This window comes from Epargyreus clarus, unplaced genomic scaffold (assembly GCF_041222505.1).
Source record: "Epargyreus clarus isolate Ecla_fem2 unplaced genomic scaffold, WU_Ecla_fem_2.2 ptg000007l, whole genome shotgun sequence".
Lineage (NCBI taxonomy): Eukaryota > Metazoa > Arthropoda > Insecta > Lepidoptera > Hesperiidae > Epargyreus > Epargyreus clarus.
The window spans coordinates 3,558,894-3,703,072 of NW_027332215.1; the positions used below are offsets into that span (position 1 = coordinate 3,558,894).

At 36.5% G+C, this 144,179-nt stretch overlaps 2 protein-coding genes across 8 annotated transcripts; one reads left to right on the top strand and one right to left on the bottom strand.

Annotated features, from left to right (window-relative positions):
• Positions 1–6,259: 6,259 nt before the first annotated feature.
• On the top strand, positions 6,260–71,482 carry Edem2 (ER degradation enhancer, mannosidase alpha-like 2). 7 transcript variants are annotated; one of them, XM_073074390.1, is made up of 10 exons: positions 6,261–6,604; positions 12,494–12,640; positions 63,324–63,476; positions 64,217–64,370; positions 64,950–65,119; positions 65,852–66,073; positions 66,336–66,501; positions 67,250–67,638; positions 68,556–68,760; positions 69,157–71,482. In XM_073074390.1, exons 1-10 carry the CDS (start codon positions 6,498–6,500, stop codon positions 70,690–70,692), a joined length of 3,249 nt encoding a protein of 1,082 aa, XP_072930491.1. In that variant the 5' UTR covers positions 6,261–6,497; the 3' UTR covers positions 70,693–71,482. The 7 variants fall into 7 exon arrangements, with proteins under 7 accessions (XP_072930495.1, XP_072930491.1, XP_072930493.1 ...); XM_073074392.1 differs by having other exon boundaries at positions 68,559–68,760; XM_073074396.1 differs by having other exon boundaries at positions 6,262–6,604; positions 67,250–67,347.
• A 16,648-nt stretch (positions 71,483–88,130) lies between these two features.
• LOC140743254 (secernin-3) lies at positions 88,131–108,971 on the bottom strand. The gene is made up of 6 exons (XM_073074386.1): positions 108,762–108,971; positions 105,518–105,714; positions 104,767–105,073; positions 103,723–103,914; positions 95,628–95,762; positions 88,131–89,659 (listed from the first exon to the last, which is right to left on the bottom strand). The coding sequence occupies exons 1-6, from the start codon at positions 108,912–108,914 to the stop codon at positions 89,444–89,446; spliced, it is 1,200 nt and encodes a 399-aa protein (XP_072930487.1). The 5' UTR covers positions 108,915–108,971; the 3' UTR covers positions 88,131–89,443.
• Between the last annotated feature and the right edge of the window lie 35,208 nt (positions 108,972–144,179).

Here is a 144,179-nt window from a genome sequence, read left to right on the forward strand (position 1 = left end):
CAAAACTTAAAATTTGTTCAGGATAGTGGGATTCGCGTGGGCGAAGACCGGGGGAGGCGTAGGTTAACGAGATTAATGCCGAAAACGTGTCGAAAAATCTCAATAGCGTGATTCAGTGAAAAATTGTTTTGTGCATTTAGTATTCGCACTTATAATACGCACGACCCAAATACGATTAGAGAGTGCTTTACGAAAAATTTTTTTTTTGCCTCATTTCAGCAAATATTTTGCTTACCTACTGTTAATATATTAGCGTCCGGAACCTAGATCTAATATTTAATGCAAATTAACTAATTGCATGATGATGGCAAGCGGTCAGATGGTTTGACACTCGTTCCCTGGAAACAGGGGAGGTCCTTGGTATGGGATGGTACATGTGTTGATATACCATGGCACCGTCTCATATTCGGGCGACCTCGATGCATGCTAGTACGGCGGCCGACCGGACCGGAAGCAAAGGAATTTTATCAAGAATTGTCTTCGCGTTTGATCGAGACCTCTGACCTGGAGCTTACCTCGGTTAACAAAAAAGTTTGGCAATACAACGAAGTAATGCTGCTAGTGTCTTGGGTACATTACCGCGGGGCAGCAATGTGAATCATTTATATTATTTATGTATAATTTTATTTACTTTATTAATTTAGTTTAAGTTCTTATAATGTTAAATTACTTTTTTGTTTTTATAAGCAATAAATACATTTAGAAAAAATAGGAGTTGTATTGATTAAACATATTAAAGATACTAATAGTTAACTATGATTAATATAAAAAAAATTACATTTAAAAAGATGTTGTTGTTCATTTAAGCAATAAATTTGAAATCTATCCAGAATATAAATGTTAGTAAAATCTCTGTTTAAACATGTTTCAGTATATGTAGGTCATATACCATACGTACATTACGTAGGATTCAATAATGAAATATAAAAATAAAAGCTTGTAATTACGTATGTATTTCGATAGATAACGCCATCTAGCAACTCGATGGTGAACTTTGTGGATCGATAACATCATCACTTGACTAAATATTTATGATTTATTCCGCACCACATAACCGCGGCGCCACCTACCTCAAATATCGCCGCGGAAATCGTCAATCCTGATGATCGTGATAAGGACAATGGGATCAAATTATTTAAATCGTGTATTAATAATAATAATTATGATAATTGTTTAAAGTTTTGAATGAAACTGACCGGTCAAAGTTGGTAAAAATCGAGCTCAAAGATTCCGTTACATACATACGAGTACATACCTAGGTACATATGGGTCAAGCTAATAAAAGCGTAGTAAAAAGATCGAAAAGCATGCAGGAAATTCGCGATGGCGATCCGAAATCGATTAATCAAAGAGTCGATGTTTTTGGACCAAAAAATTTATACTTTTAAGTGATATCTAGTACTATATCGATTCAGTGAATATCATGATATTTCATCTTAGAAAATAGAAATTCGATTTTTTTCTGTTTCGATAACAACCATTTACTTATTATATAATTTACTACTACCCAACTTCATTTAAAGAAACGAACGTCTTTCACTTCGCTTAAAATTTTGCTGCCTAAATTTCTACTCAATTTCTCATACTAGTATGGAGGTACTTGTTGTTGTGTGAATATACCTACTTCCTACGTGCATAACAAAATTTCTTTGATCGCTATTTAAAATTATTAGTAATGCAAGCACGTTAACTTCGCTCAGTAACGATGGTTGAGCAATCACTCTACATCTTAAGTCACTGACTTGTTCCCCTTGCAATTGTAAACAATCATCAACCCATTATTGTCCCGTTGCTATGCACGGGTCTCCGCTCAGAATGAGAAGGATTAGGCCATAGTCCACCGCGCTGGCTAAGTGCGTATTGATACACTTCACATACCATTGAGATTGTTTTTATAAATTTCTCAGGTATGCAGGTTTCCTCACGATGGTTTCCGTTATGGATGAAGCAAGTGATAATTAATTTCTAACACGCACATAACTTTGAAAAATCAGAGGTGCGTGCCTGGGATTTGAACCATGGACCCCTCTATCGAGTGGACGAGGTTCTTAACCACTAGGCTATCACTAGTCTTATTAATGTAGTTTACAATATAAACTGAGCCTGCAAAAAGGTCAAGAATGAATTGACAATATTAGCTTCCTGCAATTAATTTTTTTTAAATGGATTCAATAAGATATCCTTTGGTTTCCCTTTCAAAAATATCATTGGTCGTTTAAGTGTAGCTCTTTCAACTAAAATATACTCAGACATAGTTAATCCAGTGGATTGTAATTAATCGTCATTGTAATTAAATATGATTAGAAATATTACATAGGGTCTTCCTTTGACTTTTTAAAAATACTTTTTCATTTTGCTGAAGAAGGATCGTCTTCATACAATTCAGTAAATAGTCTAGTTTTGTCCATAGGAAAGAAAGGTATTCCGAATCTGCATGGCCGGTTTGGTTTTGGATGGCACGTGTAATTTGTGTTTGTGTGTTTGTAGTGCTGCAAGGTCGTCACTTATTTCATCACTGTCACAAGATACTATGTCGTCAACAAATTGTACGATATTTTTATTAGATGTTTCATTTTCAGGAATATAAATTGGCGCACCTTCTATCCAAAGCATAATGTATGCATGAGGCGATCCACGATGTTGAAATTCTATCCTGAGGTAGGTACTTACTGACGATTAATTTTTAATTTTATTATTTCCGAATGGTCGTGCTGAAACTAACCACGTCCTTTTTAATTGTTTAAGCCAAGGTTTGTATCAAGATACAAGAAATATAACACAAATAAACGGATCAAACTGAATAAGATGAGTGTTTTCGTCGTAAAAAAAAGACCTTGCCTCTTCTGGAGTCACTTCTTCATTATCGACATTTTTTATTATTTCATAAGTTCTGGCCATTTAACTTCTGTTGCTGACAAAGTTATAATAAAGGTTGGTACTCCAAATTGTCGGACTACACCAGTCCCTTTTTTCGTCCTAGTGAGATGATGAATTTCTTACACAGAACTCTGTAACCGTCGTCATGCTCTATAAGTTTGTTTAAGAATTCATCATTCAGCAAATTGGATACTGTAACAGGTGCACCATTACACCATACAATCAAATAAATATAAACATAATTAAAAAAATATGATTTTACGTTCTAGAAAAACGTGTTGTTTACACATTATTAAAGTGTGTACATGTGGCACTAAAATTGAACAATATGCACATTGTACATACATAATATCATCAGAGATCCAGCCAATCATAGCTAAGATGTTTAAAAACTGTTTGTTTGGCTGGTGTTCGCTGTTTGAAATCAGCTTAGCTGTGGTTGATACTCGTAGCAGGACATATTTTAATTTTATAGTTATTTTAATTTTATTGCGTTTACGTATCATTCATCGTCACCCCAACGCCATTTACTACTACAATTTGTATTTGGTGGTGTATTTTGCATTCTTATGTCATTAATGTTTTGAACATAGATAAGTATATATAGTCATCACAATAGGGAATATGCACATTTTTATTTTATTATTTTAAATCATTTATCACAACGTTATAACATAGTAAAGAAATAAACAATTTTATTAGTGTTTGAAATATTTTTTTAAAAAATATTTTAAGTATCAATAAAATTTGACACATTTGAACGCCGCCATTTTACGCGCTCTTTGATAGACGTCACGTAGCGTGATTTGTATTGATATTGATGATAACTGTATGCACATAAAGGTATTATTAAACGTTTTCAGGTTTCATCGCTATTTACATCATGGGAAAGGCTAAATAACCACTTTATAAATATTTCCTAGAGTTATTGTGCAAAACCACTACTATAAATACATTAAGTATATAGTGTTTTTTCTTTTGCAAAAGATGCGAAAATACGAAAAATGTGGTGCAAGATTATAGGATACAAATAAAGTATCTCCAATATCGCATTAACATTTGCATTTATTGTAACAAACGATAATTTTAGGTAAATAATTTTAAAATATTGCATCGATCATCTACTTCGTTAGGTACTTATCGACTTCTAGATCAAACACAATCATTTGAAGCACACAAAATGCATTATAATCTACTATAATATTATAAAGATAGGTGATAGGTTGAAGGTGGCAGAATCCTTTGTGGTTCGACTCCGGCGGCACCACCGCCACACCTATTTCTACCTAATAACAGCAGTGTTAGGCGCTGCTGTGTTCCGGTTTGAAGGGTGTGGTAAGGGAGACAGACTTTTCCGAGGCGTTCCAGCTTAGTCCTCAAGGTTAGCGGCGCATCTGTGGCCGACCTTAGGTGGGAATATCTAATCTTATCTGAGGTTGATTACAGATGTCCATGGGCGGCAGTAGCCACTTACCATCAGATGGACTGTATGCTCCTCTGCTATTCCTATATTTTAAAAAAAAGAATATTAACAAAATAAGTTATCATCAGTTAAATATTTCTAAATTGACATATGCATAAAAACCAGTTTATTCATTTTGCATATTTTAGGTAAATAGTCTGATTGTGCTTTGACAAAACTACTTTAAATCATTGTTCTTGATTATTTCTAATAATACTATGTAGAAAAATCGCACTAGGTAATAACACTATAGGAATATAGACAAAAACAATTTTTCTCTCAAACCGTCTGAATATCGCCGATAAACATCGATTCGACCAATGGGAATGCGTTTTGCAAATTTGAATTTCGCTCGCATAATTTATGATTTTCGATTAAAGTTTTAAACAAGAAATACGAAATAAAGAAAAAATAATGGTTTATATGTAATTTCAGGACCGTAATGTACCGAGGAAAAAAATAACAAGCAAATCTAAATCACATGCATATTCCCTATTTAATAGGCCCATTTTAACAATGCCACCGCTACGGCACTAAGCATGTGCCACACAAATCGATAACCAAAGAAACCGATTTTTACTACAAATCAATTACAACTCCATATCTTTCTGTGTATATTACTTAATATTTTGTAAACAGAATATTTGTTTAGTATTTTCTAAATCATCTTAAGGTTGAATAAAAAAAAGAAAAGAAAATAAATTATTTCGTAATTTTAAAAAATAAACATTTTCAGAAGATTAAATAAAGCATGTCCGTGCTGTCGTAACCTGTATTTATTTTTTTCATTTTAACAATCACTAAGGAACAAAGTCTCGATTATTTTATTGTTGTTATGATGAAAAAGCGATAAAAATTATTGGTAATTCTAAGGTTCGATTATTTGAGAGTTAATCGATTATGATTTCTTCCGAATGCTTTTAAGCCGCAAGCTCTAGCTGTCATATGGTCGAAAACTCCCTACTAAAAAGTTAGTTTAAAAGATTAATGACATTAGGATGGCATGTGACAAAATGGGTCTATTACATTGTGACGACTATAAGGTACTAATTACTATTGACAGCAGAACTATCAACTGTCATTCGCACCATGCTACAGCGGAGCCATAGTAGATCCTTATACTGTGCTACAGCGCACGCTCTATATAAAAATTGTTGGAATATAGCAAAAACTCAAGCCTCTTATAATGTATAATATTCAAGTAGGTTATATATGATAAAGCTGGCAGCTGAAAAACATATATTTTACTTCTTCTGATTTGTCATCCTGTCAATGATTCGATATAATAAAAAGTATCTTTTTGGAGTGAATTTTATTTTATTATATTTCATAGTTTATTTTCTCGTTCTCCTGTGGCCATATCCCAACAAAAATTGATACAATATGCCCTATCATAATCTGATTTATTATCATGCAATTAAAACAATAAGTCAGATTTTTTTATGTTTAATCTGTTAAACATGCTATAAAACCACAATGGAAAAATGAATTTTTCCATTCCTAAAGAATAAATGGATCAAATTCAAACTCAATTCAAAATTAATTGTGTTCATTAAATAAAATATAATTTCAGTACATAAAAAGGAATCCGATTTTCAGTAACGGTAAGTGTTTTCTACTCTATCTGTGACGTGACAGTGACGTGCTCATTAGGGAGTGGACAACAACCAGTATTGCTATTTTAAAACACTTTCTAAAAATTGAGGAGTTAAATTATATTTCGAGCGACTTGATAGGGAATCATAAACAAAATGATCTGGGTCTTGTATATATACCCCAAAAATAAAACTTGTTTAATGAAAAATGTCTCCCAAGTGCTTATTCGTAGTGATAATAAGTAATCAACACTGTGTTTCATTATGGTTAGTTCAGTTGCAAATGGGGAAAAACAGTCGGTAAAGTCGGCAACACTCACGAAAAGTAGCACATAGAGATAAATAAACCTAAATTTAGGGCGATAGTTGTACATGTAGCAGAAACAAACAGTTTTGTTTAACCCTACCTTATTTTTTTTATTTTGCAATGTAAAACATCACTTGAATTAAGTTCATAATTTTCTAATCATTTATATACTTAATTTTATATTCTAGCTGAAATGTTTTTATGTTGCGATAATTTAAGTAAGACTTGCTAGTCAATTGAAAATATTGTGATAATTATGTACAGTTATCGTGTTCTATTCGTTTATTTTTTAACTATAATATGTGTAAGTACGGAGGAAGAAGATTCCTCACCGATGTCCAAGGAGGAGAGAATAAGTTTGAGGTGAGTCCTATATTCCATTCGTTTATACACACACAATTAGTCTAACAATGTAAAACTTTGACTGTAGAAATATTTGTACCTTGATATTAATTATAGCTGTTATTATCCTTAAAATTATCTTATTTAACAGAATATATAATAACAATAAGTCAGCTGGTCTTCTCCAATTAGAATTGGTTAGGAATGACAAATGATAGATTCAATTAATGTCATTAATTCTTAAGTTCAGTAATACCTGTTGTATGGCACGCCTATACAGCATTAGTGGTAATAGCAGGTTAAAATTAACTTATTGTATACAAACAAGCAAAATGATTTGGGCTAATTATCATCACATTACTGTTCCACTTTGGGCGAGGGTTTCCTCTCAGTGTTAGTGCTGTTTAGGACATAGTTATATTTGCTGGCTAAGTTCATATTGGTACACTTCACAGACCATTACAAACTTTTGTTTTTACAAAACTCTGATGTGTAGCTTACCTTACTATGTTTTCATTCACTGTTAAAGCATCAATAATCTGTTATTAGATACTGGTTAGTACCTTAATCTCCCATATTATAATATTGAAGTACCAAATGAGTTTGCAGTTCACCTGAAGTTAAATGGCAACTGCTGCCTATGGACATCTGTAATCAATCCTGGATAAGATAAGGCTTAAGACAACTATTGATGCATTGGTACCCCTGAGAACTAAGTTGAAATGACTTACCACACTGTTCGTACTGGAATATAGCAGTCCTTAACTGAATCATAGCAGGAATAAAATGGTGTGCGGTGGTGGTGGAGTCAATTGAAAAAATAGTAATTATGAAGGTTTAGTATTACATTTTCACATTGTATTCTTTATCCCTAATCAAACATTTTTGGAAATGGTTGAACACACCGGTTTTAATAGCCACACTCATTTTGTCTTATAATAGAAATGTTAAGCACCATGCCTTAAAGTGTGTGGCAAGGCAGGCTCACTTATACAACCCTACAAATTTTTCAGAGCTATATTTGCATCTGTCCCTAATTCCAATTTTTATGACTGCGTCCATGTGTAATGTCCATAGCTCACAATTCTAACTTACATGATATCTGATATACTTTTACACACACTTATTTTATATATCACCTGCTATTATTCATTAATCTATCTAATGTTTTTCTGACTAAAATTTTACTACTAGAATCTACTACTAGAGCTACTAGAATTTGTGAAAATTTGATATTTGGTAGGCAATAATTGGCTACATTGATTATTTTATTTAACAGATGTAAATTAACTGCATGTTTATTTGCTACCTTATTATACTAAATCACTGTTTTAATTCTTATAGAAAACAAAACATAACATATAGGCAAGATTATTAATCTATTTGTGTCTATGTAGAATAATATCTAATTTAGCCCTAAGGGGTGTTACCCTCTTGAACCTTTCAATGTCAGTCAGTTACACAATGAGTGTCAAATTACTTTTTGTTCATTTGTTTAAACTAGTTTTGATCGGGTAGCTAATATATGTTTTTGTAGAGAAGTACGCACTGGATGCATGCTAAGGATTGCAACGATGAGTTACTTTTCACGTCTCTGGTAGAGAGTTGTTATGCTCTAGGAGTATTTTGTTTAATGTTTATTTTCTTTTTGTAAATCTCCAAGTTTCTCTTCGTGCTATAGAGGGCTATTTCCCTATGAAGTTATTTGAATAATAAAATCACATAGCTGTCAAAATTAGCAAGATCATGTAGCAATGGGCCAGCCACAACGCTTGAAGAATTGATGTGTGACCTCGAGTGATGACCACATTTAGGCAAAAGAAGCACTGGTCTGCCTCCAACCAGGTGCACCAACGATCTAATGAAGATTGTGGGAAACGGGTGGATACAAAAGCACGGGGCCAGTTGGAGTGGCACCAAGTAGGGGGAGGCATGGATGGGTGAATTGATCACTATTGGTGTTATGGTACATTCTATGTACAAAATGCTCCAGCATAGAGCTAGATTAACTTTGATAAATCTGAGGTTATACCTTCTTAATCTGAGGTGACCTTTACCAATAAAAAAGAATTGACACATTTAATGGTTTCATTAACTACGGATAGGGTGAATGCCACCGGGGTATTTCACACTGCAAACTTTTCTGATTTTGCTTTTCTTTTATTTTAAAGATTCTTTTATTTATCAGGGTTTCGCGGTTAAGGAATTCTAAAACCTTATGGTGTATATCTTTTTGTGTTTTTGTTTGTTCTTGTGTAAAGGTTATACAATGTACATTTAGAGCCAACGATTTGATGAAGGAAGCTTTTTTGTAGCATTAACTGCATTTACCTCTCGGCGGGGTCTTTCACATGTCATTCGGTTCGACTGTGGGACAAATTATGTAGATGCAAGAAGGCATTTAGATTAAAAACAAGATGTAAAGTCAGTAATAATTTTGTTGAAACGAACAATAGGGGAACTTGTTTTAATTTATGAAGAGCTGGAAACTGTATTTACCAGGATGGAAGCAGTTCTCAACTCTAGACTATTGCGTGTGGTTACGGAAGATCCTCATGGTTTTATAGCCAAGTCATTTTGTGGGAGGTAAGTCCTTATTATTGGAACTGAAATATAACATGGCGGATTTACCAAATAATAGATGAAGGGATAATTGGCGCAAGCTCATTATCAAAAGATTTTAGAGAAGACGGAGAAGTCAATATCTTCACTCACTTCAAACTAGAAGTAAATGGATAAAACCTGGAGGATTACCTAACATTGGAGATTTAGTTTTTCAAAAGAAGAAAGCTTGCTTTCTTTAAAACGGAAATTAGGACGGTGTTTGGATTTACTGCCTGAGAAAGATTGTATTATGCGGATAGTTAAACTGAAAACATCGGTTATATTTATTTGGCCTATGGTTAAGTTTTGTAGGCTGCCTTCGGAATAGGGTTGTCACAAACTTATTTCAGTCATTTCATGTTTATTATATGTTCGGTGTAAGCTTTTATTGTTCGGATTTATTCAGTATGTTAGTTCAGTTCGGTATGTTCAGTATTTAGAACTGGTCGAAATAATTATAAATAAAATGAGTAAAATCAAAATTTAAAAGGTTGACGTTTCTGTCATAACACACATTGTACGGACAGTCGGTATTCGGATTTCGTCACGGGACGTATATAATTATATATAGTATATTACGGGGTCCTGGGGACCTATTTGGTAGTCGCGTGTGTGTGTGCATCACGGACGACCGGTCGCCGAAGGGAGCACCGCACTACTCTACGGTATTTATACATTTATTTACCTACACTATCGTCACTAGCGCACAAGGATTCCAAATTATATTTCGGATCAACCAGCGACCTAAAACTCTACATTACGAGTCTTGGACCGCTCAATTGAGAGGTTGACTTTCAACCATCAAGCCATCAAGCCTTCTTTTTGAACTTACTGGCGTAGGGGATACCATGATCAGTCTCTCAGTCTACCTTCAGTTAACATGTTCACAATGCACGTACTTCCATGGCTGCTATGATAACACTTACAAAAAAAAAAGAAATTTTGCTGCTACTGAACCCTTAGTTCGACTCACACTTGGACAATTATTTAAATTTGTTATAGAATATGTAAACGTATTTTTTATTTTTTTTATGAACATTTAAGTTGCAAGAAATTTAGGGTCTTTTTTAATAAAATATACCTACATACATATATATAGAGGGTGAATTTTACAAATGGGCTTTTAGTACCAAATGAAAAATGATGAAACGAATTACGGGGCCGATTATTTCCAGTCGGGTTCATTTTGGTTCAAGTTATTATAAAGAAAAACAAAAGGAAAAGGGTAATTTTTAACCGACTTCAAAAAGGAGGTGGTTATAAATTCGGCCGGTATCTTTTTTTTTATGTATGTACACGAATTACTCCGCCGTTAGTGGACCGATTTTAATAATTCTTTTTTTATTGTATAGAGACGAGCTGGAAGTTGGTCCCATTTAAATATGGTTGGGATCCATCGACGGGTTTTGGAGAAAATGAGAGGAACTCCTCCACCCATGTAAATATAACAGCCATAACTTCGCCGTTTATGAACCTATTTTAATGCCTTTAATTTCGTGTGTGTACAATTGCTACAAGTTGGTCCCATTTAAATATTATGAGGATCAGAGCGGGTTCTGGAGACAAAATATGTAACTCAACCGATGGGTATAATTGAGTTTTGTTTGAAGACATTTGGTGTAGGTTCTAATGAAATTACAAAACCAGTTTATCATTGACTATTTAAGGGTCTGATAATGTGGCTCGGAGACAAAATATGTAACTCCTCAACCGATGGGAATAATTGAGTTGTGTTTGAAGATATTTGGTGTAGGTTCTAATGAAATCACAAAGCCAGTTCATCATTGACTATTTAAAGGTCTGATAATGTGGCTCGGAGACAAAATATGTAACTCCTCAACCGATGGGAATAATTGAGTTGTGTTTGAAGATATTTGGCGTAGGTTCTAATGAAATTGAAAAGCCAGTTCATCATTGACTATTTAAGGGTCTGATAATGTCGCTCGGAGACAAATTATGTAACTCCTCAACTGATGGGAATAATTGAGTTGTGTTTGAAGACGACTTCAGAAATATGTACTAAACCAACATTTATTTCAATTATTTTTTACTTTGTAGTGATATAGAAGTCGGTTGTATTTTTTTGTAAAATTTTTTTTTAATGAAAATATATTTTTTCATCACCTTGTATATGACATTATATTTATAAAATTCTACTTTCATATTATATTTTGTATATTTGTATGTATTACATATTATATTTTGTATGTATTATATGTTACATACATATAGTATGTAACTTTCGGCCGCCATAACCAATCCCTTCATATTTGATCGCCGGTCCGCCACCCATTGCAATGATTGTACTATGCAATATACGTTGTTTCCAGAGGTTTTCAAACTTTTGATCTTATTTATATTGACATCGATATTTCCACTAGCTTTGTAAACTATAAACTTTACTTTAATTAAACCATCTTCAATTTGAGATTAAGTGTCAACTGCCGCCCATGGGCTTCTGAAATTAACCCCTGACGAGATTAGATTCGACATTGCAATAAGAACATTAACACTGCCATAAAGAGTACCACCACCTTCCTAAGTCATTCTTCCTAATTAATATCAAATCACCTAATTTATCTTTATGTAGGGGATCTTAATTTCAATGTCATATATTATACAGCATAGGTTGATAGTATTGACATTGCTTCGTCCTTTTCCATTAATATTGGATTATTTATTTACTGCATTCACCGGCACGGATAGACACGCGCGGCAGATATTTCTTAAATAATTTGTTATAGGAAAATAATTGGTCAAAAGCAAATGTCCAGCGTGGGGAACGGAAATTATACATACTCGGCTATTACTTCTCTACAATATTTCACTTTAAAATTGTTATAAAAGTATAATGTACAGAATCTTATTATTTAAATTGCTTTAAAAAATAATTATATATATTTTTTATTTATTTGTTCACCTTAGTTTACGTTCGAATTCGGTGTTGCAGTTTGGGAACCTTACGCATTCTTCTGAACTCCCGAACGCACTCAAAGCGCATGTCCTTAAATTGCGATCGATGCAGCCTCTCCCTAGGTTACCTAGACCATCCAACATCATTAACCACCTCGTTTCTCCCGTCAACAGACATATTTCATTTTAAGAGACATCATAAACAACATGCAATGGATTCACTTAACCAAACATTGAATAATTTTCGTGCCCAAGTCATTCTGAATCGATTTAGACAAATATGGTGCGTTAGATAAAACTAGTCTGTTTATAATTCGGTAGTGAAGTGAAAAGGATTTTAACTTTATCGGACTATGAAGCTGTGAGTATAAGTAGAATGTCGGTTTTTTCCAGGGAGGAGGCTCGGAAGATGTTCTATCACGCTTACGATGCCTATATGGACAACGCGTTCCCAGCCGACGAGCTGATGCCTCTTAGCTGCAAGGGCCGGTGGCGGGGGGTCACGCCAAGCAGAGGAGACTTGGATGACGTCCTGGGCAAGTAAGTATGAATTTTCAGGTGTTTCTTTACGTCTCATCTCTACGTGTTGAACCAGTTGCCTGTACAAGTGGGTGGGAGGGTACATTACTCAGGTGGATACTTTAGTCGTTAGTAATAGAAAAATAGGATTAGTACCAGCTGTAATTTTAACTCCGCTATTAATACTGCACATCGGAAATCTGACGATCACATCTTACAGCATTTGCATTTGAATTGTGGGCTTAGTAGAGAGTCCCTTATTTGCGCAAGTTCTGAGAAAAGTCTTATACTCTGGAGTAGGTAGTACGAGGTGCTTCAACGGGGATCGGTGGAGAGAAGTACAGGCTAGTAATCAACCAGTGGCAGTGTTTCCAAATCGCCCATAAGGTCGCTGAACAGGTCTCCCAGAGCATGGAAGTGCGTATGAATTTCATCTTCTAACCGTCATCCAATTGCCTACCGAGCCCTATGTTGGTTAATATAGTTATATTGTTGTTTTGTTAATACCGGTTGATCATTTACGCAGCTTACTACGCAGTTATAATATTGAACAGTTAACTTAAGGAAAATTACTTCCACACTTTTGTGCACTGCTACTTCTTGTGTTACTAGTTCTTATTTTCGACTAGAAGAAAAGTCTAGTCTAGTCAACAAGTTGAAAAACGTGAGAAATAGAGATAAAGCTCCTAAATACATGAGAGATAGCTCTTTCGGGTAGAAAAATATATTTCAAGGATTTTTCAGCACATAAAAAATGCATTTATTGAAACAAGATAACTTGTAATAAAATGTCTTTAGTTTTTCCTTAATAAATCAGAAACTTTTACGACTTAAGTAATTTAAAAAGGAGAACCGGAAATAAGTAGTTTTCTACAATAAAACTTCCAGGACTCTGTCACTATTATTTATTACTTAAATTTAACGCTGAAGATAGATCTCTGCGCGAAATTCAGACATGACGCTTTACTGGCAAAAACAGTACCGCATGAAATAGTTTGTTTTTACTGTTAAATATAAATATAAAATTTGAAAATATTATCCTGTGATCCAAACATTTGAAGGAATAAAATCTCATTAGATCTTTTTAAAATATTTTTAGGAGCTTCTTTTCTTTCTCGATGAACTTGTTGACTAGACTACTAAAGAAATATTACAAAAAGCCGATAGGTTCCAAATTACAAAATGCCTCTAATTGTGCAGTTACAATTTCGGGCAGGTTTTTCAACGCCTACGATTACGTTACCTTCAGACTTTTCTATGACTAAAGAACTAATTTTGTCCGTGTTAAAAATACATATTAAAGAGTGATAACAACTTAAAATATAAATTGCAATAAAAAGTTGGGGCGCCTGCATTCCTATTTTGATTTACCATTCAGAATGGTTACTTGATTTTACAACTTCTCTGCAACAAAATAATATGCAATGTTTTTCGCAAACGTCTTATGTCATATCCGAATAAAGAGTTCACCAGTATACATGTCGACAATCGTGATCGTTGTTCTAACTGCACTTACTCATTGGTGTCCCAGGTAGTTGTAAAGCATATCAATTGAAAAGTAGTGTCAAAAACCATCTTGATAATCAAGAGTCATAATCATCACCGTACGTATTTTATGATTACGCTATAAGCAAAAATATTAGTTAGACAAAACCTACCTTCCAACTAAACCCAAACCTACCAAACAAATTACCTTCTTGAGATAAATCTCTAATCGTTTGATCTGAGATACGGTTTTACCATCAACTATTAACGCCTTAAATACTTAGTTATGTTAAAACCTGAGGCACTTTAATTTATCTATACACATATTTTCCCATTCCAGATTTTGAGAAATATTTTTAACAAGACATTTTTTTGGGAGGACGAGAACCTTTCGTCAGTACCCTTCCATTAATAAAAAATAGTTACGTAGTTATTTCAACGGTATTCTAGTTCTTGTTTGAATTTTGAAGTAGATTTATGGTGATAATATACCTTATTGCTGCAGTGTCCCAAATTGTTATATGTATTTCACAACTTGCTATTTGTATCAGTATGATAGTGCAGTACGAATGTTTAAATAATAATAATATACTTTATTGCCTCAAACATACAAATTATAATTACGCGTATATTTAAAAAAAAGGAAAATATTACAAAATAAACAAACATATACAATTGTAGAGGTGGCTCAGCATTTGCTGACGCTGTTTTTCAGCCATATCCTTGTCCCTCAGTTGTTATGCGGAAATACAAGTCCGTCGCCTTTTACAATACAGTTTCCACACAATTTGCCATACAATTTCTGTTTATTTTCAATTTAATGTCGACTTAATAAATATAATAATTTCGGTTTAATTCAATCCATTCACAATTCAAGTTCAATTAAACGTCAAATTAATTATAAATAGTTTTAATTCAATTCAATAATAAAAGTTAAAATCACAAAATTATAATTTATATAAACAATAATAAATGAAAGGGAATGAATCAAGAAAGAATAATTTAAAACTATGTTATTGCGCTATTTGGTGAGACTAATGTCATAAATGTGTGTGTGTGTGTGTCTCTCTCTCTCTCTCTCTCTCTCTCTGTGCGTGTGTGTGTGTGTGTGTGTGTGTAGGCGTGGGTGTGTGGTATATGTAGCGTGTTTATCAGAAAAAGTTTTTGATTGAGAGGTACTTATAGTATGCGTGCTTCAAGTTTTCTGCAACTAGTTGTCTTTTAAATAGTGCTGACCTATATTTTGATTTAAAGCAGCAAACTTAAAGCAACCCTGTTTAAAACTGTATCGAAAGTGTAGTCTGTGTGTAGGTATATCTAATAGATTTTGTGTGTTGGAGCGTAGATTTCGACTGGATATCTCTTTCATCCAGTGAAGCTTCTCAAAAAGATATTCTGAATTATTCATTAAATCAGTTTAACTGAAACTCAAAACTTACTTTGGAATATTAAGTCTTTGAGAGACGTTTTTGCCAAAATAAATAATTACTTTAGTTTCATATCCGATGATGTATTTATCATCATCATCATCAACGACCCAATACTGTCCCACTGCTGGGCACGGGTCTCCTCTCATAATGAGAAGGATTAGGCCATAGTCCTCCGCGCTGGCCAAGTGCGTATTGGTAAACTTCACATACCTTTGAGATATATTTTTTTTTATAAATCTCTCTGGTATGCAGGTTTCCTCACGATGTTTTCCTTCACCGTTTAGCAAGTGATAATTAATTTCTAATACGCACATAACTTTGAAAAATCAGAGGTGCGTGCCTGGGATTTGAACCTCGGACCTCTCGATCGAGAGGCCGAGTTTCTTAACCACTCGGCTATCACTGCCGATGTATTTATACTTACTCGTATTATTACTAGAGCAAACTTTAATATATTAGTTTATGCTAAAATGTAACTGAAAAATTGACTAATCTTTTAGGCTAATAAAATAAAAAAATAACAGTCATCTTAGGCTTAATGTTTTTATTCGTAATAAAAACGAGCTTGGATATTAATTTAAAATTACATAATTAAAATGTTTTATTGATTGAATGAGGCAGCGCCTGTAGCGGGGTACGGTAGAATACCCCATTCGCTAAAATTACGATTAAACTGTAATATAATAATGACGTAGTAAAACTATACTTAAATTTAGAATTACTCCATTTGTACAGGCAGCTGGTTAGAAAAACCGAAGGTAAGTGCAATTTGTTTATTTCGCGCTAGTGTCGCGACGTTTTCTCTATAGTTCGACAGGGGCGCTGTTGATGTGGATTATTAACATCCATATTATGCATACATCATAATATCATTTTCGTCTTTATTATGTTGACATTTTTGTTGATTTGTTGACAAATACGTTCATGGAACGCCTTGTCGGACTAGAGAAAACGTCAAAATTTAAATTTACTTGAAAAAATCACACCTTTCTTCCATGAAGAGTTATAAAAAATAATCATAATGACGTAGTTCCTATACAATCACTTACTGTACTTACAGTTATGTCTTATATATGATATGATAAAATAACGTTCTTTATCCTTTTATAAATGCGTTATAATTTGTGTCTGAAAGGACGCATCGGTTATTTGGTTAATTTAATGATCGTAGCAGTTGTTCATTTGTAGGAGTGAGTGTAATTAACCCCATATTTTTAACTTTTGACAAAAATTAAACCAATTAAAAAGTATATATCCCATTTAATCAGCGCAAATCGAGCTTAAGATATAAATATGTAGGTGCGTGGGTAGGTATCCTTTCAGTTGAATTAAGAAAATATATTTATATAGTAAAAGTACAATGTTACCGTGGGAAGACCAAGTATTTTCGGGAAAATATATCGGTACAATGAGCTAGGTGGATGACTGATTGTCAGGCGGTGGTAGGTGGTTGTCATGCGACAGCACTAGATGGCGCTACTGGAAAGTATCACTGTAATACTATTCATGGTTTCAAGGGAACATTTTGGCAAAGGTATATCGTAATTTAGATTAGGACAAAATAGCTGGAATCGAATCTTATCTGAAGGGATTTTGCATCTTGTTTCTATGTATTTGCGAGATATTTGGATATTTTCGATTGCTTAATTAAACCCACGTATGGAGCCATCTTTTGTCGAGTAGGCAGAACTGAATTCAAAACAAAATTTTCGCAATTTTCATTTGAATTTTTACAATTGAACATTTTTCGATTTTCGAACAATTTTAAATGTATTTAAATATTAAATTACAAAATAGTAGGTATAGTTTACTTCCAATAGTAGAACTAGGTATTGCACGACTCATGATGCGAAGCATCAGGGAGTGCTTTACGATCGAAAAATTTTTTTCGCTTCATTTTGGCGGCTATTTTTATTATTATAGCGTTGATAGTTCACGGAATCAAGATATTTTGCATACTATTGTCGAGATAATTTAATGGAGATTAATTCCATACTTTTTAAAAATTGATTTACTGCAATAGAATTGGAAAAAAACACCAAAATAGGTCAAAAAATTTTCCTGTCCGTCATGTGTGAAACCTGAAACTTGTGAAAATCCATCATTTGAGTTAATTTTTTTTTTTTTAAATTCTAATCGACGATTGTAGGTCACTGAATGCGAATGATTAATTAATTCAGTGTCGTTTAATTGCAATTAATAAAAAACAAAAACTACAAGACTGTATATCTATATATATTATGTACATTTATTCCACCAGGGGCGCTTGTGCAGTACCTTCTTCCTACTACAGCTGTTTTTTCGGCAATTAATTTTGAACGACTTAAGTTTTTTTTTTTTTTTTATATTTCATAATTAAATGAGCATTATGAGTCGTGCACTTTTGGATTTTCCAAACTTTTCCTTTATTATTTAAAAAAAAATACCATTAAATTTACTTTAATATTTATGTTTAGTATGAAACTATTGCATTACTTATGTCACTGATTGGGCATGCGAAAACTAAGGTTGCGCCAAAAAGCAGCGTGACGTTGCACTAATTCTAGAAATGTTCTAGAAGCTTTTGATTAAAAATGGAAAACGTGCCGAAAGAAGCTCTTTTAAAAACCTTAGTTTCCTTAATATTGTAATATGATATTTTACGCTTATCTTCCTCACATTTTCAGATCAGCAAATAGTTTGCGTACCTCTACAAGTACCTCAGTTTAATTTCTTGTTCGTACGCTATGGCGCCAGTATCGCTGCGTTCAGAGCTGACTCAGCGATACTTGTATAAAACTATGTAAGTTATTCCACGGCATGTAATAAATTATTGTACCTTATGTATGTAATTACAGAAATTTGAAATGAAAAAATTGTTAGTACACAATGTTCAAATTATTTGATACCGATGACGTACCAGGCTCGAGAGAATATTGATCGACTGCTTCATACATGTAATATCTTGTGTCGTATCGTAGCGCATGGCATGGCGCTTAATACCACTTCAGATAGTTTGTGAATGATTATCTTGGTGGACTATGAACATTTCATTAGAATTAAATTAAAAAAACATAGATTCCTAATAAATCCGGCATAATATCCTACGTTTTTGTTAAAATAATGAAGGAACTAAGATAAAAAAGTTCTAACGTTTTAAGTGATGAAATTCTCGTTGGAGTATAAGGGTCGGACGTGTGACGGCGGTTGCGCGGGGGTCAAGTAGGGGGAGGAGAAAATCAATACAGCCTGCTTTTTACGACCGCATCGTCTCGTGCTTTAAGTAGGGGTCGATAAGAGGGGCAGACAGCGAAATGATGGAATTGGAACTATAGTTTTTAATGGAATTAGACTAGAACGGTCGTCATCTTTAGATTTGTTATTTTCTTTTATACCATTTTTATAGAAAATATATCGTTGGAGGTATAGCTATTCAGCGATATCTGAATAGCTATAAAATATAATTAAATATAAAATGAACTTCTAAAAATGCGGTTTACCCATTTTATTAAGGCAAGTGCGCACGCGCATGTCATATAATTTTTCGCATAAAGTGTTAGGGGGAGATTCATTAACTCGTTAACGATTTAAAACACATCTGATGTAGCGTTTTATGCTGCATGTATTGTATTAACAGATTTTTGTTGTTGAGATAGAGATATCATGCAAAGAGGCATCGATCGTGCGGCTGGGTTGCGGCGCTGGTGCGCAGGCGCGGCCGGACTTCATAATCATAGGGGCGCGCGCAGTGCACCCTGCGCAGATCCCTGTACGTATTATGCCGATTTCATTGTTCTATGGCACATCGCCAAGCTGGAGCGTTTGACCCCTCCCCGTGCTAGTCTCCGGGGTACCTCCTACTGACTGTAATTATTCATGTCAACCACCCCCTATTTGGATGGCCCCGGTGCAGATACGGTTCTGCGGCAGTTATAGTCAAACGTCACCGCACATGCGCTCTAAAACATACTTCAACGGTACCACTCCCCTGGTGAATTGAAACCAGTACTATATTCGAAGGGTAACTTGCGAGTCGCGTAAAAAGTTAATATTGTATAGTGAAGCCGTATTGGTAATACAGTAGGAAGCGGTCATGGGACCTGTCAGTGATATAGAGCACAGGATACCCTGTCCCAAAGTGATTCTGATGGTCAGCGGTGTGCTCGCCACCTAGAGGAGATGCAGTGATGTGATAGTGAAGTTTTTGTGTGCTATGTGGATCACGGGAGTCATAATCGATCGGCCTCACGAATGACGCCAATGCGCTTCGTTTTAGGTACGTGAGTCATATAAGTACGTTGATTTTTTTCATTCTCTAGGTATAACTACATTGTTGAATATTAACTTATTGATATTTTACAATATCTACAATTTTATTAATGTAACTTTGGAAGACATGGTGTGATTTTATACATGTATGTTAATGAATTTATTGTAATATATTAATTATTATTATACAAATATATATATTATTTATAATATAATATTATTCTACGTGCAGTCTAAGGTTTTTTTATCAAGAATGACGCAATGGCTGACGTAACCTTGTTACCTGCAGTCTATTATATTTTATCGTCGTCAACTTCATGGCAAGTTTGTAACGGGTTAATTGAGAGATTAAGCGTTATGTAACAGTAAAATAACGCGTGCATAAAACCGCGTAATTACTTGAGTAGGAAAACATGAAACGAATAAGTAAACTACGATAATTTAATAATGATTATTGGTTCTTCTGAAGCCATAGTACTTCGTTTGGAGTGCAGCTAGCTACCCTTGCCTGGCAGTCTGATATAATGAAAACGTATCCATTATAATTTGACCTCCCCTGGTGTAAATTGCGAATTATTCGTTGATTTTTTTGTCTCACTGCATATATCGATCCGCTTTTGCTGGTTTTTAGCGCGTCTGCCATAAATGCGCATGCGCTCTGCGAGTCTACCCGCCATTTTGGTTTTTAGATTAGGTAACGTTTGAATAAAACGTTAATTTTATGTGTAATAGTTTGCAAAATGGGCATTAAGAATAAAAAATAAAGTTGGCCCAATTTATAAATACCTTAGAATGACTTTCGTCTGGTATTACATATTCAAATAGCATTAATAAGCGAAAACGGCTTTTATGGCTGACGGGTGCCACGCCCTTATACAGTTAGGATGGTGTGAAAGCGTCTACATTTTAGGATCAATACGATACAGATATTCCTATATTAAATATTTTGAGAAGGACCAACATCCAGTTTAATACTTATTGCAATCGACAAATATGTACACTAAAATATTAATATAAATACCAAAATTGTTTCAAGACATTCAGAATGATTTCTTGACTCTTCGGAAAAGTATAAATTAGGATACCTCAATACAGTACAGTATTTGTTTAAATGTAGGAACTGAAAAAATCCGAGCGTCCGACGAGTACTATGTTAAATCCGATTTTATAATATGTATCGATGGATCATACTTATTGCACTGCTGCGAGTTCTATTACTATGTTCTTAGAATAAAGCACATGCGATTTGCTTCTAAGTTTTTTTCATATCACGCGGGTGTGCATACGGGCGCATGCGCGCAATGCGCAGCCTAGCGTTTCATAAATCATTTTTTGTGTCATGGATGCGTTACATAAAGACATGTCAGGAGGGTTAGCGTGTGAGATACGCACGTGGCCGTGAATCCGCGTGATATGAAAACATCGTTAATACAATATATTGTGAACATACCATTTAAAACTGTAATAATATTCATAAATAAGGAAAATGAAAGTGGCTTCCTAAGTTCTATCCTCCTATATATATTTCGTAGATTAGCTCAATGACCTAGCTCTTTTACAAAATAGCGCAGTGTAATTCAATCACACGGCTAGGCTACTGACTTGGGTCGATAACACTTAACTACTTGCCTAGCCTAGTTCAATTGTATCAACAACGACTTGCTTGTCGTATTAAGGCGATGTTAAAGTCTAAACATGCAGTTTTAGTTTTTATCAAACTCGGGCTCGTAATTTTTTTTGAACTGTTTTTCACTATTCCTTATAGTTTCAGATTTGACCATCCGCGTACTAACAAAAAGTCCAATGGTGTTATTGTTATTAAAAGTTAATTGTTATTAAAAGTTATTAAATTTAATAAAAATGATTATTATTTTCTTGAAATTGTGTTTAAATTAGTCAGCCCAGTGTGTGTGTGTGTGTGTGTTCAAACCGTGCTGCTTAGATTTTTTTGATGTGTGAATTCATTTATCATCGAAAGAGGATAATGTTCAACAAGCGATTGTTTGTTTATCGAAACAGAATAGTCGGCACACAACTATATGGCAGTTCGTATACGGCACAATCGGTGAAGCATATTCGAATACTCCACTAGTTGTAATATTCGTAATCTCCAATCTATAGATTTCAATGTCTACTCGTACTTTACCACGCAATGCAAAAGCTAATGGACGTACTTTAAAACGGTATCGCATTATCTTTTAACCTTAATTTAATTTTGTACTTTTTAAATGCACCTAATCCATCTGAAAACAAGCAAGGGTAACGTTTATGAAAAGGAGATGTTTCAAAATGTATGGGCTCCCGGCCACCTTTTGTACACTATACTAACAACTAAGAAAACATGCAAAGAACAATTCATAGGGGTTTATTTTCTTCAAATCATGTTCGTTTAACTGTTTAAAAACAATAATTTATACTTAAACTTGCAACACAACAGTGGAAAAACATCATGGCGGTAGTGATTACCGTAATAATGTCATCTGTCATTCTATTTTAACTTACTATATACATTATATACTTTTTAATATATTTTTTACGCGAATGGGCGTAGATATATAAATATTGTATGTATTGAGAAACAATACCTATATTTGATAAACATTAATTATATTTACTTTCATAAATCTTGACTTAAAACAAACATATAAAAATATGTACTTCTATACCAATTTATTTTAGTTAAAACATTTAAGTGTATAAATAAAACAACTTTAAGTACACATTTAGATAATATTTTATTTATTCTTCACTTAGATACATTATTTATTCATTTTCAATATCTTCTCTTATCAATATTTTCATCCAATCATGTAGCAGGTTCTGTAATATCCTGTGACGAGCTCAGCCCAAACATCAAACAATGGTCATAATGTGACCGTAGCTACCTACGAGTACGGTTCGTTGCCCAGCGATGCAGTTGCAATAATAACTGATTATTTTGTCATCCCAACAATGTCCTTGTCTTTCTATTGTAATTATCTAAAAAAAGATACATGTAAAAAGATTAGCTTCTTTAGTTTAAAATAATTATTAACGATTATTTCACGATAAATACAACTAACTGATGTATATTTTACCTGATGATATTGAATCCTTGGCAACACAATCCACAGCGATCGCACGAAAATCACAAGAGTCCATAAAACATAAGCTGGGTAAACAAGTAAGATAGAATCAGTCCAAAATCGTAAGCAGCACAGAGCAGAAACATATTCTGATTGAAATGGAATCTTCTCATCAGTACATATTCATTTAACGATATCAACTTTTACACATATTAAATTGACAACTTCTTCTTTTTTAATTTGACATTTCACTTACATCTATAAAACCAGATACTATTTAAAAGGTGGTTTTGTTATAATTATTATAAATAATTAATTAAATTCAGAAATAATGACGGGATACGCAAAACAAAAGCCAGGTTGTAAAGTACTAAGGTAACAATAACTTTACGACAAAAACAGCGAAATACAGAATTACCGACATCCAAAGAGTATAGTAACCTATGTGTGGGGTACACATGGGTTCCCTGACCGTCATCGACAGTTTTAAAAAATTGACATTAACAGTATTCCGCCATATTTAATATTTCAGTGAGGAATGCTTATTTTAAATATTTTTAAACAGGAATACTTTAGGTAATTAGGTTATCAAAATATATGTATATTTTTCTTCAATTACACAAATTATTCGTGTTTTTTAGATATAGTGTACATGAGATGGCGGAAAAAAAAACATCTCCTTTTAAACATGAAAAATAGATTGATTTCAAAAATAAATTGGAAGCAGTTGCAAGTTAAACAAAGGAATAAAATCTCTACGAACGTCGAGCGGCCGCTTAGAACCAGCGTAGGAAACTGTGTCACCAGCCTAAACAAAATATTTTACTGCCGGTATAGGTAATTAGTTTTTTCTGTTTTTGACAAAGGCGTATCCTTTAAGTACATATTGTAGTTACATACTTTTGGGAATAACAGTGACAACTGATCCGCTGTCTAACTCATAATTAAAACTTAGACCGTCAATTTTCACCCCTTAATGAACGAATATGAAAAAGCTCACTCTCATCATAATCGCTCTCGTTACTAACTAATGTGTTCATGCATTTCTTTTTTCATTACACTTTTAACGTAAATGTCCTTACTTGTTGTATCGTTTGCATGTGTAATGGGAAAAACGCCAATTAGTCGCTACATGATTCGTATATCCGTACACCGTGCACTTAGTTTTTCAGTGCTACGTTATTGTAACTTACAATCTTAAATAGCTCTTTTGGTTCGATGAAGGCGGTAGTAGCATACTTTCAGTTAACTCCATGGCCTTAGGCAGCGTAAAATTAGACAAATCTTGTGCGTATTATTTTTACATTTCAACTTTTCACCATGCCCATTATAAAACGATCCCCTAAAGCTTACTCCAAATTAAGGACACCGCAATGTGAATACGTGATGCAAATAATAGAGAGGGATATTATTAGGGTTTCTGGTCGGGATTTCCCGGGAAAAACACGATGAGTCGGGACGGGAAAAATGGGCCGGGATCCCGGGAACACGGGAAATTTCAAAGGTCCAAAAAAATCTTAAAAAAGTCGTAAATTACTCATAAATTTTAACTCTTATGATGATTTTAACATGCAATACTCAATCATAACATATTTAAAATGTCAAATAGACCCTATCGCGTAAGAATATGTCATTTAAGCACGAATTAATACCGACAATTCAACCATTTTGTAATAGTAAAACAAGCTGACGGAAATAAAATATGTTTAAGAAATTAAGAATCATGTCAATATAAGAAATACATTTACAAATGAGTCAGTAAATGCTCTCTTATTCAATTCATCCTTTTGAGGACCACTGCTGCACGTAGGCCTCTTAGTATATAAATAAAATTGGCCAAGTGAAAGTAGAACTCACCCCAGTTTCGTACCACCAAAGTTTTCATTTTTTGTATTAGTTGTTATTGCAGCCATTGATGTACATGTACATATACAGGACAATGCCAATGATAGTATGGACCGCCGTCCAGAGTTGCATCAAATTGAAACTTGTTGTGGACGATGTATAATTAACCAAATACGAAACCAAATACCAATAATTATTTTTTAGATCAGCACCCGGGTTCTGAAGTTATTTACCGAAATGTTATATAACCTCAAAATCGAAAATATCCGACGATAGATTGATGGTCGGTTTTAACTGATAGTAGGTACCTATAATGTAGTTCGATTAACATATTCCATTTACTTTTAAAGGTAGTAGGTAAAAAAACCTAAAATAATCCTAAAAACCTAAAATAATGAATTCTGAGTATAAAATACCGCCATTTTAATTTTTAAGAACAACAATCAGCATTTCGTCTTATTTTATCTTAAATGGAATCCCCTGTTCAAAGAAACTATTCTGATCGACAAATTATGTAAAAAAATCAAAAAATAATTTTAATATTACTTTCATTTTCACGCATGTGAAAAATCATCAGTCAAAACACTAATAGATCTCATGGAATTCCGAGTATAAAATACCGCCATTTTAATTTTTAAGAACAACAATCAACATTTCGTCTTATTTTATCTTAAATGGAATCCCCTGTTCAAAGAAACTATTCCGATCGCCAAATTATGTAAAAAATTCAAAAAATAATTTTAATATTACTTTCATTATGACGCATGAGAAAAATCAGTACCAAGAATGGGCATTCTCCTTTACAATTATTGGTTTTGTTCCTGGTAATATTTAAAAAAAAAAGATAAATGTAAGTTATGTATTTTTATGTACTCGTATATTAAAGTATATCCGAGTGTAATCCAAGTTATGGATTAACATAGAGATCGCGGTTCTAAAATACGACACATACTCAGATTTTTTAAATTATATTAATTAAAAAAAGTGATTTTTTTATGCAACGATGGCTGTATGATAAGTACCAATTATAGTCAATATATTTTTTCAATCTTGCATATCTGTATATGCAGTCTAACGTTTTTCTATATTTTACACCGCCTATACAAAAAAGGATTGCCCCAGCCGTTCACAACAAGTGTTCCTTTCAGCAATAAGTTCATCGTTTTAGTATTTTTTTTTACTAAATTTTTTTAGGGTTCCGTACTCAAAGGGTAGAAACGGAACCCCATCATTACTAAGACTTCGCTGTTTGTCCGTCTGTCGCAGGGCTGTATCTCCGGAACCGTAATAGATAGACACATGCAATTTTTACAGGGAATGCATAACGGTGGCCTCTTATAACAACAAATACTATAAATGAAATAAAGTTGACTATTAAAGGGGGTCTCCATGCAACAAACCGGATTTTTTCGGCATTTTTCGATCTACACTCGGCTGCAAGCGAATCGACTCACTCTCCAAGCACGCATTCAGAGCCGCTGCATTTGAAAACACCAGATGTAATTTGTTACAAAATTATTTTTTCTTAAAGCTTAAAAACCTAGCTTTCCAATGACATATTTTTCATCGAATTCTGTACGGTAGTTATTTTTTTAAAAACAATCTTAGCCAAAGTGCAGGATAAAAGGAAATTTTACCAAAGGGATTGATGTGATTGAAGTGAAATAAAGGACATTACGAACATTTTAAAATTGTTGAGTTTGTGTAATTAATATCGGGTGTTACCTCCCCTTGCCCTAATAACTAATCACATTTGATTTCCCATCGAACAGAACATTTTTTTTTAGTGGCTTGGGCATAGCCTCCCACTCCTCTAATAATGCGCTTTGGAGCTCCCGAACGTTTGAAGGAGCCGGATTTCTGGTCCGAACGTTTCGTTACAATACATTCCACAAATGCTCAATCGGATACATGTCTGGGCTGAGCGCAGGCCAGTCCACCGTCGGTATACTGACTTTATTGAGGAATTCCCTAGTGACACGTACAGTGTGACACCGGGCATTATAATGCATTAACATAAATTTATCCCCAATTAACATGGCATACGGAACGACATGATCCGAGAGAACATCTATGATGTATATATAGATCAGCAGTCAGTCCTCCTTCTCGGTCTCCTGCAGGCACGAAAACGAGCTACGTTTTTTCGTCAAAACAAATCCCGGACCACAACATACAAGAACCGCCCCCGTAGGTAACTGTTTCATTGAAACAGCACTGCGCAAACCATTTTCGTAGACGCCTGTAGACCTGATCTTTCCTGTCATTGTCATGCAAACACATTATGCATTCGTCAGTGGACAGGACAGAGCGCCATTGGTCGATGCTCCAATCGGGACGCTACCGAGCAAATTAAAGTCGAGCTTGCTGGTGTCTTGTGGCCAATTTGGGGTCTTTGGCAGCCCATTTTGGAGTGAGGTTGGCTGCTCTCAGGTGTCTTCTTACTGTTCACTCACTGACAGCTACTCCGCGTACTTGTCAGAGCTCTTGTTCCACATCAACGTCGTTCAAATGGCGATTTCAAAGTGACGCCGATACAATGAATCCATCGTAAACGGCAGAAATGCAAGGGTTATTGCTGGTTCTTGGTCTCTGAAAAAAGCCGCCAGTCGCTTGAAAGCGTCTGTAAACTATTGAAACAGCAGATTGCGACAAACGAAACTGTCAGGCTACTGCACGCTGGCTAAGGCCCTGTTGCAACAACGCAACAACTTGAGCGCTCTATTCCGGTGTTGTATCCATGATGTCGTCGAAATAATGAGCGCAGGTAGTGGAGATGTTTACAGGTCATCTGATAAGCGACTGATAACTTTATGACAACACAATGGCCTTTTATACGGAATTACAGTCCGCAAATAGTGGGTATCACAACGAGCACAACTCCCGCTACTTCAATTCGGCACCAATTTAAGTTTTATGATAATGATATCATTCGAAAGCTAGGTTTTTAAGCTTTAAGAAAAAGTAATTTTGTAAAAAATACATCTGCGTTTTCAAATGCAGCGGCTTTGAGTGCACGCTTGGAGTGTGAGTCGATTCGTTTGCCCGCGAGTGAATCTGTTAAACCGTACTAGGAAGACGGTTGAAATTTTTACAATCCGTTTACTACTATAACTAGTAATATAATAAATACAAATAAGAACCATAAAACATATTTTAATATACTTATTTTAATTTTATTATACGTTGTTCACTTATCATTCATCACTCCATCGCACAATCACCCGAACGCCATCTGCTTTTGTGTGTCATTATTAGTTATGTCACACGATGGCGTTGGGGCAAATAATACTTAGGTATTATGGAAAATTTACGTATCATTCATCATCACTCCAACGCCATCTATTGTTGTGTCATATAACTAAGTATTGTTCATCATTAACCCTTTACTGTTCCACTGCTGGGCACGGGTCTCAGAATGAGAAGGGATTCCAAGAATACAATATATTATTCCACAATCATCAACATTTACTATAATAAATCATTATCCATGAATTTATCACACTTCCTTTACAAAAGACAATGTAAAAATCGGATGAAATTTTATACACATACAAACAATGACTGCATAGGTACTTATTTTACAGCCCTTATCTTATCAATATAAATATTTTTGATTTTTATTACAAACATACTTTTAATGAAGACGTTATAAAAAACATATCTTGACTACTGTCCTGCCCTTATTTACTTCCCCTTCCCTCATACAATTAATGTTCTTGCAATTTTTCTAACATATTGAGATCGAGTGAGCTCGTTTTATGTAGCGTGTATTGAGATTATTACCTTGTGCGAAAGTTAGAAAAAATAAAAATGTCGTCTTCTTCTGTACAATGTAATATACTTACGCCTAATGAATCGTGCCGAATTATTCTAATAGTAGAAGATCCGAAGCTAAGTCGAACTGGACCGAGCTGATAATAGAATGAAACTCATTTTATAACGAAATTAGTACATTGGGTAATACATTAAAAATGGGTTTGCTAAAAAAATCCTGGACAGGATAATTTTAATTATTTTTTGAAAAATTAATTTTCATTTTGCAGACAACCCTATATCAACGTGTTCACAATAAAACAGCGCTTCTACTGATATAAAATATTATCTATTATCATCATGAGTGAAAGTAGTTGCCAGCGAAATACCTGTTTATACCTGACAACCCAGTAGTTCGTCCACGTAAATAATAGGCAACCCAAAGCCTGCACATTCTGTATGTTTTTAACATTCACTCAGAATAGAATTTTCTTATTATCTTGATGTTGCAAAATTTAATTTTCAATTAAATTTTAATTTTTCAAAAAATAATTAAAATTATCCTGTCCAGGATTTTTTTAGCAAACCCATTTTTAATGTATTACCCAATGTACTAATTTCATTATAAAATGAGTTTCATTCTATTATCAGCTCGGTCCAGTTCGATTTAGCTTCGGATCTTAGACCATAAGGCACATTACGTCACTGCACCGACTTGCGGTTCGAGTACGTAAAGGATATGCATCAAAGGAGCAGCTCCTGAGAAATTTGACTAAATTAGAAGATATGCGAAATGATTTTATTAAGTATTATTTCAATTCTTCTATGATTTATAATAGTTCGCAATTCGTACAAGCGCTTTTTCGCTATATATTCGTCCGTACAAAAATTCATGTCACTGATACAAATGAAACAAAAACGATTGTATCGATTGCGCCAAGAGGCGCGCTTAAGTGAGCGCGTGCAGGGAAATAATGTTGGACGACAATCCATGGTGTCTAAATGTCTGTGTGTACAGCGACACCAGCAATTGAGCGATTGCCATTACTTTTCATATATGTGTTCAACACTGCGGTTTCTGTATGCTAAGAGGTACTCTTGCTGCACGGTGTGCTTGAATGTTCTTCACAAACCCAAGGATTGCACGTCCCGAATCAGGTGCACTTATTGTAACCACCGACATCACTCTATGCTGCATTTCAAAATGGGATTTCTTTATTACAGATTTCATTACTATAACAATATTTCAAATTATATTCGTCGTTAAGACATCTACATTTAATTATGTCATTAAATGTTTTTTGGTTTATTTTTGATATCTTAATTGGTTTCGCTCATGCAGTTAGATGGAATCGTACTCGCAATACTTACTAACAGGACATAAGCCTTCTTTTAGTATAATTTCATGTTCGATGTTTGTGAAACCTGAGCGACAATTTTACGCTCCGCGCGCTACATATTATACGTAAGTAAGATATTTAGCTGTTAGTGGTATTTATAAGTAAGGATTACGAAAGTTCATGAAGTACTGTAAAGTCAGTAGGACGAAGTAATACCTTCGTGAGTATTTACAATCTTATTTCACAATTCTTAACGACTGTTGTATGTGATCGACGTATGATATTAGTAACTTTTTATGAATATTTCATGAAGAATTTTCTTACTAAACGACTATACAAAATATACATATAGACGTATGATATTAGTAACTTTTTATGAATATTTCATGAAGAATTTTCTTACTAAACGACTATACAAAATATAACATATATTACTAGCAATTTCTTATCAACGAAAGACATGTTAAGAAAATAATTCGTAAGCTAAGGTCATGAGCTTATAATAAGTGCGATGATGTTGCTTAATAACTTAGTGATTTTTTTAATATAATTTAAAATAAAAACTATTAACTAAATAAATAATAACGTATGAATATTTAGTAGAATTACATAAACTTTGTATCTGTTGTTCTCTTAACATACAAGGTTCGGGAGACATTAATAAAGAACAAATTTCATGACTACACGAAGAATATTTTCTATTCACAAATAAACTTCATGGGGCCACAATTAATGTCAATCGTGAAGATAACATTTAATGTTGATCATCGGAATTTTCTATAAATTTGGTGTTTGTCGCTACTATCATTAGTAAGTTGGTATTAATGACATGGTTGTAATTTAATTTATTAATGAAATTAACACATTATTATTTGTATTAGCGCTTACATAGTCCGCCTTTTTACAAATATTCTAAAAGGTATAACTAATTTCTAACCGCATTATGTTATCTTTTGTTTTGTACAAATCACGGTCGTCTTATGATATTTACGATTAGAGACATTGTCCAAAAGCTATTGTCTGTTACAAAATGTTAGATAAACAAATATAGTGGTGTAGTATGGACTCCTGATCCTATAAATGAGCTTAAAAACTATTTATGAGTCAAAGACTTAAAAATGTTGGCTACGCTTTTAGTCTGTGAAATATTGTTTGGGACCAAACGGTGCAGCGCTATTTCTGGCGGTCAACGACGAAATGCGTTTTTCATAGTGTAATGAGTCCGATTAAACAGTCGTATTAAAACGTTACTCACTAATGATTTTATGTTTTCGTCCGGACAACAGTTATATAAACATACTAATATCTACTACTAGTAGTACGAAACATGTAGGTGGTAGAACCCGTTGTGGTTCGACTCCGGCGGCACCACCGCTACACCTACTTCTGCCTAACCACAGCGGTGTTTAGCACTGCTGTGTTCTGGTTTGAAGGGTGTGGTGTGAAGGGAGACATACTTTTCAGAGGCGTTCCAGCTTAGTCCTCAGGGGTAGCAGCACATCGGTGGGGTGTCTATGGGTGGCATGTAGCCATTTACCATCAGATGGACTGCATGCTCGTCCGCTAATTCTATATTATAAAAAAATACCAAGATATAACTATTCTCTATGATTGATGACTGATAACATATGTATTTATACGATTTTCCAGTCCATATCATATACTTATTTAACGACAAGCTAACATATCCTAGACAATTTTGGAGTATTATAAACTACAGATGTAATTATACAAGATTGTTTACACAATAATTGCAATCAAATTATTAATACTAATAATATAAATCTATCCATTCCCTACCTCACGGCGATTCGCCTTCGTGGATTCTTTGGATCCATACGTAGCTCAGCACTACGATCTGCTTTAAACCGACAGTTTATACGATTCTCTGGGTTTTCTTTGTGTCTACATACATAACCACTCATCAGATGACCCATTAACCTCATTGCTAAGATAAAGGTTAACATTTAAATTATTTTATATGAAACAAGTCCCAGTTACTGCTATGGCTAAGGATAATACTATCAACTGAAAAACATGTGGTGATATTGTTACGTGATGTGATGGGTATTAGTTCCATATAGGAAGGAAGAGGAAGGTATAAGAAGTTGTAAGGTATTGTTAGCAAGGTGCTTTGGGAAATAGGGGACTGGAAGGTTTTAACTTGAGCCCATAATTAATCAATATTACTACTAAAGGACAATGCCCATGAAAGTATGGACCGCCGTCCAGAGTTGCATCAAATTGAAACTTGTTGTGGACGATGTATAATTAACCAAATACTACCACCAATAATTATTTTTTAGATCAGCACCCGGGTTCTGAAGTTATTTACCGAAATGTTACATAACCTCAAAATCGAAATTATCCGACGATAGATTGATGGTCAGTTTTAACTGATAGTAGGTATCTATAATGTAGTTCGACTAACATATTCCATGTACTTTTAAAGGTAGTAGGTAAAAAAACCTAAAATAATCCTAAAAACCTAAAATAAAGAATTCCGAGTATAAAATACCGCCATTTTAATTTTTAAGAACAACAATCAACATTAAGTCTTATTTTTTCTTAAATGGAATCCCCTTGTTCAAAGAAACTATTCTGATCGACAAACTATGTAAAAAAATCAAAAAAATATTTTAATATTACTTTCATTTTGATGCATGAGAAAAATCATTAATAAAAACACTAAAAGATCTTATTGAATTCCGAGTATAAAATTCCGCCATTTTAATTTTTAAGAACAACAATCAACATTTCGTCTTATCTTAAATGGAATCCCCTGTTCAAAGAAACTATTCTGATCGACAAATTATGTAAAAAAATAAAAAAAATATATTTATATTACTTTCATTTTGACGCATGAGAAAAATCAGTACCAAGAATGGGCATTCTCCTTTAAATTATTGATATTTTCTCTGCTATAATTGACAAAGGAGAATGCCCATTCTTGGTACTGATTTTTCTCATGCGTCAAAATGAAAGTAATATTAAAATTATTTTTTGATTTTTTAACATAATTTGTCGATCAGAATAGTTTCTTTGAACAGGGGATTCCATTTAAGATAAAATAAGACGAAATGTTGATTGTTGTTCTTAAAAATTAAAATGGCGGCATTTTATACTCGGAATTCAATAAGATCTATTAGTGTTTTGACTAATGATTTTTCTCATGCGTCAAAATGAAAGTAATATTAAAATATTTTTTTGTTTTTTTTATATAGTTTGTCGATCAGAATAGTTTCTTTGAAGAGGGGATTCCATTTAGGATAAAATAAGACGAAATGTTGATTGTTGTTCTTAAAAATTAAAATGGCGGTATTTTATACTCGGAATTCATTATTTTAGGTTTTTAGGATTATTTTAGGTTTTTTTACCTACTACCTTTAAAAGAAAATGGAATATGTTAATCGAACTACATTATAGGTACCTACTATCAGTTAAAACCGACCTTCAATCTATCGTCGGATATTTTCGATTTTGAAGTTATGTAACATTTCGGTAAATAACTTCAGAACCCGGGTGCTGATCTAAAAAATAATCAATGGTGGTAGTATTTGGTTAATTATACATCGTCCACAACAAGTTTCAATTTGATGCAACTCTGGACGGCGGTCCATACTTTCATGGGCATTGTCCTTTGAACATTGATAGGCAATTGGTTAATTTTAATTATTAACAACGGGCGTTACGTTAGTAAGAAATAATTTTTGATTGTAGTATAACTTCGCGAAAAATATGCCTGAAGATATATGATACTAGTGGTGCCCGCGGCTTCGCCCGCATTTTAAAGAAATAATATGACATACATAAAACGGAAAATTTGTACCTGCATTGGAATGACAGAGGTGCCATCTGTCGAAAATTGGTCTTACCAACTCCCAAACCCTCGTGGGCTCTTGGACAACAACTTTGCTAAAGATCATCACTTGATCAAATGCATAGTTTCCGATTTTAAAAAACCTTTTAAAAATTAACCGAAATTAAACCGAGACAAAAATTAAACCGAATTAAAAAAACCTTTTCCCACGGACTAAACTGAGAATCTAAACCATTCTCAAGTCCCCTTGAACACACACAACGCACTGATATATGTGACCAGTAAAATATTTGTAGAAATTAGATTTCAGAACAATTAAATATGCTGAACATTATTTTTTTTCTTTTTGCATAAATTCACCACACGAGTTTTTACATTTAGGCAGTTCTAGGGCAAAAATTTGTCTTGGAATGTAGCATTTCTTTTGTTTTATAGCAGTTCTTCGTACGGTTTTGGATAAAAATCTAAATAAATTATTTTGTAGGATTACTGTAAAGGGGTATTTGACGTAGAGCGTGAAGAGTATAAGGTGTTTTCCACTTGAAATTTTTTGATGTGTCAGCGTATAAGTATATTTAATACGATAAAGATAATGAACTCTGATTTTTTTAAATCCCCTTCTTAAATGAATCCAATGAAGTAGAATGTAATTTGTATGGACGTTGGCGAAAATTAAAAGTATCCTCAGTATTATTTATGCAATTAAAAAATATGTTTTATATGTTTTACTTATTTGGGTAATTTTTAGATTGCATTATTTTATACTCTTTTACAACCAACACAAACTTGATTTGATCGCGATCTCATCATAGAATTGCAAGGGCATCAAACTTGTCCTTTTTACTTTCCTTATTCCATTCAACCGTTCTCCTGCACCTCAATCAATCAATCCTACCCATCACCCCAAAAATCTCGGCATCTTGAACAACGCGTCGGGATACTTCTAATTCATGCTGGAACGACGAGCACGTAAGTAACATAGTATACTCTTAGTTACCTTATTTTTATTTCAGGTTATTCAACTACGGCAACTACTAGCGACCTTTCGTCCTTGCACATACTTGCTTCACAGTGTTTGTTAATTCGATAATTACAGACACTTAAATTTAACAAAATTGTAATTTTACTTGGAGTTGATCATAGACATCACGGCACTTGCACGGCATTGTATGTTGCGCGTATTTAACTATCACGAATCTACATGTTTATTCACACACGACAATAAAGTTGATAAAAGCTTAGTTTGTTATCGTCGAATTATAAGCCGATAAATTAATTTAAAACATTATTACTATGGTATAAGTGACAGTTATGTAAACTGAAAAACTAATGATATATGTAAGTACGTAATAATTTTTTGTAAGTAAGAAAGTAACAAGTTTTTGTTAGGAGCTTGCAATGGGATTGTCTCGATTAATATGGGACGTTTTGTCAATCTACTTGGCGTACTTAGTTCTAGCGCGAGACTTATAGCTAGTATATAAATGTAGATATCACAGGAATCGATTCAAGCTTATTCAAAGCGCGGTGATAGGGACACACTATCGAAAGTATCGATACTCTACTCATGAGTAGTGTCGAAAAAAAGTATCGTCCTGTTTGACGACCTTTTTTCTGTCAAATTACGACCGATGTTTTAGAAGGTTTGAAATTATTGAGCTACATGGCGTTGCTATAAATACCCGGATTTTAAGTATGTCATTTTTATTATTATAGGTTTATTAGACATGATATCTGTCAAAAATTACCTTGAAGTACTTTTGAAGGTGGTACAACCCGTGGTTCGACTCCGGCGGCATCACCACCACACCTATTTCTGCCTATTAACAGTATTATTAAGTGCTGTTGTGTTCTGGTTTAAAGGCTGTGTTAAGGGAGACATACTTTTCCGTGGTTTCCCAGCTTGGTCTTCAGGGGTAGCGGCGCGTCTATGGCCGTCCTCAGGTAGGAATATCTAATCCTATCTTGCGTTGAATACAGATGTCCATGGGCGGCAGTAGCTACTTACCATCAGTTGGACTGCATTCCCGCCTGCTAGTCCTATATTATAAAAAATCGTATTAAGTAAAAGTATCGAAATCAAAGTATCTATACTTTTTCCGTATCCCTAGTTGGCGTGGGTAGTAGGGTTCACTGCAGAGAGTAGGGCGTAGCTCTGCCCGGGTTCCAATGCACTGCGCATGCGACAAGCAGAAAAATAGAGGTTCTCAAATAGACGAATGATTTTCAATAATATGTAAATGATGTTCATCATCTTGTATGACATAGCTTATTACCTCTACAGATTTCATACCCTGATTACCCAGATTACGGGACTCAATCATAGGTAATCGCAATAATCGCAAAAGGTTATGTATTTTCTTATGGGTGTGCTTAGGCCTTAAAAGTGACACCGTGCCTCGAGCATTTACAACTTTCTTACAGTATATCTACTTCAACTCTCCGCATTCTTTTCAGTTAAATACCTCACAAATAATTTTAAATTACTTCTTGTGTATATTTGTCATATACTAAAAAGAGGTGAGCTGGATTTCGGATGTATCATTACTGACTTTACAATATTTTACAACCTTTCTCTATAACTAAAGAAGTATTTTTCAAATTGAACAAGTGTTCCTAAATATGAGTAATTTTAGACAAAAAATAATCCTTTCCCTTCCCTTCAAATTTATAACAGTTTTGAATTGAATTGAATTGAAGGAGTTTGTATCTATCCTTGCTGTAAAGTCCTCGCTAAAAAAGTCTCAAGGATATTATTTCAGTTATTTCTAAGATTTACATAGACAAACGCACCAGACAACAAAATCAAAACAAAACAAAAATATTTCAAGTTGTAAATAAAAAAAATATTATCAGTCTATCCATTCAAGTTGAAGGTGATAGAACTCTCTGTGATTTGTCGCCGGCTTAAGCAACCTTTGTTTAAATCGCAATTTATTAAATCAAATCGTAGTATCAAATGATATTTTGTGGCGAGTAGTATGTAGACCCAATATATGGTACAGTACTGCCATATTTTAAAAATGAACCTTGCATATAATTGTTTCAAAACACATAATTTACTTCCAATCTAGACTGTACAAAATATTATTAAATTTATCTGCTATCAATATGTCCTTTAAAACAGGTTCTGCTGGCTAATGTTAAAAAATATATTATTTGGTTAATAAATAATCAAGTTTCAAACTTTCTTAATTTGTATGATAAGGAATTATAGTTGTGAAATTTACCAGAAGACTTTTCTGGCAAATTTTTAAAGATTTCCAAAATAATGAAAGTAATATAAGGATTATTTATTTATTTTATCCAATAAGTCAGATAAGTTCGTGAAGCAAGGTTAAAAAGTTTTTACAGTAAATTTCTAGACATAAATTTTTATTCCATCCATCCATCAGCTTTTTGAGGTCTACTGCTGGACATAGGCCACCCCTAATTGGCGCCACTCCAACCGGTCCCGTGCCCTTTGAATCCAGCGGTTTCCCGCCGTCTTCTTCAGGTCGTCGGTCTACCTGGTCGGGGGGCGGCCTGAACTCCTTTTGCCTACGCGTGGTCGTCACTCGAGGACCTTCCTTCCCCATCGATTAGCGGTCCTCTGAGCGATGTGGTCGGCCCATTGCCACTTCAGCCTGCTAATTTTGAGAGCTATGTCGGTAAGCTTAGTTCGTCTACGGATTTCATCATTGCGAATCATGTCTCGTAGCGAAATAGCTCTCTCCATAGCACGCTGAGCGACTCTGAGCTTTCGAACGAGGCCTACAGTAAAGGACCACGTTTCGGCGCGATAGGTCATCACTGACAACACACATTGCTCGAATAGTTTCGACTTCAGGCACTGAGGAATTTTGGACGAGAAGATACTCCGTAATTTCCCAAACGCTGCCCAGCCAAGTTGGATTCTTCGAATGAGGAGCTCTCAAAGTTACTTACCCAGGTAATTGTACTCGTCAACTACTTCGAGAGAAGTGCCATCAACAACTACCAGCACGGGTGCGCCATGGACATTGGATATGACTTTCGTCTTGTCTCTGTTAATCTTAAGACCCACCCGTTGTGAGGCTGTTGAGGTCTCCTAGTATTTTGCTGAGGTCCATCAGCGGATCTGCCAAGATGACTATATCATCGGCAAATCGAAGGTGTGTGATGTGATCACCATTGATGTTAACACCAGGAGCTTTTGCTTCATCACCTTGAACAGATCTTCCAACGTAGCGGTGAACAGCTTCGGCGATACGACATCGCCCTGTCTGACTCCCAGCTGCAAAAAATAGGTCTTCATTTCTTGGCAGTTTTAAATATTTGGTCACTAAGTGCTGGAATAATCTACCACCACCAATAAGAAACTTGAAAACAGTTAATTCCTTTAAACGTAAACTTTATGAATATTTAATTCTCGAACAAAAACGACCTATTTGACTATAAGAATATATAATAAACTGAGAGAAATACATACATATAAATAAATTTAGTTATAAATGTCAACATTTTACATTAGCTTACCTACTATAACTTAAATTCTATTCAATAATACACTTGCCTTGCCTTCGACTGTCTCATTCATATTCACACGTATCACTCGCGCGCACACAGTGTTTTACAGGCTCCACAGAATACCAGAGTTTCAGGTGACTAAGCTTACCTGAAACATTAAAGCTGAGTGGACCTTTTCGGTCAGAAAAAAATAATAATATTTTTTGTATGCAATTTTCTATTTGTGTTTATTGTATATTTTTCGCCGAACAAATTATTTTCTTTCTTCTTTTTTAATCGTATATAATTAAAAGTATATAATAATGTTTATTTTAACAATAAATAAATCTCTCTAATTACTACGCCTCATTTTTAAATAAATGTCGTAACCCAGGAGAGGGAATGCGGATAGCTACACTGCGCATGTCTTGTATCGATTAACTCGTGCCTAGACATCCCTGGAAATTTTAAAAGTAGTATTGGCGTGGGCGGATTTGACTAAGACGCGTAGCAACATCCCTCGTGTACATGTACTTGTACTGAGTACCTGTTGACGCGAACCGTGTACCTTCCTCTGTATACGCACTACCGCCTATTTGAACTCTTACGTTAAATTTAATGTTATAATCAATTTCAAAATGTGGACCCCGTGCGTGGTCAATTTGTATTGTCAAGTAGTGTTGCTTGTGGTGTCGGTCTTCATGCTTGTGACTCTTTACCGTGCTTTAGAGCGCCTTTCCCACCGTCGTCGTTAATTTCAATGGTAAGTTACTTTCGGCTAACATCATGATATAATATTATGTATAATAACTTGGTGTTGATATTTTGCATTTTTTTATTTGCATTAACTTAGTTATATTACTGAAAAAGTGATAGGAAGTGAACGGCGATGGAACTAGTTCTGTCAGACTCGGACGGTACCACCTTCGTAAGAACCGTTTTACGTTAGAAATATAGTATGAAGCAGTTAATACGTTGCGGTAGAAGAGCGTGGATACTGGCTAACTTAAGTATGAGTTGAACATTTTAGTCCTCAGAGGTGGCTAAGCATCTTTGTTCGGTTTCGGCTAAAACCTTTCGTATGTATGGAGTTGGGTATTCTAGATGTCTATGGTCGGTAGTAACCACTCACCATTTAAAGGCTCTTTATTTGAAGTAAAGCGTATAAAATAAAGATAACTTTAAGGCCACTTTATTAGTGTTGTATGACAATTGTGCTACGAATTTTTATTTTCATTGGTCGATTGGAAAATTATGGATGTCGGCATCCGAAACTTTATTTATTCACAAACAAGTATTTTTCGTTGGATTTCCTTAACATGTCGATTTTATATAAGCACCTACATGGAGGTATAAAGAAAATGTAACAAATGCAATTATTGTGTCGTGTGTAATTATTCCATTTAAATCATTATTATACATGAATATGATTACGAAAATCAATTGCGATTTTGTATTGATTAATTTGCGATCTGCTGTTTTATATCTTATTAATGTTTTAGCAAGATTATATTTCATCGCCCCGATGGTCATTTTAACTACTTAAAATATTTTTAGTGCCATTTGTGTGCCTTATGTCAATCTTGTATATTATAAAGAACGCGATTCAAATATACTGACAAAATGGCCGCTCCGCTTCATAGTGTCTAGTCTGTCCGATCAACTGCGCATGTCCGTGTATAACCATAACTCTCGACTTGGAGGGGGGCACTACTGTCCCGAAAGATTTTTTGTAGCCATTATCCATGAAATCTTAAGTTATAAGGCAATTGGAATCCCCTAAATGATAATACAATAAAATAAGGTAACCTATAAAAGTATCGCACACCACCAATTCTATATTCAAACATAAAGAAGTCTAAATATAATATTTTAAGGGTTCCGTATCCCAAGAAGCGAAACGTTTTAAGCATCAGTTGCCTGTCCGTCTGGCACAGGGCTTTATTTCTTGAATCCTAATAGATAAACATTTGAAATTCTTACATAGTATGTAAGTATGTATAACGGGCCATCCTTATAATACTAAACTAAAATACAAATAAAAACATTTGAAAACAAATAGGGTTCGTTTTAAAATAAACAGCTATTTTTCGGCGTTTCATCGTTTTATCTATTGAATATCATAGATAGACATTTAACATTTTCATAGCGCAATTACATATATGGCTGCTATGATAACAAATACGAAAAAGTAAAAAAATGAGAATTTGATGGTACGGAACCGTCGGATGCGAGTACAGTTCGCACTTCGCTAATTATTTATAAAACTGGAACTGAATATTCAAATGGAAAGATCTCATGAATAAAATATTGATGTGTGTAAAATTGTGTGGATCTAGATGTTTGCAATCCTTTTATTGCTATTGTATAATAAAATAATATAAATATAATACGTTTAAAAAACTCTCACATCTCTTTCACACTCTCACATCACGTTGTAAGTTACACGTATAGAAGTGCCGCGAGATTTTCTATAAAATAGAACCCTGTTACTAAGCCTCCGCCGTCTGTCCGCCTGTTAAGGTGCCCCATCTCTTGACGCCCTATGTCTGTAAAAGACACTTGAAATTTTACAGAGTATGTATAACGGTGGCCGATATGCAAATACTAAAAATAAAAAAAAAAAATGTAAATAATATGGAGGTCGCCGTCAAAGAAATCGCAAATTTTTCGTCGCTTTTCGCTCGTATCTATTGAATCGTAATAGGTAAATAGTTAAAATTTTCACAATGCATTTACCTCTATGGCTGCCATGAGAACTAATAGTAAAAATAACGAATAAATAAAAATTTGGAGATACGAAACCCTCCGTGTCCGATTTCGACTCGCTTCGAATTTTTATTACAACAAAATCTTATGGAAGCGGTCAATCTTTACATACTACGAATAAATAATTCGTAATATACACTTTTGTATTTAACAGCGTTATGGATATTGTGATGTACTCGTATAAAGCATTTACTTTTAATTGCATCTCCGTCTGGGTTAAATAATTGATAGCTGCAATGCGCATGCCCAGTATTGTCCATCGATTAGTACTTCTGGTTAGGGCCCTGGGATTTTTAAATGTAGTTTTGGTGTGAACTGACTGCGCTGAAGACGTGTCTCGCCTTTTGGTGTATTGATACAGTTCTGTTATTCTACTGTAATTCTACCGCCGCGTGTGTCTTTTTACGTAGTTTTCCAATTCTCGTTTCATAATGTTATTATTTTTGTTCATAGTTTATGTTTATTGCAATATTTGTACCATTTCATTTATGATGATTTTTTTTATTAATTTATTCTTCTTTATTCGACGCTACTATCGTGGTTATTAATTTGAACAAAGGTTAGTACGTTTCAAGTTATATTTATGCGCACGATTATCATTGTTGTTATCCAAATTTTTTAACGAAAATATATGATATTTACACGAATAATTCGAAAAACTCGCCGGTTTTGTTTGAATTTTAGTACTATCGAAACTTGACTACGCTTCGCTGTATTTCAATATTTATCTTAAGAATTTCAGAGTTGAAGACATGTTAAAAAAATAGTAAACAAAAATACGTAATAATAAGGTACAAAAAAAAAAAAAACAATTGCTTTTTGAGGTTTGCGAGAACAATAGAGATATTTTTTATACATTATATCTACCTTTTGCTCACTTACGTTTTTGATAATCAATCTACTCAAGCATTTGCCTACTAAAGATCTGATTTAACAATTTCTAGTAGGCAGTAATGTCAACTTGATAATACTTTGTAGTGATTGATTATCAATAACTAGTGTAAGTCCTAATATTTTACGGTCACTGTTTTCTATAAAACCTCTTTTATAAGGTGTGATTAAAACAGCACTCATGGAAAGTTCATACTATAAGTAATTGGTCTTTGCACGTTTTACTAAATGTCACATATAACCTGCTAATGGAAGTAAGTAGGTAATCAATCGATGTTACTAAATTATCGATTAATGTGTCATCAATAGATGCTCTAATCTTTTTATTTTCGTATGACATGTTTTATACGAATTATAAATTAATGTCACGCGAAGTTTGTTTTTCTTAACATTTTTACAATTTTGCAGTTTCTGCTGTTTCCCTCAAGTTTTTAAGGATATGTTCCTACTTCATAAACAATGGACGATATAAATTTTTTACGTCCATGGTTGCCTCATAGCAATTTATTGATGATAAAAAAATGAAAAATTCTAAAATATGGGCATTCCTATTAATATTTCTTTCCATTTGTAAGGTTGTGTAATCCTGGAAAATTCCTATACTTAGGGACTATGAGTTTCTTTCAAATTACTGAGTCATTTTTTTATTTCTATTTATAAATAAATTTAAAGTAATTACTCTGTACTGGCATCGCGCATGTCTTAAAACAGACATCGATTTTGTCTATATTTGATACTAACCCCTCGCGGTTCCCCCCGCGCGCCTACGTGCTATTGGTGCTGTTCACCTGGGAACTCTTACGCCCCTTATTACTTACCCAATCTATCCAAATTTTTTGGTATTAATAACGTGCTTCTATAGTATTCGAATTATAATAATCGTATTATAATAAAATATTATTAAAACCCTTCTGAATACATACATATACTCGATTCGTCATTATTTGCAACAAAATTTTAAATTCGATTAACAACCGTATCTAATTATACTGCTCTTTACGATATATATATTTTTTTTATTATTATCCTCGAGTGTGATAATTTTTTTCACAATTTTCATAAATTTGCTCTTAAAAGTTTTAATGGCTGCCTTCATCTCTTTGTCGGCGGAATAATCCTAGGCCATGTAACTACTTGTCGAATACACAAAAAAATAAATACACTCTTGAAGCCAGGTCTGGAGTTTAGGGTAGGTTGAAGATTTCTGCGAATCCAGTTTCTTTTAAGGACTCTCTTGTAATCGTTTTTAATACGCGTCTTTTTTTAACACGCTTTTATTAGCTTGGGTTGTATGTATGTATATAACTACGTAACGGAATCTTTGAACCTGATTTTTACTCTTTGAACGTTCATTTTATTTCAAAATTTTGAATAATTATCCAAAACCGATGAATATACACGATTTTAATAATTTTGTACCATTGTCTTTATCAACATCCGCAGGATTAACGATTTTCGATGCTAGTTTGTCGAGCGCTAGATACTAGATAGCAAACAATTATTGCTTTTTAGTTTCAATATCTGTTATAGCGTGATTTTTAGTTTTGAAAATATTAATGATATTTCCCTATAAAATCAAATGTTCTGATACATATCTATAAGGCCCTCTTGTAGAATGATTTTTAGGATTCCTTACTCAAAGGGCAAAACGAAACCCTCCGCTGTCTGTTCGTGTGTATCTGTGTGTTCTGTTCGGCCTTATCTCTTAAACCGTAATAGATGGTTGTCGCTATAACAACAAATACTAAAAATGAATAAAACAAATATAGTTTAAAAAACTAAAAAACACGCTTCTATGATAATATCAACTAAAAAGTATAAAATAATTTTCAATCTGGGAATCAATTAAGGAACTGTAAATAATGTAATTGTGAAAAAAGCGTGGGTGCTCCATTTATCAGTTTTCGAAAAGCGCCTTTTCCTTTTTATTCATTACATGGACTCTGGTTTTGATTTCGGATACTGATGAATCCGTGTTTCATCTGCGTTTACTATCCGATTAAAAATTTCATATAAATAGTCTTCTGACAATGTCAAATACCTTTATACATGTTGCGAGTGGTTGCTCCTTGTTAAGCGGTGTCAGCACTCGCGGCAACAAACTTGCACTTTTTTATTCATGTGTATGAAAAAAAATTGTAAATCTTCTTTGTGACCCTTTGTACTTATGCTGTACTGGCATGGGGCATGTCTCTAAATTCATATTGATTTCGTCTGGGTTTGATTCGAGCCTCGCGAACCCTCTGCGCCCATGCGTACTGGTGTCGATATAGGTACCTAGGAACTCTAAATGTTTTCCGGTTCACGAGGACCTACTTGTAGTGACTTAAGCAATTTCTCGTGAACCTTTTTTATCTAGGAGCATTTTGCTCGCAGCGTTTACTGTATTTGATGTAATTAATGACAATCCATTTCTTTTCAGAATAAACGTACACGTAGAAAAATTTTATATGTATACTATTTACTATTTTTCTATGACATCTGTCATAAATTGTCATTATATTTTTTGGCCAAAGATTATGATAATATTAATTTTAATAGTCAAACTAATTCCTTATGACGTTTTGTACTTAAGCTGTTCTGGTGTCGCGCATGTTTCATATCAGATATTGATTGCGTCTATGTTTGTTACCAGCACCCCCTCTCGGCTCCGCCCCGCACCCCCTCGCGCTCTGTTGCTGATGTACCTAGGAACTCTAGATGTTTCTATCTCAAAAGTATCTTTATTTTTCGAGAACCTTCTCCGTTTGGTATATTTGGTTTTTCGAATTGGTTGAATGTTTTTCTCGATTACTCTGTATAGAGTATTTGTATAGATAGACGGGTTAATGCTTTGGGAAAATTCTATGAGTACACCAATTGGAGTGCTTTTTAATTTCGTCATGTAGGTATGTATTCAGTAATAGTCCTATCTATGAAAATGCACGAATGGATTTTAGTTGTAAATCATTTTCCATAATTTGAATAAATTCAGAGTATTTTTACATGCAGACTTTTCTGGTGTACAGAATGTAAGGAAGAGTTCGTGACTCTCTCTTTATATTAATGTGGTCAACATGTGGACTTGTTTATTTCCTAGTCTTTATACTAAAATATTATTCGAATCTTTTTGGATACTCTTGACCCAATTGTCATTACTTACGACGTTTTTTCCTTTATGATAGTGAAAATATTCTCATAAATTGATAAATATACAGTCTATATTGTATATCAATAATTTGTAATATATCTAGAAATTATTTGCATTGGATTACAATAATGATAGTCGATTTCTTCTAAAAATAGTCATTAGACATACATAACACTGTTTTGCCACATCTTTCTTAAACTGGCATTTTATATGACGCATGCAATTATATGGCTTTTATGTACGGCATTAATATGGATTAAAGTATTATTATTTTCTGTCGTAATTAGTACTACTGCAGTTGAATTATTCTGGTATCGCACCAGTCTCAGATAGATATTGATTGAGTCTATATTTGATACAGCATCCATCCCCTCGCGGCCCCGCCCCGCGAACCCTCGCACCCTGGTACTGATTCACGTACCTAGGAACTTTAGATGTTCAAAAATATTTCAAATAATCCTAATTTGTCGTGAGCCTTCTTTATCTTGGAGTAAAATTTCAAATGGTTTAGAGCTACTTTTCTCGACTAATCTGTACCGGTAGATGAATTAATGATTTGAAAAAATCCTCACAATACATCGTTACAAACGTTGTCAGCAATGGTTCCACAGGCAGCTTCCGATTACAAAACGAACGAAAGGGAATTTTGATTGTGTTTATTTTTGAAATTATTGGAATCAATTCAGAGTATTTTGCAATCGCAGACGTTTTATTGGGTATATAGAGTTATTAGCACTTAGCATTCGTTACTCTAGTTTTCCTTTTTGTTGTTTTCAAAATTTTCTTTTTGCTTTTAAATAACACTATTAAATATTTGTAAGACTTCTAGTTTGCTAAATATTACTAAATTAAAACATATGCCCCCACATCGGCAACACTAATAAACTGGCTTCCATATCATAATGGCTGGAGAACAATAAAAAAAATACCATTATGAAATAATCTACATAACAAACCGCATTCGATGACAATAATGGTAATTAATTTGTTGAAATGAAATGAAATGAAATTTACTTATTGCAAGAATGTAGTACACAAAGATAGTTACAGCAATAGAAGTTCGTACATTCTACCATTACAATGGTGTGCAATCATGTCAAATTGAAAAAAAAATAGGAAAACATAAAAAATAAAATTAAAAAAGTTAAGTCGTATTAAATTATTACATGTCATTTTTATTCTGTACATTGAAAATATTCATTTATGTCATAAAAACAGTGTTGCATAAGCCATTCGGTAATTTTCCTCTTAAAAATGTTTAAGGTCAGATCTTTGTATTTGTCTGGTAATTTGTTATATATTTTTATAGCCATAAGGTAAGCATTTTTTCTATATATTTCTAGTCGTGATTTTGGCATGAATAATCTAAATTTATTTTTGTCAGCATTCCTTCTTACATATTGAGATTGGATTTCAAAATAATGTGGGTGCTGCCTCACAAACAGACAGACCTCCCTAATGTACATGCATGCTAGGGGCAGTATTCGATACTTTTTAAATAAAGGTCTACAAGAATCCATATGCCAAGCACCACAAATGGCTCTTACGCATTTTTTCTGAATGCGAAATGCTTTAATTATGTCTACCGAGTTCCCCCACAATAACAGGCCGTATAATAAAACTGAAGACACATATCCATGGTATGCACTGAGTGCTGCTTCCGTCGATACCATAAGCCGTATTCTTTTTATTGCAAACACAAACCTATTTAATTTATCACAGACATATTCAATGTGCCCTCTCCAGTTACAATTTTTGTCGAGTATTATTCCTAGAAATTAGATTTCCTCTACTTCTACTGTTATATATAGAAATATAACACTTTTGTCACATTTGTCATAAACTATTATTTTTGGCCATAGTTAACGGGTTTTAATGTAACGCATTATGATTTAGGATTCATAATACCTAAATAAAATTTGCAAATCTTGCTTCGTATTTGTTGTGTACTAGTATCACCTCGTACCGCGTGCCTCAATATTGATTTTGTCTGTATTTGATACGAGCATAACCTCGCAGATCCGCCCCATGCTCCCTCGAGCTGTTACTGATGTATACGTCACCTTTATATGTTGATGTGGGAGAACCTTTAAAATCGGATTGTGTAGGATTTTCACCCACTAAAAACCCCCCCCCCGGTAGCCGTCCTCCGCGCAACGGGGACTCAGCAGTCTCCAAAAAACACACAGCGCGCGGTTACGACCCACCACCACCACCCCGGTCGGACTCACCACCTTCAGGTGTTTTTGACATATGGTCGCCCTTCCCCGGGGGCTGACCGGGCGGTTCGCGCTCCCACTTTTGCCGCCCGCAACCCCATAAACCCCCTTTTAGCCGTGTCCTATGACAGGCAGGGGATACTGTAGGTGTCTCTAGATAGCGTAGATCAAAAGGGTTTTGGATGTGAATAATTTTGCATTATTTGAATTATGACCGTAAATATAAATTTACGGTAATAAAATAGAATATCTAAAATTATGCATACATACAAACTGTTATTAAACTTTTTGGTCATCTATAGACAACTACAACTACGTGCATGTGTTCCTTACACACTTACTTAATATTATATCAATCAAACGGAATTTTCGTGAATTGCATATGCACCGTACGACGTTATATTCATAAATAGTTTTTTTTGCTATTTTTACCTATATATGTATATAAAAAGAAAAAAAGGCATACTGATTACTGATGTTCCAGTATTCTGTGTCTGTATACGGTCCTCATCTGTTGTCTTATGTTTAACAATAATTTCTGTAGCTTTTAGAAATATATCCAAGCGTGATAATTTGTATGACGTCAAGAATGTGTAAAACTTAGATAAATACTAAAAAAAAATCAGTAATAATTAATTACGTATATAGTACAATTTATTGAACATGTGAGAAACAGCAGCAACTTCGAGCTCACGGGCGTGGTCTTACAGCCTTTTTTCGCCGTTTGCCCGGGAGACCTGCAGTGCGCAAGTTCCAGGTATCCCCAGATATATTGATCCTTGCATCTGCAGTAACTACATGAGTTTATAGCGCTCCAGTCGCGTATACTACACGTAACATCCTAATTAAATTTAACTTTAAAATGTTGACCTTTATAATTCCAATTTTGTGCAAAATACTTCTCGTGGTGTCTATTGCTGCATTTGTTGTAAGAGTAATTGAAAGATATATGTTTTACCGTCGCGGTGGTTAACTTTAGTGATATATTGACACTTCTTCTAACTGAACTGGTATTATGGGTACAAATATTAATTTTTTTTTGTTATTGTGAAAAATGATATCTTCGGCTGATGCTGAGGAACTGATCAACAGGTAACACCTACATTTATACTTGAATTGTTGATTATTTTTAATACGGATAAAAACTTATTGACTTTGCGATGACTGCGTATGACATTTTACAATATGGGCTTATTACACAAACAATCCATCTGGCGGTCACTGCCACCCATTTGTAATTAATCCCAGATAAGATTAAAATCTTACTTCAGATGGTCCAGAAATGCCTTGCCGTCGCCTGAGAACTAATTTGCAATTTGTTCTCTAAGTGTTTCACCTTATCACACCATAATGAAGCAGTCTGAAGAGAACAATCAAATCAGTACACAGTAACGCTTAACGCTTGTGGTGTTTCTGAAAAAACAAAAAATACCAATATACCTCTCAAATTTAAATCAATGTATGGGTCGCAAATGCGTGAAAGGTATATACATAGCTGTTTTGAATTATATACCGCTCTCTAAAGATGAATCGTCATTTAAAATATGTATCGCATGTATAACAAAATGGCCGCTACGCTTGCTCGCTCCCGAATAGACGAATACCTACACCTTTTAAGGTTGTTCAAACTTACAGCGAGCCGAACGTGACGATATATTTCGTCATATTAAAACGACATGGCTTACATTATTGCTACAATATGAAATTATAGCAACATATGATTTTCAATATTATAATATCGAAATGAAAATTAGAAACTTTTCTGTAAGTCCTTGTCCACAAACGCCTAAGTTGACGTAACCGCCTCGGTTCGTTTTTACGGCGCGTCGCTGTTTGTTTGACAGACAACCTTTAACCGAATGAGATAACATCTGAGTTATTAGATTTTTTTTACTTTTTCTACAGTCTAAGTACTATTTCTGCAACTATTAGTAAAATAACCATTATCTAGAAAGAGAACAAACAAATAGTAATTTTTACAAAATCCCAGTCTCTAATTATATTATATTCGGTTTTTCAATTGGCCACTTTTTGGACGGTGAATCATGTATATTATTAAAAATATATTCTAAGTCATAACGCTCAATCATATCAGTTTTATTAGAGTTTTCCGCCCCTTCCGTTACCGCTTCGGGGTGGGTGGCGGGTGGCTGTGTTGCGCATGTCTTTATTGTTTATTGATTAGTACTCTTTGTCAGTTCCCTAGGTGTTTCTCCGGCGGCTATCTTCTTCATTGTACTATACATGTTTTATCATCGCTATTCCCGTTGTCCATAACTTCCTACAGATAATTGCGTGATTGTTTTTCTCCTATTACGTGATATTTTATATAGGGTTATATTTGATTTCTTAAAAAAAAATAACATATTATATAACACATTTCAAATGTTATATTGTCATTCGAACCGACAAACAAATTATTTTAAACACAACTTTTTTCTTTTGTATATGTAGGAAGAGGTATAATCTCATTTGGTTCGTATTAAATAGCATTTAGTATAATATAACTGCCAATCCTTTTTTATTGTTTGTGTAAAATGATTTTGAGCCAATTGTTCGTGACGCATTGGGCTTGAAACCTCCTCCTCCTCTTGTACATCCTCCCCCGTGCATCCCCGCAAATGCGAAAATGTTAACTGCAAATGTAAAACATACTTGTGCCTTGCGATATCATGCGCAAAATATTACTCTATACGAACATACGAATAGGTAGCATTTTTAACGCACCAAAGAAAACTATAATTATTTCAAAGTATGAGGTGTCACAGTTGTAACAAAAAATATTTTTTTAAGCATATTTAACAAAATATATTGGAATTGCTGAAACCAATAATATAATTATTTATGTAATGTGAATTTAGTGTTTTGTAGAAAATGCGAAATATATAGCTAATTGAAAGCTTTTGCGATGGTTTATGCATGGTATGGTTTATGTGCGCATTTCGCTGATCTGATGCTTGAGGTGCGGGGCGGGGGAGGCGACTCGCGTCACGATCCGTGGGTGGCCATTTTGTGTGAAATTTACCTATCAATAGTTGCATTTATTAGTGGTCCAGGTGCTTTGCGCTTGCTCTAGATTGACAGCGTGGGAAATATTTCATAAATTCATACTACTATCAATATTTGTAACAAAATCGAAGACAGATTTAACAAAAACCAATGGGTAATTCGAAGAACATTAAAAAAAATATTAGGATCATATTTATTAAATTTTTATAACTCTTAGGCCATTTTTCCACCGCCGCCGTCATCGAGCCGTCACCGAGAACGCGATGACGGCGCCGAAGTAGCGGTACATACATTTACTATAGCCGCGTGTCCATCGCACGCCCACCTTACGCCGCCGATATTTCGATTAAATCGAAGTGATCGCTAGATCGGCGCCCGGGCCTTAACGGGCTGATGTGCCGGCAATGTAAAACACATTTGTACTTGTCCACACTGCCGTCGCACGCGTGACAGCTGGAACAAACTAAACCGGCGATATCGATCGCGGTGGACAAACTATCGCCGTCACGTCATATTAAAATCAGCCCGAAATAATCTCGTTCTCGGTGACGGTGGCGGTGGACAAACGACCTTGCTTACATATATGACAGAAATATATTTTATACATTTATTTATAATATAGAAGTAGCAAATGCACATGCATCCACCTAATGGTAAATGGCTACTGCCGTCCGTGACCGTCTATATTATCAACCAAATTATATTATAAAGGATTTTGAATCGGTCACTTTTTTCCGTATGAAACATAATCCTAATTGATTTACCAATTAGATGGCTTATCAATAATCTTATTTCCATCATCTTTTTATATGCGGGTAAAAATTAACTCAAATGAAAATGAATTTTCCTGTATAATTCCCATTCAACACCTGAAATTGTCGACATGGAATTTAATTGGAAGAAGTAGTGTTAAGCGCTCTTGTGTTCTGGTTTGAAGGGTTTGGTAAGGGAGACATACTTTTCCGAGGCGTTCCAGTTTAGTCCTCAGGTCTACCGGCGAATCAGGTAGGCGGCCTCGGGTAGGAATATCCAATCCTATCTGAGGTTGATTATAGATGTCCATGGGCGGCAGTAGCCACTTACTACCAGATGGACTGCATGCCCGCCTGCTACTCCTATATCATAAAAAAGAATACTGATAACATGTTTGTTTCTTTAAATATTTTTTTGTTTTAGTTCTTGATTTTTACTTAATCCCTTTTTCTGATTGCATTTTGAACGATTTTGTTATCGATCGCCAAATATTAAAAAAAAATGTTATAACGCACATTCATATCAGGTTAAAGAGCGCCCCTCGCGTTGCACCCCCGGAGTGGGTGGCGGGTGGCATTGCGCATGTCCTTTATTGTTTATTGATTAGTGCTTCTGGGTAGGTGCCTGGGAATTTCAACATTAGTTTCGTTGTTGTATGAGTGCGTCTGAGTTGTGTCTCAGCTTTGTTGCCTAAAGGAACGTTTTTCTTGTAACCGGACTCTAGTAATACGTGTTTGATTGTGTTCATTTGGTAGCAAGTTAAAACTGATTTTAAAATGATTAATCTTTTTAATATCCTTCGCTTTTATTTCAAAATGTATGGCGTTTTTTTTCTGGCCGTCCTCTTCATTGCACTATACAAGTTCTTACGTCGTCATTAACTTCAGAAAGGTAGGTAAGTTGCGCAATTGTTGTTATTCTCGTTTATATTTTGTGTGGTGTTTTCTTCGATCAACAATACCAACGTTGTTTTATTTCTTTTTATAATATTATTTATTGATTGATTGATTTTATGGCCTAATAATATTTATGTCAAGTTATTTTTATTTATTGGTGTAAATATGATTTCTGAACGAATTCTTTGTGACGCATTGTACTTAGAATACAGGCATCGCGCATGTCTCAGAACAGATCGAGCGTATCTAATTTTATTACGCCACCCCCTCGTGCATCCACCCCCGTGCACCCCCCGCACTGTTTTGACGAATCTTCTGAAACTATTTCTATATTCTATTCTATATTTCTACATTCTTGTAAATGTAAAGAATTCGCCGTGCATATTGATGTGTACTAATAATTGTAAGAGTCAAAGAGAGTGTAAACTCCAAACAGACATACGAATAGTTAAACAGAATTTATTACTCCTATCTCCTAATTGGGAGATAAAGAGAAAAATCGTGAAAATTTGGTAATTACGGGCCCGAGAGCGATTTGGCAGTTGCACACTTCGGAGACCCGGACGAGCTCCAGCGAGCATCTGTAGTAAAATACCTGTAATTTTTTTTACATTTTTTTGCTAGTACTATTATTATTATTGTATTATTAATTAGTAGGTACTACTTATTGATAAGGATAACAATTACCAACAAATATCTGGTCTTGTTTTTTACTTTAACCATGTTTCCAATTCCACTATGATCGATTTTTTTTATTGTCAATAACACGTAAAAAAATAAAAAAATGATATATCTAACGTTCAATCATATCAGTTTTATTAGAGCGCCCGGCGTCCCTCCCGTTGCACCCCCAGGGTGGGTGGTGGGTGGCTGCATTACGCATGTCCTTTATTGTTTATTGATTAGTACTTCTGGTTAGGTCCCTGGGAATTTCTAGGGTACCTATTTTCAGTGCTAACTGAGCATGCCTAAGTCGTGTCGCAGCTCTGTCGCGTAACGAAACCGTTTGTTTGTACTTGGTATTTCGTGATTCTTTGTTTTCATTTTGTAGCTGAAAGTTAAAACTTTTTCAAAATGATTAATCTGCTATACATCCTTTATTTTTATTTCAAACTGTTTGGTGTTTATTCGATGGTCATCTGCTTCATTGTAGTATACATGCTCTTACGTCGCTATTTCCGTCGCCAGTAACTTCATAAAGGCAATTGCATTATTGTTTCTTTGCTATTACGTGATATTTTTATATGGATTTATTTAATTTTTATAAAAAAATATATATATTTTATAATGTTCTACTTTCGTTCTAACCGACTTTATTGTTTCGTTTTTGTAAAAAGAGTTATAATTTCATGTTCGTATGAAATTGCATTCAGTGTTATATAACTGCCAATCCTTATTATTGTGTAAATATGATTTGTGAGCAATTGTTCGTAATACATTTGTACTTGCAATATACGAGCAACGCGCATGTCTCAAACAGACCGATTGGGTCCATTTATGATACGCACCCCCTTGCGCATCCTCCCCCCTGCATGCCCGCGAATTGTCTTAAGCATATAATACAGAAGTACCCTTTAGGATTAGGAACCATGCGATAACTTTGACTGCAAATGTAAAACATAAAAATAGTACATACGAATAGTTAGAAATTTTTTTTATGCAGCTAAGAAAAATATGAAGTGCCACAGTTGTAGTTTTTTTTAATATATTGGAATTGCTAAAATAAATAATATAATTATTGATGTAATGTGAATTAAGTGTTTTGTAGAAAATGCGAATTACTTAATTATTGAAAGCTCGCGAATTATTGAAAGATCCTTGAGGTGCGGGGCGGGGGAGGCGTCTCGCGTCACGATCCATGTGCGACCATTATTTTGTCCATCGCTTCCGGAAATGTACCTATCAATAGTTGCATTTACTGGGCGTGGTCCAGGTGCCGTGCGCTTGCTCTAGATTAACAGCGTGGGAGATATTTCATAAATTCATACTACTATTAATATTTGTAATAAAACTGAAGGCAGATTTAACAAAAACCAATGGATAATTCGAAGAACCTTAAAATATTTAATATGATTTTATTTATATATATTTTATACAAATATTTATAATATAGAAGTAGCAAATGAACACGTATTCACCTCATGGTAAATGGGTACTGCCGCCCATGACATTTACCATCAACCCGAGTTAAGTAATTCTTATTTTTTACATAATTCCAGTCTCTAACTATATTGTGAAGGCATTTTAATTCGTCGCTTTTTTTCTTATGAAACATGTACATTATAAAAATAATATATTGAAAGTTATAACACTCAATAATATCGGTTTTATTAGAGGGCCCGGCGTCCCTTCCGTTGCCTATTCGGGGTGGCTGTGTTGCATATTTTTATGTATTTAAAATAAGTATAAAATAATAACATGCGAATTATGCAACTAATTCAAATACTCGCGCTCGTTTGCGAGTACCTTTATTTCGCTGACCTGGTTTCCGAGGTGTGGGGTGGGGTGGCACCTCGCGTCATGGTCCACGGGTGGCCATTTTGTACATCACTTCAAATAATGTATGATGATTTAAATAATTGAATTTGTTAGACGTGGTCCAGGACAAATATTAAATATAAATAAATACAACTTTTTGTGTTGAATGTATAGAAATAATTACATTCTTACCTATATTGTCACCAAATTGCATTTATAAAGAAATAATTGCCAACCATTTTTAATTATTTGTGTACATAGTAGAATTTTTGAGCTTATTGTTTCTGACGGTCATGACGCATGCCTCAAAAAAGATCGATTGTGTCCTCGCGCATCCTCAAGGGTCCCCCCCGCGCATCCCCAACAGTACGCCCCACGCATCCTCACCTGTGCGCTCCCCGGCATTTTCACCCGTGCGCCCCCGCGCATCCCCACCCGTGCGCCCCCGCGCATCCTCACCCGTACGCCCCACGCATCCTCACGCGTACGCCCCCGGAATCGGAAAATGTAGACTGTAAATGAATACGCCTTGCCTATTGATGCGTACAATTATAATCTATACATACTTAGGTACAAATAGTCAGAGTAGTACCTACTTTACGCTTACAAGTACAAAGCATGTTCCGTTGTGGAGGTCGAAAAATTATATATATATATATATATATATATATATATATATATATATATATATATATATATATAAGCCTAGTCGATTTCAAACAGAATTTATTACTCTTATCTCGTAATTGGTGACAGAGTTAAAGAGCCACCAATCATCTTATCCCATAATTCGCTCGAGTGGCGTATACACTAATTTACACCTACGGCAAAAAATAAATTCGTGAAAATATGTAATGTGTAATAAAAATATATTATAATCAAGAATTTCACAAAGTTCAGCCATTTGACAATCAATGGCGCCAGGGCGATGTGGCAGTTGCACAGTACACACTTCGTAAGCCCGGGAGAGCTCCTGTGAACATTTGTAGTAAAATTATTATAGTATGAATGTTTTTTTTTATTTAGTAGCTTTTTACTTTCGTAAACAGATCGTATAGAGTAAAAAAATGTTATAATGCACAATCTCAGCTCTATCAATTTTAGTAGAACGCCTGGCGTGAGGGCCCGTTGCACCCCCAGAGTGGGTGGCGGGGGGTGGCTGCATTGCGCATGTCCTTTATTGTTTATTGATTAGTACTTCTGGTTAGGTCCCTGGGAATTTTCAGGGTAGTTTCGGTGCTAACTGAGCAAGCCTAAGTCGTGTCGCAGCTCTGTCCCGTAACGAACCCGTTTGCTTGTACTTGGCCTCTAGTATTTCGTGTTTCTTTGTTTTCATTTTGTAGCCGAAAGTTAAAACTTTTTCAAAATGATTTATCTGCTATATATCCTTTATTTTTATTTCAAACTGTTTGTTTATTCGGTGGCCGTCTACTTCATTTTTTTCTACACTACATTCTTTTCGTCGCTGCCATCGTCGTCGTTAACTCCATTAAGGTAATTCGTACTTCTTATTTTTCTTGTATAACATGAAATTTTATATGTGGTTATTTTTATTTATATTATATATTTACCTTAGAAAAATCTATTGTTGATATGCCCCCGTTGCGAATCCGTCCCCGCGCATCATGCATTCTCTTACATAATTCACCTTAAGTACGTGAAAGTTTCCACAAAATCAGTTTGTGACGAAAAAAATGTGTAAAAGAATGTGAGAAAGAATGGCCAATTTATAATCACGGGTTAGCGGGGCGGTGTGGCAGTTACACAGTTCGTAGGCCCGGGCGAGCTCCCGTGCGCATACCCCAGGCCCCAGGTATCCCATCGATCATTGCATCTGTCTAGAACTCAATCATATAATACCTAACATTCATACGCTCAAAGCGTATCGCGTTACGCCGGATCTCCTTGTTATAACGCGCGAATGTTAATTAGGTTTACAGTGTCTATTCGTCAATGAATTTTGGCTCAAAATGCTCTCACTCATTATTATAATTCTTTGCAAGATGATAGTCCTGATATTTTTTCTTGTATTTGTTGTGAATTTATTAAGGCTTACATTTTATCGGCGGGGTGGTTAATTACGTATTAAAGAACTCCCTTCACTCATGAGCGTTGGAAGGCGACAGAGGTGCGTATACTCGTATAGATACGGTAATAACAGATGATTGTTGACACAATCCCCATTAAGAAGTAAAACATTATGTACTATCCCAATCAATCAAAATCATAAATATGAATAATTAATTACAATGTAAGGTTTTGTTGCTATTTAACATCCATGCTGTAACACAATTAAATTTTTATTAGATGGTTCAAGAATGTAAAAAATATTTTTGAAATGTTATTCACACTATATATTACCTATTTATGGTTATATTCAAATAATAATAAATAAACGAGAATGCAGTGTTTTATAGAAAATGCTAAATATACAACTAATCGAAGGCTCGCGGTCGTTTTGCGCCGCTTTGTTTCGCTGACCTCCTCCTCGGGTGCGAGGCGGGGGAGGTGTCTCGTGTCACGGTCCACGGGCGGCCATTTTGAAATGCCGGAAAGGCCATTTTGTAAGGCCGGAAATGTATGACGATTATAATAGTTATATTTGCTGGGCGTGGTCCAGGTGTCTTCCAGGTCCACGTGGTTGCCCTTGTTTTGCATAGAGAGCCTTGTAGATTTTTTATGAATAAGTATACAGCAATGCATTTAGTCTATGAATTAACTAACAATATTTTTAACAAAACCGAAAATAGTTTAATAAAATGAATGGGTCTTTTAAAAGAAATTGAAATGTACTATTGATTTATATTAAAATACTTTATTTTTTAATATATTAATCACTCTTACCTTCAGCGCGACGGTCATGCATAAAATTATGGAATATTTTTAACTTCTATTCAAGGAACATGAAATATTGACAATAATAGAAAAATACAATTAATTGAATTCTCGCGCTCGTTTGCGAACCTCTTTATTGCGCAGACCTGCTCCCTGAGCTGTGGGGTGAGGGAGGTGTCTCGCTCGAGACCACGGGCGGCGATTTTGTACATAGCTACTGAAAATAGACGTAACATAGATGTCGTTATTATTAATAGGTGTATCTACGACGAGAGTAATCCGAGACACATTACACGACCTTATAACTAATTGAGTATTATTTTCAAATTTAAAAAGCTTTAACAAAGCGATATTTAGTTCACAAATGCATAGGCGTCGCTGCGAAACAGGTGTTGTATCGTTGTCCGGGTGAGCTGCACTGCGCATGTCCTAGGTCTCAAATCGATCAGTGCATTTATGTACTTTGCTTCGGAAGACCTAGCGTTTTCAGTCAGTTTCTATATCCAATGCGTCGCGGTCTAGTCTTTACACAACGCTTTAGGAATTTAATAAGTAATTAAGAACTGCATTCGTGTAAAGAAATAGTGTTACAGTCGCCGCTAAAATGATTACGCTGCTTATTCCTATTTTAGGAAAATTGTTCGTCCTGATTAGTGTCTTATTTTTCTTTATGAAGCTATTAGAATGGTGTCTATTTGACAATCGTGCTCTTTGAGTCATACTTAACATTACACATATTTATTATTGCACCTAAAAGTTTTTGTGAATCAAGACATCTACTTCTATGGTCTGCTTCCTATGGGTACGTATACACGAGTATCAAAATAAACCAGTTACTAATTAAAATAGATCTACGAGTAAGTCAGTTGGCATGAAAACTAAAAATTCTAATCTAAATTGCTAAATCTTAATATATATGAGCTGTTTATTGGATATTTTTTTAACTATTTTATAAAAAAGTCCATTCTGCTAAACCATTGTATTCGTAGTAAAAAATTAAATCTGTTGAACGGATGACTGTGTCTTGTTTTCTATTGCATGAGTTCAAACTCAAATAATCAATTATTTCTTTAACATTTAAAAAATCATATTGAGTCAAGACTTGAAATTATTAGTATCAATAATTATTGAAACGCCTTTCCAAGTCCCCCTCTCCTTCCCTAGTAAATTTCTCCCAACCTCCCTGTCTCCCTGCCTCCCTAGCTCCTCCTATGTCTGCATCCGGCCGGGTCGCGCTGCGCTGCGCATGTCCTAGGTCTCCAATCAATCAATGCACTATTATACAAAGGCTATGATTTCAGAATGTTTTCAGAATATTTACATTTGTATGTTCATCTGTTTTGTTCCAAGTTTTATTTGTCAACTACCTATCTTTTGACAAATGCTAGAAGCATGTTAGTTATCTGTTGCTTATGAGCTGTTTGACGTCTGAGTTCAATATGGGTTACCTTGAAACATAAACTACTGTATTAAAAATTTGATGGGTTTTCAGATGAAAACAAAAGTAACTTTATAGTCATATGGTCCATACAACTCAAACATGTCACATGCAATCTTATTGTTTTCTCGTCGTACACTTATCATAAACTTACATGTTTATGGTTATCTTCTTCGCTATGCTAGGGCACTCATATTTATTAATAATTAATATATATCAAAAGTCAATTTGTCAAAGTAGTTGACAGCACTTACAAATTAAAAACATTAGGAGACAAGAAAAAACGTCGGATAGATTGAGTATTAATAATGAACATTAGTCCATTATGGAAGCTAGTTGCAGCGATCGAATGCTAAATAATCATGATTCAATAAGAGACCCTAGGTCCAAAAGTTGAAAGTCAATTGAAAACGTGAATAGTAATAATAAGAATATATGCTTATATCGGCAGTACATCAGTGTAGGACATAAATCTGGGAGTCGGGAGGGGTACGGTTGCATTGCGCATGTCGTAACCCGCATTGCGTCGATTGATTTCGTAAATTAATATCATATAATAAGAGCTTAAGGCATGGACACCCTAACGGACTAAGAGGGAGGGAGGGTGTAAAGTTCGCCCCGGTCCACCGGTCCTGGGGGGTCGGCAAATAGGTGCATGAGACATTTGTAATTTTGTAAAATCATGTCAACTTTTCACACTAGGGTCTTCCATAACTTTAAATCCTTATTGAAAATTTCTGCCTCGGGCCTCCGATGACCTTAGTCCGCCAGTGCCTGGACAGAATTTGTCCTGCCACAAAAATAAAAGACATCAACAGCAGTGCCATCTAACGGGGTTAAGACGAAGCGAAAATAATTATTAAGTGTTTATAACTGCCTGTTGTATAACCACATGCATATAACTACATGCTATAGGAATCTTATGAAAAGGCGAGATAATGAAGAGTAAATTAAATACAAAAATATTATTATAATACTTAAAATGGATATTGTTATATGTATCAGATGCGAGTAACTGGAAATCATTTTCTGCTTTCATTTGCAGCTTGTATTTGTTCCAGTTACATGACGATAACCTTCGATCACTAATAAGAACTAGATACACAATCAGCGACAAAAAAATGCCGCGACGAAAAGAGCACCCAAATAGACATTTGGGTGCGCTTTTAGGTTAGGTCAGAATGTATAAACCATTTAAATTGTAAAGTCTGTTACTAAACGTACAATTCTTACTATTGCATGCCCACTTGATTTGTTTGGGTAACATGGTGACTCTGTTCTAACTTGAATGGAGACGCTATTGTTTTATATTTTTTTTATTTAATTTAGTTTTTTTTTTCTTTTTTTTGTTATATAAAAAAAATAGTTTTGTATAATAATTAAACATATGCCCGTATTACCTAAAAGGTTAGGCAATGAGTAAATAGTAAATGAGTGAAATTAAATTATTAAGTAAATTATTATTTAATATATTTTATGATGTCTTTTCATCCAACTGCCGCGGCAATAATCATAGAATTATTATAATAAAGTCTATAGACGAACGATACACTAAAATAAGATTGCTTAACATAGCCAAAAAGATACGGGAAAAAAATAAAAGTCCATCGAAAATACTGTTTTCCAATAAACTCACTTTATTCAAGGGAATTAATGGCACCCTGTTGATTCCGTATTTTTATTTTTACTCGACTGCCTAGGAAGGGTTATGTTTTTTGCACGTATCTTGTATGTATCTTTATAAGAAGGCTTTAGCTGCACTGCATTTTATTCCCTCGGATCTAACATACGGCTGGGTGAATTTCGACAGTTAAGGTGTCATTATATTCGTCTCAAATATCCAAATGTCCTTAGATAGGTGTTGGAAAAAAATCTAAATTTAAGAAAAAATATACAACGGATTTCTGTCACTACAAAGTAAGCAAGTAATTTAATTAAAAACTCAAAAACCCGACTGGCTAAAACTACTACTACTACTACTACTATAAAGGCTGAAGTAGAATTTTCAAAACAGTGAAATAGGCGTTTCATTATTTTTATCGAGAAAGCCAAATAAAAGTTTCATAATAGGTATCTGCTTCAAAAACAAATGTTCAAACAATATTATCCTATTTTATCCTCGTAGTGCTCATTCACGCTATATAAAGAACCTATGTTTCAAATTCCAGCACGCTAAAGTTCAGCGGTTTCCCTTTACGTTGGTGTCTGGCGCAGCAACTTACGCATTTAGTCAGACAGTAACCTCAATGTGTTATATATATATATATGTATACATCATTAATATGTGTGTAATCTCCTTTTAATTTCCTTTATTTTGATACCCCACTCCATAGGTTTGGTTAACTTTTTTTGAAATATTACTATTTCGCGCCAATAATCCGCCATTTTGATTTTTTTTCTAACACCTATCTAAGGACACTCGGGTCATTGAGACGAATATAATGACACCTTACTTGTCGACATTCATCCAGCCGTTTGTTAGATCCGATCAAATAAATAAAGACAAACATACAATATACGCCCGAAAAACATAACCCTTCCTTGGCATTCGGGTAAAAATAATTGAAATAAATGTTGGTTTACTACATATTTCTTTAGTCGGCGGCAATATATTTCGTTGGATAACGGCGTAAACAGCTTGTTGATTTTTTAATTAAATTACTTGTATTTGGTTATATTTTAATTTTAAACTTATATTTGCATTATAATAAACTGTGTCTTCACATTACTTTCATTGATAAATTATTATTATGTTAATTAAAATTAATTACTTCGACCTAATAAAAATATTAAGTTATAATTTATAATAACCGTATAAAAAATGACAGTTCGTCTCCACTAATTCCTTGTCCAAGTGACAAACCTGTAAAAGTGGCTGTTGAGATAGTTAGGTAAGTAGTCCTTACATACAAAATATTTAATGATACAAGATCGTCTCGTCTGTTGCTGGTAAATATTTATACGATTGTATTATGTATTAAATATATTTTGCATTCACTTATGTGATTTTAGAAAGTTTAAAAATAGTTTATTTATACCTGGTAAAATGACGGTGCTGTTCGCAAAAAATCTTTTATATCCCATTATTCAGCCGGTTTTTCGCCACAAGCAGACCTTAGCAGAATCGATTATGTACATTGAATGTTATTTGTTTTGAAACTTATAATAACGTGCTTTACAATGAGGTAAAGACGTTGTCTTTGACGTATAATTCTACGAGAAGGAATATGGCTTTTTCTAGTTTCGCCGGCCCTAGATTTGCAAATGGCGTGTCTGATCTATCTCATTCCGCAATTCATTTAAATGGCCGCTACCGCGATCTTGCTTTATCTCGTAACTTTTTTGCAACTTTTCTCATTTTAAGAAAAGTATGAAACGGCTTATCTACATCTTCCTTAAGGCTATATCGCTTATCAGTTCGTGAAGTGCGCGTAAACGGAGTTTTGATTGGATAGTTGCATCTCTAGTGTGCCGGTCTGCACTGCGCATGTCCTATTGATTGGTGTACATGATAGCCGTGGAATATTCCTAGTTCTTGTGTCAGCCGTCGTCTAGACTAGGCGCGTCGCGTTATCTCAGGCCTTAGTGCCTTTGTCTTTGCTGACAGTGATATTAAGTGTAATCTTATTTTTTTAATTGAACATAGCCTAACCTAGTTTCCTGGTTATCGAATTGAGAAGAGATTTGAAAGACTTTGATAGTTAGTGTCTTCGTTGTATCACCTGTGGATATTATATCTAGGTATGTTTTATTTCAAAATTATAGTATTGATTGCAATCAATTTGAATATTTTTTATAATACTCCTATTACAATTGAAGGGATCCTGCTGCTATCTGATTTTTTTCTTAAAATGCAAAGTAATATTGATTTTTTAATGATATTGAAGAAGCAAACATGAACACAGTTGCCTTGATGACAAGTGGTCACAGTTGTCCGTGGACATTTCGTATTCAACCCCAAATAGGATTGGAATCCCACTTTTGGTTGGCCATAGAGATTGATGGTTACCACTGACGATTATTATCAAAAAAAAAATCGCAGTACCAATATTGATTTTTTTACTCGCCACCTGAATTATTAATAAACCAGTTAGTATTTTTCGCTGTCATCTGGGGGCGCTTTTTAGCGAGGCGCGCGGGTGGTGCGCCGCGCACATGCGGCATGCCCTAGTTTATCGATTCAGTGCACCTATCTAGGGTCCTTGGACTTAAATAACCAGTTCCTGAACAATACTTTCAGAGCGCCTGCGGAAGGGTACTAATACTTAAACATATCACGTGAGATTTTATGCGCTGTTTCTTAATAATGTTATAACTACTTTATACTTATTTATTTTGTAGACTATAAATCATTTGAGTATTATTAATAAAAACTAGCATTCGGTAGTTTTCTTTGATATCTGGGGGCGCTTTTTAGCGAGGAGCCCGGGCGGAACGTCAAGGCGCATGCGGCATGCCCTAGTTTATCAATTCAATGCACCTATCTAGGGTACCTGGCTATAAATAAACAGTTTCCAATATCTATTGAACAAGACTCGCAGCGCCTGCGCTAGTGTACTAATACTTAACATGTTAACGCTGTTTCTAAATAATGTACTACTACTTGTACTGACATGCAGTTTAAACGATAAAAATGAGATTTGTAAAAAAATTACGCCGATCTTCTTTATTCATACGTGATAGAAGATAGTCATCCTTATACTAAGAGTGTACTTACAAAATACAACTGTCTATCAAACTATATCTACCTAATTGTATTTAATTGTACAATATGACGACCCCGTTTATAACTCTTCGGGCGACTTTCATTCAAATGAGTTATTGTTGCAGCTACTCCCTCACGCTCGTGGACAGCCTCGACACGCTTGTGTTGCTTGGCGACTTCCACGAGTTCAACCGGGCGATCCGTTATGTCATAAACCACGTGCGCTTCGACACCGATGTGGTCGTTTCGGTCTTCGAGACGAATATTCGCATGCTTGGGTGAGTTGCAACTTGAATAGTTTTTACTGCTGTAATAAACGAACACGCACGCAAAGTGTATCCCTGAGGACTAAGAAGAAACACATGATATAAGAGTCTCTCCTTTATGACACTTTGTATATCAGGATGTAGCAGCGACAGATTCTGCTGTTATTAGGCAGAAAGGGATGGGACAAGTGCGGATTGGTAGACTTCATATAACCTTGAGATTTTGTTTAAGAATTTTTTTTTTTAATATAGAAGTAGCAGACGAGCATGCAGTCCACCTGATGGTAAGTGGCTACTGCCGCCCATGGACATCTGTAATCAACCCCAGATAGGATTAGATATACCTGAGGTCGGCCACAGATGCGCTGCTACCCCTGAGGACTAAGCTGGAATGCCTCGGAAAAGTATGTCTCCCTTACCACACCCTTCAAAACGGAACACAGCAGCGCTTAACACTGATGTTAGTAGGCAGAAATAGGTGTGGCGGTGGTGCCGCCGGAGTCGAACCACAAAGGGTTCTACCACCTTTAAAATTATTTTATAGTTAAGGAAACCCACACGGTTTCTTTCAAGATTTCCTTCACCATTTAAGCAAGTGATAATTAATTTCTAATATGCCCATTAAAAGGGAAGCAGAGTTATTAACAAATAAGCTACTGCTTTAAAAAACTTCTTGGATTTCAACTATTCCCATAAAATTTAGTAGTTTGTTCAAAATGAAAATTTAACTAAACCAACTTTATTGGCAATAGCGGGCTTCTATCAGCCCATGTTCTTACAACCGAGTTGCGCGATTCCGTGCCGGCTCTCAGCTGGTACGACAACGAGCTCCTCGCAATGGCAGAAGACCTCGGCAGGAGGCTGCTACCAGCCTTTAACACCACCACCGGCATTCCACATGGACGCGTAAGTTGGAAGCCTTCTTTACCAATTTTAGTACACAACCCATACCTATCAGAGCTGACCCAGAATCGAGATTGGTAGGCGAAACAATACTTAGGTTTCATATAGGAAACTTTAGATCGATTTTGATAGAACGCTTCGCATGAGTTAACGAGTGCAGGTGAAATTTAGGCACTCGCAGCGTAACTTTGTATACAGACATAGGTACATACTAAAGTACATTTAGAATTCGTCAAGAGTCCATATATTTACTATCGCCATTAGTTACATTTTTAGATAGATTTTTTAGAAGTCTTGTCTGATATTTTTACAATAGATATTTTTACATACATAGGTAATAACGCTAAGTATTTAGAATTCGTCAAGGATCACGCCGAGGCCAACTTGAGTTGCAAGCAAGCTTGAAAAGCTTTTTGCAATTTGATTCATAACATCGACAAGATTACAAACAAAGTTAAACATTACAGAACTGGTTCGCATATACGATTGTAACCATGCTGGTATCGAAATAGCAACCACACACCTCATGCAAATGTAGCAGCGATAATTTGAACATTTCGTTACCACGATGCCGCTTTGCAGATTAACCTCCACCACGGAATGCATGGGCTGTCTCACAATCGTGAGACATGTACCGCCTGTGCAGGGACAATAATATTAGAGTTCGCGGCTCTGTCTCGCTTGACCGGAAACCCGATCTACGAGCTGAAGGCAGCCAGAGCAATGGATAGGCTTTGGAATACCCGCCATAGGTACGCTTAGCCTTCATTATACCCCCATAGTCATTGTTAGCTAAACCCCACATTAACCATTGTGTAGTCTCTGTGGATACCCAATACCACTATCACTTCATCTCTTACCCTTTAGAATCATCGCATGTATTGACGCTGAATTGAATTGACGTACTTGAAGCTTTTATACTATGAATAATGATAACTTTTCAATGTCCAATCGATTCGGCGTCAATAACTTTTGAAAATATTGATGTTGTGATAGATATACTTAGTTGTGTTAGATATGTTTAGTTTTGCTGTTGTTATTTTGCTTAAAGCTTTGATATATTAGAAACGTATAATTGTTTCACACTTTCTTTTCTTTGCAGTTAAAGCTTAAACAATATATGTTGGTGGATTTCGAAAATTATTTGATTATAACACTAAATAAAAATTATAATCATAATAAAGAAAAGTGAACACAAAAACTTATGTTTTAATATTGTTTCGAAATCTTCCCTTACATCCGCGCTGCCTGTGTGGCGTTGTTAGATATTTAAAAAAAATAAGGACAAGGTGAAATTACATTACGAAACAAAATAAAAAATACTAAGATCTAAACTAAGTTCAGGATTAAACAATATCTACTCGCTTAAACTAAAATAACTTGTAGATATTAAAGTCAAAAAGTCGCTAGCTTCAGAACCATTTCATTCACGTAGGTCGAGTAAGGGATACGCAGTCGGTTTGACCATTGTCCTTTTCATCCAGAACTACGGAGCTGATGGGAACCACAATCGACGTGCATTCTGGAGACTGGGTTCGCAAGGATTCTGGTGTGGGCGCTGGAATAGACTCCTACTACGAGTACTGTTTAAAAGCGTATATTTTACTCGGCGATGCCAAGTACTTGAGGCGGTTTAATCGTCATTACAATGCGATTAAGAAGTATATCAGCCGAGGGCCACTCATGTTAGCCGTATATATGCATCGGTGAGGAATCTTTCACTTATTGGCGACCCCGGGACAAGGGGAAGCCGTTAAAACCCGATTTTCCCATTCGCGTTATGTAACAGTCCGTCGCGCTAGTTCAATATTTGTGTTACTTTAAATAGATGTAGGTATTCCTCCTCATCGACAATCGCTCTTGCATATGTTGACATTTTATTTGGTCACCTGCTGTGCGTCAACGCGATTGTATGTTTCCGACGTGTCAGTTTAGGGATAGTCCTAATGCTTTTAAAATTGTCAACAGCCCTCACTTGCAGTCCCGAAATTTCATGGACGCGCTGTTGGCCTTCTGGCCGGGAGTCCAAGTGATGATGGGTGACCTGCGTCCGGCGGTCGAGATTCACGAGATGCTGTACCAGGTGATGCAGCGCCACACCTTCATCCCGGAAGCGTTCACATCGGACTTCCAGGTTCGTCGCTCTCATTTATTCTAAGGGTATTATAGCGTTTAGAAGATCACACAAATACTGCATATCTATTACACATACATAGATACATACTGTATACAAAAAACATAACACTCTCATAGAGAAGTCGAAGAAAGAGGAGAGGCACATAAATCGACAAACATACACATGCTCACTCCCCCAAATATACGTAAGTGCACGTAACACTCACACGTTTTATAACATACTAGTGGTGCCCGCGGCTTCGCCCGCATTTTAAAGAAATAATATGACATACATAAAACGGAAAATTCTTACCTGCATTGGAATGACAGTGGTGCCATCGAAAATTGGTCTTACCAACTCCCAAACCCTCATGGGCTCTTGGACAACAACTTTGCTAAAGATCATCACTTGATCAAATGCATAGTTTCCGATTCTATAACGAATTAAAAATTAATCAAAAATAACCTTTTCCCACGAACTAAATTGTGAATCTAAACCATTCTCAAGTCCCCTTGAACACACACAACAAATTTCATCAAAATCGACTGATTAACTACTGTACTAATGTATGTCACTGAACTCCTCCTAAACTACTGGACTCAGTAGTTTAGGAGGAGTTCAGTGGCATACACACGCACATAAGAAATATACATATAACATATGAGCTTTTAGTTGAAGTACATAACATAAATAGTGAAAAATATTGATTTGCATTTGGTATTCTCATATAAAACTTTATTGTGAGTGAAATAATAACTGTCAATAGGTCCATTGGGGCCAACACCCGCTGCGTCCGGAGTTCTTGGAGTCGACATACTTTTTGCATCGCGCGACCGGCGACCCCTACTACCTGCGCGTCGGCAGGTACATCTTGAGGGCATTGCAACAGTACGCCCGCGTGTCGTGCGGCTACGCTGCGGTCAACGACGTCAGGACAAGGGCCCACGAGGACCGCATGGATTCCTTCGTGCTTGCTGAGACTTTCAAATATCTCTTCATGCTGTTCAGCAAGGATGAGGACCTGCCGGTCAATTTACAAAGATACATAATGACCACCGAGGCGCACTTCTTGCCGCTCTCGCTCGGCCACGGCAGCCGCAACTCATCTGCACGCATTGTCGTGCTCGATGACGATGATGAAGACAAAACTAAGAAGTTAGTGCTTGTTCTTTCAAATTATTCAGCATAAAGTTACATTTGAGTAGGGTTACCAGTTGAATGCTCAATACAGTTGGATGCTCGGTTCAACAGCTACAAATGCATTGAATATATTGGGGAATCAAAGATTCTTAACAGAACTTATTCTAAAGTTGATTTTGAGGAATTTATTCTGAGTAATTATAAGTATACTAATACTCATGCTACTGTTTATTTTTTAAAGATGAAAGTAGCAAGCGAGCATGCAGTGCACTTGATGGCCACTGCCACTCATGGACATTTATAACCAACTTTAACAGAACTTGTTCCAGTGATGCCTGTTTTGCAATAATCAATTTTGACCAGTTTTTGTCCACTTTTCAAAATTAGACAATTAAGATAGACAAAGAGTTGTTCAAATTCGAATTTGGTTAAACACATCATAAATAGTTAAAAATTTGACAAACTAGATTGGTAAAAATTGATCATTACTATTTCGGACAAAATTTCTTGAAGGTTAATCATCAGCAACGGGCGTCAGTCGATAACCAATTGAAATGAAATGAATATATTTTTTGTAACATAAGAGTAGCAGACGAGCATGCAGTCCACCTGATGGTAAGTGGCTACTGTCGCCCATGGACATCTGTAATCAACCCCAGATAGGATTAGATATTCCTACCTGAGGTCGGCCACAGATGCGCCGCTACCCCTGAGGACTAAGCTGGAACGCCTCGAAAAGTCTGTCTTCCTTACCACACCCTTCAAATAGGAAAACAGCAGCGCCTAACACTGCTGTTATTAGGTAGAAATAGGAAAGGTTGTGGTGCCGCCGGAGTCTAACCGCAAAGGGTTCTAGCACCTTCAGATTTATTTTGTATAGGCCAACGGCGGCACTTACAAATTGTCAGTTACAATAACTGTGCGTTATCCAGCAGGACGTGTCCGTCGTCGTCGTCGGCGGAGCTGAGCAAGTACCGCGCGCCGATGCGGCAGCTGGTGGGCGCGAGTGCGGCGCGGCCGGCCGCGCGCCTGCGCCCGCTCGGCGACCCGCGCCAGCTGCACGCGCTCGCCGACATGGGCATCTCCGTGCTCACGCTCGCCGACGGACGCGTACAACTACTCTACACTACGTCCACGGTGAGGGATTTTTTTTCATGCTGTAGCTGACAGACGAGCGCGCCATCCGATGGTAAGCGGCCCCTGCTACTGGTGCAATCCACCTCAGATAGGATTAGGTTCCTACCTGAGGTCGGCACAGATGCGGCGCTACCCCCTTGGACTTAACTGCAATTTCTGTTCTCGGAATTTTGGGAATAATCTACAGTTAATGCCTGGATCGAATCCTCTTAGTAGTATACTCATTGTCCAATACTTTTCACTTGCTAAAAGTTTATTTTTACCAAATGGCAAAATAAAGAATAGTTCAAAAGTATCATCTAGGAAACAATTTACTTTTAAACTAATCGATTCAAAATGATTTACGTTATTTATGAGATAATATATTTATTTTACTAAAATCTGTTGCGATTCTAGGCCCGGTCCCCCAACGATGCTGCCGAGGGACTCACGTTCATGAGGGAGATGTCCCGATGGAACAGTCTCAGCGACGCCGACAACGGAGTTCAACTGATTGGCATCAAGTTCAATGATGTCGTATACACTGCTGGACCCGCACACTTCGGAAAAGAAATTACAGGGGAAACCAGCTACGAAGGTACCGTTGCCCTCGTCCAACCACAGGACGCGTGCTCTGAAATCACTAATAAGGAAGAGGTTGCGGGTAAAATGGGTATTGCCTATAGGGGCAAGTGCACTTTTACGCAAAAGGTCCGCTACATGCAACTGGCTAACATTCGCCTTGCTATCATAATAGACAATACACCCCACACTAGCGCTGATACCTCAGCGGTGTTCGCGATGTCCAACGACGGCAAAGATACTGTTGATGTTGTGATTCCGTCAGCTTTCCTCTACACAGTGGAGGGCCGGGCTCTTACGGATGCCCTGCAGAACGACCCGGAATTAACGATTTTGATAGCCGAGAAGGGGCGGTTCCAAAACATGCAAAACTGCCCGGAGGGTAAATGCCTAGAAGGCAATATAGATATTGCCGCCGAACGGGAAAGTTTTGATCGTCTTAAAGCTGTGCTCACACAGCTGGTTGCTCAGTTTGAAAGATCTTTGAACGCTGAAGACATTCCAAAAAAGAACAATGCAAAACATTCATATCCAGAGATGGTCTACTCAAAAGAGCGCTTCGTATGCGATAAAAATCGTAATGAAAACCCAGGAGAAGAAGACGATGAGGAAAGTAGCAGCGACACAGAGACACACAAAACAGAAAAATCTAATTTCTCATCGTTTTCTAATGATGAGAGTTCGGATAAAGAAAACGATATTGATGAAAAGGATGTGGATGAAACAAAAACAGCATGTAAAGGAGAAAATACTGGCAATTTTCCAACAGAAACGACTCCAATGGCAAGTGCCGACGGGAGTTCTATGGATACAAAGAACAACAAATATGTAGCACCCGCCGCCGACACTACCGAAACAGATAGCGATAGCGATACAGACAGCGATGACCATACAGATGACAAGGACCTCTTCCGAGGGGTCGTCGAATATACTATTGAGCCCGAAGTGGACATCGAGGTATATATTGAAAAATCTATTCACATCCGTCGCAATATGGGGACCGATACGTCCGGCAGAATGATAATTTCCCGATCCGAAAGAGCCGTGAATTATTACCCAATAATCCGGGACCGCCAGTTAGCTCCGGGCCGCACTCGCGCTGAAGCCCGCGCAGTCATCGAGGGAGCGGTGAGAGATATACGGTCTGGATATGCCGTGCTGAGGTTGATCGGATCCACTATAACACTGGTACCAGTGGACAGAGACGCGATGAGGTTAACTCGACCGGCACCCTTGATTGCCGATGTAAAAAATGAATTAGATAGAGAAGAACACCCACATTTCAGCGGAGAGTTTAGTGGCAGTCACTATAATGAGGGCGAGGACTACATCCGCTATGGCCTCTCTGATGATTCCTCGGACGACGACTAAATTGGAAGGCGCGAAAAATATTTGTAGGTTTAAAAATGTAAATATACGTATATTAAGAATAAAAAATAATGGGACTAGTGTTTCCTAATTAAAACGATTTCAGTGTCTATAAAATATCGAAGTGGTACGGTCGTTGAAAGAATACGCCTCTGGTACTTAAATCGTTCTTGTATTACACTTTGTTTATATCGTCTGGTTCACTGTTTTCCGGCCTATTATAAAACATTCTCATATTGCCTCTGCTATGTGAGATACTGTTTCTGGCCTAATTTCGAGAAAAATATTTTACTCATTACTTAATTAATTCCATTATTATAAATATTCATTTTATAAACTTTATAAGCTTGTGAGCATCCTAAAAACGTAATAGAAGGCTTCAACGTTTCTTTATACGATTGTGCTAAGTTTATTAACTGTTTTTAAATTAATTTGCAATTCGATAGACTTAAAATATCGATAAATATATGAGCATACTATTGTAGTCGACGTATAAAATGACCGTTAAGATTTAACTCAAGTATTTTTAAAGTAAGTATTTTAAATGTCTCCTATTATTAATGCAGGAGCAAATTGATTTGAACGAAACAGTTTTCAATTTATTGGTGTTAGTATTAGGTGTTATTGTAACGTTCCAGAATTTTTTGTCTTTACAAGTGTGATTTATGTATCGGATTTCCATAAGATTAAGTGTCTACTTTATGTGTAAGAAATTCAATTTTGAAAGTTTGAAAAAACTGCTTCGTAATTGTAACAATAATGTACCACATTAGAAATAAAAAATGTCCCGGAATTAGACTTTTATTTAATCTCCTACGCATTTTCCAATCCCTACACAGTCAGTAATAATAGTATCAGTAATAATAGGTAAATGTGACGCTTACATTAATAAATAGGTGAAGTAATAGAATAATAAGAAAACAGGCATGATCCCAATTCACATGGTCTTTTGGTTATCGCTTTTATCTCTTACACAACTCATATTAGTGATGAGACATTTTTGGAGAGCCGCCAATTTTTGAAATGTAATTGATACAATGTTTTGTATACATATATATAGTTGGATGAATGTATAAACTAATACAGAAAATAAAAACTTTAGTAAGTTGTAAGTAGAAAAATCTGCATATAAAGGTAGAATTATGTAACTTTGTAGTGGCTAGAATATATTTAAAATAAATATAGTTCAAAAAACTAAAAAACACGCTTTTATGATAAAATTAACTAAAAAGTAGAAAATCTAAATGAATCTAGGAATCAATTAAGGAACAGTAAATAGTATAATTGTGAAATAAATCTACAAAGTTTGAACGAAATCTGGCCGTTTAAAGTGGGTCTAAATCGCGCCCAAAGAAGTCGGTTACAAACATACAAACAAACATACAAACAAACATACAAACATACAGGTGAAGCTAATAAAAAGCGTGTAAAAATGCGTATATTTATTTGCCGTACAAACAAAAAATATCATCATATACATTAATATTTTCACAAATAATAAAAAATAATATATTTTGAGTCTAAATTTAATGATGATACAGATTTAATGAAATAATAATAAATAAGTACTGAAACGACTTACTTCCGAAATACCTATCGCTGTTATTGGTCTAAGATCCGAAGCTAAATCGAACTGGACCGAGCTGATAATAGAATGAAACTCATTTTATAATGAAATTAGTACATTGGGTAATAAATTAAAAATGGGTTTGCTAAAAAAATCCTGGACAGGATAATTTTAATTATTTTTTGAAAAATTAAAATTTAATTGAAAATTAAATTTTGCAACATCAAGATAATAAGAAAATTCTATTCTGAGTGAATTTTAAAAACATACAGAATGTGCAGGCTTTGGGTTGCCTATTATTTACGTGGACGAACTACTGGGTTGTCAGGTATAAACAGGTATTTCGCTGGCAACTACTTTCACTCATGATGATAATAGATAAAATTTTATATCAGTAGAAGCGCTGTTTTATTGTGAACACGTTGATATAGGGTTGTCTGCAAAATGAAAATTAATTTTTCAAAAAATAATTAAAATTATCCTGTCCAGGATTCTTTTAGCAAACCCATTTTTAATGTATTACCCAATGTACTAATTTCGTTATAAAATGAGTTTCATTCTATTATCAGCTCGGTCCAGTTCGATTTAGCTTCGGATCTTCTACTATATAGTTCGCATAAAACCGCTCTGAGTAAGTGTGAATATAGAAATGAATTGCGTCGCCATAGCAAATTGTATGACTACACCTGCTTGCAACAACTTGATAGCGGACTAGCAGTTTGGTGCGAATAGATTCGATGCTAATTATCGACATGAACAATATCTGTCATTATACCATAATAATGAGTATGTCTTTATTGTAATATTCTAAAGATAAAAGAAATAAATAATAATAAATCATAAATTATGTTTTTATGAGTAATAAATGTGACTTTAGAAAAAAATAATGATAGATTAGAATAGGGGCGTAAACACTGATTAATAATCAATACAAATTACATGTTTTCTTATCATTCTGTAGATAAAAACCTCATAAAATCATACTTTTAAGTCATGTACACTTAAGTTGTATTTAAAATAATGAAATAAAAAAACTAAGTTTTTCGCTCGTTGTCATGTGATCCCAAACATGTGATGACGCCAGTATCCATTAAGTATTAGAGATGTTAAAAAATAATCGATTGTTGTTTTATTCGATTATTATATTCTTATAATCGATTTTTACAGTAATATTAATAGATTTTTTATTAATCTATTCTATAAATTACACCGTTTTTGTTTGATCAACTTATACGTATGAAGTTAATTCGACCATTCATCCGTTGCATAGATACAAATTGTTTCTAAAAATAGAATTAAACACGTAATTTATATAATCGATTTATAAAAAATCGTTTAATATTACTGTAAAAATCGATTATAACAATAATAATGGATTGAAATGAAAATAGATTACTTTTTAACATCTCTACTAAGCATACTGACGTTTCGTTGTCAATAGTGTTCTAGTTGTAGGTAACTGTCGAACAGATGCGCTACGATCTGTCGGGTTGTCTGACGTCATCCGCACGCCATGACAGCTTATACGAGTTTCAGCGGTAAAATTCAAAATTAAAATAAATAGTGTAATTACGATTATATCAAAAATAAGGTTTTAAATGTATTCAATTTTTTATACGTTTCTGCAGATGAATTACTATCAATTAAAGTAGGTTTCTAAAAAATGTCTACACCCGTATTGATATAATCCATAGTATTTTGACATGTGTTTATATGTAGGTGAAGATGGTTAATAATAGGGGAGGCTGGGGACACTTGATCCTTACGGGAGACTAGATACACTGGGTTTACAGAGCTTCTGTGAACACTATATGGTTTTAGTGTGGCAACATTGGTTGTCTATGATACGTTATAACCATGTTATACTTTCTAAAGTGGCTCCTCTTGTCCAATTTGATATTTAAGCAGATGGCGGATGATTAAGTGTTTCGTGTCGCAGGAAAATATTTTTCGTAGGTTTTCATTTTGATTAAATAATTGGTTAGTAAAATTATTTTGGGTAAGTATCACTTTTAAACTATTCATTATCTATGTTTTTAAACGTCTGTTTCATAGAATAGGGTTAATAGTAGTAGATTTTTTCACAATATCTTTTTATAACCACAGTATAGCTAGGGTACACATGGTACATGAAATGATAAAACCTTTACAATTTATATATATAGGTTTTAATTAGCAAAATTTAAACTACTATTATATACTTGACAAATGACATTAATGTTTTCTTTTACTTGTCTATACTGTCTATGTATAATAAAGAAGGTCTATAACATTCTCCCTCACTAAAAAATGTAATCATCTAAAAATTTTGGCGTTTTATGTTCTCCGCTAGACCTTCGCAGAACCGGTGATTCCGTCACTGTGGTACTAGCTTCTACGCTAGGAGAAGATACTGTTTCCGATCGGAGTTCGTCTGTTTCTGACCGGGTGTTAGATGACGGTCCGAGAGCTCTGATATACTTGTGCCTTCACTAGGATAAGAAAGTGTTGCTAATCGGAGTTCTCCTCTTCCGTCGCCTAAAGGAGCTAAGTGACGATTTGAAACAGTAGTTTCTCGCCCGTCAGGAAGTCTTACATATGAAAAATCTGGATTAGAGTAAAGTAATTCTGCTTCTTCTACGATAGGCTGATATTTGCTTGAGCGATTGAATTTTTTTATTAAAACTTGTCCAGAATTAGTAAGCCATGTTGGCATAGAGGAACCATTCGAAGATCTTCGTGGATGAAGGAACATTCTTTCATGTGGCGTGCAATTAGTGGCTGTGCATAACAAAAAGCGAATTGAATGCAGCGCTTGGGGTAAAACCTGTTCCCAATTTTCTATAGGAAGATTTTTAGTTTTCAGTGCCAAAAGTATTGTCCTCCAAAGTGTAGAATTCAATTTTTCTACTTGTCCGTTACCTTGAGGGTTATAGGCAGTAGTCCGACTAGTAGCTATTCCTCTAGAATGTACGAAAATGAACGCTGTGCCACGATCCGAATGCACATATGAAGGCATACCAAAAATCATAAATAAATTGTTCAGATGTTTAATAACAGTTTTTGAGCTTACATCTGAGCAAGGAAATGAGAATGGGAAGCGTGAAAACTCGTCTATGACAGTAAATCTATTATGATTATTTGTCGGAACTGGTCCTTTGAAATCTACACTCAGTCGTTCAAAGGGTATAGTCGCTTTGATAATAAGATTTTTCTGATCATGATCATTTCTGTGAAAAAATCTAGGCTTTACTTCCGAGCAACACCTACAAGAGCTTGTCATATTTCTAACTTCTTGAATAGAATAAGGTAGATTTTTAGAACGAACCCAATGGTACATTCTAGTCACTCCTGGGTGACATAAAGCTTCATGAAGCGAAAAAAGTTTAGTTTCACGCGACTCCATCGTAGCGCAAATACGTGACAGTGCATCAGCCGCATGGTTTTCTTATCCAGGTCTATATATGATGTCATATGTATAAGAAGAAAGTTCTAAACGCCACCGCTGAATCTTTTCATTTTTGATTTTGCTGGAATGTTTATTATCGAACATAAAAGATACAGATCGTTGATCTGTCACCAAATAAAATGGTTTACCAATCAAAAATTGTCGCCATTTCCTTACAGGTTCGACTATTGCATATGCTTCTTTCTCGATTGCGGAATGATTTTGTTCGCTAGGGTTTAATGTTCTTGAAAAAAATGCTACAGGTCTGGAGTCCTGTGTCAATACAGCTGCAATAGAGTGATCTGATGCATCGGTTTCGACAATAAATGGAATTTTGTCATTGATAGCATGAATTGAGGATTTTGCAATGTCATTTTTCAGTCCCTCAAAACAAGTTATTTGCTCGTCAGACAATGGAAAAATTGTCGTTTTGGCGAGTAAATGAACACGATCAGAAAAATTAGGTATCCATTTGGAATAATGAGCGAACATGCCCAGTGTTCTCCTAAGCGACGGCAAGTCGCGTGGTGGAGGCAAATTGATAAGTGATGATTTGTAATGGTATAGCCAAGAATATTAATGGACTCCTGAGCGAATTTACATTTTTGAAGGCTTAGTGTGAGACCATACTTTTTAACTGTGGACATGAAGTGTTCTAAATTTTTATCATGCTCTTCATGAGTACGACCACAGACAGTTATGTCGTCAAGGTAAGCATAAGTATTTTGGAGTTTTTCTTTTCTAATAATCCAATCAATTGTTCGTTGAAAACTTGACACGCCATTAGTAACCCCAAAAGGAATACGTCGAAATTGATACAAATTTCCCAGTGCTTCAAAAGCAGTATATCTCTTTTCTTCTGGTAGTATAGGCACCTGATGATAGGCGCTCTAGAGATCAATAATACTAAAAATGTTATTCTTTGCTACTTTAGATACTAAGTCTTCGATATTCGGAAGCGGATATGCATCTAGCTGGGTGTACCGATTTATTGTTTGTGAATAATCGCTAACTAATCTTTTCCTGTGAGTCTCATTTCTTGTTATGAGAACCTGAGCTCTCCACGGTGATTTACTTTCCTCTATTACACCTTCAGACAAAAGACGTTAAATTTCCTCTTTGATGAATATTTTATCCTCGTCACTGTATCTACGCGATTTTATAGCGACGGGCTTACTACATTCTGGAGAAACATTCGCAAAAAGAGGTACAGCGGGTACGGGCGCCTCAGCTACGTTACATACATGCAGTGGATTCTTAGGACCACCGAATGAAAAATGTAATGAAGAATGTTCTTCAAGAATATCATGACCAATAATCATATCAGCACATAGATTTTTGACAATGAGAAGTTTTGCTTTTTCATAGATATGTTTTCCGATAGTAATGGTTTGGACTGTCTGACCTTCCACTAGAGTAGTGTGTGTAAGTTAGGCCATAGATATCATTTGGTTGCACGGATTTTTTTTTAATTTGCAAAGATTGAAGAAAGAGTGATTTATAAAGCTTACTGAACTACCAGTATCTAAAAGCGCTTCTGCCCTTATTCCGCGGATATATACAGGTACTGTTGCTTTGCGTAAAGACAATGGTGATTGTAATGTTTGTAAGAACCTCAAGGGCTATTTAACATGCACTGGTTCACCACTACACCAGCTCCGAGCAGGGCTGCACGTCCGATCCGTATCTCGTACGTCACCAGACTGACTTTGACAGCTACCCTCTCTACTGGCATACGTGAGACAATGTTCATATATATCTATTTAATAGATACATACACTACAGTGATGCTGCTATGATACATGCTGTAGAGTCTTGATTATTATCAGTAATAGCGGAAGTTACTTTTCTTGTAATAGATGGCTTAGAACTTCTACATACGGGTGCAATATGCCCTTTATTATTACATAACTGACAGACCTCTTCTGCTGCTGGACAATTTTTGCGCGAATGTACCCGTCCTCCGCAAAAGAAGCATTTTCGTCTTTGAGAATAAATAACAGCAACATTATTTTCAGGTTGTGAAGCTTCTTGTTTTGTTTCGAACAAGTTCGTTTCATTTTGTACAGCGTTCACAGATATACCATTGTTAAAGCTTTGCGAGTTAATTTCGGCTGTTTCTAAAGATAACGCTAGATTATAAGCTTGGTCAAGCGTTAGAGTCAAATTTTCAAGGAGTCTCTGCCTTATTCTATTCGAAGATATTCCAGATATGAATGCATCTCGTATATATTCTCTTTTATAAGATTCCGCGTCGACAGAAATAAATTCGCAGTCTTAGAGAGTTGTTTCAATGCTTGCAAATAAGTATCCATGTTTTCGTCACAGCGTTGTTTTCTAGTAGCAAGCGCATGTCTGGCAAAAATTACGTTTTTCGGTTTCACGTAAAGTTTTTCTAGTACGTAGTAAGCGATCGCTTCATCGTAACTTTCGACTAGGGTTGTTGCGAATATCAGTATCAGCATCAGCATCCGCTGATTATCAGCTTTCTTTTAAATATCAGCATCAGCATCCGCATCCGCAACAAAAGATGCTGATATTTAATGCTGATATTGAAATTGTAACCGGTTCGTTGAAGGCGGGACCGAGCTTAAATCACGTGGAGTTTTAGCCAATCCCAGAAGTTTATAAACACAAGTTGTCATCAAACAATCATTCGATTGTATTGACAACGTAATTTGGTCAGACATCAATAACTTTCGATCTGTAAACAGCGTGTTCAATATGAGCGCCGGCTTCGGAGATATGTGCTGAGCCAAAATTTCTTTCAGTTGATTTCTGCTTTGTAGTGACATGGAAGTCGATTGTATTTTTTAATTAATTTTTTTTCACCTTTTTTAGTGATGACATACTAAAAATCTTACAAATGCACTAGTCGCCCTTACTATTTTTTAAAGTTCCCCTCGATATCTCTGGTCTGCCATCATTAGACCCTTATTTTCTTAAAATGGAACTACTTTGGAAATATCTTTTTTTCCAACAAAATAAAAATCATCCAGTTTGGTTCATAAACGACGAAGTTATCCGCGAACAAATATAAAAAAGACATATATACGGTAGAATTGAGAAACCGCCTCATTTTGGGAAGTTGGTAAAAAAAGACTATTCTCGTAAGGGACGTACAAATACCTCAGTATAAAGTATATTTATATTTAGTATTTTTAAATATCAGCATCAGCTGATATTAATCTGAAAAAATCAGCATCAGCATCAGCATCCGCTGATCTAGTGAAAACCTGCATCAGCAACAACCCTGCATTCGACATCACTTATGTAAGTATATATGTTGGGAGATATATGATTAATCAAGAGTTGATGCTTAATTTTCTTCAAATCTAATTTCGCAGAAGTCTGGGGTTTTTCTGTTACTTCGATAACGACAAAGCTTTCAAATGTTTTTCGCCAATGTTCCCAAGCTTTATTTGCTGAACTACTACTTGGATCGACGTCGAACCTTTCAGGTCTCAGAAAATTATTCATGAAATGATAAAACCTTTACAATTAATATATAGGTTTTAATTAGCAAAATTTTAACTACTATTATATACTTGACAAATGACATTAATGTTTTCTTTTACTTGTCTATACTGTCTATGTATAATAAAGAAGGTCTATAACAGTAACTTTCTTATGGGAGATATAATCCACTAATGTTTATTTTTTAATAATTTCAGGATTCAATATGCCTAGAGTATATAAAACAATAAAAGGTGCCAGAAAAAAATATCAACCATAAGATTCTGTGATAATAGGAACATTAAGTAATGTTAGCTGAAAACATAGGTACTCGTATATGTGATTTATCAAAACAGTGGATATGTTGTTGTTGTTTCTACTTTACCTTCTAAGCAAATAAATTAATGATAAATTCATTTTTACATATTTATTTCTTTCATTTTGGTATCATGAAAATATAGGAGACTTATTTCCCTCAGAATCAAGTGTTCCAGAAGGAGGGATCAAGTCAGACATATATATGGGACACATGATATCATTCCCTATACGAAGTTTTCGTGGGCTGGTTACAAAATTTATATAGGTACAGATATCATTAGCTTTTATACTTAGTATAGTCAATGAAATTTCACGTATTTCAGTACCCATATATCTAAAATCGGATCAATATTTACCAAATAGTGGTCAAAAAACAAAAGGGGGGATGAAGTGTCCCCAGTCTTCCATGTAAATCAATTTCTTTATTTTATTATTTATTTTTTCATTTAATATTTCTGAATTATGTATTTTATGATTATATGTCACATTTCACAGACTCATTAGTACTAAAAATATTGCTTTGGTATGCACGAGGCGTTCAAGTTCTTTGGTATATTAGGTGTTTAATAAAACATCCATAGTTACTAACTAAATATTTATTTAGCATTTAAAATATACTTTGATAGCGTAGCACCTAATTTGAAAAGTATAAAATATGTTATTACTACGTAAACTGTAATTATATATTGAAAAGGTTCTTGGTTTCCACTATTTTATACGGCAATGCAATATACCTTTGTACTATCTCTCTATTGGGCAACAGTTCTGCCCAAAATTATTGATCATTGGTATCATTCTAAGCTCTAAGGGAGAAGTATTTGAATAAAATTGCATAATCATATTAAAGTTAAATGAAAACCTCAGTACCCGGGTCAAGACATTTTTATACACATAACTTGGCTAATTCAGGCCTTTTACAAGAAAAGATAAAAAATTATCATAAAATAATTATAATTTAGGCCTTATTTTGTCCATCACTGATTTAATTCTTCGCAAAGTATAAGATATATTTTTGTATACAAATAACAAGTCATCGAAATAATTAAGTACACTAACTATTTTGATATGTGCTGTTACGATTTATATAACAATAATATACTTTTCTTATGAACGAATACATCGAAATTAGCACTAGAATTATTGCGATCGACACCTTAACTTTAATTAATATTTATGAAGCCGTAACATTATACTATATTTTATTTAATTAAGGCTCTTTTCAGCACGCTCCAATGTTGGAGATATACCCAGAGAGTCGCGATAATATGCCATAAGCCCGCAGAACCAAACAAACTTATTGCTAACATTTTAATAAGATAGAATTAACTAAATAAGTATGAAGTTTAATTTATGGTTAGTGGCCTCTGCGGTTCGTGGACATATGTAATTAATCCCAGATAAGATTTAAGTCTTACCCAAGCTCAGTCATAGCTTGGCGTTGCTATCTCTTAGGACTAAGTTACAATGACTCGTAAAATTGTCTGTAATTAATTACATTAATCATTATATTTCAAATTAGAACAAAGCTGCTCAAAGTTAAGTACAAATAAATATTGAGAACTTGCAATGTGAGTCAAATTACCGCGACCCTACTTTAAAATTGTGTTAATCGGTACATCTTAGGTTTAAAATAAAAGAAAATATGCTTTAAAATAGAATTAAGAAGTGATATTTTTGTGATAGTTTTGTAAATTGTGGAAAAAAAGCAAATTTGCTCATTGTTATTACGTGTGTATAGAACAATTTAAGCTAATTTTATTGTTTTTAAATGTTTACATAGAAAAGCATCAACACCATTTAAGATAAACACAAATTCATATATCTAGGTAACACATGAATGAATAAACGAATAAAATTTCTTCAGTTTATCAAAATGCGTTTTTACACAATAATTAATAATGAAGGCAAAAAAAGCCATGACGACAAATTTTTGTCTGTATTTTTAATGCTTCCATCATTCTTGACATATATTAAAAGTATACAATCTTGGAATAAATATGTCAATCACAGAAGCAACTTTCACTTATTAACAATGCATACCTATATATATCCTTTACCGACAACATTGACAAAACGGCCAATCTGACAATAAAATAACACGCACTTGATAAATATATCATAAAAAAAATTCACCTCACACTTTATTGTTTGCTCGATATTAAATAGATCTTTATAATTTGTGTATCTATGTTTCGCGTTCTATTTACGTAATCAGAGGTAAGGAGAATAATCTCTTATGGGGGATCTGTTGAAAGAATTTGTAGCTGTAAGCAAAGTAAATAACTGTTCTAAACTCTCCAAAATAGCACTATTGTAGCAAAAAGGCACGAACAGAACTTAGCAATAGTAGGCAGCAGTATACAGATTCTCAACTATCTATGAAGCTCATATAAATTTCGTAAATATATTTTTCTTTTTTTTAATTTAACGACTTTCGACAGAATTTTTTGGATATATAGAACGTTTCTCCTTACCTCTCTATACTACATAGTTCTATTTCTAGCTAATATTTTGTCATTTTTTTTGTTTATGAGATATTTATCTTTATGGTGCTACCATCTATACTTTGGATGATTCTTTGGTTGTATTATTAATGACTATTTTATGTATATATATATATAGCACCTCTACAGCATTCAAGTACATACAATATATTCGCCTAATCAGATCGTTATAATTATTGTTAGTTTACTTAACACACACATTTTATTTGTTTCTTTCAAAGATTCATATGAAGTTTGTTAAATATTCAAAGATGAGATTACTTAATCTAGGGGGACACAATATATGTATATATTTTAAATTATTACCTTTGAATACAATATATACCAATACAACAACACAATATATACAATAATTATATTTAAATTACTAAAGAAAATACATTCATAATATTTTGGAATTATATACATAAATATAATACATTTTATTACTAGCCAATGAAATATTACTTAAATAAATATTATATATTTATAACAATAAAATTATGTGAAATTAATACCACATCATTATAAATCAGTCTCCAAATTAAGAATTTTGAACAAGTTCCGAGATCACTCAATGTTTTAAAATTTTAAGCATAAAACCCGTATAAACATTTATAATTATATTATATGGACATAATAAATAAGTCCTTTGTAAATTGGACGGTACTCGGTGAATTCTGTTTTTATTTTATGAAATAACTAATCTTAGGTATGACCGACCGAAAAATGCCTCGACTAGGTCTAACACAAGGGCAATTAATTTATGTGTGTTCAAAAGGACACATTAGTTGATAAAGGAGAATGCCCATTCTTGGTACTGATTTTTCTCATGCGTCAAAATGAAAGTAATATTAAAATTATTTTTTGATTTTTTTACATAATTTGTCGATCAGAATAGTTTCTTTGAACAGGGGATTCCATGTAAGATAAAATAAGACGAAATATTGATTGTTGTTCTTAAAAATTAAAATGGCGGAATTGTTTACTCGGAATTCAATAAGATCTATTAGTGTTTTGACTAATGATTTTTCTCATGCATCAAAATGAAAGTAATATTAAAATTATTTTTTGATTTTCTTACATAGTTTGTCGATCAGAATAGTTTCTTTGAACAACCCCCTTGTTCAAAGAAATAAGACGTTCCATTTAGGATAAAATAAGACGAAATGTTGATTGTTGTTCTTAAAAATTAAAATGGCGGTATTTTATACTCGGAATTCATTATTTTAGGTTTTTAGGATTATTTTAGGATTTTTTACCTACTACCTTTAAAAGTAAATGGAATATGTTAATCGAACTACATTATAGGTACCTACTATAAGTTAAAACCGACCATCAATCTGTCGTCGGATATTTTCGATTTTGAAGTTATGAAACATTTCGGTAAATAACTTCAGAACCCGGGTGCTGATTTAAAAATAATTATTGGTGGTAGTATCTGGTTAATTATACATCGTCCACAACAAGTTTCAATTTGATGCAACTCTGGACGGCGGTCCATACTTTCATGGGCATTGTCCTTTTTCATTATTGCCTGGGTCTTGCTAACTTCATCGTTTTTAATCATTCAAGATTAATATTTAATAGAAAATAAAATTTAAATCTATCGAGTTGAACATTTCAAATAATCAGTAGCAATAAATATAAAGGCCCAATTTTGGGAATAGCCGAACTTATACTACCAGATTATTTTATTTTATAATTTTTAAGTATTGTGTAAAGCAGGCATAAATACTGCTTTCTAGTTATATAATTATTTTTATTTGTTAGTAGTCCCCCATTCATACCGACCTACACAAATATATCTGGAAAAGCTCCACGTCTAATTCAATTTATATTCGCGCCATCTACTTAACTATTGGTTTCCATAATTATTCGTTGCTGTTAAAGTATACTTTTATTTATGATTCCGCAAGAGGTCACAAATTATTGCCATAGTGTCCATCACCTCGCGTTACTGTAACCTATTTGTTTGTATTTATTTCTATGATCAATATATATACCAAGGGTGGCTAAATGTAATTAGAAATTAGATGTCCCTTTACTAATCAGACCCTGCGCGATCTGTTAGTTGCAAATTTATGTTGATCTGTTATCCAGTCGAATTTTTCTTTTCCTTACCGAGATCGACAGATTGGCCACCCCCGGTCTACACATTCCTGCCAATAATGTCAATAACATCATTAGATTAGTAAATTTCACTATTTTTAGTGGTTCATTCCGGAAATCCCCACCGACAAATCCCTACCAGTGGGGATTGTTATTTTTTTTTGCCAAAAATCCCCACTAATAAAACTAACTCAGCTTAGTGGGGATTTCTGGAAAAAGAACTAACAATCCCCACCAGATTTTATAGTTTCAAAATTAATAAAAAAAACGTTAATCGTTTAATTAGATTTTTAAGTAATCAAGTCAATATTATAATCAACTTTTATTATAAATTGTTTACATTAAAACGAAATTTTTTGACCTATTTTGGTGTTTTTTTCCAATTCTATTGCAGTAAATCAATTTTTAAAAAGTATGGAATTAATCTCTATTAAATTATCTCGACAATAGTATGCAAAATATCTTGATTCCGTGAACTATCAAGGCTATAATAACAAAAATAGCCGCCAAAATGAAGCGAAAAAAATTTTTCGATCGTAAAGCACTCTCTGATGCTTCGCATCATGAGTCGTGCAATAAACAAAAATATTTACAACAATTAACTGGATAAAAAATATTTCAACATTTAACATCGTCGTCAGCCAACCTTCTAAAATGTTTGTGGTTCTATGCCTCTCTCCGTAAACACATACTACTTTAATGAAATCGTCTTTTATTAACAGACTTCCAAAAAGGAGGAGGTTACTCAATTCGACAGTATATATTTTTTATTTTTTTTATGTTTGTTCGGCGACTCTTTCACGATGCCGCGACCGATCGACATGATTCATACACCATTGTATGCGGCCAGTTTCACAGGGGGTCCCATTTTGCCGTTTTCCCGGAAAATTGAAAAAAAAACCAGATTTCATATAAACTTCAATAAGTCGAGTATTTCTTAACCAATTTCAATTTTCTTTTTTTTCATATGAAAGGGTGTTTCGTTGCCGTACTTTCCTACCTTAACATTAGTATGCTCTGATGATTAGAACTTAAGTTATGGGATGGAAATCATCATCACTACCCCTGCTTTACATGCATACGGATTGGACCCACCCGTTCGCAGGACGCTACCGCGCCCTTCTCGCTTAGTTTTACATTGTCTTATATGTTCCAACCTAACCTAACCAATTCAATACGAAACACTATAGGCGAGGCTATATCAGATACTATATCATTGGCTAGGTTAAGTAGGAACAGAAAAGTAAATAAATCAAACTAGGTGGTAAATCTCTGCGAGTAGGTCGGTCCAATTTACCTTTATTCGATAGTTAAGAAAAACTACAAACTATTCATTAATCATATTTTATATTTGTAAGAAGTAATTGTCAAGTTACTGTGGTTTAGGCCAGCAGTGTCCCTGAGTCAGTAGAATTGAAGACTTGAAGGTCAAAGTTATCGGGGTTAAGACCTTGAAGGTCAAAATTTTCATCCTATGTGTCTGCTTAGTGACGTTAATACATATATGAAAGCACAAAATGGCTAACTCCTATGGTTTAGCTTGGAAGCACACCAGCATTATCAGTGAAAGAGTTGAAGGTCATTTTTTTCATTACATGTACCTGCTTAGGACCTGTAAAATATGTGTGAGAGCACTAAATGGCTTATTCATGTGGTTTAGGCTGGAGGTACCTCTGCATCATCAGATCTAAGGCGTTGAAGGTTAAATTTTTCATCATATATCTCTGTCTAGCAACTTCATTACAACAAATGTCTAATCTATATACTTTACATGGGAGGCACCTCTGCATCATCAGAATTGAAGAATTAAAGGTCATATCTTCCATCATATGTCTCTACTCAAAGGCCTTATCATATATTCGTAAGCTCCAAATGCCTAAATTGTATGCTTGAGGCAGGAGGCACTTCTGCATTAACAGGGTTGAAGAGTTGAAGGTCGAATTTTCCATCATATCATGTTAATCTAGATACTCAATGTTCATTTTAAGTTTCATGAGAATTGAGTGGGCAGAAGGTAAGTTGTCATAAAATATGTAAAAAGCAGGGGTAGTGATGATGATTTCCACTCCATAATTTAAGTTCTAATCACCAGAGCATACTAATGTTAAGGTAGGAAAGTACGGCAACGAAACACCCTTTCATATGAAAAAAAAGAAAATTGAAATTGGTTAAGAAATACTCGACTTATTGAAGTTTATATGAAATCTGGTTTTTTTTTCAATTTTCCGGGATAACCGGCAAAATGGGACCCCCTGTGAAACTGGCCGCATACAATGGTGTATGAATCATGTCGATCGGTCGCGGCATCGTGAAAGAGTCGCCGAACAAACATAAAAAAAATAAAAAATATATACTGTCGAATTGAGTAACCTCCTCCTTTTTGGAAGTCTGTTAATAAAAGACGATTTCATTAAAGTAGTATGTGTTTACGGAGAGAGGCATAGAACCACAAACATTTTAGAAGGTTGGCTGACGACGATGTTAAATGTTGAAATATTTTTTATCCAGTTAATCGTTGTAAATATTTTTGGTTATCGTTTCAATGTAAACAATTTTATAATAAAAGTTGATTATAATATTGACATGATTACTTAAACATCTAATTAAACGATTAACGATTTTTTTTTAAATTTTGATGCTATAAAACCTGGTGGGGATTGTTAGTTATTTTTCCAGAAATCCCCACTAAGCTGAGTTAGTTTTATTAGTGGGGATTTTTGGCAAAAAAAATAACAATCCCCTCTGGTAGGGATTTGTCGGTGGGGATTTCCGGAATAAACCTTTTTAGTATCGATATTTAAAAAAATATAAAGTATATAGGGTAGAATAAAAATTATATATTGATACCCTCAAATCTTTATACTTTTTTCAAAAAAGATAGCTGTCATCGTTAGGTATACTTATATCTATTTATTTCTGTGCAACACTGCCTACATCTCAAAATGGCACAGCCGTCTTTTTCATTTTATATATCAGATATCATATCTTTATAATGCAATATGTTAAAAAAATACATATATGAATGATAATAATTACATAACTATAGTAATGATAATAACAAGCTTCTGTGCGGTACATTCTAAAGTCAACTATTATTTTGTTTATGTATTTTTGTGTTCGAACAACCTTACTTAATACATGTATAACAAATGAAACGTTTAAAGGTAAACACAATTATAAAGTTGCTATTCCACGCATCAAAACTAATACGAGCGACAGTCCGCGGCTGCGACCATCCGGTGGCGATCTCTGGCGATGGCATGATGACAATTGTTTCTATAACGTAGGTACATGTCTACTGATTACAAAAATCGTATTATTTTGGCAATACATTTAATATTAACGAAAATAAAAGCATTTTGATTTTGATGCCAATTTTAAATTAATGGCGGTGTCATGGCGTCCACTACGACATCCCATAGCGTTTCAAGCAAAAAGTTCAAGCAATACCGTGACACCACAGAAAAATAACGTTAGTTTTCCCGAATAGCGTTTCAGGTAACTGCATTATTTTATACTTTTATCGAAAATATGATAAATCTTAAAGTTTATATTAAAACTGGGTATTTTTTGAGAATGCATTTTTTTTATTTAAATAATTTATTATTTGATTTTTTAATACTGTCATTGTGTCCTTTAGCAGCCGTCAGCGTGGGCTATCGCTCGTGAATTAGCACCCTAAGGCGTCCCTTTAACTAACATTTTCTTCTTTTTATTTATGAATTCAGTAAGGCAGACCTTGCTGACTTACGTAATAAATAAGTACCGTCAATATTACAGCTATAAAACAGAACTGGAACCACTGAGTTGTAAGTATCATCTTAAATGTATGAAGTAACAAATAATAAACAAATAAACAAAAACTAACGATCATCCATGTAGTCAAATGCTAATACATAAAAACATTGGCCGTAATGTAACATAAACAAAACTTTTCCTAAGTTATATTTTAAGTACGTCCCTATTATAATAATATCTGATATACAAAATTTACCCAGATATTGTAAAACTGATCTTAAGCTATAAGGCAATCACAAATGGCACTTTGATAAAGCGAATGTACATATAAAACAACACATCTTATATGTAGTATATTTCGTATACTAACTACATAATATTCTAAAAATGATAACGCATGACACGTTTGAAATTTAAAGGATGCACAAAATGATGACGTCATAAAGTTGTGATGTCAACATGTAAACAATTTTATCGTACTGATCATTAACGTCATTCGCTGACATTTTAATAATAAACTATCAAATTATAGCCAATTCAAAGGTAGAAATTTGACATTTTTAGTAGAAATACATTTTCGAATGCGCATCTTTGGTTGGCAAAACATTGGATAGATTGATTTTATTATTAAGGAGCGTATATGTTTAACTCAGTGGAGATTATGACAAATCTTTAATTCTAAACAGAATTGAAATTTTCAAATCAAATACTGCTCCAATACATTAACCATATAAATAAAATCCTGTAAAATAAATACTGTAAATGAAATAGTAGTGCAATTGACCGTTACAAACGAGATAATACAAGTGAAATTGGAAAAAAAAACTCTTAAGCTTACTTTGTTGCTGTGACTATAATGTGTAAATTGTTTAAGATCGTCTGGCTTTAATTTGTCACGCATTTGTCAGGTTCGTCACAACGCAAGTTCGTCACGGTGGTGTCATATCAACAATTGAAACAAAAATTCAAAGGGTAAACCAACGTATCACATGCAAATAAAAACACAAATGCGTACAAAATGTATTTACATTTTACAATCTCAACAAGATGTATTTACATTTTGTGGGCATAAATATAATATTAGATATTAAAGATACAATTTCCAGATAGAATATAATTATGTTTCGTGAGAACGTATTACTTAACACGGCAGCCTATTAATTTGATGTATTTAAAATAACCGTAATCATTGGTGAAATTTATTGTTATATTTAATTTACATAGTATATAAAGTTAAGTTCGTCACCACCGTGACGAAATCATCTTATACGTGAACATCCGTCATCATGACAATAAAATTAATATTAATTTAAGCTCGTTGAACCATTTAATGTAACAATATAAAAATTACATATAATACTAAAGTGTCTGTCTGTAAGTATTTTTAATCCTATTTTACAATTTTTAATTAAATGGTTTGAAAATAATAATTTATTGTGAAGTCAAATAACAATTGAAGTCAGTCACTTGATACATTGACGAATGGAGGTACTTTCAGCACTTTTCAACATTTCTCAAAAATTTCGGTTTTGGTCATCCATGTACATTTTAAAGATTCGCCGTGTATGTAGTAATTTAAACCAATCAACAAGTCACGATGACAAATAATACGTACAAGTTGACTAAGATTACATTGTGACAAATTGTGACAAATTATCCGTACAGTTTTACCTCGGTCTCCACGCATTTTTTCATCAGGTCGTCCAATTCTGTTAGGTTCAACTTCTTGGCATCATACTTCCTGATGACCTCGGATATTTCATTGAGACACCCCTCCTCTATTTCGCGCAGAACCTTCGATATCTTCTCGTTGTTGGAGTTTAGGACATGTTGAGCGTGAAGCGTGTACAGATGGTGCTCGCGTTTGGGCTGGAAGTAAATATAAAAAAACTTAAAATTTGTCGACGCAGAGGTCAGTCAAAGAGGTCAAGTCAAAGTTGAGTCATGAGCAACTTATACTGTTTACACTCCGACCAGTTAGTAGTAAGATAAGAAGAAGAAAAAGATAGTTAGTATAAGAAAAAATATTGTATCTGACAATAAGTGGCTCCGCATGCAATAATAAAATAAAAATGTTACTTCATATCATACCATCGACACATGCGTATTTCAGGGATGGTGATGAGCCCAGTCACCTATTTTTTTTTAGCAAATACTTACCATGTTTGCCTCCCCACTATGTTTCCGCCTCCCTCTTAATCCGCTAAAGCCCACCCCATCCTATTTTTCGTTTATCCGCAGGGGCGACTATTGAAAATCTCCAGGAATTCTTTTAGAGGAACACTTTTTCTTTTTCAGGGTTCTTTCTTCTTTTTCTTCTTGTCTTGTACCTGCTGAGACCATGCTACGAACGAAAGTGGGTGTCCTACTCTTTGGCCTCTTGGGCCTCCAGAAGTGGGGTATACGGGCTTCGACGTATCCCTTTTTACCTGGGGAATTCTCAACGGGTCATCTGTCCTCGGTGCAATGTTCCGTGGTTCGGCAGAGGGTCGGAGGTAATGTGGGTCTTCGCACTACCCCGAGTGAGTTTGCGGGCTCCCCTTGAAGGTCACGGAATCCTATCCCAGAAGCGGGCGCCCGTCAGGACGAGCGCGAAAAGGCGCAATGCCCTTCAGTGGGCTCTCGTCAGCTTTAGCGAACATTCGCACCGACAACGTCCTCACAACCTCCTAACGGTCGGAACCTTGAGTCCGCGCGTCTCCACATCGTTCGTTACGTAGCAACCGGCTCCTACGATGTTACGCAGGGCCTAGTTTTGCTGCGTTTGGATGCGCTTGCGGTGTGACTTGGCTACCAACGCGTACCAAAACATAAAAATTCTTGACCAAAATACAATACTCATAAAACTCCCTTATAAATCTAATAAATTAATAAAAACGTGACTGGTAGCACCATCTACCGTCAGTCTTTTGTAAAGTATCCTTTGAAATCCTTTCAAATTATACATAACTTCCTAAAACAAATTTATATAAAACAAACTTATAAAAAACTCAAATGGGAACTACAAGAAAGTACATGAGTTATATTTAATTAGTTTCATAATATACGTTAGTCGCCGACATCCAACTCCTCGTGCCTCACACCAACTCCTGCTCCAGCACGGCGACTTCATCATGCTCGTGATTCGACGTGATGACCGCCTGCCCGCGGTCTGGCTTGCTGGTCGCTGCTTCACCGCCAGTCTCGACGACCGCTAGCTCTCCATCGCTAGCTTGGATCTGGGAAGTTTCAACACGCCCAGTATCCTGGAGCGTTCATCGGGTCCCGGATAGGTTCGGACCACCTTACAGTGTGCTTCACACAGTACTGTTGGAGACAGGACTTCTTCTTTGGGATACCTTTCCTTGAGGGTTACCGCCAAAGCCGTTTTTATGGAACGGACCAGGCGTTCCCAAGCCCCGCCCATGTTCGGAGCCCCAGATGGTATGAATATATTCATATGTTCTGCTGTGGTGATCAGGTCTTCTTTGTTGAGGCTGGCGAGAGCTTCTTCAATTCCCTTGTTGGCCTCCACGAAGTTTGTGCCGATGTCGTTGAAGATCGTCGTCGGCATCTCTTTTCTTGCTTCTTTCTTCGTTCTTGGTGTCTAACACCACAGGTTTCTTATCTTGCGGAGTGTGTCTCGCTGCGTCGATTTTTCCTCGAAGCCGTAGTAGTCGATCGTCCATGTCAACCTCCCATTTCTTAAGCCTGCTTTTCTTCTCAAATGGCTTCATTTTCTTGGCGCAGCGTATTTCATCTTAGAAGCTCTCTTCTTGGCTTCTTTGTAACAGGATTTTTTCTCTTGAATTAATAAATCTTCTATTTTTCTCACGCTTATTACTACCTTGGTCTTCTACTTGTTCATTTTCCAGGTAGGATATTGACGCTTGGGACTCGATTTCGGAACGGGACACTTTCACTGCGAGGTTCTTGAATTGCAGCCTTGCGGCTTACTAGTCCAGTCCTACTTGAGAACTTGACTGGGTTTGGAGTCGGATGCCGATCAACGACCTTTGTAGCCCCCACAGTTAACCTCTTCTTTTCCACTCCCGTCGACTCTGCCTTGAAAGTGTGCGGTTTCGGTTAATCTTCCTTCTCTTGTGCCAGGAAACCAGCTCCATTCCTGAGGTTTTTTTGTGTCTTCGATCTCTGCCAATCGGTGTGCTACAAATGGCTTGAAGGTCCTTGGGTCTGACTTAATTCAGGATAGTACCGTACTGGACTCGCTCCACTACGAGTTCTTCGCGATCTTGATATCCAGCTCCTCTTCCATTGGATCTGGATCTCGACAGCGCAGCTTGCAGCTTCAACCTAGGGATGGACACCGGTTTCAATGGGGTGACCCTTGCCTTACCCGTAAAGAGAGTCTCTCGATGGCCACCCTCTTCGTCGCGTTGCCTCAAGTAGATCGCGTAAGCGTAAGGTTTTTTACTCGCATCGACGAATATATGAAGCTCTCCCTCGGCGTTGGACTGCGTGTCACAGCACCTGAAGATTTTTAAGCATCTGCAGGCTGTTCAAGCGGTCCCTCCATATCTTGTCTTCCTCCATGATATGGTTGCCCCATCCGACTGCGCTCCTCCAAATGTTTTGGATAAGCTTGGGCTAGCACCAGCGACTGATTATGTTCAATCACCATTGCTGCCTCGGGATACTCGTCATGGTGGTCAGTCGCGTTCTTGTTCTTCACAAAGATAACAGCTCTCGGAGAGCAGGCGGCGCCGAAGAAAAACCATGTCATCCTATACTCCTTCGGCGTTCCGCTCCGTTGGCTGCCCCTCCATGATAACCGAATGACTGTTCTGATCATATTTTCTTATCTTCTTTTAACCTGTAAAAACATTTCTTTGATGACTGCTACCACGGCAATTGGCTTCTGACGGAATCGCATTAATACTCCGAATAGTGACTGCAACAGATCTGGTCCCGACAGCAGCTCATCGTTGAGACTCTTCCTTTGGTACTTCGCAGCAGCATCAAACGCCGAACTTATTTTCTTCTTATTGGGCTGCGTAACGGCAAAATGAGATAGATACCATTTCTTCTCAAACGTGGATTCATGTCGAACTTGATCTTCATGGACTCCCCTTTGGTGATGGTTTTCCCTGTCACGTATAACTCAAATGCAAATTGTCTTAGCTGTCCTTGCCGTATTAACCGGGAGCATGACATTGTTCGCAATTTATTTCTTCTCTTCGGGCTTCGGGCATCGCGACTTTGTAGGGGTGCGAGCGTAAATATATACGGACGGCGGGTACAACATAAGTATATTATATCATCATCATCATCATCATAAACCCATTATTGTCCCACTGCTGGGCACGGGTCTCCTCTCAGAATGAGAAGGATAGTATATAATATACATATTCTTATCTTGTACCCGCTGAGATCATGCTACGCCAAAAAAACCGAGTCGCTAAGCTTCCTCAGAGCAATACCGAAAGAGAGCAGTGTCATTTTATTCACCAATTATGTCGAGTTTTTACTTTGGTTATCCTAGTTTTCGCTTAATCTTTAATCATTCAAGGTTTCATATACATGTGTCATACATCATTATAATCATCGTAATTAGCTCTATCTGGCTATATAAGTAAAATGTTTACAGGGTGAATTTTTCAAACGGGCCTTCAGTACCAAAACCGAAATTATAAGGATTAGCGAAAAATACTGTAAGGAGTTACGAGGCCGATAAAAACTAAAACTGCATCATTATTTTTTAAAAATAGCTTTTTCCCTAGCCGGGAATCGAACGAGTTCATTTTGAAAAAAAAATACATCCTCTATATTATTCCACTACCTAATAGTGTTGCTTATAAGGATCAATTTCTGGAAAGTAACGATAAATGACAAACTAAAGGAAAAGCCTCAATTTTAAGAAACTACATATTTTTTTATATTAAGTGGGCAGTTAAGTTCTCGCCGGTCATTAATTTAAACATTTCGCGTATAAAAAATTTTTTTGGCCTAATGTTTCAAGTAATTCGAAAGCGGACGTTTTGTTCTCCACGAATTTATATTTTTATGCACGACATAGTTAAGGTTATTTTTAGAACCATTAAAATGGATTTTCAACATACTATGCGCGGAGTTTCGTTTAATATAGATGTAAAGTGGACTATTTGCGAGAATAACTTTTTCGAGTAAAATCCGAGTGATTACTAAACAAAAAGATATAAAAAATCATATTTAACGTTGAAACGAAGTTGTAAACAACAAACAATATGAATTTATTAATTAATCAGTTACCCATTTTTATTAAAAAATAAATCTTAAAAACAGCGGTAACTTAATTGCCACCATTACTTTCTCATACTAGGCGTATGTCATGGTCATGACATCGAAAAATTAGTTGATTAGCCAACAAATTCTTCAATGTTATGACTTATGTATAGTTTTAAATAATTATACATAAGTCATATGTTATGTATAATCCTTAAGGATTAGTATGCCAATGTATGAAAAAATATGTATTTTCTTCAAAATTTCCGTTTTCCTATAATATCTATATTGACGTTTAGTCGTGGACGAAACCCAATTGTCTATCAATACAAAATAGGTAACGAGGTAATAGCACGGCACTCTTCGGTTAAAGATCTTGGCGTCTCTTTGAGAGGAGATCTTACCTTTCGCGAGCATATTACAGCCATATGCGCAAAGGCTTACAGATTGTTGAGTTTCGTGCTGCGACAGACTCAACAGATTAATAGTATTGCTGCTATGAAGATGTTATATAACAGCTTTGTTAGGAGCATACTAGAAAGTAACGCAGTTATCTGGAGCCCACATGAATCTAAGTATAAAAGCAAATGTTGGAAAAGCTTCAAAAGAAATTTTTGAGACAGTTGTACTTCCGGCAGTACGGCTTCTTTGTAGGTTTTCCTAATATATACCCGAGTAATTTTTATTGGGAATGTTAGGGTATAGTACACTAGAGTTGCGTCGTAACATCACCTTGCTGGAGTATTTTGTGCAACTGCTCAGGGGCGAGATTAATAATCCATCAGTACTGGAACTGATCTCATTCAATGTCCCGAATAATTATATTTGGGCCCGACGATATAAACTATTTGCAATACCAGAGTGTAGGCTTATACGCGTAAAGGAGTCTCTTTTAGTCAGAGCACTGACCTTGCTCAACGGTTTGGTGGCCTGGGACCGTCAAATAGACGTATTTTACACCAGTACTTCCGTATTCCGTAGGACAGCAGGAGAATATTTGTCAACGCTTGACAGATGAATTTGATTAAATCTGTAATATCTGTTAAGCTTATTGTAAAATAAATAAATATTAAAAAAAAACTAATGATGCAGTTTTAGTTTTTATCAAAATTAGCCTCGTAACTCCTTTCAGCATTTTTCGCTAATCCTTATAGTTTCGGATTTGGCCCTGAAGGCCTATTTTAAATATTCACCCTGTATACCTAAAATCGTTAAAAAGTAATCCTTGGAAATATGTTACAAACATACCATTTTTGACACTTTATATATAAACATTCTCAAACCTTAAACTTCATTCTTAATAATCTTAGATTAAAATAAAGCTAAAAAATATACTATAATACATAATGACACAAGTTCCAAAAACAAAAAATCTTTACCAAAAATCTTTACATTTACCAAAAAATACAATACTTATTAAAGCCCCTTATAAAAAACCTAATAAATTGTTAAAAACGTGACTGGTAGCGCCATCTACCCCCAGTTTCATAATATACGTTAGTCGCCGATATTTGTAGACGTGTAAAGTTATATCAACCATACTTATTCAAAATGGTTAACTATAACCAAGCCTCCCCATTAAGATCTATGAAGCAGTGTCCCAACAGTTGGACTTACTGGTGATGATCCTACTAACCTCATTAGAACTCTCCGTGTACGGAGATATTTGCGCGTTGGGCGTGAACACGAACGGCTTAAAGTAAGACACGCTCGGGTCCGGCGTGGCTGTGAACCAGTGGACACTAAGCCCCTCCGCGGAAAGGGAGGACACCTGAAAATTGATCAAGTTCGTGTTTAATATAAAAGTAGCAAACGATCAAGCATTTCAACCAATGTTATAATCCAGGTCAAAGTTCAATACCGCTCTGAAATTAATGCGCGCAGGTGTCAGTCACAGAGCCAATTCGGTCGAACACAACTACAAGCGTATACACCATAGCAACGTCTGTGTGTCTTTACACACTAACGCAGCTATGTAGCCGCGGGCGAGAGCTAATATCTACAATTTGCTATTGCGACGCGACTTGTTTCTTGTTCGAAACTTGTTCGAAGCGGACTAGCAGTTTGGCGCGGACTCTAGGTGACTACTGTCTTCCATGGATGTCTGTAATCAATCCCAGATACGATTAGAGCTCTACGTGAGCTTGACGCTGTCTTTCTTTAAAAACTGTTACCGACATTCGGTAAGGCAAGGCTGCACCAGACAGGCACCAAGACAAGCTATGCGGGTACTTTAGGACGTAAACCAAAAACCATAAACGTGGATCAACCTACACCAAATAAAAAAGAAGAGGTTGTTAAACGAGCTGAGAAGTTTGACCTTATACTACAATAGCTGTTGACATGATGCGCGATGAACACGATTGACAGCTGAATTGATGCTGAGATGCTGCAGTCCATCCAAGGAGTGAGGTTGCCACCATCGAGAAGGGTGGTGTTCTTGTTAGGGGTCACTACTTTGGCAAAGGGTATCTCCCGCCGGGCTAGGTGGTCATGCCGTGAGCGGCCGTGCTCCGTCAGTCACAATTCGTAACTTGTATATGTACAAGATGTTTAGGAAACTTCGATAGCGTGATTCAGAATACCCGTGGCGCCATCTCTTGATGAGTAGCGGGAGGTGGTCACAATACAATCGAATAGCTTGCCGATGACACCTTTGGTCTCACTGAGGATGTCATTTTCGAGAATGGCTAGCAGAGCTCGAGGTGACACGCGTCATAGCGAAGTTTCGCGGGTTGGGTCAACAGGTAACGCCCCAGAAAACCGGGGCGATATGTTTCCACGGCCGCAGGCCGAGAATCGAGCCAGCTGGGACGTCAGTGCCCGTCGGTGAAACGGAAGTCCGGATAGGCAGGTACATGAAGTACCTTGGCCTAGCACTGGACAGCCGCTTGTGCTTCCACGAGCACTTTGACCGTCTCGTCCCCCGAATACATAAGGTAGCGGGTATAATATGTTCGATTGCGCTCTCCGGTACGCCGGTATGGTCGGACACATCTACTGCCAGCTGGCGCCGTGTTTGGAAACTGAATTCCACGCAACGTAAAAACCGCAATATGCACGCGGATATGCACGCACGGGTCTTCCCTGAGGTCCGCGTCCTCCGTCAGAGGAATGTAACTTTCGTCGGATCGTGATTGCAGTGCTTCGGAGGAGAGGCAGAGTGATATTTTTTCTTTTTTTTTTATTGACGAGGGGGAAACCTTCAAAGGTACCCGACGCCATGGGAATGACGCCGGGTTATGTGGGATTTTTGTCGCACTAAAACCCCCTCGGTAGCCGACCTCAGCGTTTGGTGGAGAACTCCGGGATCTCCAGCGGAACACAACCGGAGTCCTCCTAACGCGATGCCCTTCTATCGGGCTCTGCCCTGGGGGAGCAATTTTCGCTCCTGTCACATCCCCTGGTGATTACAGCGATATGCGACCACACAAACCGCTGTCCTTCCCGGGGTCGCTGGACGGACCGCTCGCAACCCCGGAAGCCCCTTTTAGTCAGAGTCAGTATCTGAACAGGATACAAAGAGAGGAGATGGCCCAGTGTCATGATTGTGGGCACGACGAGGACTCCGCATAGCACACGCTGCAGAGTACTGGGCAATAGCCTAGCGTGAGAGTCGGATCCTCGTCAAAAAAGTGGGACCGGATCTCTATTTGTCGTCTATCGTTCGGGCGATGATTCAGCGCAGCGAAGCCTGGGATGACAAAATCACCTTCTGCGACATGGTCATGTCTGCGAAGAAAGACGCCGAAGAAGCAAGAGTGCAGAACCCATTTGGAGGAGGGGGCGTACATAACGACCCCCGGCGCTGTGCCCTGCCTGTTATAAGAGGCGACTAAAAGGGGACTTCTGGGGTCGCGGGTGGTAAGAGGAACGATTGATCCCATCGAACGTCCCTTCTCGATGGTGGCAACCTCACGACCTGGATGGACTGCAGCATCACAGCATCAGTTCAGCTGTCCATCAGGTTCATCGCAGCGCATGAAGTCTACGTTTCCTGATGCTGATGCAGCTACTCTCTGGTACTTCAGGGACGGCCCGAGTAGTCATTACTTGCCTTCCTCACTTCGCTCCAATCTCAAGGCCTTGGTTCTCAATCACATCTTGACTCACCGCAGACAGAGGGCGTTCCGAAGATTTCTGAAGTATTGTTCACTGAAGATATCGACCTTTGGTCTGAGCAGAGGGTGAATTGGCAATTCCCGCTACTCGTCAAGAGATGGCGCCACGGATATTCTGAATCACTCTATCGAAGTTTTTTAAACATCGCGTATATATACAAATTTTTAACTGAGACAGTCGGAGCCCGACGGGAGATCTCCTTGTGCCAACGTATAATTTCCTCTGGAATTAGTCAGCACTTATCGTGCGACGGCCCGGACCTCTCCGAAAACCAGTTTGGCTTCCGGCAGCAACTTTCGACGGCGGACGCCATCCTCCGAGTCCGAATACTCTCAGAGCAGACCATATCCCAGGGTAGAGTTGTCTTGACGGTAAGTCTAGACATTGTTAATGCTTTCAACTCTGATTATGGAGGACCTGTCCTCCCATCAACTGCCTTTATATTTACAGGAGGTTATATAAGGCCTACTTATCAGACAGGCGTATCTGCTTCCCTGGTCGCTATGGAAGCGTTCACGGGGGTCACGTCATACGGCCGCAAGATTCGGTACTGGGTCCACTACTTTGGAAATTCGCATATGACGGGGTGACGAGAACGGTGCTCCCTCTAGGAGTGAGCATCGTCTCCTACCCACCGCGGATGCTCCGGAACTTCAAAGCACTCCGCCACCACTGCCAAAGAAACAAAACAGTCCACGAGGCATTGCTGGAGCAAGTCCCGCGTCCCGTGGCAGTGTTTAGGTTCCCATGGAGTATTTTAAGTGACGGAAAGCTATCCATTAGGAGGCCATCGCTTCCGCTGCTGGACAATCGGATGAAGCGCGACCCATCTGTCCGTGCCGAGCTAGCAGCTTGGGCCACTGTCTCGTCTCCTCCGTTTCCTATTTTCCTCTTTTTCGGCGGCCCTTGCTACCCAAGCGGGGGTCAGTTAGGCGACCAAGGTCCGCGCATGGGGCGCATTTCATTGACTGAATGATGATGTAAATTGATGGAATGTATCGGAAACTTCATTGGAGGCAAGCTGGCTTGCAGGTTGCAGAACCATATCGGGTCTCGAACCATCCGCGCAGGATCGGCGATGATACACAATCGGCCGTCATATATTGGGCTGGCGGCGAAACCGAGCCTCTGTGCTCGAGACGGCATACAGGGCAGGGCACATTTTCTGTGGACTGTGGTTCCCTGGCGGTGTTGGGGTGCTACACCTCCTTCAACTGTAGTCTGGCTGCGTTCCTGGGTCAGATGAGAGACTGCATACGCAGCTGTCTGCTTCGCCCAGTGTTCGTCCTCGGTGACTTTAACGCCCATTTCAGGTCCTGGGGCAGCAAAAAGGAAACGAGTATCTCTTTACCTTTGGCATTGTCGCCAGGGGTAACGCGATACTCGAGTGGGCGGCAGAACTGGATCTGCGCCGATCGGTCTTGGGGCCACTTCTGTGGAATCTCGCATACGATGTCATACCGCGGACCGAGCTCCCTCCTGGTGTGAGCGTTGTTTGCTACGCCAACGACGCTCTTGTACTGGCCCAGGTTGATTCTTTTGAGAGGACGGCGAGGATGGCCGAATTAGGGGTAGTGAGATTTAACATTAGAATAGCGCCGAATAAGACTGAAGTCTTATGGTTCCACCGTCGCAGGCGGAACGCGGAACCACCCTGCATGTCAATCCGGATGGGTGACATGGTTACCTTGGGCTGGTGTTGGATTGCTGCTGTTGCTTCGATTTACACATCGACCATCTGGTCCCCCGAATTCACAGGGTAGCGGGTGATTTGCACAAACTGCTACCAAATCTTGGGGGACCGAGGGAGGAAGTCCGCCGTCGTCGCGATCTACAGTGCGCCCGTATGGACAGATAAGACTGTCGGGCTATCGGCGCGTCACTCACCGGCTGACACAGATACCAGACATGCTTCGGTGAGCACTTGCACAGAATAGGTATAGAGGCCGCAGCACAATGCCACCATTGTGGACCTGATCAGGATTCAGCGCAGCACATGTTCGAGGAGTGCGCAGCGTGGCATCGAAAGGCAGACCCTGGTGTAGCTCATAGGGCCGAACCTCTTCCCGGAGACAGTTCTTGCGGCGTTCTTGGTTCGTTCAGGCGAAGTGTGGAATAGCGTGTCTCGTTCTGCGTTGCGCCGATACCGCAAGGAAAAAAAGGCGCCGAAGCCGTAGGTAGCGCCCCTCGGCGCCGATATCCTGTAGTCCCGGGACTAGAATAGGGCTACCTTATACCTTGCTTGTCGTAAGATGCGACTAAAAGGAGACTTCCGGGGTTGCAGGCGGTAAAAGTGGGAGCTCAAACTGTATCGGGACAACTGGGCCTTAGGAAGGATGACGGTATATGTTGTCGCAATGCCGTTATAAACAGCAGATGTACGGAAGGAGCGTAAATAACTCCTCCCAGAGAAAACCCGATAGGGGCTTCACGTTTGGAGGACTCCGATTGTGTTCCGTTGGAGATTCCTGAGTTCTCCACTAAATGCCAAGGACGGCCATCAGGAGGGGGTTTTAGTGCGGTAAAAATTAAACAACAACAGGCGAAATCAATTTGAAATACAAAGACAACATATAAAAATCGATTCTCAAACCTATTTGGGCTTATGGTTTTGGCAGACACCTCTAAGGTTATAATCATCCCACGACAACAAAAATACATTTGAAAAAAAAATCTAAATCATTCTGATTTATCATAACAGTAAAGGTCAATGAAATCTTGAACATGCCCATGAGAAAGAATAAAATAAAAAATCATTGCGCAAATTATAAAAGCTATTAACGCACCCCAACCAGCACCTACTATTCCAGCAGCTTCCTGCACGTCGCACGACACACAATGTTTATAGTCAACATATTGATCGCGAATTACACACCAAAAAACTACAAACACTTAATATATTTGTCAAAGGCAGTTGAGAATATAATTCGATATTAAGTGGGTTTCTGTTCAAAACATTGTAATTAGATTATAGTTTTAAAAAAAAAGAACACTGTATTAACTTTACGATAATTTCTGAACGAATATTTGATTTAATTTTGATAATTCAAAAATGGAACTGTTGGCTAGAAACATTAATATTTTTTGATGTAATTGGGTAAGGTGGCAACACTCGCCCCTTCCGCCTACGACACGCAAGCGAAATACACGTCTTTTTGTTACTCTCGAAGTTTTATTAATTGGCCGCAAGAAAAACCCCAAAAAAAGAGAAATACAGTCCACAATCTAACATGGTCCATCGATCCTGAAGTGGTCCGTGCGCCGTTCCCCGATTAATCAAGAGACTTTAAGAAGAAGCCAGAAGTTGGTGCGACAGTTTTTCGCCATCTTCGGCCGGCTGTAATTAAAGGCGTCGTGTCTGGTTGGGCGCAAGATTTGCGTCGTCTTCGGGTGGTTGGTTCCCTTTACAAGAGGGAAGAAGCTGTACCAGCCCCCGCAACACATTCTACGCGTTATTACGCCGTGGCAGAAGACAGAACGCATTTGACAGAACATCCGGTTCCGGTATCAACGCGTCGCAATAGCATCGACGCGTGAGTGTCGCCTGCCGCCATTTTGTACTTGTCAAGTTGTAAACGTCCCGCGCGTGGCTGCCGCGTGCAGAAAAAGTATAATTTTAACTAGTTTAAGCACTAAAATTAGTATAACAGTTATAATAAGTTGTATTAAAAACTGTGCTGCATTAGGATTAACCCTACTAGCTTACTGGTAAGTGTCGTTTATTGTATTGTAATATAATATTGCTCGTACACAAAAATGGAGGATAAGGAATTAAAAAGATTGCGTATAGAGCGCGCTTATGTTAAAGCGACAATTTCGCGTATGCTTACATTTGTTGAACAATTAGAAAATATCTCCACGGAGACCCTATTAGCTAAACGTGATAGACTAAAAGCAACGTTTGTTGAGTACGAACAATATTGTAAACAGATTGTATGTATGGACGCCAAAGACAAAGAGGTAGAGGAGGTTGAGCAGGATTACTTCGCCGTATTAGAAGCACTTGCGAAGGAAATTAACAGTAGGAGCACAAGTGACACTGTCAGATCTGCAAAGATTAATTTACCTGCCATAAACATTCAGCCATTTACGGGTGAGACTACAGATTATGTGCCATTTATTAACCTCTTTAGATCTATGATACATAATGATAAGAATTTAGACTTGGTACAAAAGTTATATTACCTAAAATCTTTTTTAAGAAACGGACCTTTAAATGTAATTAAAAACTTACCTCTAACGTCAGAAAGTTATACTACTGCCTTAAAACTCCTTGATGATAGGTACAATAATAAGTATATAATAGTAAATAGGCACATTAATGCATTACTAGATCTTAAAGCTTTAGGGAAATTCACAGCCTCAAACTTGAGAGATTTCATTGCCATCATTAAGCAGGAAATCTCAGCAATTTTTAATCATGAGCCTAATGTAAAATACTGGGACACAATTCTTATGTGTATATTGTCTCGCAAATTAGACATGCATACAGCAAGAGCATACCAGCTTGAGCGCAACCCTGCGGTAGAGCCCAGCCTCAATGACTTTCTCAAGTATTTGGAGCGAAGAGCGCTGGCAATGGAGAATGCTGACCAGGGCCATCAAACGAGTCATCAGGTGAAGGAGCTGGGTCATCGGGTTGTAGCACACGCAGCTGCAACACAATGCTTATACTGTAAGTTACATGATCATAAAATTTATAATTGCAAAAAATTCCAATTGCTTCCCGCAGTTAGTAGGGTTGAATTCTCCAGAGAACATAAACTCTGCAATATATGTTTGAGGGGGGAACAGGGGAAGTGCCGATATCACTTCCGCTTCAAACAATGCAAAAAGCCTTCACACAATACCCTTCTGCATTGCGATACAATTGAAGCAACTCCTCCTGTCACATTGGCAGGCAATGTCAATAATAATAATAATGTTCTTCTCCCTACAGCGCGCATAAAGCTAATCGCACGAGATGGAACGGAATACAGCATCAAAGCACTGGTGGACACTGGCTCACAGCTATCATTTGTGACCAGCAAACTCGTCCAACTCTTAGGATACTCACCGACACTTAGTGAGACTAGTGTGATAGGTATCTCCAATGCAAAGAGTCAAATAAAATATACAATCCCATTGGAAATACACTCATTGAAATCTCAGTTTAACATGATTGTAAACTGTAATATTATTGATCAAATTACTTGCTAAGAGCTAAGGCTCTGTTCGTCACTATTCGGGTGGCTGTGTGGCCACTATACGAACATAGAGCTAAGACTCTGTTCGTCACTATTCGGGTGGCTGTGTGGCCACTATACGAACATAGAGCTAAGACTCTATTCGTCACTATTCGGGTGGCTGTGTTGCCACTATACGAACGTAGAACTAAGGTTCTGTTCGTCATTATTCGAGTGGTAGTGTTGCCATTATATGAATGTAGAATTAAGATTCTGTTCGTAACTATTTTAACTTTGTTTTACTATTTGTACACCTGTTAATATATTGAGTGTTGTCCTATCCTGTAAGATTAGTGTGTAAATAAACCTTTTGATTATTATTTATGGTAATTTTACCTTCCTTGGCTCCAGATCCTACATATTATTTAAATAAACAGTACCAACCTGACTCCCGAGCGTGGGGAAAGTGTCGTCACAGCTACGACAGATGGAGCTGGCTTTGTGTCGGAGCACGTTGAACATGTCCCTCGCGTCGAAAGCCGCCGAAGCCGAGCCCTCCCTAAGCAACCGCTCCCCCGCCCGCTGGCGATCCTCGTCACCACCAGAGGAGAAGGCTTCCGTGAAGTCAAACTCGCCCTGGAATAGTTTCAAATCAAATCAAATCAATTTTTTTATTCAAAATAGGTTCTTTACAGAGCACATTTTTAATGTCAATACAACTACCGCCACTTCACAAGGTGTTTCGTTATGGAGAAGAAGCGGCGAAAGAAAATAGGTAGGAATAGTTTAAGAACTTATTTAAGTATGTTTGACAAGGTGTGTGTGAGCATGACGTAATGTACATAACCGTATCAACCGTGGTCATAGAAATCGTGTGCATGGTACCTAAGGTCGTTCTTGACTTTTATGAATAGGTTAACGAAAAAGCAAGGTCTGTAAATATAGATTAAATAATTTTAAAATAATGGGCCAAGTGCGAATCAAACTCACACAAAAAGGGTTCTGTGCTACCAAATGTTAATTAATTATTGATTTATACTATTTGTTATTGTTACAGCCATAGAAGTTAATATAGGTATAGTGAAAATTTGAACTGTCTACCTGTTGCGGTTTCAACAGCTGTTATAATTACAAATACTAAATTAAAAAATAAAAGAGGATTTGATGGTATGAAACCCTCCTTATGAATTTAAAAGTAGGCCTTATTATTTAATAATAAATAAATTGAATAATTATTATTGTTTTATGTATGCCTGTACAGTACAAGTTTTTTTTTTAACAACTCTTAACAAAAATCTAAATCGATATAAAGGTACAATCAATTTAACCAATCATAACTGCCTTATTTTAAGTCATTTGACCGGCGTAGCATTCCGGAATCGATCGTCAGGAAGCCAGACACCTGCAGCAGTGTTTGTGCATTCGCCATTGTGTGTATCCATGGCATCCAGAAAGAATCCTTTATCAATAATTATAAAACCCACTTACTTTCCCGTCCCACAAGCCCATCACCTCAGCTTTCTCTTTCAACCCTTCAGAATGCTTGTCAATCTTCGTCCTTATGGTGAGACCGTTCGATATGTTCCTGTACCCAGCTGGGATCTTCTCTGCAGCCCACAGCTTGCCACTGGTCTCCAGTATCCAGGCCTCCTTGGGGTCGGCGATGAGGAACGAGTTGTGGTAGAAGTGGCTGTCGTCGAACTCCGAGCATGGGCCACCTTGGCCGTACTTTTCTAAGAGTGAGGTGATGACGTCAAGAGCATCCTCAGCGGAGTTGCCACGTTCAAGTCCAAGCCTGTAATTGGCAGATATGAGCATTTAAATATTTATAAAGCAAATATTTACCGTATCTGTTAGTTCGAGTGCTTATATGCTGGCAGGTCTAGCTTTCAGTGGTCACAATGACAAAAAATTACCAGAGAATACAATGGAGGTGCAAGCCAATACAAGTATTTCTATTATGTTTAGGAATTTCTTAATATTAGACTATATGATCATTAAAATTTGCTGTTTCATGGTACAACATTTCGTGGTTGGACTGCAGTGATACTGCATCTTCGGCTTCTGTCTTATTATAGCAGTGACAAACATTGCTATTATTAAACAGAAATTGTAAAAGAAAGCCAGAACAATACTGCCTGAAGTTAACAAATAATTCGTACACATAAGAGCTAACTTACTCACTATGCCACTAACTTAAGCTGTTGTTAGCCGTATTACACACTTATATACCACTGACCTCACATAATCCATTCCTAAGAGCCTCTTCGCCCTCGCATCGCCGTCACCTTCGTTGTGGTTGGTCCACACCGCCTCGTTGCCGATGACCACGCCTTTGTCGTTGGCACCCATCTCCGCACCCCACATCCACGCCGGCTTGCTCAGTATTACGTGGTTGATGGGGTTCGGGCTCTCGTCAATGGCGATGTAAGTGCACTGGAAAAATATTAAAACAAATCCATATATAAAAGCAGTGATAGCCTGATGGTTAAGAGAAACTTGGTCTCTCGAACAAGGGCTCCGAGGTTCAATTCCCAGGCCTTTTTCAAACTTATGTGTGTATTAGAAATTAATTATTACTTACTTAAAACGGTAAAGAAAAATATCGTGAGGAAACCTGCATACCTGAGAGATTTATATAAAAAAAAATCTCGCAGGTATGTGAAGTCTACCCACCCGTGCCCACCAGTGGGATAATAATGGGTTGATGACGATAATACGACTTCGACGACGATATATAACGATATATGTATGAATATATTCACATAAATTATTGAACAAGGTGTAATGACATTCCACTACTACTAAAGGCTTTATAACAGCAGTGTTAAGCGTTTTTGGTATGCATACTGCATAGTGTGATTGAGAGAGACATAGGACGTGTGCCTACTTTGTCTTCAGGAGTAGCATTGCTTCTGTGGCCGACCTGAAGTAGATATGATTATAATAATGACATATCCATATATAATAGGAGAGCAGTCATCACTGAAAGTCAGATTGCATGCTCAATCTCTATTTCTATGTTACTTTTTTTTCAAACAGATATGACGTTAGCTAATCCATTTGTAGCTATTATTTGTAGTCCTACATTCTAAAAAGTATAAGTTGAAAAAAGTATACTGTAATGTTGCTTACTATGAATTTCGGAAATCAGTTGAAATAGTTTCTAGACAAATAGGGATAAGATTGCTGTAACTGTTTTTATTGTATAACTTAGAATAATTAAGAATAATATATGTGTTAATGACATTATAATGTACATATTTCAATTTCTGTTCGTATATTTTAACCTTGCATGTCAATAACAGTCAACAGCTAAAATATTTTTTACATTTCATTTAGTAGCTTTATGTACTAATTTTCATGAACTAAACTTTAAAACTACTTCATTTGTGTAAAAGTATAAAAAACTTATAGATACTCCCTTTTGGGATTATTTAGAGATAATCTAATATATAAAATTTTTGTGTCACAATATTAGTTACCGAATTCCTCCGAAACGTCTTTACCGATTTTCACCAAATTTTATATGCATATTCATCTGCACATGCAATCGGCTACTATCTATTTTTCATACCCCGAAGTGGTTGATCACCCTTAACATTTATTTATTATAGTCTCCTATACTCCATAGATTTTATTCACTTACTCTATATATGAATAAGATAGTATGTTATCTATTTAAAATTGCCTAGCATGCTCCTAAACCAAAACATGTGACTGGTTCTCAAAATAAACCAAATGTTAATCTGTATGTAGGTATTGAAATTCATGAATTGTATCCACATCACTTTAAACAAGTCACATTGATTCATATACCAAGTGTGAATGAATAGTTGTTGAATGTGCTAAATATATTTATCAATTGAGATATTTAGAGAATCATTTCATACTATGTTGCAAAGAATGGTTTGAGATTTTGCAAAGATTATAGATGTTGAATATCAAAAGGAAAACGGGTAATATCTATTGTACCTATCAGACTATTGTGATATTTTACATCATCTCATTCTTAACATAGTTGCAAAGAATAGGTTTCAGATTTTGCGATGATCTAGAAGTTAAAGGTCAAATGGAAATATTGGCAATGATCATAATCAGTTTCTACAGTATCTAATAACAATAATAGATTTAAAAACATCTGACATTTATAAAAAATATTTTGAATATTATGGTAAGTAAAAGCATGTAGTAGATTTATAAGGAGACTATGATATCTAAAGTTTTGGGGATACAAAAGGAATGTTTTATTATAATATTTATAGAGAACTATGATCTATTAAATGTTTAATAAACCTAAGGATCTGTCTTAAATGCTAGAGAAGCATTCATGGCTGTTCATGGTGTTTAAAATGCCCACCAATAGTGATAACTTTTTAGAAATGATAATGTCTATGTTCATCAGGCCCATTTATCTTACCAATTAGATGTTACATATCAATACCTTAATTCGCAAATCAGCCAACTCCACTTTTTGTCAAAATGTTTTTAACAAACTTTTATTAGCTTGGGCTGTATGTATGTATCTACGTATGTATGTATATATGTATGTAACTATGTAACAGAATCTTTGAACCCGATTTCTATTCACTTTGAATGTACAGTTTAATTCAAAATTTTGAAAAATTATCAAAAAACGGATGACAATACACGATTTTAATAATTTTGTACCATTATCCTTATCAACATCCTCAGGATTAACGATTATCGAAGCGAGATTGTTCGAGCGCCTTAGAGAAAGTTCATCGCAAGTTACTAGAATGATTTTTAGGATTCCGTACTCACAGGGTAAAACGAAACCCTCCGCTGTCTGTTCATGTGTCACAGGGCTTTGCAATTGCAATTGCAATAATAATATTCTTTATTGTACCCAAAAGAAGAATACGATACAAAAGGCGGTCTTATCGCTAAAACAGTAGTTAAAGAAGGGATGACTTAAAAATATTAGGGAGGGTGCAAATAAGTGATAGTTGTAGGACTAATATATAAAATTAAGTGTAGATTTAGAGATAGCATACTATAGAACAAATAATAAATAAAGGGGAAAGAAGCTGAAAATTATAATTACAAAAACAAAGTTAACACAGTTTTATAAGTGAATAGCAAGAGCACAAATTTTGGAAGAAATTACCTATGTGTAAGTAAGAAAGTGTGTAATTACCTATGTGTAATTAGTGTGTCTCCTATTCTGGGCTATAAATAGTTTTAATCAATAGTAAATGTTTCTTACTTAAACTTATTTTGTTAAAGAAATATAACTAAATGAAAACAAATTACAAAAGTCGCACTTACCTGGGGACAACGAATCGATTAAATATTTTAAACTAAATAAAGGCAGGTGAAAAATCGTAATAGGAATTGGCTAATTAAAAATTCCCACTAATTATAAACAATCTCAAAAATTATGAAATATTTAAATTTGAATATTTGGAATCTTTGAAAATTTGTGTATTTACACCAATTGGTGCAAAAAAGCTTTTTACCTTTAATTTGCCTTCTTTTGCGCGGTCCTTGATCAACACAACCTCTTGCACTTCATTTTGGGGGCGATCAGAATTTTTCCCAAATATCACAACATTTTTTTTAGTTAAGGGTGGCAATACGACGAACGTATCACAAGACCTAGGAAAAGGCATTTTTGTTTTTTTTTTTGTTTATTTATTTCCTACGCGTCAGTTACCGACGGCGACGAATTTGACACACAGATAAACTGAAAACTGGAAGGCCGAAAGACCGAATGCAGAGAGCCAGACTATCGATTTCTTTTGTCACAGTTTGACGTTTGACGCGGAAGATAGTTTATTGGCAACTTTATTTTATATTGTGTATCAATAAATTGTATTAAAACTACTACTGATTTAAAAAAATGTTTTTATTGAAAATAAAGAAACAACAAAATACAAATAGTCTCAAATATTTAAGAATTTCGATAAATATTATTCATGGGGTCCAATAGTCATATCATAGTGACAGCTGTTAATGTCAAATAAGACACTATTGGAAACAATGAATAGACGCCCGTGCACCCACGCTATGGCCTATGTTACAGCACACGTGAATTAAATATTCTTTAATAGTCTAGGCAACAAGTTGAAAAACGTGAAAAATTGAGATAAAGCTCCTAAAATATGAGAGACAGCTCCAAAGAGTATGGTAACCATAGGTCCAAAGAGTATAGTAACCTATATAGCATAGGTCATTCGATTCAGAATGACATGAATAGAAAATATGTTTTTCTATATACGGACCAAAGAGAATATAATCACTACGTTTTAATACGGACCATGGATATACTACTAATAAAGATGTATAGTAGTATATCTATGATACGGACGAATTGAGAAACCTCCTTTTTTGAAGTCTGTTAAAGATGCTTCCCAAGTATTTTTCACCACATATAGAAATGCATTTCATTTTTAAACGAAATAACATGTAATAAAATGACTTTCCTTTTTTGTAAATAAATCCAAAACAATTATGAGTTAACTAATTTAAAAAGGAGATCCAGAAAGACGAAGAAATCTACGATAAATCTTCCCAATAACTCTACCACTATTATTTATAACTTTAATTTAATGCCGAACTTTCTTCGCGCATGGACGCTTTACTGGCGAAAACAGTATACCGCACGAAATAATAATATTGTAAGCGTCATAATATAAGTTGTATTTTATAGGGCTAGCTATTCTATGGATTTGTACTATAAAATAACAATTGATAAATAAATATACTAATTTAGGGCATAGGATATAGAAGTAATTTATTATAATAAAATTAAATGGTCGTTTTATGACAATGTTATAAAATGGATCCATATCTATTGTATCTTCGTTAGTTTAACTTATTCAAAAACTTTAATCTAAGTACTTTGAATGGCGCGACATTCAAATTTGGAACAGGCTGTGAATACTACGCAATTACGCATGATAGAAAAATAATAGTTGATAAATTAATATTGTGGAAAATAGACAAATAAACAGAGAAAATATTATTGATACATGTGACAATTATGATAAATAAATGATTTATTAATGTATTTTGTTTGAACTTTTGTCCGTCGATAAAAATATATAGTTTGTTTATACTATTAAATATATTTTTTAAAATTAGAAAAAATATCCTGTATTGTGTATTTGTATTTGAGGGAATAAAGTTCCATTAGGTATTTTTCAAATTGATTTTTTAAAATGTTCTGTGAATGTTAACTAACATGTTTTTTTTTTCAAATCTCCGTTAGCATAAATAGCGACATATTTTTTTATTAATTGGTCTATTGGTATATTTTTTCCTTTCCTGTATCATTTTTTATACTAACATGTATTTAAGAAGATCACGTAATAAAGATTTCTAAAAATTTGCAATAATACTTCAACAATATGAAAATGACATTACCTGATTTTTCTCAAGAAAATAATAATATTGCCGTTTTTGCTCATAACAAAGTAAACAACGCTAAGTAATATTTGCAATTTGCAAAAACGGTATATCTCTGTATTTGTAGTATTCTGTAGTATATCTCTTTTTATACGATGGAGGGGAAATAAGCCCGGTTGTTATCATTACGTAGCAGTGCATATACAAAGTCTGAGGCCCTATGGAGCCTAAAGCTTGTTATCCATGTTGGCCAATGAAGTGACACTCCACAATTGGATACTTGACAGTTATAACAATAAAATATGAAATATGTTGGATATGATAGCTTATTAGTAAACATAAATTATGCAGTATTTCGTTTATTTTTTAATACGTTCTAAGTATTTTAATTTTTAAAAAGAAAATTTCGTTTTTTTATCTGTGGATTTTAAATCCCAAAACGGCGACAGTGCTGCCTCAAATGTCATGTGACGTCACTACATCGAAACCAAACAAGACAAATAATAATTAAATCGCTTGCTGTTAGAGTTGGTTGAATTTATGTTGTGAAACAAAATGAAGCCATACTATATTAAAGCTGATAGCGTGAACCTGCTTAAAGAAGATCCATATATGCAGTGCAATAAATCAAAATGGATACATAAACTTCCGTGAGATAACCTATGGAAATATCAAATAAACAACGTAAGTAAAACATTCTTTATATTTACATTTAATCATATCGGACAATTAAAACATTTCTTAACTGACTTCAGACAGAAGAAAGGTTGTCTTCAAGTGATTATTAAGATTTTTTTAAATATACTTATATTCTTATGTGAACTGTTTTAAGGTTATTAATTGGTTATATTTATATTTACAGATCTTCCCGACAATCGTATAGTGACGACGTTATAGAGTATGTGCAGTTTAAGAGGAAGGCAAGTTTGTGTTTCATGAAAAGTAAAAGTTGTCCAGAACACAAGGTACATCAATGAAAATGAAAATGTGATGACTGTCCTGCCTAGAAGAAGTGAGGAGCCGAAGTTTCGAAAGTGGGCACCAGTCTGAAATACATAAAGTAAAGTACACGGGAAATAGTAATTCTTTACTTGCGTAACCTACCCAACAAGATGAAGGAAGAAAAGTGACCATACAGTTCCTATTATTGCATTGCAATTTAATTCTGAAAATGACAGTGATAAAAATATATATCCATTTGTTACGGAAAATAATTTTAGTACCTAATGAAGAAAAGCAGACACGCAAGCAGCACAAAAATTAAGCTTAGGTAATCTGTAGTAATTATTGTAACTGTAACATATGATAAATATATTCAAAAGTTCTACTGTGTGTACTCACTGATAGAACCATATAAACCAAATAAACAAAGAAATCGGTTAATAAAATACTAATATTAGCAAATCATGTATTTTTAATTATACAGTCCTGTAACTTAATCAGTGCACATGCACCATCAATAATAACACAGTCATGAAATATTTTAATTGTGTCCTATTAATTACAGAATGGGCCCTTAAAATAGAATTCTCATAGACGTCTTATAATTCTATTCCTATCATAGACATCTATATAATATATTAAATATATGAATACTTCCACTTGCTGTTTTGTTTTGATTACGTCCCGTTCCAATGATTTGGAATTGACGAATCACTCGAGAGTTACTAAATTTATTCCTTTTTTTAATAATACTTCTCTTACATAGATAGTATAAAATGTCATTGCTTGCAAACAGAGGATTTAAACATATAAGAATCTGCAAGTTCTTTAACGTTTATGAGATTTGGGTTTAGGAACTTGTATAAGCAAATTTGTTAGGATATTTAGCGATCGTACTTGTACACATCGTCACTGCACACGTCTTATAACTTGTCATTTATTTAAATTTTAGTTATAATAGCTAAATAACTCTCAATTTTCTTATAAGCTTTCTTATAAGCTTGTTTGTTTACAGTAGAATTGTGTAGCTCGCGAGTGAGTGATATAAAAGATATATATCTTCACCAAAGAGCTAATCACTCATCAACTCCGACGGATTTGAATTATATCTTTATATCCGCATCACATGGTTTAGTTCATAGATTCAAACGATTCCGGATATAAGATCTTCTTCAACTCAACAGTGTTATACTAGCTCGCGAGTGAGCGATGAGTCAAATGAGCGACTGACTGAGAGTGAGTAGTGAGCCTGATTCGAGTCAAATGCGTTGATTGAGATATATAACAGTTACGGTTACGTATTAAACACTAAATTAAAATATTTTATTACTAAGAACATGGAAACCGGGATATACAAATAGCGTTGGCTGTGATAATTCATATATAATTTCTTGCCAGTTTTGTATTAATTATAGGAATCAAAAATGTTGTCAAAACATTTTGATCTGATTCTCTGATATACTGATATAAAATGTCGCGTATCTTTACAGAGCTACTGAGCTAAAGTGAGCTATTGAGCTAAAAGAGTGATATATATCACTGAGTTCAAAAGATATATATCACTCTTTTCACTTTAGTGATACATTTTGCGCAACTCTAGTTTACAGTGTAATGACGTTCCGCCACAAAATGACACTTGACCGCCTGATTTAACGCGACGTTCCGTTCACCGTAAAGAAAGTTCGATTTTTATTAATGAATAGCCCTTTTTTCGAAAAAGCGATCACTGAAACCCATATATAATACGTATACTAATTCATTAAAACACTATCCCAAAAAGTGTCAAGTAGCCAATTATTGTGCGTTGGAGCAGCGGGGTGAATATCTTTTCGGCAGGACTTTTTTTAATAAAATAGTTTTGTTTTTAAAACATCTGTATTACCGTTACCGAGTGCCGTTATTTTTGACTGGGCGACATTAGTTAGCGGTATTCTGTTTAGTAGTCTTGAAAATAAATGCATATTGCTAAAACCAAATGTTGCCCTAGATAAAATATTTCGCTCGCGCTATGGTGTTAATACGTTGGAGAATTACGATTTTCAGTGCGTTTTCCCTATAATTCACATAAATATTTTTCAATTCGTGTTCATTTGTTTAACCTGCTGTATATTGTACAAAAGGTCGAACGTAACATACGCCAAGTAAAGCACTATCTTTAGGCAGAATTTATTCAAGGCCGCATGCGCGAATCTAGCGTTGTAAGGGAGAGGGTTGGCTTGCTCACGGACTCCCTTTCCGGTAGCGGATCTTGCCATGGGCGGTCAACAATACCATTATATTTAAAATAATTTCAATAATGATTCTGAGGATTGTGACAGTGATTACTGAGTATGTATGGACACATTATGAGAATTTTGAACTATTTGTACTAAAATATGTGGACATGATACATTACATTTTACATAAATTAAGTGAAATCTGTGACCTGGGTCCAGGGATTTTGAAGGTAAGTAGATATTATTTAATTATGTTTCTGTAGGTATTTCTATTTAGTATTCATATATTTGTGAAGTCCATCGATTTAAATAACCTATTTTATTAATTTCTATTTGGAGTATGCCCCCGATGCGCATTTGAAATTGTGAAAACAAAATGGCCGCTCTTGTATCATGAGAGCGATGAGGGGAGGGGAAATAAGTGATTGTTACGTTGGGTGCCGTTTTATCAAAACAACGCAGCAGTGTTAATAATTGGATGAATGTGTATTCTGACTGGGGTTTTTATTTCAGTGATGTATGTAAATAATACTGTTTTTAAATTGATGGGGGTGCAGAACTCCGAGCAAGTCATGAACAATTTTTAATAAAGATAGATTCTATGGAATCGAAAGTTACCAAATTCATAATTGTTTAATAAATAACTAGGAATGAAAGTTAAACTTAACTTTTCTTGGTAAGCAATATAACGTTTCTATTGCTAACTGACTAAGGTACAAATAAATACCAGTAGCCTTTTCAATGTGCATTCCATAACCTCATATTAATAAATAAAATTTAATATACTAATATTCCGATATATTTGGGCAATAAAGTTGTCTTTACGGCGATTTGTTCTTAATTGCCGATTATTTCATATTTCTTCATTATTTAATTAATTTTAATAAATTATAATTCTATGATTTGATGACAACACCACTATTTATACTACCCACAACATGGCCGTCAAAAGTAGTCAAATGAAGTACTTTTAACATGATTATAATAATCACTTTTAACATTTTAAGCTTTATTATTATTTTAATAGTAAATAATACACTTCAGTAATACATAATATCTTAATATTTAATAACCATCACAATAATCATAAGTCTACAGCAATCTATTACGCTCCAGCATGAGTGTATATTTATCTTCATTAGGAACCCACACAAACGCATTAAACTCTAACTGACTCCTAACAAGGGAATTGTACAATACTGTTACAGCTGTTATGTTTGTGAAGCCATTCACCGTAATGTGAAATAATTACGGTGTAATAGTATAAAACCTAGGCTTCTGTAAGCGTTTTTCCAAACTTTTACGATATGATCACGAAATGTCCACTCAGTGTGGACTACATCCGTCCGCGTCGTCACTGCGCTATCCAGCTTATAAACGTAGTGACATGGCTCTTTTATTCGGCTGAAAGTTATAATTGAGCATTTATTTACGTTAAATGTTAGTCCATTACTATTACTCCATTTGGCTACCCTATTAATATCACTTTGTAACCGTCCCCTGTCTTGTTCATTCTTTATAACCATGACCAGCTTGAGGTCGTCAGCATCTAATAGACAAGTGGCACTCCGGACAACATCAGGTAAGTCATTCATCATAATGATGAACTGCACAGGACCTAAATTACTTCCCTGATTGACACCACTTCTCGTAAAATAAAGCTCAGATTTATGACCCGCGTATTCTACATATTGCTGTCGATTCCTCATATAGCTGACAAAAAAATTAAGTAATTTTGAAGTACACCCGACTGCTGCCAGTTTCTTTAACAAGATGTCGTTATCAACTAAATCAAATGCTTTTTTGTAATCAAAGTAGGCTGCATCGACTTGTACTCCAGCATCTAAGTGTGGAACCACATACGTCATTAAGCTCATTAAGTTGCTGGTCGTGCTGCGCCCTTGTCAGTCAGTCAGTCAGTTAGATGGAACGTTATAACCTCCGGACCTCTCATATGCTAAGGCAATGTTAATATAAGGGCGGTGGGCATGGAATTTCGGGTCTCGAGGATACCCTCTTTGCCCGGGCAGATTCTCAGGTGGTAAATACCCCCCAGATTCTTGATCTATATTATATATTATATATATAAATAAAAATGAATTTCCGTTCGTTAGTCTTGCTAAAACTCGAGAACGGCTGAACTGATTTGACAAATTTTAGTCTTGAAATATTCGTGGAAGTCCTGGGAAGGTATAAACGATGATAAAATATAACAAAATTGCAAGGAAAATACTAAAAACGACAATTTGATTTTCTCATACAAACTGTTCTTACCTGTCAAACGTTCAGTTGACGATCAATTTTATTGCGCAATATCACGTATTGTACAATATAAATGATCGTGTAAGAATGAATTGAAGAATGCGAAAGGATTCAAGAAAAGTTTTTATTTGCAGTATAGTGTAGGGGTCTTGCATTTAGCTTTCTGGTTCGAAATAATAGAACTTTTTTATCACCATTTATGGAAAATCTATCCTTAAGAAGGTAAAGTAGGGGTTGAAAGTTTGTTTGGAAGTTCGCCGATTTTGAAGCAGTCTATGAAAAATGATATTTAGCTTTTTGATTGAAAATAATAGAACACATATTACACCGTTTTTTGAAAATCAACCCTTAAAGTCGTTTAATAGGGGATGGAACTTTATTTTAAAATCCGTTCATCTCGCAGCAAGGACTGTAAAAATTTGCATTTAGCTTTCTGGTTCGAAATAGTAGAGCTACTTTTACACCATTTATGGAAAATCTATCTCTATGTGGTTAATATAGGGGTTGAAAGTTTGTTTAGAAGGAAGCCGATTATGAAGCAAAGTCTATGAAAATTAATGTTTGACTTTCTGGTTGTAAAGAATGTCATACTTATTTCCCCGTTTTTGCAAAATTAACCCTTAAGGTCGTTAAATAAGGGTTGGAACTTTGTTTATAATCCGTGGAAGGAAGCACTATGAAACTTTTAATTAGATATAATGAAGCATCTGAGTCACAGTTATTTTTAGATCAACCCTTTAGACGGCTATAGAAGGTATGCAGTATGCCTTTCTGTTTGGACACCTGTTTCAGCATTTTTAGTTTTTTTTGTTAACGAGGAACCTTCAAAAGGTACCCGGTACCGTGGAAGAGACACAGGGTTATGTGGGATTCTTGCCGCACTAAAACCCCCCCGGTGGCCGTCCTCGGCGCTGCGTAGAGGACTCCGGGATCTCCAACGGACCGCAATCGGAACCTCTTAGCACGGTGCTCCGTCGGGCTCCGCCCAGGTGAGCTTAACGCTCGCCACACCGTTTGGTGTGCACAACGGTATGCAACCACACATACCGCCGTCCATCCCGGGGTCGCTGGCCGGTCGGTTCAAGCTCCCACTCTTGCCGTCCGCAACCCCGGAAACCCACTTTTAGTCGCCTCTTACGACAGGCAGGGGATACCGTAGCCCGTAGTATTTATTTATTTATATGGCAACACAACGTTTGCCGGGTCAGCTAGTTAATTCATAATAATATAATGTTATTTAAAACATAATAAAATAATGAACAAAAATTAAAAATATCTATCATCCCACTGTTGAGTGGGTGATTCGGCGCTTATGCGTCGTTACCGAGCGGACGGTCGGCCTCCTGATGGTCAGAGGCCGCCAGTCCAGGGAGTTCCCGCGGGAGCGGGCGCCCCTCAGGTGGTCGATCGTGTAGGGGCGCGAACCCCTTTAAATGGGAGTATGGTCCGGCTTCCGCCCGCTCATATATTGAGCGTGCGAGGCGGACCACAAACTCCTCGACCGTCTCGATCTTAAGGTCCCCCCGTCACCACGTCTTTCCTGACGTAGCGTCCCGCCCCCACGATTGCTCGCAAGGCCAGGTTCTGCTGCGCCTGGAGACGCTGTCGGTTCGACCTGGAAATCAACGCATACCATGCCGGTGCCGCGTAGGTAAGTCGTGAACGAACATAGGTCTTGTAGATCCCTAGTTACGTCCTTAGCGGTAACCTGGATGTAAGCACCGGTCGGAGCATTGCTCGGGCCGCTCGGGCCTGGCGGATCGATTGTTCCACCTGCGGGATCATATGCAACGAGCGATCGATGTTACATCCTAGGTATTTAACTATAGTCTGATTCATAATTAGGTGTCCAAAATGTAAACAAAGGTGTTGTCCTATCAAGAAAATACGTTTCAAATGGTAGATTCTTATTTTTGACAATATTAAATTAATACATCAATAATAAAGCAATAATCTAAATAAATTAAGATCAATTCAAATTTTCTAATATTTACATTACCTCAATTTCGTTCCATACAGTAATAATAATAAAAAACAAGGTGTATGGTAGAAAATTAAAATGTGATAATGGTAACACAATCGGAACCCAAGACATTTCTTGTGCCGTCATTTTAAGTTTCGTAGCTGATATTATTAATTTTCGTGATAGTAATCGAACTCAAATGTATTATCGTTTTTATAGGGCGTTCGATAAGTTGTGAATAATTGTAAAGTTTTAGTTTTTTGTTGAGTTTGTTAAAGTTTTTGTTTCTTGTTAATTTTGACAGTGACATTTGTTTGTTTACATTTTGGACACCTAATTATGAATCAGACTATAAAGGCTGCCAAGCTATCTCCGTATCACGGAGCTTCAGCGGAGCCGGCATGATACGCTTGCGGCTGAAAAGTATTGCGACTGTCTTTCCGACATTGACAGCCATGCGCCACTTATCCAGCCACATAGGTAACACTGGTCAACAAAAAAAATATTTTTTTTTGTAACACGAAAAGTTATGTCAAATTCTGAATATACTAGGGCCTACAAACAATAATACATCAAAGAAAAAAAATTGACACGTCAGGTATCCTTGTGATATAGAAACATATATTTAATATATTTTTAGGTATATATAGAAAAAATGCTACACTTAAAGAAGTAATTGTTAAATGTACAATTTATAAACATTAATTTTTGAGAATATTTAGCATCTGGTTGGTCTCTTTTAAGATTCCAACAATAATCTTCTTGCATTCGTGGACTACATTTCCCTTGGTAGCGCTTCTCCATTGAAGATATGTCTTGATGAAACCTCTCGCCTTGTTCATCATTCATAGCACCCCAATTTGTGGGAAAGAAATCCAAACTAAAGTGCAGCATGTGTATTTTTAAAGACATGTTACACCCTAAAGCAATGTAAAATGTAAATTAGTAAAATACAGTAGTTATACAGTTGCCGAAATAAAGTTTATTTTATAAAAACGCGTTTTGAGGTTAGTAGGCATGGCGATTTGAGATCGATTAATCTAAGAATCGATCTTTTGGCCCAAAATAATTTGTTATTGTAATCTCCAGTAATGGATCGATTCAGTGAATCGATCTTTCATCCTATAAAATCGAAAGTAGATCTTTTCGATGTTGGTTTTGGTGTTATAGACATTTTTTTGCAGATGCATACGTATTTCAGTACTTGTTTGGCCCTGATGACCGTTTTTTCGCTATCTTCGCCCTTTTTAGCTGAAAAGATCGAAGATCGATTTCGTACAATCGATTCTTTGGGCCTCGTTTTCTTGGGAATCGATTTATTACACTTCGATTCGAATCGATATTTATCGGAAAAAATCGCCATCCCTAGAGGCTAGAAATGTATCTATAGGTGTCACAAAAAAACTGGACGTAATTGGAGGGAAATAATATTTGATATTTAATGAACGGTTGCCAACATAATAAAAAAATACTACTAACTTCATGTGACAAAACAGTGTTGACCAGTGAATAGGTCGAGCAGACGTTGCATTTTCCGTGCAGCTAAGTCCGCCCGACGGGACGACGCAAAGTACGCACTGTCATCTGCGAACAACGCGAGTGTAACGTCCCGCTCCCAGTCCTCCAGGTGACCGTGGAGAGTGGGAGCATCGTTGGTGTAGAGGGCGTAGAGCCACGGCGAGAGGCAGCTGCCCTGCGGCACCCCCACAAGGATGGGCCTAGGGTCTGAGGCGACGCCCTCAACCGAAATAAAGAACTGCCGCTCACTTAAAAACGATGCTATCAACCGTATCAGCGTCGCCGGGGCAGGTGTATCCATAATTTTGCATATGAGCCCATCGTGCCATACGCGGTCGAACGCCTTCTCTATATCGAGAAAGACGCCGACCGTGTGACGCCCGTAATTGAGCTCAGATGATAAATGATGGATAACCCGCGTGAGCTGCAGCGTTGTAGAGTGACCGGCGCGGAACCCGAACTCCTCGTCCCTTATATTAAGGAACGGCCGCAGTCGTTTCAACGCCAGTCTCTCAAACAGCTTAGCTGTGGTTGATAACAGGGTTATGGGGCGGTAGCTAGCCGGGAGACGTCGGTCTTTCCCCGGTTTCGGGAGGACGATTACTTTCCCTAGTTTCCAGGTGGTTGGGAGATAGCCTGTGCGGAGGATGCCGTTAAAGACCCGAGTCATAGCGACCAGGGCCCCTCTGGACAGCATACCTAACGCCGCGTTGGGGATCCCGTTGTGGCCTGGGGCCTTACGCCTGGGTAGACGTAGGGCCGCCTTGCTTACCTCTGTGGGAGAGATAAACTCGATCCCTTCGGGTACCGGTGTCGGACCCCTACGGAGGTCCCCTACTCTACGTTCCACATACTCATGATGCGCGGAGACTGACTGTGCGGGCGGATGGGGTGAGAACTGCTCTTCCATGTGCCCCGCAAAGATCTTTGCGCGGTCCTTCGCAGCATGGACCCGTCTCCCCGCTCCATCTAGGAGGGGGGTGACGGGGACCTTGGCTCGTGTCAGCTGCCTGCTGAGATGGTGGAGCGACGTCTGCGACTCGCTCGTCTGGTCGATTTTCATCTCCCAGGTGGCCCCTCGCAACTCAGCCATCTCATCAGACATCCGCTCGGCCAGCGCGTTCAGGTCGCGCTTGACCCGGGAACAGCGCGTGCTCGCCCAGAGCTCGCGCAGCGAGCATCTCGCTAAAACGGACTGCGAGTGGTGTACTGTAGCGGCCCGTCTCCACAGGGGACTGCGAAGTCGAAGCCGCCAGGGCTTTAATAATATGGGTCTGTACTACCCTAGTGGCGGCTTCGACCCCCTCGGCGGAGGAGAGCGAGCCGCTAAACTTAATTGATGGTAATATGTTTTTAAATTTTTCCCAGTCCGTCTTATTGCGGAGTCTGGGGGGTTCGACACACGCTGCCCCAAGGCCAAGAACGACCAGTATGGGCAGGTGTTGTGTGTCCAGTTCATACAACACCTCCACATGGACTGGACACGGGAGATCCTTGTGAAGCACAATGTCCAGGACATCTGGGCGGTGGGACTCGTCCGAGGGGATATGGGTCGGTGCCTCAGGCCCCTGTACCTCATACCCTTTAACCTCGGCGTCATCGTACAGCTTCAGTCCCGCGGTGGTGGTGACTCTGGATCCCCAAGCCAAGTGCTTGGCGTTGAGGTTACCAGCAACCAAGGCCGGAGCACCACTGTCCATGATGTTCTTGATGTCCTGCGAGTCAAATTGGGGACCAGGCGGGCGGTAAGCCGCGTATATCCGCAGGTCCTTCCCGGCCGCGCTCAACGCTACCCCTATAGAGCGCGTGTGGGCGAAGGCCGGGAGTGGCAACTCCTCGTGTACCAAGTTGTGGCGCACCGCAACCGCGGTTCCCCTAAAAGGAAATCCCGCGGGCGATATTTCGTCACGCCGGTACACGTGGTAGTTAGGCAGCCTAAAATCGAGGCCTGCGCGTAGCTTATTCTCGCCCAGGAGCACGACGTGAATGTCCTGCTCCTGTACGAGACCACGCAACGCATGCAGGTGGAATTTAACGCCTCCCGGATTCCAGTACAACACCCTGAGGGATGCCACACTGGATGCCGAGGTGGTCGGGGTGCTGGGCCACGACCTTGCTGATTGCCTGGGCGGCTGTGACGAGCACGTCAGCGGGCGTGTCCAGCCCGAGGACCCGAAAGGGCCGCTCAACGGGGACTGTAATGGAACTGCGGGGGCGGGGAGTCGGATGTTCTTGGGGTACCTCGATTCTAAGCCGCCTCTGCGGTCTTACACGGCCTGTGCCCTCCTCGGCGACAGACTGGGCCGGGACTGGGGCACGGGTGGGTCTTAGGGCGGGCTGTCGCGGCGGCCGCGCCGGAGCGGGCTCAGGGCGTTCCCTCGCCCGCAACGGCGCCGCCGTCGGGGTGGGGGTCGCCTCCACGGCCGGATGCGTTATGGAGCTGGGTCTTGCTCCATAGGTTGTGGAGTCAACTCTGCGAGAGGTGCCCTCCGAGCCTCCTCACACCTCCGCTTGGCTTGTTTCCGACGCCTATTCTGCTTTTTACGGCGTTCAGACGTCGGAGCCCTCGCCGGGGCTTGCCACTTGCCGCACTTCGGATCCCATCGCTGTGGGCGGCGCACGACCTCTGGCAGGGGGTGCCTGGGGAGTGGGCGCGGCTCCACGCACTTGGCGGGGGCCGGGGATCGGTGGGGGTAGCGTGACGCTTTAGGCGCGCGCCACACGCCTAAGGACCGCACAACGTCTATCGCTAGCCATGTGCGGCCCCTGGCAGTTAGCACATTTCGCCGCTGCGTCACGCGGGAGTGCCATGTCCCTGTGCACATCGAACGCACTTGGGCCGCCTGAAACAGTTATACGAGTCGTCGCCGAAGCCTTGGCAGCGGTGGCACTGAGCCAGGCCGCCGCGGCCCCTCCACGCCTCGATAACTACCCCTGGCATAAAAAGTAACTCGCTTACCCTATACAGGCGCGCGAGCTCCTCGTGGTCCATGTGGTCGAGTTGCACATAGAATGTACATCCGGGACTTCCTCTTCTGGGCTTCTGCGCTTATGTTGCGAAGCGTACAGGGAACCCAAGGCCCCTGAGCGCCCCGCACACCCTCTCGGGATTGATATCCCCCGGGAGACCTCGCACAGCTACCTTGGTAGGGCGGTTCTCCCGTGGGGTATAACAATACCACGAAAGGTCCGGCTCTGTGTCGGACAGGGTGGTCAGGAAGCCTTGGATCACCCTGTACTCTTCTGGGGTTTGGGGGATAAAGCGAATCCCCCTTCCATAAGGTCGCGCGCTTGGCGCACGGCCCAGTCGGGTATGCGTCCAATTGGGCATACGCTCCACAACGATGGGAGGGTAGCCCTTGGGTCTGTCGCCGTCACGAGGACCCTGGGAGGGCCCACCGACGACGGGCGGGCGCGGCGCTTGTATAGCAGACGATGTCGTGGGGGTAGGTGATGGTGGGGCGTTCTGCGGCGCCTGAGTCACCACTGCCTCAGCATACGAGAGGCCCTGCCCTACACCATAAGGTGAGGCTGGGCCGCCACTAACCCAGTCCCTATCAACCTGACTGACTTCGTCGCGGGAGGGGGTGGGCGGGGGCTGTGCGGGAACGGATGGGATCGCGGCAGCGGTCGCCTCCGTCCGTCCGGACGGTGACGACATCGATGCAATACATGCATAAGATGTACTGTCGAGGCCGGCCTCGACGGAGGCGAGATGCCCTCGGGGATGCCCTCGGGGGCGGAGAGGATGGGGAGGGGGATCGTGGGGGAGATCTATGCGCGATTACCTGATGCAATACAGCAGCAGCAACCTCTACCTCAGCGTCCGGTTCCTCCCTGCTTTCCTCGTATTCTGACGAGTACTCTGTCTCTGTGTTGCTGGCTTCCCGTGTCTGCAACTTGGCTGGCCTCTTCATCTCTGGGTCTGAGGGCGAGACCCTCCTCCTTTTCTCCTCCTCGGGAGTCTCTTCTTGGGGGTCCAGGGGCTCGGTTCCGGGTTGATGTTGTCCGGGTGGTTGGGCGACACGGCGGGACGGACCACCAATCCGAACACCCCTTCGGCCTCTGCTCACCATAAACATGGTGTGCAGTGGCCCCTCCGCGGGGGGTGGTAGGACGTCCCGGGACCATCACTCGCCTATCCTCATCCCCTTCTGCAGGGCGGGTCGCGTAGGACAGCCGACGCGTCTCCTCCTCCTGCTTCTTCAGTGGCCGCGCGGCCATCCCCCACCGGGTTGATCACGCTTGTGTGAAACCGGGCGAGGGTGCCAGCGACGGGCGACGGAAATTGGTTACGCGCGGACTGTCCAACACAACGCCCTTTTCGCAGAAAAGGGATGAGTGAGTGGATGCACACTTGGGTGCTTTCCTGCTCGCTCCCCGAAATGAAGTTTATCGAAAACAGTGCTGAGAATCCGTCAATAGACAAGAAACTTAATGGAACACGCATTCATGTATAACTGATTCAAAAACCTTAGCTGCTGTTGAAAGGATTGCCACCGCTCTATAACCATTCACTTCTGAAATAATTTCGCCTTTCGGCACCGGGATTACACGTGTTACTTTCCAACACTTAGGGAAATACGAAGCATCGATTATATAAGTGTAAGAGTGGCTTAGCTTGTATAGTACGGCAGTCTCTAAATACAAACGCGGGAATCCCATCCGGCCCCGACGAGCGTTTAGGCTTAAGTGTAGCTAGTGCGTTACTGACCTGGTCTAATTGAAGTCGTTCGATGTGGACTCCCGCACTGGACTGGCCACCGGCTGCCACCGCTGCATCAACGTCCAGTCGTGGTTCCTGGATATTATAGACTGAATAGAAATATTCTGCGATGTGCGTAACACATTCCTTCTTTGTTAAAATATTTCCATTTGCGGTGATATTATAGCGATAAACTAATCCTTTTTTCGTCCTCACGTAATCCCAAAAAGATTTCGGATCTTTTGTAAAACGCAGCTGAATATTTTTTTGATGCTGATCGTATGCACAAGCTATCATTTCTTTGACTGTACACTGTGTGTTCTACACTGAGCAAACACTTCGTAATCGCTAATTGCACGACTCATGATGCGAAACATCAGAGAGTGCTTTACGATCGAAAAATTTTTTTCGCTTCATTTTGGCGGCTATATTTATTATTATAGCCTTGATAGTTCACGGAATCAAGATATTTTGCATACTATTGTCGAGATAATTTAATGGAGATTAATTCCATACTTTTTAAAAATTGATTTACTGCAATAGAATTGGAAAAAAACACCAAAATAGGTCAAAAAAAAATCCTGTCCGTCATGTGTGAAACCTGAAAACATTGTAACTTGTGAAAAAATCCATCATTTGAGTTAACAAAATTTTTAAAAAATTTTAATCGACGATTGTAGGTCACTGAATGCGAATGATTAATTAATTCAGTGTCGTTTAATTCCAATTAATAAAAAACGAAAACTACAAGACTGTATATCTATATATATTATGTACATTTATTCCACCAGGGGCGCTTGTGCTTGACTTAAGTTTTTTTTTTTTTATATTTCATAATTAAATGAGCATCATGAGTCGTGCACTTTTGGATTTTCCAAACTTTTAATTTACTTTTTTATAGTCTTTATGTAGTCTTGACTTTTTCATAATGTTACGAATTATCTCACCTGTATTGGTATACGGGATACTTATACCTGGAATTTGTACTCACTTGTCTTTTTCTAGGAACGCAACTGTCAAATATTCTGTTCATAACATTGTAAAAAAACTCAACTATCGCTTCCGGGTCCAGTAAATCATAAATCGGACTCCAGTCATTTGACATTAATAACGAATACAACAAGTTATAATTTGCTTTCGTAAATTTCCACTGCGGTCCGCATAAATTTTGTCCCGACTTACTTGACTGCGATGGTGCGGAATAATCATTCTCCGCGGCGCCGTATTTACCAATCAGTACCAATATTGCAAGAGGCGGGTGGTATGGGCCAACTGGCACCTTTGTTTCGTCGGCCTGGCTTACGCGCACCTCGCCCGTCTCCATTGAACATAAAACTAAGTCTAACTGCCGATTGTCACAATTAGGCACTCTATTTCTCTGAATGAATTCACAATAAGATAAAAGGTATTCATAATAATTAATAACGTTTACGTTACATGAGTGCAAATTAAAATCCCCAAAAATAATAACATTTTTATATCTCACACTTAATTGTTCAATAATAACACTTAATTGTATGAACGTGATCATTAATGAAGGTAAGGTCTGCATTCACATTGATTGGAACCGCCCGCTCGCAGGGCGCTACCGCGACCTGTTCGCTAAGTTTTATATTGTCCTATATGTTCCAACCTAACCTAACTAAATAGTAAATGATGAACTGACTTTGCAATTTCATTAGAACCTAAACAAATTTACTACATAAAAAAGAAAACTAAACTAAATAAAAGACATGTTATTTCATCTATTTTCCGTAGGCCCGAAGAAACAAGAAAGAAGACACGGCGGCGACAGACCAATATTGAGCCGTCTTCTTCTTTTTTACTAAATAAAAAAGAAGAAGAGCGCTTGGTAATAGGTCAATGCATCGGTTGTTCAGAACATGTTATCTTATCTATTTTCCCTAGGCCCGAAGAAACAAGAAAGAAAGAAAAAACGGCGGCGACAGACCAATATTGAGCTCTCTTCTTCTTTTTTACTAAATAAAAGACATGTTATCTCATCTATTTTCCCCAGGACCGAAGAAACAAGAAAGAAGAAACGGCGGCGACAGACCAATATTGAGCTCTCTTCCTCTTTTTTACTAAATAAAAAAGAAGAAGAGCGCTTGGTAATAGGTCAATGCATCGGTTGTTCAGAAGACATGTTATCTCATCTATTTTCCCTAGGCCCGAAGAAACAAGAAAGAAGAAACGGCTGCGACAGACCAATATTGAGCTCTCTTCTTCTTTTTTACTAAATAAAAGACATGTTATTTTATCTATTTTCCCTAAGCCCGAAGAAACAAGAAAGAAGACACGGCGGCGACAGACCAATATTGAGCTGTCTTCTTCTTTTTTACTAAATAAAAAAGAAGAAGAGCGCTTGGTAATAGGTTAATGCATCGGTTGTTCAGAAGACATGTTATCTCATCCATTTTCCCTAGGCCCGAAGAAACAAGAAAGAAGAAACGGCGGCGACAGACCAATATTGAGCTCTCTTCCTCTTTTTTACTAAATAAAAAAGAAGAAGAGCGCTTGGTAATAGGTCAATGCATCGGTTGTTCAGAAGACATGTTATCTCATCCATTTTCCCTAGGCCCGAAGAAACAAGAAAGAAGAAACGGCTGCGACAGACCAATATTGAGCTCTCTTCTTCTTTTTTTACTAAATAAAAGACATGTTATTTTATCTATTTTCCCTAGGCCCGAAGAAACAAGAAAGAAGAAACGGCGGCGACAGACCACTATTGAGCTCTCTTCTTATTTTTTACTAAATAAAAGACATGTTATCTCATCTATTTTCCCTAGTTCCGTGGAAACAAGAAAGAAGAAACGGCGGCGACAGACTAACATTGAGCTCTCTTCTTCTTTTTTACTAAAAAAATAAATAATAGTTAAAAAAAACTTAAAAATACGCTTTTATAAAAAAATCGTTTAAAAAAATGAAAAATAAATAATAGTTTAAAAACACTAAAAAAATACACTTTTTATAGAAAATCCAACTAAAAAATAGAAAATATATTTTTTTAAATTTGAATTAAGAATAGTGTAAATAAGATAAAAATATTTTTTTGTGTAAAAAAAGCGTGGGGTGCATGATGTCAATGGTTATAAATATTTTATTGATAGATATTGAGTAGAAGGATTATCATTTTGATAATAATTTAAAAAGCACCCCACGCTTTTTTTACAATAATTTTTTTTTTATATTATTTACACTATTCTTAATTCAAATTAAAAAAAAAATATTTTGTATTTTTAAGTTGGATTTTCTATAAAAAGTGTTTTTTTTTTAGTTTTTTTTAACTATTATTTATTTTTCATTTTTTAGTGATTATTTTAGCGATTATTTTAACGATTATTACGTAGCGTATTATTAAGTTTATCTTTCGAATCAGCATCAGCACAGGTCAGGTCGGGTCGGGTCGGGTCGGGTCGGGTCAGGTCAGGTCAGGTCAGGTCAGGTCAGGTCAGGTCAGGTTAGGTTAGGTGATCGGCGCACCTGATAGATTCCTTTATTGATCTTAACGCAGACCTTCCGGGTCTCAGGAAAACAAAAATCGCTGATCCTGATTATCCTAGTAAGGATAACGGGTCAGAATGTTTAAAATATTGAATTGTCATCGGTCCTTAATAAGTATGCCAAATTTCGAGTTAATCCGACGTTTTGAAGGGGGTTAAAATCATGTTCAACGATTCCGTTACATACTAACATACTAACATACCAACATACATACGTCTCAAGCTAATAAAAGCGTATTAATAAAAGACATGTTATCTCATCTATTTTCCCCAGGCCCGAAGAAACAAGAAAGAAGATACGGCGGCGACAGACCAATATTGAGCTCTCTTCCTCTTTTTTACAAAATAAAAAAGAAGAAGAGCGCTTGGTAATAGGTCTAAGCATCAATTGTCCAGAAGACATGTTATCTCATCTATTTTCCCTAGGCCAGAAGAAACAAGAAAAAGAAACGGCGGCGACAGACTAATATTGAGCTCTCTTCCTCCTTTTTTGCTAAATAAAAGACATGTTATTTCATCTATGTTCCCTAGGCCCGAAGAAAAAAGAAAGAAGAAACGGCGGCGACAGACCACTATTGAGCTGTCTTCTTCTTTTTTACTAAATAAAAAAGAAGAAGAGCGCTTGGTAATAGGTCAATGCATCGGTTGTTCAGAAGACATGTTATCTCATCCATTTTCCCTATGCCTGAAGAAACAAGAAAGAAGAAACGGCGGCGACAGACCAATATTGAGCTCTCTTCCTCTTTTTTACTAAATAAAAAAGAAGAAGAGCGCTTGGTAATAGGTCAATGCATCGGTTGTTCAGAAGACATGTTATCTCATCTATTTTCCCTAGGCCCGAAGAAACAAGAAAGAAGAAACGGCGGCGACAGACCAATATTGAGCTCTCTTCTTCTTTTTTACTAAATAAAAGACATGATATCTCATGTATTTTCCCCAGGACCGAAGAAACAAGAAAGAAGAAACGGCGGCGACAGACCAATATTGAGCTCTCTTCCTCTTTTTTACTAAATAAAAAAGAAGAAGAGCGCTTGGTAATAGGTCAATGCATCGGTTGTTCAGAAGACATGTTATCTCATCTATTTTCCCTAGTTCCGAAGAAACAAGAAAGAAGAAACGGCTGCGACAGACCAATATTGAGCTCTCTTCTTCTTTTTTACTAAATAAAAGACATGTTATTTCATCTATTTTCCCTAGGCCCGAAGAAACAAGAAAGATGAAACGGCGGCGACAGACCAATATTGAGCTGTCTTCTTCTTTTTTACTAAATAAAAAAGAAGAAGAGCGCTTGGTAATAGGTCAATGCATCGGTTGTTCAGAAGACATGTTATCTCATCCATTTTCCTTAGGCTCGAAGAAACAAGAAAGAAGAAACGGCGGCGACAGACCAATATTGAGCTCTCTTCCTCTTTTTTACTAAATAAAAAAGAAGAAGAGCGCTTGGTAATAGGTCAATGCATCGGTTGTTCAGAACATGTTATCTCATCTATTTTCCCTAGGCCCGAAGAAACAAGAAAGAAGAAACGGCGGCGACAGACCAATATTGAGCTCTCTTCCTCTTTTTTACTAAATAAAAAAGAAGAAGAGCGCTTGGTAATAGGTCAATGCATCGGTTGTTCAGAAGACATGTTATCTCATCTATTTTCCCTAGGCCCGAAGAAACAAGAAAGAAGAAACGGCGGCGACAGACCAATATTGAGCTCTTTTTTTCTTTTTTACTAATTAAAAGACATGTTATTTCATCTATTTTCCCTAGGCCCGAAGAAACAAGAAAAACGAAACGGCGGCGACAGACCAATATTGAGCTCTCTTCCTCTTTTATACTAAATAAAAAGAAGAAGAGCGCTTGGTAATAGGTCAATGCATCGGTTGTTCAGAAGACATGTTATCTCATCTATTTTCCCTAGTTCCGAAGAAACAAGAAAGAAGAAACGGCTGCGACAGACCAATATTGAGCTCTCTTCTTCTTTTTTACTAAATAAAAGACATGTTATTTTATCTATTTTCCCTAAGCCCGAAGAAACAAGAAAGAAGACACGGCGGCGACAGACCAATATTGAGCTGTCTTCTTCTTTTTTACTAAATAAAAAAGAAGAAGAGCGCTTGGTAATAGGTTAATGCATCGGTTGTTCAGAAGACATGTTATCTCATCCATTTTCCCTAGGCCCGAAGAAACAAGAAAGAAGAAACGGCGGCGACAGACCAATATTGAGCTCTCTTCCTCTTTTTTACTAAATAAAAAAGAAGAAGAGCGCTTGGTAATAGGTCAATGCATCGGTTGTTCCGAAGACATGTTATCTCATCCATTTTCCCTAGGCCCGAAGAAACAAGAAAGAAGAAACGGCGGCGACAGACCAATATTGAGCTCTCTTCTTCTTTTTTACTAAATAAAAGACATGTTATCTCATCTATTTTCCCTAGGCCCGAAGAAACAAGAAAGAAGAAACGGCGGCGACAGACCAATATTGAGCTCTCTTCTTCTTTTTTACTAAATAAAAAAGAAGAGCGCTTGGTAATAGGTCAATGCATCGGTTGTTCAGAAGACATGTTATCTCATCTATTTTCCCTAGGCCCGAAGAAACAAGAAAGAAGAAACGGCGGCGACAGACCAATATTGAGCTCTTTTTTTCTTTTTTACTTATTAAAAGATATGTTATTTCATCTATTTTCCCTAGGCCCGAAGAAACAAGAAAGACGAAACGGCGGCGACAGACCAATATTGAGCTCTCTTCCTCTTTTATACTAAATAAAAAAGAAGAAGAGCGCTTGGTAATAGGTCAATGCATCGGTTGTTCAGAAGACATGTTATCTCATCTATTTTCCCTAGGCCCGAAGAAACAAGAAAGAAGAAACGGCGGCGACAGACCAATATTGAGCTCTTTTTTTCTTTTTTACTTATTAAAAGATATGTTATTTCATCCATTTTCCCTAGGCCCGAAGAAACAAGAAAGAAGAAACGGCGGCGACAGACCAATATTGAGCTCTCTTCCTCTTTTTTACTAAATAAAAAAGAAGAAGAGCGCAGGTGATCGGCGCACCTGATAGATTCCTTTATTGGTCTTAACGCAGACCTTCCGGGTCTCAGGAAAACAAAAATCGCTGATCCTGATTATCCTAGTAAGGATAACGGGTCAGAATGTTTAAAATATTGAATTGTCATCGGTCCTTAATAAGTATGCCAAATTTCGAGTTAATCCGACGTTTTGAAGGGGGTTAAAATCATGTTCAAAGATTCCGTTACATACTAACATACTAACATACCAACATACATACGTCTCAAGCTAATAAAAGCGTATTAATAAAAGACATGTTATCTCATCTATTTTCCCCAGGCCCGAAGAAACAAGAAAGAAGATACGGCGGCGACAGACCACTATTGAGCTGTCTTCTTCTTTTTTACTAAATAAAAAAGAAGAAGAGCGCTTGGTAATAGGTCAATGCATCGGTTGTTCAGAAGACATGTTATCTCATCCATTTTCCCTAGGCCTGAAGAAACAAGAAAGAAGAAACGGCGGCGACAGACCAATATTGAGCTCTCTTCCTCTTTTTTACTAAATAAAAAAGAAGAAGAGCGCTTGGTAATAGGTCAATGCATCGGTTGTTCAGAAGACATGTTATCTCATCTATTTTCCCTAGGCCCGAAGAAACAAGAAAGAAGAAACGGCGGCGACAGACCAATATTGAGCTCTCTTCTTCTTTTTTACTAAATAAAAGACATGTTATCTCATCTATTTTCCCCAGGACCGAAGAAACAAGAAAGAAGAAACGGCGGCGACAGACCAATATTGAGCTCTCTTCCTCTTTTTTACTAAATAAAAAAGAAGAAGAGCGCTTGGTAATAGGTCAATGCATCGGTTGTTCAGAAGACATGTTATCTCATCTATTTTCCCTAGTTCCGAAGAAACAAGAAAGAAGAAACGGCTGCGACAGACCAATATTGAGCTCTCTTCTTCTTTTTTACTAAATAAAAGACATGTTATTTTATCTATTTTCCCTAGGCCCGAAGAAACAAGAAAGAAGAAACGGCGGCGACAGACCAATATTGAGCTCTCTTCTTATTTTTTACTAAATAAAAGACATGTTATCTCATCTATTTTCCCTAGTTCCGTGGAAACAAGAAAGAAGAAACGGCGGCGACAGACTAACATTGAGCTCTCTTCTTCTTTTTTACTAAAAAAATAAATAATAGTTAAAAAAAACTAAAAAAATACACTTTTTATAGAAAATCCAACTAAAAAATAGAAAATATATTTTTTTAAATTTGAATTAAGAATAGTGTAAATAAGATAAAAATATTTTTTTGTGTAAAAAAAGCGCGGGGTGCATGATGTCAATGGTTATAAATATTTTATTGATAGATATTGAGTAGAAGGATTATCATTTTGATAATAATTTAAAAAGCACCCCACGCTTTTTTTACAATAAAATATTTTTATATTATTTACACTATTCTTAATTCAAATTAAAAAAAAAATATTTTGTATTTTTAAGTTGGATTTTCTATAAAAAGTGTTTTTTTTTTAGTTTTTTTTAACTATTATTTATTTTTCATTTTTTAGTGATTATTTTAGCGATTATTTTAACGATTATTACGTAGCGTATTATTAAGTTTATCTTTCGAATCAGCATCAGCACAGGTCAGGTCGGGTCGGGTCGGGTCGGGTCGGGTCAGGTCAGGTCAGGTCAGGTCAGGTCAGGTCAGGTTAGGTTAGGTTAGGTGATCGGCGCACCTGATAGATTCCTTTATTGATCTTAACGCAGACCTTCCCGGTCTCAGGAAAACAAAAATCGCTGATCCTGATTATCCTAGTAAGGATAACGGGTCAGAATGTTTAAAATATTGAATTGTCATCGGTCCTTAATAAGTATGCCAAATTTCGAGTTAATCCGACGTTTTGAAGGGGGTTAAAATCATGTTCAAAGATTCCGTTACATACTAACATACTAACATACCAACATACATACGTCTCAAGCTAATAAAAGCGTATTAATAAAAGACATGTTATCTCATCTATTTTCCCCAGGCCCGAAGAAACAAGAAAGAAGATACGGCGGCGACAGACCAATATTGAGCTCTCTTCCTCTTTTTTACAAAATAAAAAAGAAGAAGAGCGCTTGGTAATAGGTCATTGCATCGATTGTCCAGAAGACATGTTATCTCATCTATTTTCCCTAGGCCAGAAGAAACAAGAAAAAGAAACGGCGGCGACAGACTAATATTGAGCTCTCTTCCTCCTTTTTTGCTAAATAAAAGAAATGTTATTTCATCTATGTTCCCTAGGCCCGAAGAAAAAAGAAAGAAGAAACGGCGGCAACAGACCACTATTGAGCTGTCTTCTTCTTTTTTACTAAATAAAAAAGAAGAAGAGCGCTTGGTAATAGGTCAATGCATCGGTTGTTCAGAAGACATGTTATCTCATCCATTTTCCCTAGGCCTGAAGAAACAAGAAAGAAGAAACGGCGGCGACAGAACAATATTGAGCTCTCTTCCTCTTTTTTACTAAATAAAAAAGAAGAAGAGCGCTTGGTAATAGGTCAATGCATCGGTTGTTCAGAAGACATGTTATCTCATCTATTTTCCCTAGGCCCGAAGAAACAAGAAAGAAGAAACGGCGGCGACAGACCAATATTGAGCTCTCTTCCTCTTTTTTACTAAATAAAAAAGAAGAAGAGCGCTTGGTAATAGGTCAATGCATCGGTTGTTCAGAAGACATGTTATCTCATCTATTTTCCCTAGTTCCGAAGAAACAAGAAAGAAGAAACGGCTGCGACAGACCAATATTGAGCTCTCTTCTTCTTTTTTACTAAATAAAAGACATGTTATTTTATCTATTTTCCCTAGGCCCGAAGAAACAAGAAAGAAGAAACGGCGGCGACAGACTAATATTGAGCTGTCTTCTTCTTTTTTACCAAATAAAAAAGAAGAAGAGCGCTTGGTAATAGGTTAATGCATCGGTTGTTCAGAAGACATGTTATCTCATCCATTTTCCCTAGGCCCGAAGAAACAAGAAAGAAGAAACGGCGGCGACAGACCAATATTGAGCTCTCTTCCTCTTTTTTACTAAATAAAAAAGAAGAAGAGCGCTTGGTAATAGGTCAATGCATCGGTTGTTCAGAAGACATGTTATCTCATCCATTTTCCCTAGGCCCGAAGAAACAAGAAAGAAGAAACGGCAGCGACAGACCAATATTGAGCTCTCTCCCTTTTTTTTTACTAAATAAATAAATAATAGTTAAAAAAAACTAAAAAATACGCTTTTATAAAAAAATCGACCAAAAATGAAATATAAATATTAGTTTAAAAAAACTAAAAAAATACACTTTTTATAGAAAAACCAACTAAAAAATAGAAAATAATGTTTTTAAAATTTGAATTAAGAATAGCGTAAATAAGATAAAAATATTTTTTATTGTAAAAAAGCGTGGGGTGCATGGTGTCAATAGTTATAAATATTTTATTGATAGATATTGAGTAGAAGGATTATCATTTTGATAATATCTTAAAAAGCACCCCACGCTTTTTTTACCATAAAAAATATTTTAATCTTATTTACACTATTCTTAATTCAAATTTTAAAAACATTATTTTCTATTTTTTAGTTGGTTTTTCTATAAAAAGTGTATTTTTTTAGTTTTTTTAAACTATTATTTATTTTTCATTTTTTGGTAGATTTTTTTATAAAAGCGTATTTTTTAGTTTTTTTTAACTATTATTTATTTTTCATTTTTTAGTGATTATTTTAGCGATTATTTTAACGATTATTACGTAGCGTATTATCAAGTTTATCTTTCGAATCAGTATCAGCACCTTTGCTTAGCAGTGCAAAAATGAATATTGGGTCTTTGTTTAACGCAGCTGTATGAAGTGGTGTTTTACATTGGTGTTTATTTTTATTGTTAACGTGAAAATCCCAGAGGAGTTGTTGAATGACATCCGAATTGCCAATGCTAACTGCTTTCTTTCATAATTTATACCATATCCCAGGTCCTCTATCTTGGATAAAAGTAATCACGGAAAAAGGATGATAGAGCATCTTTTAAAAACAGGCGCTGATGGCAATACTCAAGAGAAAAATGGTCAACTGCTTTACATCTAGCCATTTCAAAAGGACGTCGTCCAATCATCGATTTAATATTACAGCATGATGATGTTAATATCAAAAATAATTCTAGAATTTCTTCTCTTTGTGTTGCTGCTGCCTGCAGAGATTTTAAAACTGTTAGTAGTTTAATTAATTTTACAGCTCGAGTTAATAATATAAGTTGTGACTATGACGATGAGCTGAAATCATATATGCCTTTACATTTGGCAGCAAGAAATGGGAACAATGAAATAGTGGAAATCTTGTTAAAGGAAGGTGCAGATGTTGAAGTGCTGAATGAATAAGGATGATGAGACACCGCTGCATGATGCTATTAATGACGCGTCGAAGTTGAGGTCAGGTCAGGTCAGGTCAGGTCAGGTCAGGTCAGGTCAGGTCAGGTCAGGTCAGGTCAGGTCAGGTCAGGTCAGGTCAAGGTCAGGGCAGGTCAGGTCAGGTCAGGTTAAGGTCAGGCAGGTCAGGTCAGGTCAAGGTCAGGTCAGGTCAGGTCAGGTCAGGTTAGGTTAGGTTAGGTTAGGTTGAGCTCTCTTCTTCTTTTTTACTAAATAAAAGACATGTTACTTTATCTATTTTCCCTAGGCCCGAAGAAACAAGAAAGAAGAAACGGCGGCGACAGACCAATATTGAGCTCTCTTCTTATTTTTTACTAAATAAAAGACATGTTATCTCATCTATTTTCCCTAGTTCCGTGGAAACAAGAAAGAAGAAACGGCGGCGACAGACTAACATTGAGCTCTCTTCTTCTTTTTTACTAAAAAAATAAATAATAGTTAAAAAAAACTTAAAAATACGCATTTATAAAAAAAATATTTAAAAAAATGAAAAATAAATAATAGTTTAAAAAAACTAAAAAAATACACTTTTTATAGAAAATCCAACTAAAAAATAGAAAATATATATTTTTTTTAATTTGAATTAAGAATAGTGTAAATAAGATAAAATTTTTTTTTTGTGTAAAAAAAGCGTGGGGTGCATGGTGTCAATAGTTATAAATATTTTATTGATAGATATTGAGTAGAAGGATTATCATTTTGATAATAATTTAAAAAGCACCCCACGCTTTTTTTACAATAAAAATATTTTTATATTATTTACGTAGCGTATTATTAAGTTTATCTTTCGAATCAGCATCAGCACAGGTCAGGTCGGGTCGGGTCGGGTCGGGTCGGGTCGGGTCAGGTCAGGTCAGGTTAGGTTAGGTTAGGTGATCGGCGCACCTGATAGATTCCTTTATTGGTCTTAACGCAGACCTTCCGGGTCTCAGGAAAACAAAAATCGCTGATCCTGATTATCCTAGTAAGGATAACGGGTCAGAATGTTTAAAATATTGAATTGTCATCGGTCCTTAATAAGTATGCCAAATTTCGAGTTAATCCGACGTTTTGAAGGGGGTTAAAATCATGTTCAAAGATTCCGTTACATACTAACATACTAACATACCAACATACATACGTCTCAAGCTAATAAAAGCGTATTAATAATAAAAGACATGTTATCTCATCTATTTTCCCCAGGCCCGAAGAAACAAGAAAGAAGATACGGCGGCGACAGACCACTATTGAGCTGTCTTCTTCTTTTTTACTAAATAAAAAAGAAGAAGAGCGCTTGGTAATAGGTCAATGCATCGGTTGTTCAGAAGACATGTTATCTCATCCATTTTCCCTAGGCCTGAAGAAACAAGAAAGAAGAAACGGCGGCGACAGAACAATATTGAGCTCTCTTCCTCTTTTTTACTAAATAAAAAAGAAGAAGAGCGCTTGGTAATAGGTCAATGCATCGGTTGTTCAGAAGACATGTTATCTCATCTATTTTCCCTAGGCCCGAAGAAACAAGAAAGAAGAAACGGCGGCGACAGACCAATATTGAGCTCTCTTCTTCTTTTTTACTAAATAAAAGACATGTTATCTCATCTATTTTCCCCAGGACCGAAGAAACAAGAAAGAAGAAACGGCGGCGACAGACCAATATTGAGCTCTCTTCCTCTTTTTTACTAAATAAAAAAGAAGAAGAGCGCTTGGTAATAGGTCAATGCATCGGTTGTTCAGAAGACATGTTATCTCATCTATTTTCCCTAGTTCCGAAGAAACAAGAAAGAAGAAACGGCTGCGACAGACCAATATTGAGCTCTCTTCTTCTTTTTTACTAAATAAAAGACATGTTATTTTATCTATTTTCCCTAGGCCCGAAGAAACAAGAAAGAAGAAACGGCGGCGACAGACCAATATTGAGCTCTCTTCTTATTTTTTACTAAATAAAAGACATGTTATCTCATCTATTTTCCCTAGTTCCGTGGAAACAAGAAAGAAGAAACGGCGGCGACAGACTAACATTGAGCTCTCTTCTTCTTTTTTACTAAAAAAATAAATAATAGTTAAAAAAAACTAAAAAAATACACTTTTTATAGAAAATCCAACTAAAAAATAGAAAATATATTTTTTTAAATTTGAATTAAGAATAGTGTAAATAAGATAAAAATATTTTTTTGTGTAAAAAAAGCGTGGGGTGCATGATGTCAATGGTTATAAATATTTTATTGATAGATATTGAGTAGAAGGATTATCATTTTGATAATAATTTAAAAAGCACCCCACGCTTTTTTTACAATAAAAATATTTTTATATTATTTACACTATTCTTAATTCAAATTAAAAAAAAAATATTTTGTATTTTTAAGTTGGATTTTCTATAAAAAGTGTTTTTTTTTTAGTTTTTTTTAACTATTATTTATTTTTCATTTTTTAGTGATTATTTTAGCGATTATTTTAACGATTATTACGTAGCGTATTATTAAGTTTATCTTTCGAATCAGCATCAGCACAGGTCAGGTCGGGTCGGGTCGGGTCGGGTCGGGTCAGGTCAGGTCAGGTCAGGTCAGGTCAGGTCAGGTTAGGTTAGGTTAGGTGATCGGCGCACCTGATAGATTCCTTTATTGATCTTAACGCAGACCTTCCGGGTCTCAGGAAAACAAAAATCGCTGATCCTGATTATCCTAGTAAGGATAACGGGTCAGAATGTTTAAAATATTGAATTGTCATCGGTCCTTAATAAGTATGCCAAATTTCGAGTTAATCCGACGTTTTGAAGGGGGTTAAAATCATGTTCAAAGATTCCGTTACATACTAACATACTAACATACCAACATACATACGTCTCAAGCTAATAAAAGCGTATTAATAAAAGACATGTTATCTCATCTATTTTCCCCAGGCCCGAAGAAACAAGAAAGAAGATACGGCGGCGACAGACCAATATTGAGCTCTCTTCCTCTTTTTTACAAAATAAAAAAGAAGAAGAGCGCTTGGTAATAGGTCATTGCATCGATTGTCCAGAAGACATGTTATCTCATCTATTTTCCCTAGGCCAGAAGAAACAAGAAAAAGAAACGGCGGCGACAGACTAATATTGAGCTCTCTTCCTCCTTTTTTGCTAAATAAAAGAAATGTTATTTCATCTATGTTCCCTAGGCCCGAAGAAAAAAGAAAGAAGAAACGGCGGCAACAGACCACTATTGAGCTGTCTTCTTCTTTTTTACTAAATAAAAAAGAAGAAGAGCGCTTGGTAATAGGTCAATGCATCGGTTGTTCAGAAGACATGTTATCTCATCCATTTTCCCTAGGCCTGAAGAAACAAGAAAGAAGAAACGGCGGCGACAGAACAATATTGAGCTCTCTTCCTCTTTTTTACTAAATAAAAAAGAAGAAGAGCGCTTGGTAATAGGTCAATGCATCGGTTGTTCAGAAGACATGTTATCTCATCTATTTTCCCTAGGCCCGAAGAAACAAGAAAGAAGAAACGGCGGCGACAGACCAATATTGAGCTCTCTTCTTCTTTTTTACTAAATAAAAGACATGTTATCTCATCTATTTTCCCCAGGACCGAAGAAACAAGAAAGAAGAAACGGCGGCGACAGACCAATATTGAGCTCTCTTCCTCTTTTTTACTAAATAAAAAAGAAGAAGAGCGCTTGGTAATAGGTCAATGCATCGGTTGTTCAGAAGACATGTTATCTCATCTATTTTCCCTAGTTCCGAAGAAACAAGAAAGAAGAAACGGCTGCGACAGACCAATATTGAGCTCTCTTCTTCTTTTTTACTAAATAAAAGACATGTTATTTTATCTATTTTCCCTAGGCCCGAAGAAACAAGAAAGAAGAAACGGCGGCGACAGACTAATATTGAGCTGTCTTCTTCTTTTTTACCAAATAAAAAAGAAGAAGAGCGCTTGGTAATAGGTTAATGCATCGGTTGTTCAGAAGACATGTTATCTCATCCATTTTCCCTAGGCCCGAAGAAACAAGAAAGAAGAAACGGCGGCGACAGACCAATATTGAGCTCTCTTCCTCTTTTTTACTAAATAAAAAAGAAGGAGAGCGCTTGGTAATAGGTCAATGCATCGGTTGTTCAGAAGACATGTTATCTCATCCATTTTCCCTAGGCCCGAAGAAACAAGAAAGAAGAAACGGCTGCGACAGACCAATATTGAGCTCTCTTCTTCTTTTTTACTAAATAAAAGACATGTTATTTTATCTATTTTCCCTAGGCCCGAAGAAACAAGAAAGAAGAAACGGCGGCGACAGACCAATATTGAGCTCTCTTCCTCTTTTTTACTAAATAAAAAAGAAGAAGAGCGCTTGGTAATAGGTCAATGCATCGGTTGTTCAGAAGACATGTTATCTCATCTATTTTCCCTAGGCCCGAAGAAACAAGAAAGAAGAAACGGCGGCGACAGACCAATATTGAGCTCTTTTTTTCTTTTTTACTAATTAAAAGACATGTTATTTCATCTATTTTCCCTAGGCCCGAAGAAACAAGAAAAACGAAACGGCGGCGACAGACCAATATTGAGCTCTCTTCCTCTTTTATACTAAATAAAAAGAAGAAGAGCGCTTGGTAATAGGTCAATGCATCGGTTGTTCAGAAGACATGTTATCTCATCCGTTTTCCCTAGGCCCGAAGAAACAAGAAAGAAGAAACGGCTGCGACAGACCAATATTGAGCTCTCTTCTTCTTTTTTACTAAATAAAAGACATGTTATTTTATCTATTTTCCCTAGGCCCGAAGAAACAAGAAAGAAGAAACGGCGGCGACAGACCAATATTGAGCTCTCTTCTTATTTTTTACTAAATAAAAGACATGTTATCTCATCTATTTTCCCTAGTTCCGTGGAAACAAGAAAGAAGAAACGGCGGCGACAGACTAACATTGAGCTCTCTTCTTCTTTTTTACTAAAAAAATAAATAATAGTTAAAAAAAACTTAAAAATACGCATTTATAAAAAAAATGTTTAAAAAAATGAAAAATAAATAATAGTTTAAAAAAACTAAAAAAATACACTTTTTATAGAAAATCCAACTAAAAAATAGAAAATATATTTTTTTTTAATTTGAATTAAGAATAGTGTAAATAAGATAAAAATATTTTTTTGTGTAAAAAAAGCGTGGGGTGCATGGTGTCAATAGTTATAAATATTTTATTGATAGATATTGAGTAGAAGGATTATCATTTTGATAATAAATTAAAAAGCACCCCACGCTTTTTTTACAATAAAAATATTTTTATATTATTTACACTATTCTTAATTCAAATTAAAAAAAATATATTTTGTATTTTTTAGTTGGATTTTCTATAAAAAGTGTTTTTTTTTTAGTTTTTTTTAACTATTATTTATTTTTCATTTTTTAGTGATTATTTTAGCGATTATTTTAACGCTTATTACGTAGCGTATTATTAAGTTTATCTTTCGAATCAGCATCAGCACAGGTCAGGTCGGGTCGGGTCGGGTCGGGTCGGGTCGGGTCGGGTCGGGTCAGGTCAGGTCAGGTCAGGTTAGGTTAGGTTAGGTGATCGGCGCACCTGATAGATTCCTTTATTGGTCTTAACGCAGACCTTCCGGGTCTCAGGAAAACAAAAATCGCTGATCCTGATTATCCTAGTAAGGATAACGGGTCAGAATGCTTAAAATATTGAATTGTCATCGGTCCTTAATAAGTATGCCAAATTTCGAGTTAATCCGACGTTTTGAAGGGGGTTAAAATCATGTTCAAAGATTCCGTTACATACTAACATACTAACATACCAACATACATACGTCTCAAGCTAATAAAAGCGTATTAATAAAAGACATGTTATCTCATCTATTTTCCCCAGGCCCGAAGAAACAAGAAAGAAGATACGGCGGCGACAGACCAATATTGAGCTCTCTTCCTCTTTTTTACAAAATAAAAAAGAAGAAGAGCGCTTGGTAATAGGTCAATGCATCGGTTGTTCAGAAGACATGTTATCTCATCTATTTTCCCTAGGCCAGAAGAAACAAGAAAAAGAAACGGCGGCGACAGACTAATATTGAGCTCTCTTCCTCCTTTTTTGCTAAATAAAAGACATGTTATTTCATCTATGTTCCCTAGGCCCGAAGAAAAAAGAAAGAAGAAACGGCGGCGACAGACCACTATTGAGCTGTCTTCTTCTTTTTTACTAAATAAAAAAGAAGAAGAGCGCTTGGTAATAGGTCAATGCATCGGTTGTTCAGAAGACATGTTATCTCATCCATTTTCCCTAGGCCTGAAGAAACAAGAAAGAAGAAACGGCTGCGACAGACCAATATTGAGCTCTCTTCCTCTTTTTTACTAAATAAAAAAGAAGAAGAGCGCTTGGTAATAGGTCAATGCATCGGTTGTTCAGAAGACATGTTATCTCATCTATTTTCCCTAGGCCCGAAGAAACAAGAAAGAAGAAACGGCGGCGACAGACCAATATTGAGCTCTCTTCTTCTTTTTTACTAAATAAAAGACATGTTATCTCATCTATTTTCCCTAGGCCAGAAGAAACAAGAAAGAAGAAACGGCGGCGACAGACCAATATTGAGCTCTCTTCCTCTTTTTTACTAAATAAAAAAGAAGAAGAGCGCTTGGTAATAGGTCAATGCATCGGTTGTTCAGAAGACATGTTATCTCATCCATTTTCCCTAGGCCCGAAGAAACAAGAAAGAAGAAACGGCTGCGACAGACCAATATTGAGCTCTCTTCTTCTTTTTTACTAAATAAAAGACATGTTATTTTATCTATTTTCCCTAGGCCCGAAGAAACAAGAAAGAAGAAACGGCGGCGACAGACCGATATTGAGCTCTCTTCTTATTTTTTACTAAATAAAAGACATGTTATCTCATCTATTTTCCCTAGTTCCGTGGAAACAAGAAAGAAGAAACGGCGGCGACAGACTAACATTGAGCTCCCTTCTTCTATTTATTAAAAATATAAATAATAGTTAAAAAAAACTTAAAAATACGCATTTATAAAAAAAATGTTTAAAAAAATGAAAAATAAATAATAGTTTAAAAAAACTAAAAAAATACACTTTTTATAGAAAATCCAACTAAAAAATAGAAAATATATTTTTTTAATTTGAATTAAGAATAGAGTAAATAAGATAAAAATATTTTTTTGTGTAAAAAAAGCGTGGGGTGCATGATGTCAATAGTTATAAATATTTTATTGATAGATATTGAGTAAAAGGATTATCATTTTGATAATAATTTAAAAAGCACCCCACGCTTTTTTTACAATAAAAATATTTTTATATTATTTACACTATTCTTAATTCAAATAAAAAAAAATATTTTGTATTTTTTAGTTGGATTTTCTATAAAAAGTGTTTTTTTTTTACTTTTTTTTAACTATTATTTATTTTTCATTTTTTAGTGATTATTTTAGCGATTATTTTAACGATTATTACGTAGCGTATTATTAAGTTTATCTTTCGAATCAGCATCAGCACAGGTCAGGTCGGGTCGGGTCGGGTCGGGTCGGGTCAGGTCAGGTCAGGTCAGGTCAGGTTAGGTTAGGTTAGGTGATCGGCGCACCTGATAGATTCCTTTATTGGTCTTAACGCAGACCTTCCGGGTCTCAGGAAAACAAAAATCGCTGATCCTGATTATCCTAGTAAGGATAACGGGTCAGAATGTTTAAAATATTGAATTGTCATCGGTCCTTAATAAGTATGCCAAATTTCGAGTTAATCCGACGTTTTGAAGGGGGTTAAAATCATGTTCAAAGATTCCGTTACATACTAACATACTAACATACCAACATACATACGTCTCAAGCTAATAAAAGCGTATTAATAAAAGACATGTTATCTCATCTATTTTCCCCAGGCCCGAAGAAACAAGAAAGAAGATACGGCGGCGAGAGACCAATATTGAGCTCTCTTCCTCTTTTTTACAAAACAAAAAAGAAGAAGAGCGCTTGGTAATAGGTCAATGCATCGATTGTCCAGAAGACAAGTTATCTCATCTATTTTCCCTAGGCCAGAAGAAACAAGAAAGAAGAAACGGCGGCGACAGACTAATATTGAGCTCTCTTCCTCCTTTTTTGCTAAATAAAAGACATGTTATTTCATCTATGTTCCCTAGGCCCGAAGAAAAAAGAAAGAAGAAACGGCGGCGACAGACCAATATTGAGCTGTCTTCTTCTTTTTTACTGAATAAAAAAGAAGAAGAGCGCTTGGTAATAGGTCAATGCATCGGTTGTTCAGAAGACATGTTATCTCATCCATTTTCCCTAGGCCTGAAGAAACAAGAAAGAAGAAACGGCGGCGACAGACCAATATTGAGCTCTCTTCCTCTTTTTTACTAAATAAAAAAGAAGAAGAGCGCTTGGTAATAGGTCAATGCATCGGTTGTTCAGAAGACATGTTATCTCATCTATTTTCCCTAGGCCAGAAGAAACAAGAAAAAGAAACGGCGGCGACAGACTAATATTGAGCTCTCTTCCTCCTTTTTTGCTAAATAAAAGACATGTTATTTCATCTATGTTCCCTAGGCCCGAAGAAAAAAGAAAGAAGAAACGGCGGCGACAGACCACTATTGAGCTGTCTTCTTCTTTTTTACTAAATAAAAAAGAAGAAGAGCGCTTGGTAATAGGTCAATGCATCGGTTGTTCAGAAGACATGTTATCTCATCCATTTTCCCTAGGCCTGAAGAAACAAGAAAGAAGAAACGGCTGCGACAGACCAATATTGAGCTCTCTTCCTCTTTTTTACTAAATAAAAAAGAAGAAGAGCGCTTGGTAATAGGTCAATGCATCGGTTGTTCAGAAGACATGTTATCTCATCTATTTTCCCTAGGCCCGAAGAAACAAGAAAGAAGAAACGGCGGCGACAGACCAATATTGAGCTCTCTTCTTCTTTTTTACTAAATAAAAGACATGTTATCTCATCTATTTTCCCTAGGCCAGAAGAAACAAGAAAGAAGAAACGGCGGCGACAGACCAATATTGAGCTCTCTTCCTCTTTTTTACTAAATAAAAAAGAAGAAGAGCGC

Bases quoted from the DNA above. Each gene is read 5' to 3' on its own strand.
- LOC140743254 (XM_073074386.1), bottom strand. From the start codon at position 108,914: ATGCCTTTTCCTAGGTCTTGTGATACGTTCGTCGTATTGCCACCCTTA. The intron at 103,915-104,766 runs GTAAGTGGGTTT...AAACTATTCCAG, and splicing joins TGGGCTTGTGGGACGGGAAA to GGCGAGTTTGACTTCACGGA. The intron at 89,660-95,627 runs GTTAGTAGGATC...ATTTACTTCCAG, and splicing joins ACACGGAGAGTTCTAATGAG to CCCAAACGCGAGCACCATCT.
- Edem2 (XM_073074390.1), top strand. From the start codon at position 6,498: ATGTACAGTTATCGTGTTCTATTCGTTTATTTTTTAACTATAATATGT. The intron at 66,502-67,249 runs GTTCGTCGCTCT...AACTGTCAATAG, and splicing joins CGTTCACATCGGACTTCCAG to GTCCATTGGGGCCAACACCC. The intron at 68,761-69,156 runs GTGAGGGATTTT...TTGCGATTCTAG, and splicing joins TACTCTACACTACGTCCACG to GCCCGGTCCCCCAACGATGC.